The 130,856-nt window shown below is 39.8% G+C and overlaps 1 protein-coding gene across 1 annotated transcript; it reads right to left on the bottom strand.

Annotated features, from left to right (window-relative positions):
• Nucleotides 1-11,884: 11,884 nt before the first annotated feature.
• Nucleotides 11,885-125,670, bottom strand: TLN2 (talin 2). The gene is made up of 56 exons (XM_086471830.1): nucleotides 125,520-125,670; nucleotides 122,699-122,796; nucleotides 121,916-122,045; nucleotides 120,306-120,458; nucleotides 119,284-119,426; nucleotides 117,625-117,752; nucleotides 112,479-112,542; nucleotides 109,798-109,902; nucleotides 107,727-107,882; nucleotides 106,715-106,816; nucleotides 104,136-104,212; nucleotides 101,610-101,790; nucleotides 100,661-100,774; nucleotides 99,905-100,013; nucleotides 99,021-99,229; nucleotides 98,111-98,209; nucleotides 95,555-95,722; nucleotides 93,757-94,051; nucleotides 91,297-91,463; nucleotides 89,014-89,142; nucleotides 87,332-87,445; nucleotides 85,300-85,413; nucleotides 84,120-84,254; nucleotides 83,012-83,140; nucleotides 82,272-82,374; nucleotides 79,565-79,773; nucleotides 78,565-78,684; nucleotides 77,387-77,584; nucleotides 75,096-75,235; nucleotides 70,922-71,015; nucleotides 67,848-67,937; nucleotides 66,557-66,679; nucleotides 65,128-65,271; nucleotides 64,808-64,969; nucleotides 63,710-63,850; nucleotides 62,353-62,534; nucleotides 61,149-61,281; nucleotides 59,472-59,573; nucleotides 56,550-56,720; nucleotides 55,368-55,514; nucleotides 54,414-54,515; nucleotides 52,921-53,040; nucleotides 50,215-50,361; nucleotides 48,549-48,715; nucleotides 46,990-47,173; nucleotides 44,793-44,918; nucleotides 44,128-44,244; nucleotides 41,715-41,900; nucleotides 35,416-35,523; nucleotides 31,839-31,944; nucleotides 28,094-28,218; nucleotides 21,163-21,288; nucleotides 17,747-17,809; nucleotides 17,467-17,649; nucleotides 12,940-13,065; nucleotides 11,885-12,013 (listed from the first exon to the last, which is right to left on the bottom strand). The coding sequence occupies exons 1-56, from the start codon at nucleotides 125,653-125,655 to the stop codon at nucleotides 11,885-11,887; spliced, it is 7,629 nt and encodes a 2,542-aa protein (XP_086327956.1). The 5' UTR covers nucleotides 125,656-125,670.
• Nucleotides 125,671-130,856: the final 5,186 nt, after the last annotated feature.

Here is a 130,856-nt window from a genome sequence, read left to right as displayed (position 1 = left end):
AAGTTGGCCAGGCTGTGAGAGAAGGACAAAGATTTCAACATAAACCTGACTGAGGCAGTGAAGGGCAAGTTATAAACACCCAGGATTGCATGAGAGGAATCTTGTAAGATATTGTATACCCCCATTTCCATCTTCTTGATTTAATCAGCTACAGGTGACTTGATAAGAAAAAATAACTCCCAGCACAGTCTACAGGGATCTCCAGGAAAGCGTTAGAAAGTATATTAAAACAGGTAGATTGGATGAAAGCATCAGAAAATGTTCTTTATTGGTAGTACTAGCAATAGCAGAGAAATTACCTGGGTGCACTAACACACTTGTACATGGGTTGGCTTGACTGCAGACACAAACAGGGACCTGAAGTCTGTACTAAAGAGTGCTTTTAAGATACAGCAGCCAGAAGTGGTTTAGACACCAATCCCAGCCATGTAGAGCCATCGTTCTATCTGACCTTAGAGTATGTCTCCATATGATGCATACCTGAGAAGCACGTCACGGTGAAATACAGTCCTACTGGAGAAAACACAGCACTGTGCTGAACTCAGTTCCCAGAAAGCTCCGATCAGTTTCCGCAGACTGCAGTAATGTGGGCAATTGTTTAGATTAAATGGCTCAGGCTGATTAACCTGTAACCCTAGCACTGGGTTCCCATCACAGATTTCAGTAACACTTTGTAAGGGGCAGAGACAGAAGGGCCCAAAGGCCAAACCCTTACTGTGACTGCATAAGCCTGTTTCTCATTCTTGATGTCAAAAGTGCATCGATTTCTACTCCCCTCTAGCCATACTAAAGACTAGTCCAGAATTCCCTTCCTGTCTAAAGTAATTCAGGACCAATACATATCAATTCCTCTTAAGCCAACAGTGTTGTGAATTTAAGTAGCTCCCTGTTTCCCAAACCTGCACTTACCTTTTTGCTGTTTTTATGCAGAGGAGTCATATGTGCTCTCCAGACTCTTAAGCTTAAACAAGACACTTCTCCCTTCTGCTCCCAGGACAGACTCTCCTTTCCTTTCGATTTCAGAATTTCTGCCCTTTGAAATGCTGTGCTTTGACAATTCGGGATTTCTGATCATAGAAGAGTTTCTGTAGGGAAAAACAAGTCATCAGGGCATTCAGAACTGGCACCTAGAATTGGTTCTGTGGGAACTAGCTTCTTCAGAGCTCCCAGGGGCTCTGTGAAGCAGTTAGGCTGAAGAGCTGCCAAGTGGGTTTTGAGCAGAGAGACGCCTTTTTCTTTGAAAATCCAAATGAAACAACAGGAGCTCGCTGCTGATGGAAGGCGCTGGACATGAGACTGGACAAATACTGCTAATGCAGTAGAATTTTCCAGGGACCATGTAACACGTGTGGAAACAAAGCTGCAGCAGGATGCAAGATTTCTCCTTAGGGCTGCAACATTAAGAATAGTCTGTTCTTAGTCCAGAGGGAAACAAAACTCAGAGGAATTTGATCCCAAGTAGTGAACCAAAAAATGCCAGGCATTTTCTGGATGTCTGTGTTATTACAGGGACTAGCCAGGGATGAGTTATTTGTCTTTGAGCTATACAGCTGTTAAAAGTTCTAAGAAGTGAAGTCATGGCTTTCAACATGCCCCAGTTATAACATGTATTTCTGTTTGAACTCTGAAGGTGGCCTGGACTCTCAGAAATTGATGTCTCAAAAGCCACCACCTTCTTGTCTGCAAGATCAAAAGGGACCAAAGCAACATCTGAGTTGACCTAATTTTAAACACGATTCTGTAATTCACCACCAATAGTGTCGCTGCAGGTCTGACTTACCCTTTCAACACTGCCATTTTTACTGTCAGAGAACAACTACAGATAGTATAATCCCTGTTTGGAAGCAAATATCTGAACCAAGCCTTCGATAGTCTGCTTGCTGTCTCAACTTTAGAGTTTCGCTAGGAATTTGAAGGTAACCCAGCATTTATCTGTTACAGGAAAATCCAAGTATACGCCCCCCCAATCCTTATCCTGTTTCCCATTTGCAACACAGTAGAGATGCAGCAATATCTTTCATTGTGTCTATCAAAGGGTGGAAAACCGTTATCTCAAATTTTGCCCCCCCTGCCCTTGCTCACAGTGGTTGTTTTTTTTTTTCCTGCAGCACAGGATTTAGAGTTGCCTGTGCTGTGGTGTTTGGCCACCAGTGTGTACTGATTTCCAGTACACATATCCAAATCTGTGCTGGCATCTCAATTCCACTGCAATAATGTGATCCACCATACTTACAGACCCTTCTGCAAATCCCAAAGCCACTTCCTAACCTGTGCCTGCCCTCCAGTCCCAGAAGAAAAGGCCACTTTCTGTTCTATGTCCTGCAGCTCTCCCTCCACTCAAAGGCAATTAGCATATTAGGAACCATCCATCATGTTAAGCAGGAAGGAAGAAGGGTGTGAAACAACGAAATAAAAGGGAATACCTGTAATCTTAATTGATGGCCATTATTAAGCTATTCATTATGAACCTACATGGAGACCAAGCAGCGTGAACTCTGCTGCTAGCAAATTCTTTTGCAAAAGGACTATAGGTTGAAGGTTCTCTCTTTAGTGGATGTTACCCTTAAGATAGGGAAGAAGATCTGAATAGGCTCAGACCTCTTCTGAGATGGGTGCACTGGCAGCCTGCTTTGTTGTACAAACATTTAGTCTAGGAGATATTCAACATATTTAGAGTTTTTCCAGTTCTAGGAGACCTTTAAAGAGGATTTTTTTGCATCTAGCCTCTTTTCAGATAACAAGATCTTGAACAAACCAAAATATGAATGATCTGGTCATGTAACAAAGAGCCACTCCCATGGCTTGGAAGAGATCTGAGATGACTCCTGAACAGTCAAGAAACTAACCAGAAAATTCTCTCTGTGGCTTGAATTGCTGGGCTACAGGATCTGGAAGCATCACAGGCATGTCGTAACAGTGGTTTGGCTTGAGAATTACCCTAAATAGCCTTATCATCACCACCAAGTGACAGAGGAGGGCAATTAGACTGCAAGCCAAGCACAACAGAAAGACCAATGAAGCTGATTTTCACCTGTTTGAACTCATATATTTTCCCCTCACATTTTTCATATGTGAAATCTCAGTAACATGAAGTCCTAAAGCAGAAAAGATCAGCAATATATGAGAGAGCAGCAACAACAGCAATGTTTTCATACTGAAGTTCTCACTCTCATTTTTCTTAGGCAAAAAGAAATATGCTCAAAGTTATGCTGGCACACAAACATTTAGCTAAAAATCACTACTGATTTCATGAAGCAAAAGTTTAGTCTAGGCTTGAAGAATATATCCAGTTTGCTTCCTAACACTCCTCTGTTTGAATTCATATATTTTGAATATTCCTACAATCATATAGTTTGATATTCCTACAATGTCTTGGGTGCTTGAACCACTAATCTTCAAATCTATTTAGGAGAATGTGATTATTCATATTTATTGACCGTACCTATGAGGGGACAAATTCAGTTCCTGTACTGTAATTTCATGAATTTAGGGACTGAGTGTCTGTGCTAGTGACAGCTGATAAATACCACTGGAGGATTTGATCTTCATTTTGCATGAGACACTGTTCCTGATTTTGGTAATAGGGCTTTAAGTTAAGACTCCTGTTTTCACCACAGATAGACACGATTGTGACTAAACCCGCACATCCTGAAACATACTAACTTTCAAGGAAAAAAGCCAACCATGTGCAGATGAAAGCAGGCGAAACCAAATGCAGGCAAAACCAATAACCAAAGAGAGAAGAGAAATAAACATGCAGCTGAAGTCTCCAATGATTTCATGAGCCAAAAGTTCAGTCTGGGCTTGAAGAATATATCCATTTTGTTTCCATACACACCTCCATCTTAGGTCACAACTTAAGTATTTCCATAGTGACTGTATTGCTTCAACTCGCTAAATTTCAAGTAACACTAAAACCCAATCTTTGTTAGTGATGCAGTGTGCTTTCCCCCTCAGTAAAAGATAAAAACATTGTCTCAACTATAAGCATTTAATATGTGTTTGAGCTATTGGAGGTTTCACACCAACTTTGCCATGGATGCCACTTTATTTTTTTAAACAGCTAACAACTAACCCAGAAAAAGTAGAACTAAACATAATCCTCAGACTGGATCTCAAGAAACTGTGCTAGCATTTTAGAAATATAGTTATCGTTAAAATAATGCAAACAACAGATGAATATTTAGAAGAAACAAAATACTCATGCTTATATAGCTGAAGGCAAAGAGTAAGTAATTGCAGACAGACCGGAATCATTAGTGTGGCGTTGTTAGTGTCTAAGTCTCACATAACCGCAGATGACTAAAGGCATCTCTGAGCAAACTTCAAAACCGGTTCTGTGGCTAAAAGTGTCACACTAAAGGCTTCAATGCCTCAGGTTTTTCATCGTATTTTGCAGGAAGCTTTAGTAAAGCAGAAGGGTGATTTAAATAAGCTGCAAGAGCTTTGTCCAAAGTATTAAAGCTGTCACTTCTCTTGTAGAAAAAGTCAGAGAAAAACACTGCGTTGAGCCCTTACTTACTGGAAGAGAAGTGAGGCTGGTGCCTTAACAGAAGTGGTTACAACATAAGGCGAAGCTGAGGCACTGAGCAGAGATTCTTGCAGATTAAATTCAACTCTGGAAGACAGGATGTTTGTCTAAAGCACTGGCAGTGAACAATGGTTGTTCTTGGCACTAATCACAATCAGTGTTTAAGTCCCTCTGCTATACAGTTACCAAAAAAGAATGCATTTGATTTATCTGGAACTGACAGAGTGCAGAAACATTAATGCAAAAAAATAATGTAGACCAGTTAGTAACTAGATGGGAATATAAATATTAACCCTTCCCTGGATATGGCTACTACTGGCCTGTCTAGTTCTTGGATCACAAGAACTTCACTGACTATTACATACAGTGCAACCTGCTCTGTGGATTTGAACAATCTCCTTTCCCGCAACATAATTTTGCCATCTGTAAAACAGCAGTGACTCACTGGTAGTGCTTTATGAACCACAAATAAGAAATGCTCTTGAAGAGCAGACTGTTCTTGTTAATACTTGAGAAGGTGATTCTAACTAAGCAGCATGTAGTTAAGCATACGGGCTGCGCATTGTCTCCCCGGGTGCCTGAAACACTGTCATTTGGGAAATCCCTTAAGCATGGGCTTATTTAGTGAACTGGGGCATAAAAACCTTTTCTGTTTCAGAAGTAAGGCTGATAAAAGTATTATCTGGCAGTACATCCTTAATAAAGTGCAATGTATTTCCTATAAAACTCGAAAACGTACAAGACCGTACAAACACTATAATATACCCACTGCCCCAGAACCTGACTACTCTTTCCAAGACTTAATCAGGTCAACAGTTCAGTGACTTATGTTCAAGTAAATATTTTAATCAATAACTTAGAATATACAATGCAATTTGAATGCAAAGATCATCAACTATAATGCTGGAAGAAACCTCTGCATTAACCTTTTTACTTGGTCAATTGCACCTTAGAAAACACAGCCACAAAGACAACTGATTTTGAACCCTATTCAGAGAAGATGGAACATAGTACAGGCAATTATTCTAAAACAAAAGGATTATACTAACAGCGTAGAAGGTACTGAATACTGGTCCACGTGGGACTGAAGATTCCAACCAGTATTATTAAATTCAGCACTTTAAGAGCAAGAACTGTACTAATAGCCAGCACTATTTTCTCACTGTCCTAATGCGGTATCTTTTCCACAGACGACAAAATGCTTCTGAGACTGCTAAATTAACATGTGATTCTGTACCATGAGTGAATTTTCATCTTCAGATCTTTTGAACTTTATGTTCTGTGTATATTTTTAATAAAGAGATTTTGAATTTACAGCAATACCAGTTATGGGTAAACATGCCAAAAGAAATCCTCCTCACCTGGGAGAAAACCTCACAGTGGACATTTTAGGACGCTAAGAAGTCACCAGCCCCTACTATCCATTTTTAAAATAAATAACTATACTTAAAGAAAATAACCAGTAGGAAAATGAAATAATTTGTTATAAGCTGTACATTATGCAAATGAGGCATGGATAAACCCCACATATTAGTATTTCTCCTGCCATTCTAGACATAACCGACTGACTTGCACAGACGGAAAAGTTAGTGTATATCTTGTTAAAAGATACTTGAGGAAGAAAGAGTCCAGCTCTCATAAATGCTCAGAACAAAAGAGAAGGGGAAAAGCAAAGGAACTTGTAAAGAAAGATAAGGTCAAAAGGGACCCAAGGATGTCAAACATTGTGGTTTACTTTTCAAGTCTTTAGGCATCACTGTGCAAGCACAAAGAAATAACGCTTTAGTGCCTAGAATGTTTTCAACCAAATTTAAAATCATGCTGCACAGAAAATAAGAACAGACAGCAAACTTGCCAAATGTTTAAAATACCTATTTTAAAATATTTAAATATCTATTTTAAAATATTTTAGCCTAAAACATGTGTAGGGTCTCTATAGCCCTCATTTAAATATTCACCTAACCAACCCTAAAAGAGGAGCTTCTTCACTTGTTTGTGTCAAGGAGAATACATGGCAGAAGGCTCCCATATGATCAGAGACATGATATACACATCTGGGGATGGATCCACTTGATGAGCAAACAGAACACCAAAAAGATCCCACTTGGGCAGGAATGCAGGCATGCCAGAAACAGCCCCTGCTGGTAGCAACATCAAACTGGTTATGATGCAACTGGTCAGTGGCAAGATTTCTGACACAGATTTCACATGGAGAATTGAAGCAGCCTAACTGTACGCACTGTACATACAGAGTTATATTTGACATGGCAAAATGTTGAATGAAAAGCAAAACTAGGCTTCCCCTCTGAAAACCCAACCCCACCAAGCATCCAACACCCTTGAATAACTGGTGTTTAATTTTTGGCTATATTTATGCATGGTTAACATGTGCTTTATTTTAAGGATATTGAATGGTCACTCACATATATCACGAAGTAAGCAGATTTGTCTAAGTAGTAGAGCTTTAAATAGAACATCCTCCTCTGTCACCTGGGAATTCTGCCTTTTCCCAGCCTTGCAGATAGAATCAACTTCTGCCTTAATTTTGCCTCAGGAGCAAAATGATCTTTTGCGTGGCAACCAGTGCAACACAAGTCACAGAGACCTATAGGCAGAGGAAAAGTAAAAAAATAGTTCCTTCAGGGGCTTATTGGTCGTTAAGACAAAAATAAAATATATAATTTATTTATTTTTGTGGCCAGATAAACACTATACATAATGGTGTGGCAGCATGACTACAAACTCCTTTGTGCCTTTCTTGGGATTAAAAAGTTTAACAGGAAGGGAAGACATTAAAGTGAGAGTTTGACCCCCTAGAAACTCCTTTGGTAAATGTAATTACAAGACTGCGTTGAACAGAAGGTTCTTCCACTGCAACGAAGTGTACTAATTTGAGAGAAAATAGGTCTCTAACTTTTTAAAAATAATAAAGCAGTAGAGAAGTGACAAAATGGCACTTATTTGTAGCTCGATAAATGACAGACAATAATCTTTAGGCAAAATGAATCACATTGTCAGATATGAACAGTCAGGGGTATAGCCTTTCCACACTCCAGGCCACAGGGTTGCTTCAGCTTGCCCCTTGAACAGGGCCACGTCTAGATCGACTCTCTGGTTAAATTCCTCTGGTGATGAAACACTGCAGCCCAGAACTCTACTGCAGTATCTGCTTTATGCAATGGCGAGGCAGATACACAGTTTGGCACCGTCTTTACCACACCCTCTGGAGATCTCTCCTTAGCTCACGTGCAGCAGGCTGAAAATGACAATACACAAAGCTCAGCACTACGGAGCCTGTGGACTCCAACCAGCAAGTATCAGACTCAGGGGCCTGATCTGATACCAAGCAGTTGACAGAGCAGATACTCTGCCAGAATTACTGAAACTACCAGCTACCAATACATGGTGCTTGTGTTATACCTCAGTACCAGGTCCTCCTGCCCAGCGCTGACCGCAGCAGCGTGAGGTTGGAAGTGCGTTCCCCTGACCGCTGTGATGAAAGTAGGGACGCTGCCTCCTGGGCCGAACTACACCCGTGTGGCTCCACCCAGTGCTGCGTGCACTTGGGGACATTTGCTCAAAAGGTCTCTGCATCGCTTTCACTGAACTCTGCGCTGTGCCCCAGGACAGAGTTCACACGTTCAAGGAAAAGCAGCTCACGAGCCCAATCCATCTGATCTGCATCTGTCTACCTCTGAACTTCACTGCGGGTACTATGGTCAGGTAGAAGAGCAATTTGTTACAGACTTGTAACTCTTGTAACTCACGTGACCAGACAGTTTCTGCATTTGGCATGATAAACTCTGTGCCACAGACATGCATTGTTCCACTAACATGAACAACCACAACATGTTTACTGTATTCTACTGTGAATACGGAAAAGCAGCTTTCAGGAATCATGACAGTTATGGGCAGATAACTCTTCGTTAATCATGAATCAGTTACTTACGGACAAAACTTTTACAGTAGCCCCCCCCCCCCCCCCCCCCCCCGCCCCCAAGCCAAAACCAGAGATTAAAAAAAAAGTTGGGAAGATATAGTGATGGCACATGCCATCACTATGGGTGAATATCTTACCTGTTCAGACTGATTAAAAGCAAAAATGTGCTCATGAGCACGTATTTACATTGAGGAAGTTTCTAGATTATGTATTCATCCCTTCATTAAGAATTAAGTAATGAAGATGCAGAACATCAAAGGGAAAGAGACAGATGAAGACAGGAGTCTAGCCTTCAATTTTTGTTTTAAAACTCTTCTTACTTGGAGGCTTCTGATGTAGAAAAGTTTAGACAAATGATAAAATGTACAAATCATTTCTGAATAGTTGGGGAAACAACACTAGACTAATTGTACACAAACAACTTTGAGGCATTTTTCTTTTAATTTGCATACAATTCCTTAAAGTGAATTCCACATGAAGAAGGGTGAGATACAACAGAGCTTGTTTACCATTTCACAAGTTAACAGCACAAAGTAAACATCTGTCCTTTTTATTAACTAGCTTCCATCCCTTACTCCAACTTGTCACTCACTTCCTGCTGCAAGTCTCCATGCCAAATAGATGCATGGACTAGTTCCAAACTCCACAGACGTTCACATGTGGACTTCAGTGGTACTGCAAATTGTAACAGCAAGAAAAAATTGAAATAGAAAGACTTTAGATGAGCTTATATTCTCTTAATATTTCCCAAATGAAGACCCAACATTCAGAGTAAAAAAATACTTCAGTTGTTCAGCTCAGCTACTCATCTGACTGTAGTTCCTCTGTGGAGCACATAGCTAAGGAGGAAAAAAGAACAATACTTTCTGTTAAAATAAGAGGGGGCATTAAATCAGAAATAGAGGTCTCAAAACAACTGTGCTAACATGGACTTCCCAAATTTATCTGGAACACAATTTGAGCGTGCTCTTTCCTTCTACATACTGATAAAGTTTTCTAGCTATACAATTTCCATACATAGTTGCATTTGACCAGGCTTTTGGTTTCTTTCAAACTGGCAAATACTGTCCTGATCAAAATATATTACAACAGTATTATACCTACAATAAAATACTGGCATGGTGCTAAGGACAGCGTCATCTTTCTTCCTGTTTTAATGAGACCAAGTAATAGGTTAAACATAGGCTGAAAGGGAAGTGGTAACAAATCTGTCTTGCAGATCTTCCTGAAAAAGAGATGGGAATTTGAGGCTATCCAGGTGAAAAAAGAGAAAGCCATAAGCTGCAAAGAAGCTGGACCCATCAACATCAGCAGAAAATCCTTATCACTAGAGCTCTTTTTATTTAGGTCTTACAGCAACAATTTAGCCTTCTCCCTAGAAATTTACAGGAAGCCTTTTTTTTTGGTGTAGGGATTTTTAATATCAAGATTGTGTGACACTGCTTACAGTGAGTTGAGTGAAAAAAGTAAAATCAATTGTGCTGAAGTGGAAAATTACAGAATTTGGAATTGCACGTCTCATAGTAAGGGTTTGCATATGCACGCAAGCCTACACAGCACAGCACATCTGTTGATGCCAGTGACTCCATTTGGGATTTACCATTTTTTCCTCTCATGATTGTGGATTCTCTACTGAGTCTGAAATACATCCGTATACCAGAGAAGGAACTCTTAACAATAAAAATCTTTGTACACTTTAATATTTATTAATTCTCTAGTAATTTTTTGCTATATATTTAACACTAGTGTGACAAAATTCCTGATAATTATATCTCATGCAGGTAACTTAAATGAGTTAGCACTACCTAAACTGGTAAACCTACCACTAGGGGGGTTACTTCTGAGTCTACGAGACAAGTATTTCTGCAACAATGACAACTGGGTGGGTATGCAGGTAACATAATGGGCTCAGCTGAATGGACTTGGCAGGTACCTAAATGACAGCAAGGCCTTCAGAAGGACTGGAGTGGCAACATCCTCTGACCTAAATAGACTTGACATGGTTGTCTAAGAGGGCTTGAGTGGAGGTATGCTGGAAACTGTCGTTAGGAGAGGTGGTGTTTCTGTAGTTAGTCAAATAGCTTAGTTTTTGCTAGTTAAAGTTGCTGTGGTTTGTGCTCTTTCTTTGGCAGGGTAAAACGTGTTACTCACTCTACCCATGTTACTATTGTTCAGGTCACAACAGAGATACTGAGAGCATACTGTACCTTTCTGCAGCTGAAGACAAAGATTGCTGATAGATTGCTGCTATTCCTTTTCTGCAATTCCTTGGTGAGTACGTTTTCGTCAATACCAACTATGAAAACAAATTCCCTAGAGTCCAGATTTTTAAAAAATACATTACAGGAAAAGTCTTACTTGTAAATCACTTATTATTTTCTCCTACAATACCCACAGGTTTCAGAACAAAATAATTATAAATGAAATTATTAGAAGAATAACAAGAGTTGCGATAAGGTCTTTTGTTGTACTGGGCATTTCCCTTTTTTAACTAACATACATTCTAACAGAAATCCCACAGTACGAACCAGATTACTTCAATTAAAAAACAAAATGCAAACCATTCAGTCCACTGTTAGAGCATGTGTATGCGTGTATAATACTGTAAAAGTAGTCACACATTAGAGGTATATAATTGAAACAGCATTTTCCTTCATGAACCTGCTATTACTGAGGCAGTGACAAGGTTTCAATTTCTTTGTTTTCTGAGCTCTTTAAAGAATGGCTATTGCCACATTTTGTAAACCCAAATACTGCACAAGCAGAAGCTTGTTGGTATCAGGTAAGGAGCAATACTACTAGTGCAAACAGGTGCAGAGACAATTCCTCCAGTTTTGGGGTGAACCAGCTATATAACACTGAAAGAGGACAGGCATCTTCAAACCCACACTCATGCATGTTTCTCCACGCAGACATACATCCTTCTCCACCTTGGTCTTCTTTTTGCAAGGGTAGTTGGGGGAGAACCACCAGCTCGTGTGATATTTATCATATGAAAGATTTCTTGACTCTTTTCCTATTAATATTACGAATGTTTTATAACAAGTCAAGGAACGATAAATACCTCAAGCATCAGGAAAGCGACAATAATACTGACTTAGTATCTTTAGTAAAAAGCAAAACATTCTCTCCTGAGATGTAAGTCAAGGAAGGAACAGGAATGATGAACCTAACACTGTACCATTATTCGATCATCATGCACCTCAGCTGACCAGATGAGAAAGAACAAGTGCCCTCTGCTCATCCAAAGCTATGACAGGCAGTTTATTTAGGTAAGTGCTTGGCATACCAGAATGTTGTCAGAGCAGTTCTCACTGTACTGTCCCCCCTTTAGCTTATTTCTTTAAAAGAATTTTAAAGGAAAAAAGAAAAAAGAAAAAATAAAAGGAAAAAAAGAAGAAAATCTCAGCAGGTTAACCCTCATCTTCTCTCAGCTCTGTGGGTAGAAATTTGTATTGCTGTTGGCGTATCTGAGCCAGTTTTTTCCTTGCCTCTTCCAGCTCTCTTTCCTTCTTCAGCATTTCTTCTTGGGCTGCAATGATCTAGAAAACAGAAGCATGAAATATGACAGCATAGAATACTATCCGTAAAACAAGATTTTCTTCTCCACGATGCCAGTCATAGCTAGGCCTTGAGCATTCTCCAGAGAAACAACAAATTTCAATGACTTCCTATTTGTTTCTTGGAGAGAACTAAAAAAAAAAGAAAAAAAGCATCTACCAGCATAGTTTTACCATACATCTGTGATGAATTTTATCGTGCTGTGCTACCCCAGCATTCGTCGGGGTGAGGGGTTAGCACTTGTAGGAGAAGCACGACGTCTTAACATAATGTTTGTGTGACAGTAAAACTGAACACTCACTACTGCAGGTATCCACAGTATTTTCCTGAATCTCAAAATGCCGAAGAAAAAACGACAGTACTATGGACGTGCAGAAATGACAAATTTCAATATCTTTTAAGTATTGACCATAGTATATGGTGTTCCTCATCCATAACAGTGAATCCTGAAGTTGGTACAATCTCAAAGCTTTGGAATCCAGTTTCAAATATTGTTATTATTTGCCCGTATTTATTATGGTCACAGTAATGAAGTGTCATCAGTTCTTATCTCACTCTCTATTTCTTTGATTATATACATACAAAGCTAGTGTTCCATTAAGATTTGTGAATATTTAAAATACATAGGAGAAGCTTGAAAAGAACCATTAACTTCATCAGAACAAAAATAAAATACATTGGACAATGGCAACTGCTATTATGGTAAAAGCTCAATGAAGAAGTGTGGACATCTTACAGCATATCATTTTGCTGTTATGTCAGTGGTTACCTAACAGTGAAGCATCAAGTAATTTATCAGATTTCTGCACAGATTTGTCCAGCCTGCAGTGCAGCACATGGACATTTTAACACCATGCTACATTTCTGTGATAGTTTTTCTCTGCTTTACTTGAGTGATTGTACCAACCTGAGCAATGCCCCCCACAAACTTTGTTTTGACCACAACATCGTCATCCTCTGCTTTCCCAAATGCTGCTTTTTGGGCCGCCCTGACAAGATTGTCTGATGCTCGCTTGACAGCATTTCCTGCAGCCTTTGAAAAAGACGAAAGAAAGGTAATAATAACAAAAATGCATAACTAACAGGGATTCATCTGAGCATCCAAACTAAACCACCTTTGCTTGACTACACAGGAAAGGTGTGTTTTGTTTTGTTTTTCCCAGTGAAAAGCAAATTAACCTTTCAAAATCAATGATACAGAGAGGCATGAACACAATTCCTTAACTTAAGAAGCTGGAAGTTGGGAAAGTCACAAATGAGATTTTTTTTTTTTTTGTCTTACAGTTTGAAATAAAACAGTGGATGAAATCGCAAGGTATGCTATGCACAACACTGATCAGATATTTATTTTTAAGGAAGAAGAACAGAAAGTGAAAGCTTGTGAATAAAGAAACAGTTCAAGGCAATGAAGTTTTTAAATTAATGGACTTTCATCAAGGTAAATTAGCTGCTTACGCAGCCATGATTATCTCCCATTTAAACTTAGTTCCTTAAAAATTCTCACATTTCTAAAGATAAACAGTTAAACACTTGTAATACATCTTTTCTTGTCTAAACTGAGTACTGTCAGCACCTGTGCATCAAAAAGCAAAAGGTACCTAGGCTACCTACACTCCAACATCGACAGAGCTATGTCTGCTGCACTGCAATACATATCGGCAGCAGAGACTCCACGCTGCGTGCTCAGTAATGACCGTGTCCACAGGCACTGGTTTAACGGGTACAGAGGAGTGGCCTTGCAGTCTCCTACTGTGATCTCCATGGAGATGAGTGGAAGAAGAGTTCTTGTCACAAACAAAATGCAAACCTCTCTCCTACTAAAGCTGGCATCTTTTCTGAAGCACTGAGGTCTTCAAGACCACTGGCTAGGAAATGTCCTGTGCGGACAGGTGACAGTAGTAGAGGTTCAGCATTGTAAGGCCTGGCCCTGAATTTGCTCCAGTGTACTAAGAGCTGGTGAAAGTGGTGGAAAGTGGCTCTGGAAAAGAATCATCTGTGGTTTAACAGGTACTGCACATGGAGGTGTAAATGAGATCTTTCATATACCGCTGGCAGTCCTTTAAATTTGTGAGTCCCAGATAATTCTTATGTCTGATATTTTGTATTTTAAATTGGTTGACATGTCAAAATTTGACCCATGCCTCCTTCTTGGCTCTTACTGCAATCCTCCTCTTTTCCACCTCTTTATCTATTCATCAATGTCAGGACAGAGGCAGGAAAAGAAAATTCTGGGCTGATGTGGACTTAGTGCTAAGAAGGGTCATGAGTCGCTCATTCCAAGGGACTGACTGGGGGACCTAGCTGTATGTTTGCTACTCAGTTACACATGCAAATACTGAAAGGTGGGCCCCCAAACGTAATTCAAGTGCTTTAGCAAAGAAACAACTTCAGGGGATGGGACAGAGCACCACTCAAAGATATTTCCATCTCCTGAGCAAGAGAAACACCTAGATTGTTACTATGGTAAGTCTCCAGTGCCCAGTGGAAGGCTATGGAGAGATATCTTACTTAAGTGTTAAGAATTTAGTCAAGATACCAGAAGCAACATGTTATCAACACTCCTGCAGTAACATAGCCTGGTCAAAGCGATATGAATTTATCACTACTCAAACTGACTTCTGTAATGCTGCACAGCATTACTTTGTACCAGGTGCTCTCATGAATACTGCATGAAGAGAAGAATCTGAATGGTTAAATCTTGCTAGAACCTCTGCACTGGGAAGGTGCCTATCCTGTAAGTGAAATTTGAGGCCTGTGTGCTTCAGGAGTGGATTTGCATGTCATTCAACTACTTGTACTGTGTGGATTTGAACCAGCAGAAGCAGGTTGGGACAGACATAGGTACAGCTGTTCTAGCTTAATCTACTGCCCAAGAAGCGTTAATTAGACTCTGAAAGTTTACACGGGGTCAAGGAGGACTGGAAAAATGAAGAGGAGAAAACCACTGAGGGTTACTGAACATACAGAATCTGCATCTGGCTTGGGAAGTTGGTGAGTTGAAAACACCTGGAATCTGAGAACATAGTAGAGAACAGTACTACCACGTGTGTTTACCCTGTTCTTACTTGCTTCTCTAAGCATTTCCTAGTGGCCACTGCTGGAATCAGGATATAGATTGGGCTTAATGAATTTTTGGTCTGATCCATGAAGGCTGTTCTCATATTAAACCCTAAACCCTGGTATCTAACAGCAAATCAGTCAACACCACCAATAAACAAAATTAATGCTTTCACAATGTACAGAAAATTGGTGTTGCAGCACTGTGACAGTCAGTGAGAGAGAACAGGAGTAGGGTTCTCTGTCCCGTGGCTCCCCAGGTGTCCCATGTGCTGAGAGCACTCACTCCCACCCCAGCCGCTGGCCAAGACAGCCTGCTTTCACACGCTGGAGGACACAGCGGCACTAGGAGGGGAAGCCACATGGACCAGCTCTGAACATGCCCCCCGCCTCCCCTCCACTCCTATTTCGTATTTCCAGCTTCATTTCCCTTTCAACTTAACTGTCTTCCCACCTGAAATGACCCAAGGACAAATTATTTGAAATTTGCTCTGCTCAGTCTGGAGCTCATCCAAAGAGGATGGAAACATTTCCATTTGTTTCATTACGTCTTGGAACAGACTCTGTAGTGGTGCATTCCAAGTTAGCGTTCGTGGGAAATGCAGCTCAAATGTCTTCTCCCAAAGCCTGCGGTTGTTTGTGGGGTAGGAAAGAGAAAACCAATACACTCAAACTCCTGAACCTAACCTATTGATTAAAGCTATGTGAAAACATTTGTGCTGGGGGCAAAGCCAGCTGAAAAGCCTCAGGAGTTCTGGCAAATCCACCAAAAGATATTTGGTAGACATCAACTCACTGGTTTTGCTATGATAAAGGACATTATTTCCAAGTGCAAACTGCTTTTTCCTTCATTATTAATTTTGGGACTAATATGAAAGTCCAATTTCAACCCATGCTTGGGCTTGTCTCCCTTTCACATTCCCTTCCAACTTTTCACATTTGATGTCTATTTAATAATATTTGCCTACAGTGACTGAGTACCCTGAATTTCCTGGCAGAGTTGAAAAAACACAGTCTCTAGTACTTGGTTTTGTTCCTGTTTCTATTGTTCATTCTGCATTTAAAAATTCCTTCAGACCCATCTTGGCATTTGGATATTAAAGTGCAGGTTGCATTACAGTCAGAACTATCTTCCAGTTACTGGTACCTCCCCCATAGACCCTTGACAAAGTCAATCTGTTTGAATCCACTATAAAACCGTTTAACCCCTAGCGAGGACATTAACATGCCACTGTTTCCTACAGAAACAAACAGATTTTTCACACGCTTATATATTTATTTTTCCTCCTAAATATTTAACCCATTTTTCTGCTTTGAAAAGTGACATTAATTCCTCTTCTCAGACAGATACTTAGTCACACGTATTTCTGTTGGACTTGATTCTGCCTATCCATACGTGAACTGTTTTGAGTGTCTATTAGTAGCATCTGTGCAAATAAAAGAAAAATGGGAAATGTCACTATCACCAAAGATACTCCATGTTGATAGTATGAAGAAAGGAGCTGCAATAGTTGTTAAATTCCAGTCCGAGCCTGCAGGACAGGAAGTCAGAGCAGGCTGTAGCTGTTTTTAAAATGAACACCCTTACACAAAACTTCTGGAGACATTAGGTTTTACCCATCGTAACAGTGTTAACTCAGTAATAGTTCAGACAAGCTGAACATGAAATGGTTGTGTGATGTAAAAGGGAACTAGTTTCATGTAAAAAAGTTGAATCGGACTTTAGCTGAGATGTTGCATCAGCTTCTGTTCTTGTTTTTGTCTGACAACGATTCTCGTTTCAGAAGTGTTTTGTCTGCATTTGGTGTCTCTTGACTCCTAGAAACCAAGGAAAACTGACTACAACCCAGGCTGGCACTTAGGCAAGTACTTTGTTGAACACATGTATAATCTTGCAGACATCAGGAGGATACTCATGTGCAACCCAGTTAAGTGTGCTTACCTGTCTGCAAGCTCACTGGGAGTCTAACAAAATGCAGAATAATTGCAGAGAAACCAACTATACCCAGTCTCTCTAAAAATGGTAAACATTCTCAGCTCACATATTCTTGTGGCTTATCATGAATATGAATCTATCAATATTGCACCTAAACCAGGGCTTGGCACAGGCCAGTCAACATTTGCATCTCTCAACATCTTTTAAAAATGAAGAATAAAACAAGCAGTGAAGTGAGCTGTAGCTACTGCTGAATAATGACAAATGCACAGTCACTTCAGCCTTGATGAAAGTGCCCCAGAGTCCCATAAGGAAGAAAAACTGAACAGAAACCTCAAAATTCAAGAAACTATTCCTAAAATTTGGGGTTTGTTCATGCAGTGCTAAAACAGCGTTTACATAGCACTACTATGGTTTTTCATTAATTAAGAACACAAGTACCTGTAGCCTCCTCATGGCTTCAGAGTCATGATCAGCTTTCACTTTGCAAGCCACAAGCAACTGTGCTGTAGAAGCTGCCACTTGTTTGGCAGATGAGATGAGCTTCTCCTCACTAGCGTGGCCTTGTACTGAGGCATTAGCTGCTTCACAAAGATTGCTCGTTGCAGCTGCCACCATTCGTGCCTAGGAGACAGTAAAAGAAACCAGTCACTGAATATTCTCACAGGATATTATTTCTTCAGAGAAGGTGCTAATTTCCTTAAGAGAAGGAGTTACTCACAGCAGAAATTAGTCCCTGAGACCACTGTCCATCATCAGCTGCATTAGCAGGGATTGCTCCAACCTGAAACAACAGTTCAGAGATGGCTTACAATGAGACAGAAAATACAATTGCTTTGTCTCAGGTTTAGACAAACAGTATTCCATGAAAAAAGGAAACACCTGCACCAGTGACTCTGCCCAGCACGTACAGGAGCAGAGAAACCAACTGGCAGTTAGTTGTCAGAGTAAGTGTGCTTCCAGCACACATATGCCTGCTCATGTAGTGTTCAACTTGCTACGCTGGAATTGCCCCATCCTTCGAACACGTGTGGAAGTCCCAGAGTAATGAGACTTTGCCCTAAGCAGCAGTTGAAGCAGTAGTTCCTAATCTCCTGGCCTGAAAAATAGTTTATTTCTGTCTCCACAGAAACATGTGGATTTACACTGTTCCTGCATCTCTTCTGATTCTGCCACTATGGTAAGGTACAAAACGGAAAGCTCCACAGGGAAGCCCCCTAACTGCCTTTGTGACCAATAATGGCATTTTAGAACAGCAGCCCATTTTTCTGCCTGGCTCATCCACTGAAGTGCTTATGGCATCAGCAGAGCTGGCAACAACCAGGACACAGTTTTCTTCCCACATCAGATCAAAGTAGTGAAACAAAATTCTACAGTTGGTTGCCAGCCCCCCCGCCCCCAACTGCCCGGGTCTGGGAGTTTTTGTGAGAGAAGCAGGAAGATGTGAAATGTAAACATGGCCCAGAAACTTGTATTTTAAAAGAAATGGAAAACGGGATTCATGCATAATGAGGATCCCAGGGATTGGAATCGAATCCTTATGTGTAGCATCAACATAAACAGAAGGTGTGTTCTCTCATAGCAATGGTGATGCTTTTGTTTAACTGAGAAATCAGTTATCCAAAAGAATAACTAGGTCCCTGAATTCTTTAGGTTTCAAGGTCTTCTTGCCTAATCATCCCCAGAAAACGTGTTTTAAGTAGACCACAGATGCGGGAGCCTAGTTAGTGCTGTCTGAATTTGGTGTGTGTGCACATGTGTGAGTGAATGGGGGGCTGGTGTGAAAGAAGAGAGATCAGATCCAACTTCCCAGACTTCACCTTACAGCAGAAATGGAAATGGTTGCCTGACACCAAATTAATTCCAAAGGGGAAAGCAGTTTCACTTAACGTTTCTTTAGCAAACTCTTCAACTACAGTATTGCACCAATTTGCCCTGTAAAATACTTTCACAGCCTTTACCAGGCAGTGTCAGAAATTTATCTGGGACAAGAACGTGCCTGGTTTGCACACAACCACGCAGTTAGGTAAGAATTTCCCGCCGTCTCCACACCAAATAAAGTCAGTGAGGAATCTAAGCCAACAGTCAGTCCATTTACTGCTCAGTACTAAAGCAGTGGATGTGGAGCAGATCAAACTTGTCCTTCCTACCTACACGCCAGCCATGCTTTTCTGGGAGAAGTCCATACCTCAGAAGGTTTCTTGCAAAAGCAAAACATTTCCCCCAATACCAGTAACAAAATCTCCCCACCAGGCAGGTTGGAGCAGTGTGCTATGGGCAAGAATTCGGTCAGTCATTTCAGAAGCCAGCTTCCTGTACCTCTGGGTCACCTGGAGATACAGGCTACCGCAGCAGTCAGAGGATACCCCATACTGACAACTACCAGAGCACTGGTAATTAGTAAAGAAAGAGAAGGAAATGCTTCATTATTTCAGAAGTATCTTAATGTTTTTCTTTATTTGTGAGAAGTATCATAATGAGAGTATGCGCCACAAACAATTCTGAAGTCTGACGTTTCATTAAATTTTGATTTTGGTTGGAATTCATTTCTTCCCTTAAAGACCCTCCAAGCAGGCAAGAAACTATCAGTAAAAGCCATGGGCTGCAAGAATTCCTGATCCTGATCCCGGATAGTGATGGATAAAGGAAAATGGCCAAATCCAGTAAAGCAAGCTGAACTGATCTGCTAATATGGCACTATATCGGCCAGGTGTGCTTCTATTAGAACAGCAAGCTACAGCTTTCCTCAGACAGGTTAAAGTGGCTGAATGGACAGAACAGCGCAAGTACTGTTAGCCTCAATCTGAAAGACACAAATGGAAACGTATCTGTGCGAGCAAAGAATCACAGAATGGTTTGGGTTGGAAGGGACTTAGTCCAACCCCCCTGCCATGGACAGGGACACCTTCCACTAGACCAGGTTGCTCAAAGCCCCATCCAGCCTGGCCTTGAAGCCAAAACTACCGGAGGTTCATTCAGGGCTGGTACGAAGGTAAAAAAAAAATTCTGTAATATTCTGTATAACCATATAGTGGTGGTGAGGAAATTAAAGCAAGCTGTATGTCATAATGAAACTAAATAAGAACAGGTCTTATCACATAAAAGCAGACTGCACAATAATCTAAGCAAAGCAGATAAGTAAAAATTCTAATGTTTTGGACTGTCTCCACAGCCAAATGGGTATTAATAATGCCTTGTTTTATGCATTATTTAAAAGTTCCATAGCTACAGCTTATAGTGGGTCTTTTCAACAGTTACATCACTATTATTCAGAAACAAGTGCTCTGTGCTCCTGCTGGAACTAAAAGCAAAAGCTCCCCAGGAATCCTGGCTGAAGTAGACAGCATAGCGCTTTTGTGACAGGATCTATGATACAGTCTGCTGAGAATAAAGTATTAGATGAAATTGGAAGCTGTAATTATACAACAACAATGATCCTATAACAAATTGATCTCACAGGCAACATATCTGTTTGATGTTCAGATTTTAAGTTTCAAAGTATATTAACTGGGAAAAAAACCCTGATGTATATGAAATGAATTACAAAGACCTCAACCCTTATGAGACCAAAGGGACAACGCACGTTATAAGCACTCTTTCTGCTGGTCCCAACAATGACTACAAGCATATCCACTTAAAATGTACTGAATTTGCATGCGGCCTGCATCCCCATTGAATCAGACAACAAAACATTGAGGGCACGATTAGTGAGGCCCTTTGCTATTCTGGTCCAGAGTGGTATGGTATACTGTGACATTTGTTTTTGGATACCCAAGCTGTCTTGTGGGACTATACATTACTAGCTTGAATCACAGATCTTCACAAACTAAAAAAAAAAAACCAACCAAACCAAAACAAAAAGAAAACCCAAAGAAAACCCCAAACACAAAAACTCCCCACAGCTGAAACATCTGAAGAGTCAAACACTTGATTACATGTGCGAGGTTTAAATAAACATAAGGTCTCTTTAAAACAGAACCAGGCATGGCCATGTATTGTGATGAGCAATGAAAAGATTTACATTTTACTTAGTCATTCCCAAGCTCCTTTCCTACTGTTTTCAAGAGAACAGTTAAGAGACTAGATTCAGTTGTGACGCTTCCCCCCCTGCTGTTGCTACTTGTCCTGTTTACCCACCTTTCCCTGTGCCACCAGTTCTCTCTGGGCTGCTGAAGCCGACTTCACGAGGGCACTGGTAGCAGCTGCAATGGATTTAGCTGCTTCCAGGATCTGTTCTTCAAAATCCAGAGTCTCATCTGCTTGCTATAACCAAGAAAGAACAATGTTACGCATTATTCACCTGAAAGCAGTTGTATTTTCAAGATTGAGGATATATACGAAGTGAAACAAGAAGATTCTGGAACACATCAGTAAATTCAGTAAGACCTGCAACATCATTTTCTGCAAAGGAGTTTCATGTGGACTAAAGCTGGTAGTCAACATAAGCAAATTTAAATATTAAGTTGCCCTTGTGGCTGCTCACACATGAAATTAAGTATCAGACAAGATACTTAAAGAATTGCCTTCAACTTTCTAATACACTATCTCTACTAGGGCTACTCAAAACTACATTCAGAAAAGTGCAGGTATGAAAAGAAATTTTTGGTTTTCCATATCAAGATTATCTTTGTAGTGATACAATACTGGCTTCCAGGATGGGTAAACTAGGTCGAGCATTTTCTACATACTTAAAGCATTAAAAAAAAAGGTGATAAATGTATATTGTCTCATTCACCTGTGCTAAGAAATGTAATGTAGATACCAAGCAAGTGCATAGATTTAACAGCTTTTGGAAGAGCTGTCTTTGTCAGAGAGCAGCATTGTGAAGCAGTCCGGTTTAGTCATCTTGGAGACAGGACATTCCAAAGGTCTGTCTGGAACACTTCAGCCATCGAAACGTGCCTTTCAACAAGCGTGTGCCAACAGAGCGATCAGCTGTTCCTAATGAGGTTCCTTGCTATTTAAAATGCAAATCTATTGTTCCATAAAACAACTTCCCTGACTGTCTAATAATTTAACAAATACTGAAAACATTTATCCATTTAAGCATGCTTACTAGCTTCTGAACAGTTAACAAAATAGATAGAGTTATATGGTTATTGCCATTTTGAACAGAACCACGCCTTGGCCACGTATTCTGATTGGTTTTTTTACCAAAAAAAAAAAAAAAAAAAAAAAAATCAACAGAATGTATTTTGTTTATGATCAAATCACAAATCTACCAGAATCCAATGCAGTATGACCAGTAGGGCTAGTGGATGCAGTACCAGAACAGACCACCTTGTGAGAGATGAAGCTTTTGCACTACAGCTTTCTTCCAGCTTACACAACCAGAGCGTTCTTGTGTCAAATAACTAACTTTAGGAACTCCCGCTAAGTGGGCTTTGAGTTAGAAAACTGGGCACTTCATTCGCAAGTCTAAGCACATCGATCTAAATTTAAGTCAGGTTTAGTTCTCTTGTTACTGCAATCTAATGAAAATCGTAAATTATAAAATAATAAAGGATAATTATGAGAAATTACAAATCATTAAAAATGGCACATCAAGCAGTGCTCAGTCCTACAGCACTTCACATAACTGCCAGATAGCTAAAACAAAGTCCAGGAGTTGAAACCGTAGCATCCATAGACACCAGAAAATCGTAATGATCTGAAAATAAAAACTGATGTGTAGATGACATTGTTTGGCACTTCAAAGTTTTTCTTCTCCTTTCGGAACAGGCACATAATTCAAGGAAAAGTATTTGTCTTGCCCTGCTATTGGGCTAATCCCACCAACTGAAGCATATGTCTTCGCAATAAGAGTGTAAGAAATTGCTTTGTAAAGCGAGCAAGTCACGTTCCACATGAATTTTTGGCAATGTAACGTCATGACCGTTGTATCTAAGTGGTAATCACATCAGTCCTGAATTTATGCAACAGGCCTCAACAAGTCTTAGCTATAAAACTGTTACTTCAATCATGACATCACAAAACCAAGTGACTAAATGGAATTCAGTATAGTCACTATCAGATTTCTTTTCATTATTAAAATAGATGCATTACTGACTTTGATTTAAGTTGGCTAAAGACTAACTGAAATATCAACAAAAGTATCACTGGGTGATAGTCAATACCGCACTTCTGCTTTTGTCCAAGGCTCCCTGTTATTGGTCAGTTTTGAAATTTCATTTCCAACGTAACAAAATATATTATGTGTATTATTCTTCATATGTCAGCGTTGTCATGAATTCAAACTTAAGTAAGTGAGCATTTCAGTATCTGCTTATTTATTATAAAGGAGGGCTCATTCTTTCATAAAGTTTACTAAAATGCCCATGGCCATACTCTGATCTGTTGGGCAGCCGTCTATGTGCCCAGATGGTACTACTCAATTTGCAAAAAAACAGCCACCAAAAAGAGGCTGAAGAAAAGTAGTTCAGCGTAGTGAGTAGACTAAATATTGCACTTAAGTGCAAAGCAAAAATGACGGTTTCCAAGGGGAATGCAGAGAAATCAGATCTCCTGACACTGAGATTGCTATTGTACAATGGCTGGATTAACTTCCGCCGTGGAACAGCAGGTGAAGCTCAAGAGGAAAACAGACCGCTAAACCTCAGTATCTCATCAGATAACATTTTTTTTTCCTCTCTCCCCGCCCTGTGTACCAAATGGATTTCTTTCCAATTACACTGAAATTTGAGAGCTGGGTAGAAGATACCACTCCCCGAGTTTCCCAAACTTCCAAACCTTATGTTTTCCTGTCATCTCAACTTCTTTTATTTCTGGAAAAGAAGAAAAAAAGTTTTCTATTGACAATTGATCCCTTCTGTGGAGAATTTATTCTTGAAGCAGCCTTATACAGCACTCAAACTGTGGAACTTCTGTTGCACTTTCATCTTTCCTAACAAATCCCTGTTTCCTAGTCCTTCCCTGCAGTCTTCCCTTCAGCACCCTCGGGTACGACACCTAACGGCTGCATATGTGCGTTTGAAACAGGGAAGCAGGCCCAATGCTCAGTCAGCAGGGTGGGTATGTTCATGTGCCGGTACTCTCCAAATAGCATTCCTTAGCGATAAGGACATGTCGCAGTCCAAGATGGAACACAGCAAAACGCCCTACAAGAGATGCAATTCTAACCATTCCCATTATTAAAGAGTGTGTCTTGAACCCCCTTAAGTTCACACTCACCAACAGTACCTTCACAACGTGTCAGTTCACAGCCTTCACGAACAAAGTCAGAAGCAGTGATGAAAAATTTCACCTTGTAAGATTTTAGTTACTTGAGCAGGCTACTTGGGTTTTTTTCAGAAAACTGGATCTACAAGACACATGATTAGCTTCTCCTTCCTGGAGTAGCCCCCGTGAAGATCAGCATCTCTTTTTCCACAAGCCTAAACTAATAAGCTCTTACTGACTATGTATGGGTATAAATGGATTGGAAAATGAAGTCCCAGAACAGACAAACCCCAAAATTATTAGGCTAGCTACAAAGTCTGCAGCATGAAATATCCTGAAAATGTTGATTGTGCCATGAAAAAAAAAAAATTGAGATGGTTTTGTACTGTATTTTAACAAGGTTTCTATAGAATCTCCATTATTAGGGGTAGCATAAATACAGGGTTAATGGGAGAACAAATGAGCCCCCAATCTCATTGCTAAACAGTAGGAAAAAATTACAAAACCCAAATCATTTTATTTTGAAGCAGCTCTCATCTTCTATTTCATAAACAGAAAACCAATACGGGTAAGCGACTGCACTGAGCCATGGAAAACACAATAACCCCTTCAGTGAAAGGCAGCTCTTGGCACAGCTGCTGATCCCTGTCATAAAAAGCCCTACACAACTTAAAAGGCCCTCCAAGAGCAACTCTACTGATAAAGGAGCCCTTCATGTATATATTTTAAATCAGATTAGATTAGGAGCCTGCAGGAAGTCTTCTAAACCTGCTTGTGAGTGAATGTACTCCTTCATATTGCCTTCTACTATGTTAAAACCCCCGGAGACAGGGCAGGACACTGTAGGAATATGTTTGATATATAGTTGGATTAAATAACAACCTAATATATCAAACATATCACACAGAGTCCTGCAGAAAAAGGCATCCAGGTTTGATTCATCTTGGGAAAAAAAAAAGGACAAACTGCTGAAAGCTAACAGCAGGGAACTCTTATTGACTACAGACACTTGTGTTTGAAGGCATAAGCCTGCACAGAAGCACGAAGAGCGTACCAGCAGAACAGAGTAGGTACAGCAATGCTCTCTGCTGTTGGACCTCATCTACCACACCTTTTTCCTTAAAAGTGGTTTTTTTCCAGTATTAGTGAAGCATGTAGTTTTTATTAGACAAAATGTTTTTCTTCTTCAAAATTTTGGGCAGTTGTTATTTTACAGCCAGTGGCATATTTGTATAACAGAAGGAATATGTGGCTGCACTGCAAGACACCTGACCCTCCAAAAATGAAAAACAGGAAAAAAAAAAAAAAAGTCCACACTCAGGAAAAACGTAATTGTATTTAAAGGAAATGTGTCAGCCAAGACTTGCTTAATAAACAATAAAGATCTCATTGCTTCACAGATCATTCCCCACCTTGAACACTGCAATGAGAATACTAAACAGATTTGGTGTTATAGGGAGGAGTAACTAACAGCTACTTAGGACAGTCCTCAAAGTGCTTGCAAGAACAAGCTCAGAAGACAGACAGATGTTACCAGGGTATCAATGGGGCAGTGGAGTAGCGGACTAAGCATTTTAGGAGCACATTCACCAGCAGCCAAACAACCAGGATCTGAAGCAAACAAAATACGCATCATACAGTAAAACATGGGCAGCAGCTAGCAGGTCTGTGTCTTATTAAGATTGTTCTCTGGGATAAGATGATTCCCAGTACTGGAAAATGAACACACCTCAAGCTATTGGTCTCAGTCTAAGACATCAAGGGGCTATGACTGATACAAAAATATGAAGAGAAAACAAGGAAAAGAACTACAAAACCAGAAAAGTATAATTAAAAAAACCCCTAAGATATTAGAACAAAAAAACCAAACCCTACCTTCACCTATTGACTTTTTTTCTTTAGCTATCATAGACAAATTGGAACACACAAAGATGAAAATTTCAAGCCCAAATCCAATGACTCTCACTCCCTGCCCCAATAACAGAAGCTTTCCCAAAAATAGAGAATCAGAACCAATTAATAATGATGAAGATGATGGATTTCCTGCAGGCAGATTATTCTAATATTACCAACTAAGGACTTCTCTGCAAGTTCACTTGATGATGGTTACTGTTAACCAAAGCAGGGTATTGGTCTAGCTGGACCAGCAGCCTGTAGAAGACAGCTACTATTCCTGCATTTCATAGACCCCTTACCTAGACTAGGCCTTCACACTGCAACACTATAGATGTTGTCCAAGACGAGCATCAGAAAGACAGAGCCTGTTCAAAGTAGGAACTACTACTCTGGGAAGATACAAGCTACAAGTCTTCAGCAGAAAAAGTGGTATTTGAGCCACTCTGTGATCTTCCTAGTACCTTTGATGTGTATTACAACCCGCATTGTGAAAGGAATTAAACATCTTAAAAAGGATGTAAAGGCTGTTTAAATCCCAAATTAAACAAATAGTTGGATATGAATTTTAGTTTCAGAAAATGACAAATAAACAGACCAATAAATCACAGGCAGACTGGATACTCAAATTAACATGTTAAATGAGGAGCAGGTGTGAGATCTGTATTCACTGGGAAATTACAATGACCCTGGAGTGGCTTAGATGTTGGAAGGAAACTGCTCCATCGTTACTAGGCAACACACATATGCTATTGTGCAGCGATTGTATAGAAAAGGTGATGGAGAACTCTTCCTCTCCTCAGACTCAGCCTGTGTCCTCTGCTCTATAGAATCTCATTATAAAGGACCATTTTTCTTTATAAACAAAATGGATGTACTTGTTAAAAAATGCAGGACAAAGAGCATTTCTTTTTCATGAGCTAATTTATTCCCATCACAAAGCAGGGGGGGTGGGAGGGAAGTCCTCAAAGAGTGAAGCTACCAAGAACTATTTCATTTGATGTTCCTGAATGACAAAATACCACTCTGCACCAAAAACAATCATCCAACACTGAATGTTCTCGAGGCCCTGCTTTTAAAAGACTTCTCATTATCTTTACTTAGAAAACAGTTCTGCACCTACAAAGCAGCATAAACAGGGAAATAGATACAGAGTCCTTTCCTGATGTCAATTACACAGCCAAAGCATGATTTTAATTTTAAAGAGATGCAATTCTAGGCAACATGGTAATTTCTTCTAAAACCTGCCTGTTATTCCACACTAGGCAAAAGGTAGCAATTCTCTGTGATCCAGTCTTGTGAGCTATGCATACAACCATAAGTAACAGCAGTTTCATATATCCCCTCTGCACCACGCATGAAAACAGCTGGCTTAATTTTACAGAATATATTCAGAGGCACGTTTGAGATGACCTGGCAACGTGCAACTCTACTTGCTTTCATAATGAACTCTAATTCACTTGCCTTCAGGAAAATTAAATAGAAATGGTCATACCACATATATCTGATTTGACACTGAAGCAACTACTCTTTCAGCAAGGCACAAAATGCCATGTTTTTAATCTTAGAAAATCCTGAAGGTCTTTGCATTCTGCTGAATCCCTTCTGTGTTGCTGCTGCTGTCTCCTGCTATACTACACACATACTGATGAGAACAAAGGGTCTTCAAAGGAAAGCAAGTGAGAATGACTTTTCACATCAGTAAAATGTGTTTGGAAACTGAAAAGTAAATAAAACAGTAATGATACTGTAACTCTTAAAAGCATTTTAACATTTGGCTTTTCTTCCTTTGCTTGCTCATGGCTGGTGCTTGACTCACTCCCTGAAAAGCATCTTTTTACCCTCTTTCTTCAGGGTAAGTCCCATCCAGTGCAGTGTCTACTGGCACTGAGACTGATGCAAGGTTTCATTGTTTATGCCATTATTGTGGACAGTAACAAAGTATACACCAATTATATGGGCTATATGCATCTTCTGCTTTGTTAACGTCAAAGAAGCAATGGGGATGGACACTCACCTTTGGCTTGGCTCTTGGTTTCAGCTGCTCTAACTTCTTTGCTGCAGCCTCAATTGATGCTGCAGCCCCTAGTAGCTCTGTCTCCGCTATGACTGTTGGGTCTTCTGGATCCACCCACTCTGTCCCTGAAATTAATGGAGACGAAGACAATAACTTCAGTGCCACTATGAGCTGCCATTCAAACAGGGTGATTTACAATCACACTTCAACTGTCAAACATGGAATGCATATCACAAAAAGCTGATTTTAGTGCCATAATGGCACAAAAACACTGTAGTTTATGCCACTGAGGGCAAAATGTAAATTAGAGTGAAAAAAAGTATTTAGCAGGATTATGTTGTTATGAAAGTAACTTAATTAAGAACTGTGTAAGCAAAGCAGCTTCAAAAAGGGGTGCTCTCCATCCTAGGAACAAAACTAGATGTCACTCAACTTTCGTTTATCAGAGTTCTTACTGAGATGGTTTCTAACTGTACCAAGTTGCAAGGTACATTGGGAAGTCTGACAGAATGGTAAAGAGTTATAGACAACATTACAATGGTAATGTTATAGACAACAGATCATCATCCACAGCACACTTCTCAGAGTCTCTTTTTTGGCAGTGGTTAGAGCTGAAGCTGAAGAAGGCATGCTTTTCGCAATGTGTTTTTAACAGCAACGCAGAGAAGGCTAAAGCAGCTTCTGTAATATATCCCAAGGTCAACTTTTTTCTTTTTTTTTGTTGAGGTTTTGGCATCCGTCTTGGCTCAAAGCAGTTTTGTGGGTCTACAAAATGAATACTTGGCTGGAGTTGATCTCAGATTTTTGGAAGTTCTCAGTGCATTATTATTTCAATTTTGTAACATTATTCTCCGACAAGATTCAGAAAGCATCTATGCTCTGGATTGAGGGAAGCAATGAAACAGCCAAAGGAAAATCAGATGGAGAGAGAAAAGGAAACCAGAAAGAAAACTTCTAAATTCATGACTACTAATGGCAAGGGGAGGAAGTGGCATCATGGATGGGAAGCAGTGTACAACAGGCAAAGGAAGACTAAGCTAGAATGAAAAAAAATCAAAGGAAGAAAAAAAAAAAAATCTCTTAAGGCCTTGTTAAACTTATTGAAACTGCATCAGAAAGTTTGGGTGAACCTAATATTGAAATATCAACTGAAATATTGATCGTTATTAAGGGAGAGCGACGGGGGGAGAAGGATACTGGCACTTTGCATCAGGAATAGCATAACCGATGTCTGAGTCATCAAACATCGAAGGAAATAACCGTGAATGCTTATGGATCAACACTGCACTGCTGAAGAATGAGGCAGTTTCTGTTATGGATGACCGTCTCACAGGAGAATACAAAACGACTGTCTCCTATTTATGATGTGCTGAGAGAAAGCTGAAGTACATGGTACTGTAATCCTAGTGAGGTACGTTTCATGCTGCTAATCCCTATACAGTATGTATTTATGTATTTTATATCAAATATCAAAACATTACCCAAGACAATTTCTCAGCTCAAAGTGTACAAGATGAAGGAATTCTATACTAAGCCATAATATTGGCAGATGAGCAGGGAAAAAAATATTTTTGATAAAGACAGCTTGTATAAACACAGTCAAAACCAAACTTGTAAAATATAGCAGTTCCTCTTCAAAAAAAAAAAAGGCATTTCACAACAGCAAAAACACTTACATGCTAAATTAGTTAGAAGACAGACTTTTATCATGTATCTCTAAATGCACATTAGGAGTGAAAATTGGGAATGGTTAAAAACCACTTTACCTTCCACAAAAAAGCTTCTAAAAGTGAATTAAAAAAAAATTTCTCTACAGGCAGTATGTGAAAAAAGAAATAAAAAGTGAATTTTTATTTTAATGAATATGAATTAAAATGCAAAAACTACTGGAAATGAATAAGTATCTCCAAAGACGAGGACAATAAAAAGATTTTAAAAAACATTTAGGGAATAGAAAAATTCTGATATTAGCTTGGCTTGTTAGCAAATGAAAACTTAAAAGGAAATTTTGAAACATAAGAAAGGGTGCAGAAAAGGCTGAAGAATTGAATAAATTTAACTGAACAGGGAAAAAGCATGATGTAGATCACTGCTATATGAAACAGAGGAACTACATTAAGACATAGAGGGTAAAAAACCCACAACGTAAGAAAATAATAAAAGATTCCCATATATGAAAAGTGTTTAGTCAGGATTCATTTCCAAGGAATGCGTGCTGTTAAAAGCAGGACATAAATGAGGAACTGGGGTTGTTTAGTCTGGAGAAGAGGAGGCTGAGGGGAGACCTTATCGCTCTCTACAACTACCTGAAAGGAGCCTGTAGTGAGGCTGGTGTTGGTCTCTTCTCCCAAGTAACTAATGACAGCACAAGAGGTAATGGCCTCAAGTTGTGCCAGGGGAGATTAGATTGGTCATTAGGAAAAATTTCTTTACTGAAAGTGGTTAGACATTGGAACAGGCTGCCTGGGAAGTGATGGAGTCACCATCCCCAGAGGTGTTCAAAAAACATGTAGTATGGCACTTCGGGACATGGTTTAGTGGGCATGGTGGTGTTAGGTCAACGGTTGGACTTGATGATCTCAGACGTCTATTCCAACCTAATGATTCTATGAAAACCTGCAATGTATACTACACAAAGCATCAGAAAAATGAGAACAGTGTTCTCTGGCCTAGCTTAGGAAAGAATGATGGAACAACTACAATTTACTACAAGTCTTTGTTGGGGGGCTGGGGGGGGCAGAATTTAAAAAAAGAGTTATTACAACGCTTTATTCAAAATATTTACTGTACCATTCTATTACCTCTGAGATTAGGATGCTAGTAAGCCTTTCTGATGGCTGTGAAGGTTTCTTTAGACTAAAGTTCCCAGTAAATCTGGTAGTAGATGTGCTTCAGCAGTAGTGATCTAATATTTAGTAACACTACCCTTAATATGTATTCATCTCATTTAAAATGTAGAATGTTAGAACTCTCATCCTAAGAGTTCACATGCATCACTGGATAAAAATTTTACGAAGGAAATCAGTATCTGAGAAAAACATCGCTCATCTGCTATGAGAACAGTTAAGTTCTGCTAAGCAATGGAATTCATTGCTTATTTGAGTGCTGAATTTGTATTTGACCACAAGTTGTTCAACTCTAAGAGTTCAGGAAATCATCCAGACCACAATTTTCTGAAGTCTCATTGTTTCATTAACATACTCTGTCAGACCAGGACCCAGACAGAGGGCGGTAAGCACTATAGACCTAAAATTGACATCATTGCTAGAGGCTGAGTATTAATTCAGTAAGATGATGGTATTCCCTTTTATTTGAAATTAGAAAGCAATTATCACTGCAAAGCAAAGGACTTCTTTTGACTGAACAAACATGAGTGCAAGGAAAGGAACCAGCCATCCGATTACAATTTAGTCACCAGTTCAAGAGGTGTGATACTGTATTTTGTTTTCTGTTACTATGGCTCTTCAGTGCTCTGCTTGATAGTTCTGTCTCCCAAGGCCATATGTTTTAGCGATGACTTATGACCGATTATAGGAAGTGGGAGAGGGTCAAATAGACTTGTTTACCAACACTGTGAACAAATGAATACCAGCAGAGAAAGCAAAAGAATGGAAGTAGGTGGTACCAAGACACCTAGAACATACTAAAATGTTTTTTGTTAGTTTTTGGTTTTGTTTTAAACTACAAAAATGACAGATCATCATCTCTGGAGTAAAAGGCATACCGTACTGGTAGCCCGACTCACCTTTCATTGCTTCTGCTGACTGGATGAGCTCTGTAACAGCACCAGCAACCCGCTTGGAGAAAGAGGCCAACTGATGCTTTAGTTCTGGAGTTGGTTTTTGAAGGATCTAGAGAAAAAAGATAAAATGTAATAATGCTGGAACATTCCCAAGGAACACTAGTGAAAGATTTATTTTATACAGCAATTGGCTGAGAGAAAACATGAGTCCAATCAAAGAAATACAATTCTCAATGAATCACTAGGAGCAAAGGCTTACACTGCAACGTCCGATCCGACGCGTACTAGTGAAGTGGCACTGCCTTGCATTTCTACAGGAACTGACAGGATTGTCTGGAAGTTCTCAGTACTAAAACTAGGACAGAATTCTCCCAAACAGAGGCATATGTGTGAGTATGTGTGAGGAAAATGCAGGTTTAGCACTCCATTCTCAGATATTATAGTCATTATACTTACGCATCAGGCTTAGTCTTTCTAAACTGCTGCAGAGGAGCTGATTTTCTACTATTAAAAAAACTAGTTGGTCACTATTTCTAAGGAAGAGAATTACAGAGTTCTGCAAGCTACTGCTAGTTGCCTTTTCTGGAAGAAAAGAGCAATGGTGAACACAATGGAAATGCCAATCCTCGGCAAGACCCTTAAGTAGAAGGGAAAGAAAGACACCTCTGAACTGAATTTGCATCAAGCACACTTAAACTGTGCTTCTTCAAATGGAAAACAGACATTCAGACAGTGAAGTTGAATTCCTCCCCTGAACAGGAACAACATTTGCATTTTTGATTACCATGTTGTAAGCAGAAGAAAGATTAAGTTCTGGAATTTCCTGTATACTCAGAAACTACTTCTGAGAGGAGAGTGACAGATATATAGAGAAATTTAAGAGTAAAACAAGAGGCTGAGTCTCAAAAGTCACGATCAGGTGTGCATTTTCTTAATGTTTTTAAAAACTACCCCACAAAGAAGCTATGAAAACTAGGTGCACGTTGAAAATACATTTCATCTTTTTGTAAGCGTGTTTCCCATTTTGCAGTCAAATGCCTAACCCCTCACTTTGTCGGAATAAACTAAACAGAACCGTTTTCTTAACTTTGCCTGGTGACAACTCTGCTACATCTCTCTGTAACTGCCATGTCAATGTACGGGTGGACTGGTCTCCTGCTTCCTAAGGATGATCTTTAGTCAACTAGTTTCCATAGTGAACACAAGCATGTGAATCCTCAATAGCTAAATAAAATGCTAACAAAACGTAACAGCACAGTTACTACCAAGGTTTATGCACTGCATAATCCCTTAGTATGGCAGAAATTGAGCACTGAGCATCTCAAGGGTTATCTTCCCACACAGGCAACAACTTCCAAAAATACAGTAATGTGGTCAGGACTATAGCAAAGAACGACATAGAATGATAGAATCATTTTGGTTGGAAAAGACCTTTAAGATCATCAGGTCCAACCATTATCCTAACACGACCAAGCCCACCACTAACCCATGTCCCCAAGCACCACATCCATACGTCTTTTGAACACCTCCAGGGATGGTGACTCCACCACCTCCCTGGGCAGCCTGTTCCAATGTCTGACCACTCCTTCAGTAAAGAAATTTTTCCTAATATCCAGCCTAAATTTCCCCTGGCGCAGCTTGAGGCCAGACATCTTCTGCTCCAGCAACTGTGACAGTAGTGCTACCTACGATAGTGGTGATCAAGTTGGAAATGAACAAATGCATACAAATTTTAAAACTAGGTGGTGTACAAACTGCATTGATTTAAAGCCAATTTAGAACTCACAGCAGATTCTCATCCCCTGCAGAGTCATGTACAGGCATGGCATGAGGACAAGAACAAAAGCTTCAGACTTCCCCTCAACTCAGCATGCATCAATACTGACCGAGATGGACCACATGAATATGTAAGAGTGCAGGTCAGTCTTTAACCTTGTTCAAAATACAAGTTACAAGTTGGTTTATATGACTTTGTGCATGCCTAACAGCTTTAATTAGTGGGTTGCCACACCCTACCCCTAGCTAGGTGATGAGAGGAATATTTCTTTAAGCAATTGAGTCAGTTTTGTTCCACTTGCCCAATGCAACCTCTGCAGAAGTCAATAGAGCGGCTTAAGAAGTCTTAGATCTGACAACTCTTGCACCTAAAAAGTATCATCTTTGAAGCAGTATGGCTGCTGAATAGTACTCCTTGGCAACCCTGTGTTGAGACACCCATGCAATCATCCCTGGCCTCACTACCAAGGGCATGACTGAACTTACGAACAATTGTATCACAAGGTGTCATGCGGACTAACTAGAGATTTCTAATCTGAGACGATCTGCATTTCTGAAGGTTATAAATTAAATGAGATTGGAGACCTCAGGGTTCTAAACTACCAGACTAACAGGGATTAGGAAGCAACAGGATTGTCTGACACTGAAACCATCTTGCTGTTGTTTTCTACCTTAGCAAAACAGCATGTTAAGATAGCAAGATTGTGTATGGCACGGATTACATCTAGACTGTGTCTCTGCCACAACCCCCAAGAGATAGAACTCAGGGAAAAGAGGGCGAAAGTCCCTAGAGCAAAAAGTCTGTCATTTACTCGGTTCAATGCTTCTCCAAAAGTGATTTTTTTTTTTTTCATCTACTTTCCAGATCCTGTTTACATTTCTGGAGCACACCATGGATGTATCACGTGTGTACATGACTAGTTCTAGACAGACTTCAGCAAAGAGTCAAAATGAAGTTACCATTCCATACATCTTGTTTTCCATGCAGCTATTATGCTCTTCAGTTGTGGTTGTAATCTGGGTCAGAGTCAGTTTTCTAAGGCAGCAAACGTGGAGAGGGGGCAGAATTTTCTCACAGCTTTAGGGCCCTGAAAGTAAAGCAGCTTAAGGTAAGAAAGGCCTGTTCTGCTTTATTGGAGGCATGGGCCTTTCTTACCTTAAGCCTCTTTACTTAAGCAGAGAGAGAAAAATAAAATGAGCAAAAGTTGACTAAAGTCTTTGGTCTGTTCTGGCTATAGTTTGAAACAAGCACTAAGACTGAGTTCAGGAGATGAAATTTGAGAAAATCCCCAAGGTACTTCTAAACTAAGAATGGATCACACATCTAATGCTAAATTACTTACTGCTATGCAACTCTAGGAATTACATTAACAAGTTCAATCTTTCTTGAACTGGAATCAGGACTGCGAAATGCACATAAAAGTGCTTTCATAAGGATTACGTAACCTCTTTCGTCTTGTGGACAGGAGCATGCGTAATATGTCTAATACAGTGGGCTTCAAAGAATACTGCAATGTCTTATTGTAATTGCTTTGTCTGGGACCATTTTTAGGTCAGGACCCATACTGCCTCCAGATCCGATCCAGAATTCAGTCCCATATAAATACTTCTAGTCTTCCTTCTATCTCATAGTTTGAGCTGAAGTACTGTGTTTACTTTAGCTTGCTTTTCCTGAATAACAAAACTGTTCATAATCTTGTGACAAACTGATAAAAATGTGGTCACTAGCAGCCACTGCAGAAAGAATCAGAGAAATTATTCTCCCTGGAAGAGATCCAGTACATGCACGCAGACAGCTTCTTACCAGGAGAACATGTTCCAGGAGTTCCAAGTATCCCAGGGTACATTCTGTTCCAAAGCGCAGGGCTCTCTCTCGAACTTCTTCACTCACATCTGGGTGATATGATGCTTGCTGAGGAGGCAAAACAGCATTTAGTACCCCAAAACTGCTCCCACAAGAGGAGGTCAACACAAAGAAGATAAAGGAAAGAGAAGGGGAAGAGATTTTTCATAATGTGCCAATGACATTTGAGCTTAAGGGCCAGCCGTTTCTGCTGTAAAAGTGTAAGCAAACTGTGCTGGAAGAGCAGCAGAGCTCCAATTCTGAGAACAGCATCGGGAACACTTTTTATCAGCATATCCTCCCATCTGAGTGTGCATCTGCAGTCCTTCTTGGTGTCCTTCTTTAGGTGTTGTCAGCAGTAGTACTACTGCTTCTGGCAGCTGACAACAAACAGAGATACCCTTGAAGAACCATCTAAAAATACAGGAGAATTTATGATTTCTTCTAATGATAATACATCACTTAGGAAACATCTTGGGGCTAGAATGGGCTCTTGGTTGAGTATATACTGTTCTACAGTGCAAAGGTTATGCTATTGTGGCGCTATTTTTTTTACTAATACCAACAAAAATTAAAAGTTTAAGTGTAGTTTTGCCACCCACAAATGGCCATTCACATATAACAGGTTAGAAATATGCTAAAAACATTTTTTTAATGTAAAACTGTACATCCTACCATCAAGGAATGAAAGCAGAAATGGCCATCTGGTTTAGAGACCAAAGCACTGGACTGGCCCTAGAACACTTTGGGCCAATCAAAGGTCAACTACCAGCTCAGTGCGTGGGTCAAATGTCGGTGTCTCACTCTTCCTTCTCCACTCCACAAGATAAAGATAATAGTTTGGTCCTTACATAAAGCTTCACAAACATCAGATGAAAAGTGTTGTGGAATTCACCAAGGGGGAATCGTGCTTGACCAATCTGAGAGCCTTCTATGATGGCATGACTGGCTGGATAGATGAGGGGAGAGCAGTGGATGTGGTTTGCCTCGACTCCAGCAAGGCTTTTGACACTGTCCCCCACAACATCCTCAAGGGTAAGCTTAGGAAGCGTGGGATAGATGAGCGGACAGGGAGGTGGATTGAGAACTGGCTGAAGGACAGAGCTCAGAGGGTTGTGATCAGCGGCGCAGAGTCCAACTGGAGGCCTGTGGCTACTGGTGTTCCCCAGGGATCAGTACTGGGTCCGGTCTTGTTCAACATATTCATCAGTGACCTGGATGAAGGGACAGAGTGCGCCCTCAGCAAGTTTGCTGATGACACAAAGCTGAGAGGAGCAGCTGATGCACCAGAAGGCTGTGCTGCCATTCAGCGAGACCTGGACAGGCTGGAGAGTTGGGCAGAGAGGAACGTGATGAAGTTCAACAAGGGCAAGTATAGGGTCCTGCACCTGAGGAGGGATAACCCCGTGCACCAGTACAGGCTGGGGGTCGACCTGCTGGAGAGCAGCTCTGCGCAGAAGGCCCTGAGAGTCCTGGTGGACAGCAAGTTGACCATAAGCCAGCAATGTGCCCTTGTGGCCAAGAAGGCCAACGGCATCCTGGGGTGCATTAAGAGGAGTGTGGCCAGCAGGTCGAGGGAGCTTTTCCTCCCCCTCTACTCTGCCCTGGTGAGGCCACACCTGGAGTACTGTGTCCAGTTCTGGGCCCCCCAGTTCAAGAGGGACATGGAACTACTGGAGAGAGTCCAGCGGAGGGCCACAAAGATGATGAGGGCACTGGAGCATCTCTCCTACGAGGAAAGGCTGAGACCTGGGGCTCTTTAGCCTGGAGAAGAGAAGACTGAGAGGGGACCTTATCAACACTTACAGATATCTAAAGGGCGGGTGTCACAAGTATGGGGCCAGGCCCTTCTCAGTGGTGCCCAGTGACAGGACAAGGGGCAATGGGCACAAACTGCAGCACAGAAGGTTCCACCCAAACATGATGAAAAACTTCTTTACATCGAGGGTGGCAGAGCACTGAAGAGGTTGCCCAGGGAGGTTGTGGAGTCTCCTTCCCTGGAGATGTTCAAAACCCACCTGGACGCGTTCCTTCGCAACCTGCTGTAGGTGACCCTGCTTTAGCAGGGGGGTTGGACTAGATCATCTCCAGAGGTCCCTTCCAGCCCCTGCCATTCTGTGATTCTTCAAGCCTTCCATTTTCTAAAATAAAAGTTCTAGGGAACTTTGTTATTGAACAGAAGTGCTAGTTGTTGCCACAAGAAACTTCCTAAAAATCTTAAAAATTAGCATTTCCTCTCACAGAACAGCTCCTTCCACACCTGCAGCCTCATATCTTCCTTTGGGACGGGGGATTATGTCACTGCTCACTTATTTTGGGCCCTTCCTGCAACCCTCAACATTCCGAGCAAGCGCTGTTGTCAGCTGGGCCTGGAACTGGTCTACGGGCTCCCTCTGCCGGGAAGTTCAAGATCAGCAGAGCACGAAAACCGCTCTCGCTAGCCTCCTCCATCTCTTCATCTTGTCAACAAATAATGTGAAGGGAAAGGAGACGGGAGGAAACAGGATAGGATTTTCCTCATCTTCAGCTTACTTCAAACAAGCTCCAGAAGCTCAAAAAATCCAGAACAGCTTGTTTTGCATATTCAAATATGGCAGAAGGATCTCCCATTGTTTCCTATGAATATACTGCAAGCATCCTAACATACCTCTTCCGTGCTTAAATGTCAGTTACATATGCAATTACAGCAAACATATGTAAAAGAGAAACAGAAACTTCTTTTTATTCTTTTGATACATAGCCAAGACTGATATCAGAATATTTTGGGAGCATTTTGAAGGTTCTTAAACCATATACTTCACAGCAGACTGAAGAAGTGATAAAGCCATTTTAGCAAGACATTTTTGTAACCTAGAAACATCTGAACAGAAATCTCACTACAACACAGTCACAACAGCAATGTTTACTTTTCCAGAGTTGCACAGAAAGCCTGCTGAAGCTGCCGAGGCTTCTCTTCACCATCAGCCCTCATTTTCTCTCCGTGTGCTTTCAAAACAGTAAGGCAGCAAGCACTACTTGACTCTGGTACTACAACTTCTACCCATCAGTGATGAGTAACTTGTGGAGGTAAAATGTACTGAGATAGTCAGAGTCAAACAATCAGTGTTGTTTGAAGGAACTTGGAGAATTCACATAGCCCAGCCTCCTGCCTAAAGCTGGGTCAACATTAGATTCAAACCAGACCGCTTAGGTCTTTGAAAACCTCCAAAGACAGAGATTTCATATCCTCTTTAGGTCCCTGTCCCAATGTTTAATTATTCCCACAGTGCAATAACAGGTAGTTACTATGGTTCAATTTTTGAGCATTGTGTTTCATTCCCCTGCCATGCACCTCAAGTAAATAGCCCAACACTGTCTCCTCTCAGCAGTCTCCTGGCAGGTTTTAGAGGGCTGCTGTGAGCTCGCCCCAAAGCCACCTCTTCTCCAGGCTGAACAGGCAGCTTTTCAGCATCTCCTCATGGGGCCTGTGCTCCAGCCCCAAGTGTCTGGGTGGGCTCTGCTGAGCTCATTCCAGTTTGATCAATGCCCTTCTTCTTTTGGGGAGCCCAAAACTGAACACAGTATTCTAGATGCAGTCTTATGAGTGCCGAGAAAAGGTGAATAATTGTTTCCCTCAATCTTCTGGCTCTGTAACGATCAAAGTCATTACTCACTTTAACTATTTTCTATGCTTTTGATGGTGTTTTGTACCTGTTTCCTTTCCAACGGCAACCATTAAAAATAGTGATATTATGTGCAGGTTACTTACTGCACAGTCATTATTTTATACAAATAGGTAATAAAGACAGAAATTGTTATTATCTTAGGGCCTGCTCTAACCTTCAGTAAATGTAATTACAGTGTTTCCACCGACTGTAATGAGAGTTGTCTTGGTTCATTATATCCCACAGTGATCAACGTCATTGTCTTTTGAAATGGCATCTACTTATAAGCATAGAATTAGTAATGAACACTGCAAATTCATGTATAGCAGAACAAGCACAAGCATATATATAACTGCTAATAAGTCAAATCCCTTCTACTACTTGCCTTAAGCTGCTGGCAATGGAATAGAACTTAAATTTAAATTCCTGACACCAGGGAAGTCCAAGCTATGTTCTGTATAATTCTACCATAGATCCTATTCACATATGATTGTCTTAGCCCTAAGGACATCAAAATTATTTGACAGTGCCTGTTGTACAGGCTAGCTTAACCATGCTGGAAACCCTTCCAGTACTTGTCAAATATCACAAAACCCAAGTTGCACCGCATTGCACCGCTTTTACAGCATAGTGAGACTAAGACTGCAGACTCCTAGCCCTAGAATTCAAGGGATGTGGCTTATCATGGAAATGCCATGCACAATCAATTTGTAGAAATTCATGGCATAAGACTTCTAAGTCTCTGAGCAAAATTTATAGAAACAGGTTTTTCTAAGTAAAGTCTGGTACAAGCCGAATATTTAAAAGCTTTGTTATATGACATGGCTATTTTGTCACGCATTTTAGATAGTGCACGAAATTAGTGTACCTGGAGACTTTTATTCCTGTTTGTCCAATAACTGCTCTTAATTTTTAGGAAGGCTAGACAAGATAAAACTAGATCTTACTCCTTGTCAGTGTATCTTTACAGATAAGTAAAATGATTCCCAGCCACTTTCCTTCTGTAGATTGCTTGCTTTGTGCAGGTAATTCTCTGGGAGATCACAAATGCTTTTGCAGAACCCCAGACCTCCATTGTTCAGTTTGCAGGAAGTTTCATCCTGTTGGCCACTTGCAATGCATGAACTCCAAAACCATTAAATTAACTGGGAGCAAACGTAAACAAAAAGGTGAATGTTCATAATTAAATGTTCAAAATTACTTATCGGGCTGTATATTGTGCATGTGAGTGTGTTTATAACATTTTTGGAAACAAGAGGATTCTGTTCCTGAGAATTTGCTGCCTGTTTGGAGACACAAACAAAAATGTGTCTGCAGTAGCCACTTGCAAGTGACAAAGGAGATTCAGTGCACCTCAGCACCTGAATTTGTGCCTGAATTGATTGGTCAGAACGTTGCAAAACTATGAACTGTTCAGTTCTTAGTCTCCCTTCGAAGTTTCAATTAACTGGACTGTACTTAAGACATATGAAGCTATGGTAGCTCTCATGTAAGTAGCACAGTTGTTTAATTTTCCCGTGCAAATTAGAGCTGCTTTGTTTTGTTGACCTGAGTTTGTGAAGTGGAGGGGACAGAATGAAAATTTTAAGCATGCAAAGTGGTCAGGAATGGTCAGACACTAAAAACTGTCAGAAAACTAAGTTAAAATAAAAAGTGTCATTCAATGGTTTTCTATATATATTCAGTTCTAAGTTCTAATATAACTTGCATTTTTGTACGAGGATCATTTTTAAAACAAAATTAACCCTTCCATCTGGGCAGTATTAGGCTAAAAATTAATCTTGGACTGACACAGGCAGATACTGAAATACTGAAAATCAGACACCTCACAGAGACCAGCATTATTTTTCTGTCATCTTCCATACATGTAAAGGCAAATGTAATGACATATAATGTGCGGGCAAAGGCACTTTTGTGTTACTGCTGAAGACCAAAAGGAATTAGATATTTTTGACCCCCCTTTGTTTTTATTTATGCCTAGATCTTTTTTTATTACCAGAACAAAGTCAAATGGCTTAATAGCCATTTACATGACACATACTTTCTCCCTAGTTTTGCAGGTCAGTTTTTGAAAGTTGTCTAGCTCAAGCAAGTGTAGAAAACAGGGTACCAATATTTTTAGTGCAAATGCAAAACACATTTTTGAAAAGCACAGAAGAAATTGGAGCAAACTGACAGGTTTGATTAGGGGGGAAAGGACTATTAAAAATAGACCATAGTGATTCCCTCCACCATTCCTTTCACTGTTCCTAGAAATATTGAAATCATATCTGTGACCACAGAATTATTTGTATATTCTACTACCAGCACAGATAATTTGCTTTCCAGTGTAATAGGAGACTGAAAACTAGGAATTTTCAGGTCAAATAAAACTTCAATTTCCACAAAAAGAAAATTGTCAATATTAGTGCTGCTGCTTTTTTTGGGGGGCATAGCACAGAAAATCCTTTCTGAGAGAGATGTTCCCTTGAAATTACCATAACCATTAACTCTCTCATCTGAAAAGCAGAGCATTAATACAAAGAAACTGAATAGAAACTATCACATTCAAGAGATTTAGAGGCACACACACACAAAAAAATAAAATCAATCTTAGGCAAGGAAGTGAATCTTTACCTTACAAGCTGTTAGCATGTCAGCTACTGCTTTGCGGCTCAGATTTGCTGTAGCAATCACATCCTCCTGTCTGCATGAGTTCCCAGCTGCAACAGCTTTGGCAGTTGCCATGGTGATTCCTTTCGTCATCCGGATTGATTCTTCAGGTGATGATGTCTTTTCTGGAACCTCGCTTGACTGAAACACCTAAAAGTGAAAGCAGAAGGAAAGCCTGATACCATTCAAGTCAAAGCAGAACCACCACAGGAAAGAGGCAGCAAATGGAGGCAGCCTTTGAACAGCAGGAAATTAGAATCATATTTGGAGTACTTGAATCATTCTTGCCTGTCATGAGCCTGGGCCTGATAAGCCTGCTCACCTACAGACAGCAGAGAGAAACAATAAGCTGAGGGGAGCATACAAAAAAGGTTAACCCATTCATCTCATCTGCGCTTTAACCACCTGGATGACAGTTTGTTACAGACAGCTGTTCAGAGTGATACAGGATCAAAAGAATTACAATTCCTTGAATGATATTGTTTTTGTCATCCTGACTGCTGCTTAGGCTAGTCTACTCACATGATCCTTTCCCTGCAAAGGCTGGGCCCTACCAAGCCCTTGTTGATAGCACACTGCAGGACAGACTGAGAACATCAATAAAGTATTCAAATGTCTCTTAAAAAAGCAGAGGTGGAGCATTGTCTCTTATGCTATACTTAGTCTCCCGTAGAAACCTAAAGTTACAGTTTTGCAGGGTGAATTGTGTGAAAACAGTTCAAATTATCTGACACTATGCACTAGTCTCATGCATACTGGAGTACCTGAGCTATGGTAAGATGTAGGTGATAAGAGCTGGGTGACCTTACTTTTATATTTCCTTTTCCCAAGCTTTAGTCTCGATTTGCCTGCCACTGTTTTACTGTGCAGGGGCAATTCGGAGTGCACAATCAATCAGGAGAGGTTTCTCGACTACACGCAGTGCAATCTAAGCAGTCTAGTGGTTACAGAATGCAAATGCCTGGACAGGAGGGAGCCTGGTTTATCCCATGCTCCCAGTTCATCAGTTTTTCACTTCCTCACTCCAGAAATGGAAGCGATGCTAACAAATACAGTCTAGTTAAATATGTGAAGGACATCCCTCAACATCGCTTGATTCAGTCCCTGGAGTTCCAAGTCAAGCCTGATGCATTTTCTTGAGCACATACGTGCCATCCTTGGTTCCTCTTGACCCTCTCCTAATACTCCACTTTTCTCCCCATGAAATAAATGATACCACCACCACAGACTCATTCCAAGCAAAAGGAAAAGGAAGAGGAGGAATATTTCAAAGAGATACCAACCAGATTAAGAAAGCAGATGTGATAATACACAATGCTTCAAGGAGAGATTTGGACAGGTTTTAGATCAGAGTTATAGGAACTTATGTAACTTAGCCTGGCCTTTGTGAGGATACACAACAGTGATCTGCACTAGATATTGCACAGAACATTCTTGATCAGGTACTGAATCAGAAGTTTTTACCATTGCAGACACTGTACGAATTCCCAACAACTACATGCAGATAATTAAAAATTGAAAAAAAAAAAATAAACAAGAGCTATTTCTTCATTACAGCAGCAATGAAACATAGACATTTTATGGAGATCACTTGACAAGGCAAAATTGTGCCAGTGCAGCTAGAGTGTAAGAATGGTTAACCCACAGGCTATACAACACAGTATCTTCTACAGATGACTGTGTCTATGGGTTTTTTTTACAAAAATGGACTGCAAGTAAAGGAAGGAGAGAAAAATCAGGCTTCTTCACGAACGTGCAGGTATTAATTCATGTCACTGACTAGTGCACTAGTAAAAGAAATAACTGAAAGCTTCAGCTGGAGGCTATATTTTTGTATCATAAAGAGGAAGGAAAACAATTGTCATGGTCTAACACCTAATTTGGGAAATAATTCCATACTGTTGTTAATTCCTGCTCAGACAGAGTATCAGATAGCAGGCTATGCATCACTGGTAGTGTCATTTCCCACTAAAGGAAAACTAGAAACAAGATTAAACTGCAGGTGCAGTATGGCTAAGATGCAGAGGAGATGTCACCAAAGCCAGGATCAAAAAACGTGAACAGCACTGGACTTCGAAAAGAATACCCGTACTTAAAGCTTCATGTCTAAAGAACAAAGCAGTTGTTCCAGGTTTGTACATGACAGCAGCAGCTCAGATCTCAAAGCGGGGACTAGTAACGTCTGAAAGCAGATAGGCTGAAGTGGCACTGAAATTGTACTTTCAGAGACGATGTGCAACAGGTTGAGAGAACCAAACTGCATCCAACACCCTGCAAGGCAGTGAAGCATAGCTTGAGGAGGAGTGCCTGGGCAGGCTGGTTACAGTGTAAGAGCATACTTTCAAAAACTGCCATGTATGGCTATTCTGTTCTGTACCGTGAGTTCCTGCTTGATGTACTCAATCGTGGCCTCAAGAGCTCTTGTCCCTCGAGTAGCTTCATCTTCTACTGCTTTAACAGTCTTCAAAAGCGATGTGACATTTGTTACCATCACCTGAAGAAAAAGAGGTGAAGACAAAAATACGTGATTCCTTCCTCCTATTTTTCAGAGAGAGCAGGGAATGAAGCAAGGCAACTGAACCTGGCTAGCCTTACTACTACTAATAGGGCTTAAGAGGCTTCATTTAACTGTCCTTGTTACGGGACAAAATGCCAACTCTCCTGTTGGCCAGTTGGCCAACTGTAAGTTGCAGAAATGTAACATAACTACCTGCAAAGCGATAGCATCCTAAGCGTGAGTGTTCTAGCAAGAATTTTAACAAAAAAAATGGAAAATGCACAATATTTCCAGTGTAGGTGTCTTATACAGAGTGATTACATTAGTGTCTTTTCTTCCCACACCTGACAGCCTACAAAAACTGATAGCGTCATGGAAACTCAATAGTGTCGTCTTATTTTTCTGTATCATCCCAGGATGATAATGAAACAAAGAAAGAGATGAGATTTCAGGCAATCAGAAATCGCTGAAATCCTAAGTTTCGCATGCCTAAGAAGTATTATTGCACAGATACTTGCAAATAAAGTGTAAGAGTAAGGTTTTACCTTGGCAGCGCCTTTCAGCTGGTACATGGATGGATCATCTGCTGGTTTGCTGGCAGCTCCTTTGGTAGCACCAATGAGATCAGAAAGGGCCTTTGCAACATCCTTGATAGCATTGATCAGGACAACCTATAGGAAGGAGAAATAGCCATAAGCCTCAGGCAAGAAACACTAGCCTGGATGAGGGCGTGACTTTTAGAACACAGCTAAAAAACCCTAAAATCTACTTACTACCTGTACACAAATAGGACAACCCTCCCTCTACACCAGTAAGACATGTAATATTCTGGAAGAAGAAAAGCTGTGTTGATAGCTACAGTATTTCATATAACTGGTTAGAATCTATAAAAATGACTATTTCCTGTGAAGAAATTGAAATGCTGATTGTAGGTAGGATTTCCTTCCTCTGAGGTTCCCTAAGAGGAGGTTTACTTTTCTCCATGTCCTTCACCCTTTGGGTGCAAATGGGACGAGAGCAAGAAAACAGATTGATTATAAGCTTATAGTCTAATGCTACAGTTATGTATCAATTCTGAAACCATTGACTGAAAGATCAAATGTACGTGCTATGGCTAGGTGTTAGAGGGAGACTTTCTTCCAGGAAAAGGAAGTTGAGCCTCCGTAAAAGGCTCACAGAATTAAACGTTGAATAACTTGGTTGGCCTTAAAGTCAGGAAAAGTCAAATCTGGAGATACTGCCTCCTAAACCCAAGCTCAGACAGATGTCCTAGACAAAATACAGACACTACAACAGTATTAGTTATTTTAGAGTATTATTGGAATAATTCTTTCCTCCAAACCCTTCTCCTTTGCCCTTTCCACTAGTAGAAAATCAGATGTTTTAAGTATTTTGCTGGAATGCAGAGAAGTTCATTGTAATGAAAATGCATTGAAAGATGCATGAAAAATGAGAAAGTTCAGAGAAAAAAAAAGTTTGGATCAATCACTTCTCAATAACTGCATTTCTGTAGCATTATAAATAATATGAAAACAGCCTCTTTCCTTTGTGTTTGTAGTTCACTAAATTATATAGAAATGAACTCTTTGCTTTTCCTGAAAAGTTTATTTAGCTTTTGGTAGCTCGGAAGGTCTTTGACCATAGAAATAAGAAAATAATCTGAGACACAGGACAGACTGATGTGATTCTCTGTTGTCCAGCCACCTATGTTTTATGGTAGCTTGCAGTGTAAGACAACTAAAACTCTATCGCACCAGGTAAAGTAAGTGTTGCCGCTAGGGAAAAATGTTGTGACAGTATCGTGTGCTAAAGCTTTTAGAAATGCTCCATTTAGGACACGTGATGCACTTACAATTTCAAACTGGCAATATAAAATTGCTCCAAATAAATTATTATTTCTGCACAACAAGCTTTTATTCCAAGTACTGTATTCTTGCCTTCTACATACAGAGAAAAACAATGTGTGATAAATGTTTTGCAAATGTTGCTAGTTCATGGAAATCCTGGGGTTTTCTTAAAAAAAAGGGGGGGGGGGGGGGGCGGCAAAAAAGTGAAAGAGTGTTTCCAGCAGTATTTTCCTACAGAGGAACAGAGGAACATCTCAGAAGTTTAGTCCGTCATACAGGTCAAGCAAAACAGAACACACTTCCCTTTCAGAGCATTATGCAAACAAGCAGCCTTTTTCAAAGTAATTCGGTACCACCACAGGCACATCTGCAATACGCTTGCCAACCTCCATCTCGCCAAGATCCAAACAAACAACTGAAGAAATATTTGAGATAATCTACACTGAAGGCTGAAGTTACTGATTTAAATGAAAACCAACTCAGATACAGCTAGGGAATGCAAGAGCTTAGACCACACAAGTGACACACAGTGCGTGGCCCAGTTGTAAGCTGGGTAAGTAGCTTTAAAGTCACACAAGCTCTTTAGAACAAAAATGGGATGAGTCAGGGGTCCAATCACAACTTAGTAAAAATAAGACAAATGCTTTGCCAAAAGCATCACAGCTGGAACACATCCATGAAATAAAAGCAAAAGTGTTACACAAAGGCCTGTCTAGTTCCACTCAATGCTTTAACCTCTTGATTGTATTCTAAAAAGAGTGATGTCTGAGTAAACCCAGAAAAGGCCCAGAAGAGATGAACCCTATTATGTTGCTTAAGAGTAGAAGCCCCACAAAGTCTTATCAATCAAGAACAGTCTCTGGTCTCTCAGAAAAAAAATCTCAAAACATCTCACCTGTGTTTCAGGATCACCGGAGCCCAAGCTAGCAGCTCCCAATTTTACTACCTCAGCAAGCTGAGTGATGGTGTTCGCTGATGACTGAGCTGCTTGGGCCAGTTTGTCCTGACTCGAGGCAGCACCAGAAACCAACAATTTTGTATCTTCAACTAAAGCTTTTGCTGTTTTCAGGATATTTTCCCTGTAGCAAAAAAAGAGGAAAACCCCCATGTTTTTCAATGTCATGGTGACTAACAGCTACGTAAAAGAGCTGATGTAAGTCATCATGCCAGTGTCTGCTCATGGCAATATACCACAGACCAGGTTGTGAGTTAAAAAAGAAAACAAAAAAACCCAAGACAACTATTAAAACAGTAGCATTGTATTTTGGGATAGATGCACAGTGGTTTATTAAAATGACCACATCTTGAAAAGAAATGTGGTAGGGCAGTAGCAGAAGACAGCACTGCCTTTTAACACTGAAAGAAAATCTGGCCATGCTGTGAGGTAAGTAACAGCTGTCAAACTTCCATCTTAATCAGCATATTGTAAGGAAACAAAAATAATGACTTGGGAGGAAGGCTGTAGCAAGAATGGCGAAAGGAACAGAGAATGTGACCTAGTCAGGGTTCCCCCCTGCAAATACATGTTTTGACAGGTCAGGACAACAAATTCAAAGCAACATTTGGGTAAAAGAAGAAACCATTTTGAGTATGCACTTCACAAACAAGAGAAGTTAATTGACAACTAGAACCATATTAATATAAAATGTCAGCCTAGAACTTAATGACACTGGTATGAAAATCCTTGACTTTCACTCTGCAGAACGGCAGCAACTTACATAGCATTGCATCTTTCCTCTTTCCTGAGCAGCTGGCAAGGTGGGACATAAATGCTGGCCACGTGACTGTCACGTAGGGCAAGTAGGCTGCGAAGCAGTAAGTCAGTGTCTAGGCTGTGAAGCCCTGGGTTTTACAGCAAAGGAAGTAACAGTCAGATGCTACAAATCTCTTAACGTGATGAAAAATGCTGTGGGATTATTTTGTGGCAGATGCTACTTGAAGGGAAACTGGGCTTATCTCTGCCAAAGGGGAAAATGCATGGCATAGCTGTGCCGTTTCCATCTCTGCTATCCACCACAGCATTAACCATAAGCGTGATTTAGCAAGACAAACAGCCAGTCAGTGAAGAACAGCTGTTGGGACAAAGTGTACAGCAGATTCCTCTTCCTTGTCACGGACAGCTAATTTTCGCTACTGGAATAACAGTGCGTGTAGTCCCTGCAATGAGACAGCTTGAATAAAAACAAAAAAAGCCAAAACAGTGCTACTGTTGGAAGTGCTCTTGGTAGATGTTGCACAGCTTTTTAAAATTCTTTCCTCACAGAAATAACCAAAGTGAAGTTTGCTGTTCTCTATCAATAGCCTCATTTTCCTACTTCTCACTCCACTGCCTCATTCAATTTCATTCATGGGCATCTAGAAAGGCAAAAAATTGATCTCCACATGCTGGTCACTTCTGCCAGTTCAACTGCTCCCCTGTGCATGTGCTCTTCAATCTTTTCCAGTTACACTGACCTGTGGTCTGCAAATGATTCATTGTTCTCAGCATTAAGGGTTCCAGCAGTAGCAAACATGATAGTTGTGTCTAGATCTGCAATAATCCCAGACACGGCACTAGCGGCAGTAATACAGGCTTGCGTGCCTTTGTTTCCTGCTTGAAGGGCAGACAAAACTAAGGAGACCTGGAAATGACATAAAGCAACAAGCAGTCATTGAAAGAAAGCCTTGTTATGGGATGTTAAGTGAGCTCGCTAACGTGACTGGAATCAACAATGCAAATTCATTCCACGGTGTCATTTCGCAAACTTTAATAAACCTCTCCTTCCCCTTTCCCTTATTTGCTCTCTTTGTGCAGTAGTCATTGTGACAACTAAAGACTGTCTCAAATTAAAGGGGACTTCAGATAGGAAGTCCCCTTTCCAGACAGAATGAAGCGATCTGTTCATCATAGGGTGAAGCACATCAGTTAAAACTCCCTTCAAATACCAGTCAGAGGTAAAGTAGTGAACTTCTGCCAGGATAAATGTCAGAGACAAGAGCTACTGGTTTTTCCCAAACATGTGCAAATAAACAGCACCCCAGGAGTCATGTACAGTACACCGATATAAACTTTAACATCAGAGAAATAGAAAGTATAGACTCTCTGAACCCAGACACTAAATATTATATAAATAGAAAATTATAGAAGGACAATATATCTAGCAACATTTCTGATCACTAAAAAAGCTACAGATCTCAATTTCATCTGACTAACATCGTACTTACAAAGCTCTGCAGCTGGTATGCTGTTCTCATGCCATACTCCGCACTAAATTCTGCTTTTGCAAGAACGGATCCACATCTAGGGCTACGTATACTGACTTCTAACAGTGCGGTTCTTCCTGACGTTCTGTTCGGATTCAGAGCTGTCCCCGAATAGGTTGTCCCCATGATTCACTATTACTCTCCTTAGCAGCTTTAGTTTTTCTTACAGACACTGTCTATCCCTGCCTAAATTTGGAATTGCTGATACTTCTGGGGCACGACATGGTGGAAAATTTGTACAGCTGAGAGCACATTAACACAGGCTGGACAAGTGATGTCTGGTGAAACCTAAGAGCAACTGACATTTGACTCTCAATGTTTCTGCCCAACAAAAGGAGAGAGGGGCTGTCAAAAAGGTTCAGCAAAGCCGAGCTACTCAGGCCATCTGTTTGAAGGGGACATTTCCAAAGACCAAGAAACCCCGGACAGTTTGAAAGGACAGTTCTAAGTGTGTTAGCTTCGCCCAGTCTTAAAAGGAGAAAATGTCACTACATGACATCATGTGTCATCAGCCAGCCTCTTCTCGGTAACTGTGGCCATCCTTGTGGACTTAATATTTCCAAGGGAGTGTCTCATAAGGCACAAGTGCCACCTCTCATGTCTGAGGGATTAGTTTTGGACCAGTCTTCCTCTGGTATGAGGCTGAAGTTTTATTACTAGCCACAAGCAAGGGCTAATCATGGGCTAATCTAGCACATGAACTGCACCGAACATTTGAAAGAAAACTAAGAGCTTGGTGTAATTCAGCCAATATTGCACTATAATGGGAAGGTAAAAAAAATAATAAAATTTCCTGAACCCAAACTATTTGACTTGTTTACTCTCTGGGGAAGCTTAGTAGACAAACATCGTGGGGCAACATAGAGGGATGTCTTACCTTTTCCGTGACAGCACGAGCGCATTCTATCAACTCCCTTTTGGTGTAGCTGTCTGTAGGGCAAATCTGCAGAGCTCCAGCTTTTTGCACAAGAAAGATACAACCATGGCCGAGTTCTTGCACCCTAGTCCTGATCTGGAATCCTATCTAGATGGTAAAGGAGGTACAAAGTGAATAAATAAACGTCATGCTGGTACATTGTGTCAAGACAAATGGAAACACGGTTACTCTAGTGAATCTTTATTACCAATATTCTGCCCATCGCTATACTCTCTGCAGAGTTCAGAAAACAAGGACAGATGTAATACTCATGTACCACAACCCTACAAAAGGCTTACTGATGAAACAGGAGCAGTAGTGAACCGGACCCCAGGAAAGGGAAGGCATAAGGCATGTACCCAAGTCAAGCGTACGCAATACAAGCACGCACAACTTCACCACATCCGAGTAACACTACTTCATCTCCAGAACCGTACTGTCAGCATGAGCTGTATTCAAGGTACGTACAATGGGTAAAAAGTACACATTTACTCTACACTGCTGAAACTGAGTCAAAGGGAATATGACTCTAGTTGGTCGGTTTTGAACCTTGCACAGAGACTCAAGTGTCCAGAACTGACCACGTACATCCAGAGCGCTGAAACGTGGAAAATCCTGCCCTCGCCACTTCTGATTTATTAATAATGCTCCAGCATAAGCTGTGTGATCCCTCTTTAGAAATACACGGTAGTTTTAGTACCTGCACGTACTTAGGCACAGAGGTGTGTATTGGGATTAATAAGTAAGCAGGAATCACAGCCATTAGTATCACAAATGGAATTATTTCAACTTCAGGCAGAAAGTAACGTGCAGAAATGGTAATTCAGTTTTACAGTTTCAAGCCAAATGCAAGCCATCGCTCTTCACGTGCTACTGAGCATGAAACACTCAAGTAGTCTATCAGTGGTGGAACATAATTACAAAGTCAAAAACTTTCTGAAGGTCTTTTATCTAGATAATCTGATACATCTGGTGATGGTGAGATACCCTCTTACCCCATATTGACAAAGTTTGTCTATGCTCCATAACCAGAGGCATGTAATGAGAAGGGAGGTGAAAGGATTTCTGTAACTGTGCTCAGAGAATATGCAGCAAACTGTAACAGGTTAACGCAACTGAGGCGAGTAGTCTGTATTCCTCTGTTAGCATGAGGCCTGTGAGACTGCACGGGGAACCTGCTTCTCCTGCATCGTATTCTGACTCTGAGGTACAAAAGATGTCCTGTCAGCAAAAGATACCTGTACTCCTACTGGTTGCCTGCATCTCACCTTCAGGACAGGAGGTTATACTTGAAATCACTTACAGGCAAGATGAAAAAAAAAAAAAAAAAGCATATATAAGCTTGCAATTCATCCAAACAGATGAGATCGAAGGAAAGCTATGTAGGAAATAATTAAGAGTTTTCTTTGTATTTGCAAGTTATCTGTAAGCGAAAGCCCCAAGTAATTTAGGAGGTTCTGTCCCGATCTGCAGAATTGTCCACTGTTATCGCAAGCTGTTTCTTCCTGAAGCTGGACTGGGGGTTTGTCAAAAGGTTTCTGTTCTTTGATTGGGTAATTCTTATAACAAGCCTTGTAGCATGAAAAGCCACACTTATGAAGTAAAATGTTACATAGTCCCTAAGTGTTCTTAAAAACCTGCCGATTCATAGCACTGCTAGGAGAACCCTTGTTCCGTAGACAAGTCACATGTATTGAGCACAACAGCAGGGCCGAAGAGAAACCGAAGTGAAGCCGATTTGAAGTTCTGAACGTTCACTGAAAATATTTCATAGTAAATCCTAATTCCTGTCGCTATACACCCATGCAGATGAGCAGTGGCAAAACTGAGGTCTGTTATGAGTAAATATGTACTCCATAGTACTATGTGCAGCTCTGCCCCAACCTGTGAAGGCACACTGAATAGAGAGTATATTTGGAGGAGGAAAGGTCAATATCAAAGACCAAAATAGATAGCCCTCCACAAACTGTAAGAAGGAAACTACTTAGGACACATACATGTAAATAACTGCTGATATTCTAAGATTTCATGACATTTTGAAAAGACACACAATTTTGCTAAGCTCATCAGTTCCTTTCCGTCCAATGAAAAAACATTCAGTAGAGGTTTTGTCTGGCTGTATACAATTTGTGTCTTAAAGTCTGTTTTTTAGTGAAAATAGTAGATTGTAAGAGACAGATCTGTATAGCTAAAGTATGCCTATAATGCGGACTTGGTTCATGTCACAGTTTCAATCAAGCAATCGTAGGCCAAATGAAATTCTTCTGGGAACAGATGGGCTGTCCTGACCCACGTTTCAAGCGTCAGTGGGCCAGAGGCAGCACATCTGTTTGCCTGTCAGACAGATCACCCATAGTATAGACAGTGCTTGCGTACAAAAGGGCTAACGAAGCAAAGGCAGTGGAAATGCATTCGCTGCCCTTGTTTTAGAACCATCACAAAGACGTTTGAAAGAAAACACATCACCCAACGGTTCGAAACCTATTATCTGTCTGATCATTTGAGGGATGTTACTGCATTTGGCAATGCCTGCGGGCATGTTGCTGCAACTGAGCGAGGTGAACACCCCTTGTCACTTAGCTCTACTTATTGTATTCTCTACAGTAAAAGAATACCCATGTTGACGCCACCGTGTACAGAGAATAAAGGGGTCTAAAAACTGCAGACCTCCTCTGGTTCTGCTGTAGCTGCAGCCATTCGGCCCTGGAGAGCCAAATGCCCATAGTCATTGGTCATTTGTGATGCAAGTCCTCCCAACTCTTCTGGGTTAGTAACCGACTTAGTCATCTGAAAAAAGAACACAGGCAAAAGAAAAAGAAAAATGACAGGCATGAGAATAATTTGTTAATACACTCCAGCTCAGAAGCACACTCATTTGGCCACACTGATGAAATGGGGTAAACTGCTTGCCGTGTAAGGGACCTGTCCTCCAGCGAGAATTCCATGAGGAAACCCAAGCAAACATGCTTTATTAGAGTCACGGTAACCAGGCACTCGCAGAACATACGGGGTAATCAAAGAGCAGCAGTTAGAGCTGGTAATTCACTCTTTGACACAGCGGGGCCAGGTACACAGTTACTTGGACCAGGTGGGGAAGCAGGTTCTCTGTGTCCCAGCCACCTTATTATGTCAAAGGTGAGCTAGCCTACATCAGCCTCAGCTGGCTTGGCACGGGAACATGAAGATGGAAAAAATCTGAGGACCAGCGCAAAACAAGTCTAAGATACAGGAAGAGGACCAAGAAGAAATAGGTAGGACTATGCAGAATGCCTTGGTAGAACGTGAGTACAAATAACTGAATCTCTCTTTAGAAAAAGCCTACCTTTTAACAGAGATGTTTCTTCTGTCTCCAATTTATGTTAGTAAAAGCCACTGGAATTCCATCCTTGGGGCAAAACTAATTTTAGACAAATTTATACTGTTTGCCAATAAGCTGCAATGTCGTAAATAGCAGAATCATCAACCTGTCTTGACTGCAACAGCAATCACTTTTGTAAAAAATCCTGTCTGTAGCATATGTAAATAGTCCCCTTGCCCCTCTTAAAAAAACCAAGCAATGGAAGTATTCGTCAAAAGGCAAACATGTTATGGTAAACATTATTGTGAAACATGACTTAAGAAAATCTCAATTCAACAAGTGTCCTTTTTTCTGTTGTGAAACTCAGCTGAATCACAGAAATGCACGAAAAGAGCAATTTGAGATGTTGATCTGCATTCGTTCATAAGTATTACAGGGGTCTGAAAATATTGACATTATTTCACAAGCTAAATTAAATGATAAGTATGAAAGGGTAACCAGAAGTCATCAATAAACATAAGGTGGTATTTCAGTGACAATTAAACAGGCTGATGAAAAAGTGTGTAGGTGAAGTTTTCCTTTTATTTCTCATATAAAATGAGCCAAATAAAAAGTTTTTGTGCAGAAGAGCCACAACACAATTCAACACTCCTCCTGTAGAGGGTCACCCCTACGATCACGCCACTAAGATCCAAGAGTTAAACTGACTGACAAAATCATCACTTTCTTTGCTCCATTACCCCTGAAGAGATAAGTTTATTGAAAATTAGCGTTATAAAGAGTTTCACAACACTGTGCAAATCATTCCATGTTCCTTATGTATGCAGAAGCATTTGTACTTAGTTCTAACCAAGTATCTTACCATTTCTTGTGCTGTTACAGCAATGGCTTTAGAATATTTCACCACAGTGGTCTGATAATCAACAAATGTTCCCTTGGGATCTGGAGGTGTACCTTCATCCAGCTGCAAGAAAGAAGAAAAAATATGGCAGAAAGAATAAGGTCATAAGCAATAGTATTCCTTACACATAATAATGAAATTGTATTATCTATTCATTTTTATAATCTCCTCTCTCTCAAAATATTCAAGTGAAGACAGCGCACCAGGATCTATGGAGAAGCTCAGTAAAGACGTTCAAGTTATCACGGAAGATGCAGATGATTTACAGTGCAGAGTTTTTGAGTGCAAGGTCAACTCATCACGCAAGGTGAAACCACGTGCACGTTCCTTTCTATATCAGCTGAGAACTACAACAATTATGAAATAAAATGTTCCTGCAAGAAGATAAAGATTCCTTTACGTGGTAAAGGCTTCAATCCTGCACACCTTTAACTGGAGACAGGAAAAGCCAATTATTAGGATTAAAATCATTTACATTTTACAACTACTAAACATTTTCAGTAGAATACTTCACAAGGAGTTAGCAGAGCACTTCAGGCTTTGACATCATCATCTCTGAAAGCAGTTTGCCTCAAGTTTGGACTGCTGATCACTTAGGAGACTAACATGAAAGACAAGCAGGAAAAGGAAGCAAAAATAAAAGGCCAATTGACCTAAGATCATAGTTAAATACTGGCATATTACTAAATAAAAATTCTACCGACAGGTGCTGTGTAAGTTGTTAACGTGAGCGCATCGCCTGCATCAGTTTGGTTTCACAATCTGCAAAAATCAAAGAATCTTTACGGTTCCTGTCATAGCGTGCCAGTTAGCAGCCACCACTGATGTGAATCACCAACAGCTCTTCCAACCCCCTGCAAAGTGGATCAGCTTCCAAGCTCAAAACAAAAAGGGGGTCTGTATTTCTGTGCTCACCTTGCTCACTGCCTCTGCTATTGAGTCTACCATACCTCCAACCATGCCTACTTCACTTGCAGCTTCGTTTAACGTAACCATGATATCATCCACAGCCTCTTTCATCAGCTGAGCGGCCTCAGTGATTGCATCATGAGTATGGGATGCCTGAAAGTGAGGAAATGAGAAAACAGAGATCATCACAGAGCAGTCTGTGCACAAATCAATGTGTGAATCAAAAGCGTAATTAACGGAGACAATACAGCTCTGAAAATCCCTTTCAGGTCAAACATGAGAAGCTAAATCTAATAGCAACGCTGACAGAACAAATCTTGCTTAGACAACAAAACACAATGTTGAATGCAAATAGCTGAGAACAGGAACAGGACATTTTCTAGGAAAAATGATGAAAATGACTTGTATGTAACAGAAGCAACAAAGATAAGTGAAGGCAAAAATAACACTGTACAGTGCATCAGTCTACTTCTGTACCAAACCAAAATGCTCAAAAAACCCCCAGGTAGACATATGAACAAGAGAAAGAGCCTGCCACATAAGGGAAAAGAAAAACGTCACAGCCATGTAATATCACTAAAAAAGACTGTAACAAAGGACACTTCTAAAGAATTATTTCACAACAATGCTTTTTCTAAAGCAGTAAATGAAAACAAATACCAAACTCAAAAAATCCTCTATCTCCAATCAAAAACCTACTTCAAAAAAACCACTTGTATATTAATGAAAAACTCGTAACAGAAAAAAGAACAAAACCAGCCTAAATCCTAGAACAAACACAACAACAACAAAACCCCAAAACGACACAAAAGAATGTCCAAACCAGAGGATGCAAGCGCCCCTCCGAGAAAGGCATGGGAATAGTGCCAGAGGAAGAGGCGCCACCCGACGACGGCTGGACTACACGGGCGCGCTGTTGGTCTCTGCAGTAGCGCGCAGATACTTGCTGTCACACCCTGACTTTGTGTCCCTTGTGAGGATGCCGAGAGCCGGGCTGGAATCCCGTCTTCAACAAGCGTTTCCAGTCCCCAATGGGAGGTGTCAGGAGAGCTGTCGACAGCATTTTCACTGCAAACGTATCCCCAGCCGTGCAGTAGGTAGGTACTACCTTTGCCCTCTCCCCTTGCCCGCCCCCTCTCGCCCCTCATCCCTCTCCAACAATCCCTTAGTTACACATGGTAACCATACCTTGGGGTTTCCTCCCCCTTCTTTGGCGGCATATAACATCTGTAGGGCAGATTCTGCTAGTGTTTTGCTCTGGTCCAAAACAGTCATCTGTTGCTGATGATCTAGTGTTTTGGATGCCACGCCAACTGCAGCTAAAACCAAGGGTTCAAAGTAACTTGCCAGCTGTGTTACCTAAGAAAGCCAGAACAAGCACAGAAAGCCATTAATCCCATTTCTCAGGTGTAACTGAAAGGAACCATATTCCTTGATTACCATCAGGCCGTGGCTTAGCCCAAAGTACTTCTGCACTGTACAGTGTTTATTTGTATTATGGGCCCGTGTGATTCTGTCTCCCCTCACCTTCAAATCCCTTGATAAAAACCACATGTCTCCTCCCTCAGATGCACGCAATCCCTTGAGGTCACACGAAATAATTTTCAAAGTGCCACAGGAGCTGCACACTACTTCGGAGCATCCATGGCAAGTGTTTCCTCCATGCAAGGGAGGAACTTCTCAAGCTTCGTTGCAGACAACAGGTAACAAATGGGACCGCACTGGATTTGGACTGCTCTGTTCACCTCAGGGACTGCTTCGGTTCACAGCCTTCCCTCTCTAACCTCTCCACCCCTCTCCATCAGATCCCAGTGCAGACTTGGACGGTTCTCCGCTGTGTAGGACAGAGTGGGCACAAGTGCTAACATTACCTCTAGACATGGTTCATCACTCCTGATGCATGAACAGTTCCCCAAGATGGCCACGCAGCCCAACCCTGCAGTGTTTCTTGCTGCCAAAAAGGAGACTAGTGGTTAAGTGCTAGTCTGCAACCAGTGGCTGGTATAGGCCAATAGGAACAGACATGCTACACAGACCAAGCATGCTGCATTTTCCCCTCAATTACTTGGGCTCAATACAGCGTTGGGAATGTCTAAAGCCACAGCTCTGCTAGCAGCTTCTGTTGCTGTATTTCAGTCTTCAGAAATATGCGGAGTCAGTCTCTCTGTTGTCCTCAGTTTCTTATCTGATTTACACTTGTTCTGAGGAAACGTTTGCTTTTGGCTATATGTGTAGGCTAAGAAAATAATAAAGTATTTTTATATGAATTAATATTTTTACAGTCTACCTGTCATCTGACACATCTACAAATCCACAACAGCATTTGGCTCCCATCAGAAATCCATGAGACTCTGCTTTTACAGTTTTTACTGGATGCAAAACTCAGGTACTGCTTTGGGCTGATCACTCCTCAGAACACGCACAAATAGCCCACTGCGGCACCACCTGGTACACCTGAGGCCTCAGAAGTTCAAGTGTGCCCATGTTTGCTGGGGCGATAAGCAGCTTTTGAAGGCTGCACAGGGAAGAAAAACAGCAGTGCCTCATGTGCAGGAAAAGATACTGAGAGGTGAACCCCATCTAAATGACTATGTGGATAGCTAAGAGCCAATAAAATTTTAAGACTTAGACTTCTTTTTCTATTTTGTTTCTCAGAGGATTAAAGTGGGGGGGGGTGTGGAATAAAACCTCAATAACAGGAATTACCTCACAAATATAAGGTCTTTTAAACTGTGTCAAAGTAAACGGCAGGAACCGTTTCTTCTGTATTCAGCAGGAGAAACAGGCTTAAGAAAAGTGCTGTCAACTTTGGTCAACATTTACCTAACAAGCAGAAGGAGGAATGTGACTCCCTACCTACCTACATCTTAGTGATCCTGATTTGTTGTGTACCTCAAAGGGCTAGGTAAACTGAGACTCAAAACTGCAAATAGTTGAGACGTTATGAAATATTTGATGGTTATCTAAAGCTAAACAGAGTTACTCAGGTACAGCTCTGGAAGAGCTCTCACACTAACAGTCATTCCTTTCCAGTATTAAATGCACTGACACAGAAAACGTGTATTTGTTTTTCTCTAGGATGAGTAATTACTATCTGAGAAACTACTAAAATCTTGTAATAAGCACAGTAAATAACACACACTTCTGGTACATGTGTTGTAACGTTTCATTTTTAGACAGAGATCTAGTAAGCACAACTTCTACCATACTCACGCTCCACATAACAGAGGGACGTGTCTATACAACACTTACAATAGATTGCAAGGTTGTTATAAGCTTCTCTTCCCCTACAATGCCTAAAAATTTGCAGCAAGGACTGAAACTCAGCTTATTTCATGAGTTCACAGTTCATGGTTCATAAATTTTCTCCTAATACAGCTTTCTCTATCATCAGTGGAGACAGAGTGCCTCGCTCAGAAGGTGGAAAGCAGGCACCTCACACTCCTCCTTTGAAACCACACTAGAAACCTCCCTCTCCTCGGACTACAGAAGCCACTTCAGGAGACGGGCCTCCATAGACCAGAGGTAACCTCAGTGTGTATCCCACGCTTCCCTCCTCGCTTCATCATGAACTGGCCAAGAAATGGAGTAGTGTGCTTTACGCAAAGACCTCAGATCAGGGGAGGATCTGACAAACCTTTGCCAGACTTCTTCAATTCGCCCAATTCTGCTACACATACATATTAAAACTTAACTCTGCGACCTGACGAATGGGCCTGGAGTGTGATGGGCCCCTTTAATACAGCACAAGAGACACAAGAACCTACGCATATGTACAGCTGCTGGCTGCAACAGCCAGACATAGGGAGACCTATAATGTTGTGCTCTGCCCTTCCATCTTTGCTTTTCCCTCCCCTTTCTTCATTTGTCCTTTCTCCGCAAACCTGCCCCTTACAAAAAACCTCATTGAAAATATCTTTCCTATGGCCCAAAATATGAACAGGTTCATTTGGTCTCAGCTCCAAGTGTATTTGGAAATCACAGATCTTTCCTCCTTCCATATGCTTTCTTCTGCTCTTTCACAGGAAGTGAAAAAGCTACTAAATCATGATCTTCCCTAATGTACAGCTGTCCAAGATTTGAAATACCTTCGTCATGGTAGGACAGTACCTTGTGCCCAAGCTGAGCTGCCTCTCCCCGAGCTGCAGTGGCTATGGGATCAATGAGGTGACCAATTTCCTGGACGACCGATGTCAGCTGCTCCTGTAGAGCCTAACGTAAAGAGAAATAGTCACTTACTGTCACAACTGTTCTTTTATCAAGTTGTACCATACCTACATCATACCATAGACCATACCTATCACCCTCAGACCAACCGACATATTCAGAACGCTGTTCAAATGATCCACGACACAACAGGATGCAGAAATCCATGCTGTCTGCTTTCTTTATGTACTTGCTCCTTTCTTCTCCTTTATGCTGTTTCAACAACCAGAACCCTAAGATAGGCCTGCTGCTCTTTAGATCTATATGGCAAGTCTGGGTAGAGAGTGGAGAAGATGGCTCCCTCCTACTCCAGCTGATAGTAGCATACTTGGGAGTAGGTGTCCTTTCTCACTGCAATGTGACAAACCGCCCTGCCCCAACTATTCTTGCCCTGCCAGAGATTTAGAATCACTGCACCGATCAGAGAAACCACAGGAGCTCCGATTTAAATATGAATAAACATTCTTCAAAGCAGACAATACAGCACGAGAGCAAAAAGCTCTGCTGTAAACTTTGAAGCTCGCAGGAGAAATTCACCAATAAGGAAAATAAGGAAAGACAAAGGAAAGATACGACAGCTCTGAGGGACAGAGATGAGGACTGACCTCCTGAATACTGTCTGCAAGACAGGAGCTAAGAAAAGCTTATTACTGGCTTTTAACTCAGAGGCACTTAATGTCTTACCAGGATTTAGCTCACTCTCATGAAAGGCAAGGGAAAATAAATACTATTTTTGCACTTCGTTACATTTCTGTATTGCTTTATAAATAACTGCCACCTTCAGTAACATTCATTTCAGTTTGACACAGCATCCAAGATGACTTCATCATTTAAACAGAAAAGAATTATATCTATGACATATTTCCTGTAATAAGTTCTTTTGTATAGCTTCATTTAGTCTGAGATGTTTCTAGCATCCAGTGCTACAGCCCAAGGAAACCACTGGAATACACAAATAGACATATAATACCAGGAAGCAATAGTACTACTAAATACCAAGCTGAGAATCTGATCATGAGTTGCTGACTTTTCTAGGCAGTCTGGCCATGACAGACCTTCCTCAATGAGATAAAAGCTGAAATAGGATTTGTCTGTGTTACCATGGGGTGCCGTGGGCACGGAAGTAAGCTTTTTTTAATGAGAACATATCAACATCAACTCCAGATTTCACTTATTTAAAGAGAAAATAGGCATTAAGAAAAATGATATCGACATTTACATCACCGGACTTCTAGTAATAGATTAGTTTCAGAAACTTCCTAACCTTCACATGGCAAGGCACCAGACAAACACTATCAGCTGGTCACATCAGCACAGGAATTCAGAGTAACACGTGGGCTGTGGTTAAAAATAAGTACTTTCACCCCTACTTTTGCATGGTGATTTTGGTATCTTTCCAGAAGTGACACTCTTTGGCCAGCACATGATTTTTGCCTAGAAAGATTCCAGTAAGAATGCTTCTCCCCTCACTGGTAGTAGATTGTGCCAAGCACTCAGCTCCAAATCTTCAAATGGACAGAAAAGCAGCAGGGCTAAGTGAGGCTGCTCAGTGTTACTCTGCGCCTGTGCTACCTCCCTTACCTCAACTGAGATGTCATCCCTGGTGGCCAGACTCTGACTGACGGCTGCAAGAGAGGCTTGCTCAATGTCTCTGATGCATCTGTTGATCCCATCAATGGAGAAATCACATTCTCGCTGGCCTGGGGCCTTGTCCCTGAAAGACAGAGATAGTAAGCTGCGCATGGCGGGAAGGAGGCGGGCTCTTTCATGGATCCATGAAGTACAGGTATACTTCATCACCTGACAGTACGTAAAGCATGTGGGAGGAGAGCAACAAGAACAACAGTTAGCTTTCTTCTACCTTTGGGATTTCGATATAGGTACAGAGTACTCTGCACACTTTTATACACACACACACATTGCTCCTCTCAATGATTAGATGGAAAAAAAACTTGTTGCCTCAGAAGAAAAATGCAAATTCAACCTCCTTTGGATGGCCAGACTGGCCCAACAATGAAGGTCAATACGAAAACGCAACAGACACCAGGCAAAAATATTCACATTTCCGTACGGTGCGACCAAATGTCTTAAAACAATTCCTTAGTACTAGGTGTAACATTCAGTCCCACGTGCCTTTTAACAAAGGTTGGTTTCCAACTACTTTGCCTGATTTGCAGTCAGTATAACCATGATCAAAGATCACAGAACTGTAAACACTCCTTAGTTCATTGTTTTCATACCATTTTGATTTAATCAATATTGAGATTAAGTATAGAACCATAATTTAACATATTTATTTTTTTTAAGAAAGGGACAAACAGGTTTAGTCCAAAAACCAAAGAATATTCATTTGTTGCTACAGCATTCTTGCAACTGAACAGAGAACACTATAGAAAAGAACAGATAGCAAAGGTAATTTATACTGTCTGATCCACCTGAAAAAAAATATGCTTTTTTCCATGTACTGTATGTTGGTACGAGATCTGGATGGAGGTAATATAGCTATGCTTTTTTAAAATTCTACAGCATTCTCCATTACATTCACCTTAAACTAAATTGAAGGTGGAGCCAGGGAAAGGGAACAGAACACAAACACAGAACAACCCTATACTGCAGAGTGCTGCAGTCATCACCTACACAGAGTGTAAACGGGCACATATTGTGCATCACAGAATAAGTAATTTCCATTAGTGAAAAACATGACAGTGCTAACAGCCATACAATATTATTCTTTACAAATGGCTGCTAAATTATTACTACAATTTTGTTACTACAAGAGACATACCTGATAGAGGTGATAAGACTCTTGATAGAATCTGAGACAGTATGGGAATGCCCAGCAAGTACAGACCACGTAGGAGGGTCTTTTGGATTTATAGCCAGAGAACGAGCAGTTTTGATCAATAAAGATGAGCTTTCCAACATTGTTTTAGCAGAAACTAGAATTGGTTCCTGTGCTCGTGATCCCTGTGGCCAGAAAGGCACAAGAACACAAAGAACATTTAAATAATTATTTGAGTTTGTCCACACTTTCTGCTCCCAAAAATCTGTTTAATTAACAGCATTAAAACGGCATTATCATTTCCTGTATCATACTATCATATTCACGGATAGTCAACACAGAAATAGTACTAAAACCATCGCAGTCTAACAGTTTTCTCTGTAACGTACTTAAGAAACACTTTGCACTTCAGAACGGCACCATCCAGCTGAGAAACAGGAGAAAACAATTGTAGACTATAGAGATACCACTTAAAATAAACTTTATTTGTCACAAAACTCGCAAGATCCAACCAAGCGTGCTCTTTTCCTGGGAATTAGTTGGGCTACAACACTCTAATTGGGTTATCATCTCTATACCTATTTTATCACCGGTATTCTGGTAAACCCAGGTACCACAGGCCTGGAGGACAGGCTTAGATTTCAGTTACAGCCTTACAACTTTAAGACTGCAACAGTTACTGCATCATCTGATACCACCAGCTGGAACAGAGGCTCCCAAAAGCAGGAAGGAGCAGTTGACAAAGTCAGTAAGAATACATGACCTCTACTTCAAAGCTTTTATGAAGGTTAAAGGATCTATTTTACTAACACCCCCCCCCCCGAAAAAACCCTTTATTAGTTACTTTGAATACTACTCTGCTGTAGTTACTGGGGTTGAGGACGGGGAACTCGGGGAAAAAAAGTACAGAAGGCCCACAGAAAGTTATTCTTGCCAGAAACCTGCTTTTTGTCATCATGACCACATCATTTTTGGAAGGGAAAAACCCAAGCAATGCCCCTTCAATCCTTTTCAGAACGAATTAGGTTCAATTTGTAAAAGCTGCTCTTGAGGGAAAAAGGGATATGTATTACTTTACCACACGGAAGAATCCAGCTAACAAGGCGTGCGAGTCACCTGTACCGTATCACTTCATTAACAAGAGACCGGCAGTGCTGAACTGTAGCCTAACTAATTTTATCCTACTGCTGCAAAATTCAAGGTCAGAGGTTAAGCGAGACAGCAGAATGCCCTATGAACACCCAGGAATACAGAGAGACATTTCAGGGTCAGGTCTCTACACCCACTTCCTCTCCTCCGACACATGATTAATTCAACATTTTTGACTTTTTGAGGGTGGAAGTGGAACATCCTGCCTTACCTCAGTGCTGATCTGTGCAGGGATGCTGACAAATTCTGGATTTGAAGCAAATGCTGTCAGATTTTCCACAGCCTCTATCAAAGGTGCAGTAGCAATTCTGCACTTGTTGCGGTTCTCTTCAGAGAAATCACCATCCAGGGCCTGGAAATTAAATCATGATTGAGTTCTGTCTGAACGGGTCTCTTTGCAAAATTGAAGGAATACGGTTTAATTCTTCATAGTTTTAAACTGTTGTGTGTTTATAACATTTGAAAGTTCCTCCAGAAAACAGGCTGATGCAAAGAATGTGATCCTTTAAGCGTGCGTGCACTTCTTTAGCTGGTTATTGACCCTAAACTTAAAACTGCTCTCATTTTCACACAAGTCAACTGATCTCTTTCATAATCTCATAGGTAAGATTTCAACACGAAGGACCTTCTGTGTAATGTAATAGAAACTTTCAGCCTGAAGAGCAAAATTATTTTAAAAGACTTTCAGTAGCATATCATAATTTCAGTAGCATATCAGCTAATGGCTTCTACAGCTTAACAAGTATTATTTCTGCTTGCATGAGGAAAAACTACCTCCTGCCAAACTGCAAACTGCAGACAGGGATCCGGAAAATAAAAGATTACTATTAATAGGAGACTATTAAACAGCACCAATATAAATGGCTTCTGTTTGCTTCCCAGTATTATTTGTTTCTTTAGTTTTCTCTTATAAATATGGTAAGGCTGCCAGAAATACCTCCACAAACCTTTGTATATTGAGCAACGTAACACCATTTAAAACCTTCATGTTCTGTTGTTTGCAAATTATTCTGATGGTGCAAGCTTATTAAACACATCAACACAGAGGTGTCTGATACTGGATTGGCCAGCTGCCTCTCCTAATACTGATACTGCCCAACTCTTTCCATCTTGACTACAGCAGAGTTGTACCACTGAAACCTGTTTTCCAGTGCAAGTCTTCTAAAATATAATTAATCATTTCTTAAACCATATATATCACAGAAGGTAAAAAGATACTTCTAACTGTTCTGATTCTGTCTCAACAGGAAAAAAAAAACAAACCAAAAACACAAAGGAAGAAGGAAGCACAACTAAGCAGCATTTGTACCTTGATAGTTTTAACCAGGTTAGCAGTGCTGTTTGCAACTTCCTTGGCAGACTGCACAAAGTGTCTCTTGGCAACGGGATTTGCTGTCTTTGAGGAAGCAATGCGGCAAGCATTGCACAAAGCAGAAGTATGTTTGGCCACAATTGTGGCAGCTGATAACACCTGTGAAAATAGATGGCACAAAACAAGCAGACTGTCAAAGGGGCAAGACAGTTACTACACTCCAGCTCTGCACACAGCTGAAAGCCATACAACAGTTTCAAACCAGAACTCCTTTGCCTGGTCACAATGACAGTCTCACTCTAAGCCTCTGGAATCACCTGTGATGGGCTGCTTGCTGGATCTACCAAATTCTGGCAAGCCATCTGGATTGCTTGATTGGCTCTGGCAAATTGAATTGGGTCAACAAGACCCTGCTGGCCAGCCTGACTGTTTGGATCCGAGATGCCAACCAGGTAAGCAGCCTAGAAAGACAGAAAGGAAGAAAACAACCCTAAGAAACAATGCTAAATCCATCTTGGTTCTCTGATAAGCTTGCCATACGTTATAGCACACGGTGATGAGAAATTATCCAGAAATCATACTGTGAAGTACTATTACCATCTTTTTAGCAATAAATCTCCAGAATCCTCTGAAACCACGAAACCTTACGGCTACACTTGTGAAATTTATTTAGTCAAAACTGTCCACTGTTTAAGCAGCTGATATTCCTGGAAATGTTATTTTTCACTTGCATAGCCAATGGAAAGAGCTTTAATGGTCATAAGCATCAGCAAATTATTTACTGGATTAGACACAGTTGGAGGTGGTGAGGGTTTTTGTCAAGGCTGAGTAGAAGTCCAACCCACAGCAAATGCACTACCGCTGAGTGTAGGACCCATCAAGTCTGTGGTTGCTGGTCCCACTGCAGCTCAAGATGTCTGATGGTCAAACTTATTCTCAACTAAATAAAAGTTCAATGCCTCTCAACAAGGAGGAATTGTCTGAACTGTCAAAACCACGTCTGATGAATCTCCATTATAGATACAATTATCTGTCACCTTGATATGCCAGTAAGGCAATGCAGGGTTACGTGTAAAGGAGATTAAATCTGTACTGAGATATTCCATATTTGCGGAAATCAAGAAGTGGTTTCTGGATGCAGAGCATGGTCCCCGACAGCCAAATCCTTCACTGAAGAGGCTGTATCAGCTCTTAAGAGTTCAAGTCATCCAGTTATCAGGTCAGTGAAACCACAGTAACCAGTTCCAGACTATTTTGTTGTAGTAGCTTTAGAATTTCAGTTATTCCAAAAGTATCTGAATAGCTGAAACATGTTGCTTATTATTTTAAATGTCTGAAATTAGTAGTGCTCCTTATGAATTTTTACAAACTAAACCAAACTTGATTCATTCATTTTAACTGTGGCTGGTTTTTGTGTACTTTTCTATGATGCAATAGTTCAGAGCTTGAGCTGCAAACCTGAATTCCGTATGCTGCAGCTTTGACACTTGCTTTATCCTCAGAAAAGTTTCCTTCTTGATGTCATTTCCCTTCCTTACAAAATATGCATGTTATTGCACTCTGCTGCTTCTGCAATGTACAGCCATGCATGCATAGTTTATGTGGATCTACACAGAGCACGCCGCATAGTACAAGGTCATCATTTGTTTGGCCACGAGAACGTGAAGCTCAGGTTTACACACCCACAACATGAGCTTGCTAAAAAAATAAAAACATATACTTGCTTTACAGATTTTAGTAGCTTACCTGAGCTGCTGCCTCTGTGAGGCCACAAAGAGCCTTGGATGCAACTCCAACACATTCTCCAAAGACTAAGAGATCCCCAGTTTTTGCATTCTGGGAAATGCCCGCCATTGATTCTCCAAGAACCTCAGAAATTAAAAAACAAAGTTACCTTCCCAATATGCTTCCCTGCCACTCAAAGGCAAATGACTCCAGACCTTGAGCCAGTTCCAGCCCACAAACCTCTGACCTGGCTTCCAGAAATTTTAGCTAGTTAACGACTCCACTGAATTGGGCACATCCCTCTGCATGGCGTTAAGCGGTAAGACATGCAGATCAACTCAGGATTGACAGTGCCAAACAAACACACTTACAGCGCAAGTGACTGCGAGGATACAGAATTAACCCTCATTATTTTTGCTGTCACCCACTAGTCATCACAGCTGGCCTGACGCTAGGTATGTTGCACAGATTGCCGAACACAACCGCCAATCCTGCGGCTGCTGTCAACATATCTGGGATCTTCTTTGCCCCCAAACTCACTGAAACTCAGTGAAAATCAAATTGCATCTAGTCTGCTGGAACCATTTGAATGTCAGAACATACATTAATTTCCACAGTGCCTCCCACTGAATTGAGTTTATTTTCTTTTAAAATTCAAAATAAGGTCTGACTGCAGTAGGGCATTACATGCAAGATGACATGCACACCCATTCAGTACTTTCTTTTTTTTCTAAAGAAGGAAGGATATGAGACAATTCCAACATATCAAATAAGGACACTAAAAGCAAAGCTTCAAAGAAAGACGTATAGCATGGTATGTTTAAAAATAACTTAAGAGATTTTACACAGATTTTCTGATGTGCTAGAACAGCTGAACTGCTCAGACATTGCTCTAAGCTGTTTGGCACAGAACCATACAACTGTATTTCATTGCCAAGACTCCCATTTATGCTTTGGGCTGTTTCAACATAGCTGCAGTCAAAATATATCATGAAAGTATGACATGCTGTCTAATGCACAGCAAAGGAAGGGAAAGAGGGAGAAAGTTTAACAGCATTACATACCAGATACTTAAAAATTTCTTACCAAGGCAAAACATCTGAGTGACCAAAACCTGAAATTACCTGTAAGAGACCTACCTCAGGCTGAGTAGGAACGCAGCATACATTTTAGCTACAAACACTGTGCTGTGTTTCTATCATGTTTGATACATATGTGGAAACTTCTGGTTTGTGGATATATTTGTGGATATATTTGTGGAAACATCAAAACACACTTTACAATTGGCACAGAGGTTGGAAAAGGAAATTACCTTTGAGTTTTCCATTACGCCCTCAATACAATCAAAATAGGAGAGATCGCTCACAGGTTCATTGGGGTTATCCAGCATTCCCTTAACTGTCTGAAATAATGAAAGAGACTGATTATTGACAGAGCCTGAAATACTGCGCTGAGAAGAACATAGACCATCACAACTATCCTGTTAATACCAGTGTAATCTTATAACTTTGTCTCCAGCAAGCAAACAAAACTACACGCTCACTGAGGGCTCACATACAGATGAGTCTGCTACACATTAAATGCTACCCTACATTAACTGACCTGTGGTAACCACACATTCATGCACTACGAATCTGCTGGAAGTATAGGCTAATGTGATTTACCTTGTTTCTGTGATGAGTGATTTATGGTCAGTGAGCACTGCTCGGCTGACACGTGGTTTTCTGTCAGTTGTCAGTCTAATACGTATTTTCAGCACTACCTGAAGTTTCATAAATGAAGTTTCATAAATTACAAAAGTGATGGGAAAACCAGCTACCATGTGTTGAGTACTGTCTAGAGACGCAAAGAGCTACCAAACTAAGTGCAAGTCAACCACCTGCCTGCCTCTTACTACTGTCAACAGATTCCACCAACACAGCTCCCTCTGTCAGAAAACTACATGTACTAGTTGGGTATAACTTCTTTTTCTGAGGTGATTCCGATTCCTGGAAATAACAACGTGAGTGTCAGTCACATATTCATTCAGAAAAATCAATGCATTTAGATAATGAAACTTGTAAAAAGCTGCAAAATGCAGCAGACTAATTATTTTATATGTAAAAAATCTGCAATATGCCTTTTTCCAAGTTTGGAGGAAGACTACTTTCTGCCAAATATCAAGCAGAGAAGCTTTTTAATCTTTCTGATGAAAGTGAAATCAGTAAGTATAGAAAGGTACCAACATCTGTATCTGACGTTTGCCTTCCATCTGAAGGAAACCTAGGTGTGATTTTAAACCCTTAGACTTTTCTCATAACTAAACTCCTAACGTTAAGATACACCTCCAAAATTTTTAACAACTCAGCTATTGCTTTTTAAAAGCTACAGCCTAACTTAAAGCTGTACAGCAATTAAACTGTGAGAGCAAAGTGGTGTAAAGAAGTCGTCACATCTAGAAAAGTTCCCAGTTGCCTCTCATCTCCTCCTCAGTTCTCACAGACGTTGCAGCAACTCTTCACGGTTGTGCTCCATCTATAAATACCCATGTGTAAAGCAAACAATGTTCCTGCAGCACTTACACTACTATGGAGACAGAAGCCCTTGGAACATAAGGAAACAGAACAGCAAACGACAAGCCAGCACAAACTTCCCGCTGACACGTATTTTCTGTTACTATAACACCTTTGTTAATCCTTTCAGCTGAAATTCTGGGCAAGTTTAGCTACCTCATTGGAGGTCATACAGTAAGGTCCCCTCTAAAAACAGTTTTCCAGAGTCTCCAGTGAAGACTACAGAGCATACAGAGAGCCTAAGAAATCCAAGCTGAGATCCTCTGTTTCTACAGAAACAACACTCTTTAGTACTTTTAAGAAGCCTTGGGAAGACCAGAAATAGTAGGTGATGAATTGGGGAAATGAAGGGAAGAGGTAAGAGCTTAATCACTGTAAAGAGAAATTGAAAGTTACGACTGCTAAAAATGCTTTCCCAAAAATTTGATAGGTTCCTCAGGTCACTTTGATACCAGTCTCCAGTCTGGTTTCAGGACTGCGTGGTTTTGCCTCAGTTTCCCTTTTCTCAGAAACTAATCTAATTCCATACAGCCAGGCTTTTCTTGCTAACTGTCCCTCTCAGCCAAGTGTTTCCTGAAGTTCAAGATGACACAGATCTTCCTTCTGCCCTTCGCGGGCTCTGCTTCCAATCCATGCAAGCCATGCTATTGACACAGAGCGCTCTGCAATGGCTTTTTAAGGCTGTTCCGCCTTACATTTGCCCCCTAACCTCTCAGTTTTCTGTGGCTCCTTAGCTGGGAATTCTCATCTTTCACATCCCTGCTATTCTGCAGACCTCTCCCCCTTAGTCTTTCAGGAAGTCCTGAGAAATGGCGCTTCGTTCCCCCTGCTTGCTCCACCCCTATACTCTGCATTGATTTCAGCTATTACATTCTGGCCCAATTTCCAGTTTTTTCTTTCTATTATTTGGACTTGCCTCCACTCACTTTAACCAAGGGGAGAACACCTCTAAGCTCAGGAAGCTAACAATTCAGAAGTATAATGCAGCTCCTAGACAAGCTCCTAGCAATATTTTGGGATGATGACAGTGGACTTGCATATTAAAAAAAGCTCACAATATCCTGGGATGCACTGCAATGACCTCTGTATCTTTTTGATACCAAGGAGTAGAAATAAAAAGCTTAAAAGTGTTTTATGCTTTCTACACGGGCCAGTCCTCCCTTGATGTTCTGACCTTGACAGCAAACAACAAACATTTAGTTTAATAAAAAAGATGCTATTTCCTACTATTGTAAGCAGCTGTGTGTGAGCAGTGAACAACCTTAGAATTAGGTCTTTCAACTGCCCTGCTACCCACTATTTAGCCAGCCAAACATTTCACTCATGAACAAGACTGTACCTTGCCAAAACCTGTATTGACACATATGTCACATCAGCTTGGCTGTGGCAAAGCAGATACAAGGCAAAGATCTACACTAAGAAATGGTAGGGTATAAGACGGTAAATGTCATCCTAAAGTGGGATGTCAGTTAACAACATTCTACAAGCAGAAAAATCAAGATACTGCAGCTCCTTCCAGGGCACTGCTGGTACTGGGAATGTCCAACTCATCATGACTCTTCCTTAATTCATGGTAAGTACAAATAATAAGGACTAAACTGTACCTTTTGGGGGGGCAGGGGAGAGGAGATGGGGACAGGGCAGCAAATTTCATTCTGGCCAAAACTGCAAGATGTTCGCAGAGGTTCTATGCTTACCTCCTATGCAACTAAAACCCCTGCCACAGTTATCAAGTGAGAAGGCAATGACACCAGCTAATCAGACAAAGAAAACAACAGAAACAAACAATTGGGACCCATTTTTATTTGTAAGAACTTTTGAAATGTTGTAATACCTCCAGTTCTCTGAGTGCATTATCACATTCCTTCTGCCCGGGAGCTTGCTGGGTGCACAGCGTGATGAGCTGGTTGATACTCTCAGTCACAGCTCTAGGAAGAGTAGGAGGAAAAAAAAGTATGTTTTAAAGTTAAACTATTCCTCTTATTAAAACTTTTGTTTCATTAACTGTACACTGCATAAAGATAGAACTTTGATGTTCTACTATATTTTTTCTTTTCAGTGTTCGGGGATTAACTATATGTTAAGCACTTCTCCTAGAAATCTCTTCTTTAACAAGTTCCATAGAAGCAAAAACATTCTCACTAAAGCATTTGATGGTGATCCACACCTGAAAATCTATACATTCAGCGTAAACAATTGAGAAGTTAGTCCAGAAGAAACAGAATCTTCATCTCACAGCAACAAGTGTACTGAGTGTCTGTGGTAAGGTTTTGGCTGCTGGGGTGGCCTCTGTGAGCAGAGGCCAGGGGCTGCCCCATGCCAGGCACAGCTCGTTCTAGACAGCTCCAACAGACCCATCACAGGACACAGCTGAGCCCAGCAGCCAAGCTGGTGGCACCTCTGCAAAAACATTGGTGAGAAAGGGCAGAACATCTGGCACCAGGGCCAGGGTCAACCCACTACACTAGCATAGTGACGTAACTTAGTTGCCAAAAGGTACTTCAGCACTTCTTCAGGCCCAATAGTAACGTAATCATTTCTCAACTAGCACCCCAGAAGTCTTATTAAAGGACACAGAAACAGGTGGCCAGTATTGTAAAAAAATGCTTGAATGGAAGTAGTATTATACACCCTTTGCTAGCAAAGGCTTGTGTCTTGTCTGACATACTATGTTACAAACACACACATAATCCTGCTATATATTTCTATAGTCTGTTATCAAGTTATTTGGGTTTTTTTGTTTGGGTTTTTTTTTTCCCCTTTAACTAATCATTAACATTCTCTGAGTCAAGATGCATCAGCTCTCAGGTTTAAATCCAAAAAGAACATTATATTTTTGCATTACATTTCTATGGGAGTTCACAGTTCTGATGCTCTTGAACACAGGCTGAATCTGATACACAGTAGTCACTATTTGTGTTTCTGATGAATGCTCTGATATTAAGAGAAGTTCATTATAACTACATTCACTTTAGACTAATAGCTAACCACCCAGGAAAGCAGCTTCTAGAAGAAGAGGCTTTGCAGGAGGAAGTGTGCTGTTCGTTGTTATTAATCAAAGACCATTTTCTATAGCCAGGCATGTTGTCACCGATTTGCAAAAACTTAGCTTGTACTGTGACATTACAGTGGAATGCAATTGGTTTTATGTTGTTTCTCATGGCAGATTAGAAAATGAGTGAAATGGGAGTGCATGGAGAATATGCTCCCCTCTGGCTTTGAAAACTGCATGACATTTGGATTATTTTTCTCTCTAACATAACTGGCACTTGATAACATGATTGGTAATATCAGTAACATGATTACCTAGACGGATGGTATCACTTTGTTACCAAAGGAAACAGGATGTGCTTATCACATATACACCAGGTTTTATGCTTAATTCCAGGGCAAAAAGAGTGGAAACTAATAGACACGTTTAACTGAGACTCCTACCCTTTTCAGTAGCTCTTGTGTCCTTGCGGAGCCGTTTTTCCCCCAGGTTCCTCTGCCTTTTAGGACTGTTACATATACATGTCTTGCATCCTGTCTGACATACTGTATTTACACACTTAGTCCTGCTATATATTTATATAGTCTGTTACCAAATTTGGTTTTTTTTTTCTTTGATATCCTTTTATCATTGATATCCCGAGTCAACATGTGTGTGTACATACAATTGTTTTTACAATTACTATTTACCTCTGAGAAACAACGTGTGTGGCTTCACCAACATAATGGATTCTCAGCCTCCTGAACGTCAGTGATTTCTACGCATCAGAAAAATGTTATTGCATACAGACATATGAATAGAGGGCAAAAATGGAAGGTTCTGTTCACTCCCAGAGAAACTCCATGCAAAAATATCCTGCCCGCTGTTGATTTTAATCTGAGAGAGACAATGCCCATTGACTCAGAGAATATCAGTGACTAAAGAAAAAATCCCAGACTTCATAATAGACTAGAATTACCAGCTTTGAAGAGGATGAAATGGGGTCTTATAAATGTCATTACTACACACCAGGTACCTGTATCCAGGAATACACCTATGTACAAGCATTACTTTTAAAACTGTTTGGAAGCAGCAGAAACAGGAAGGTGGCCCCTCAAACACCAACCCCAGAGTGGAAGAGGACTTCCAGGACTCTAAAGGCCACATTTTTTTTCATTAAATATAGCACATAAATACTCAGATCCTGCAGGGAACTCAGCCACTGTTGCAGTCCTATGAGACTGTCAGAGGAAGTCAAGAAAAATGCCCCCACGAGGAGGCCAAAGCTACTGAAAAAGTTGGAGTGTCTAATACAGCTGGAACAAAGAGGGAAGGAAAGAAAATACAAGAAGATGAATCACAGTACTGTAGAAGATGAGAGAAAAACGACAAGATAAGCCACCTTATAAGCAGGAAGCAAAGGAAGCTGTGCCTCTTCTTTCATTTTCATGAAAAAAGGGAAAGTAAAAATACTTGACACTGACGGTATCATAGCAGGGAAAGAGAACAGAGCCCTGACAAGCTTGTCCCAAGCAACCATGGAGGATGGGAGAAGGGAAATACAGTGTCTGTTTAGCACCTTGAACACAAACTGAGAACTGGTACCGTATTTACTTTTCATGGTTATCTGATGCCTATGTAAAGCCTTATACATGCAGACACAGATGCTAACAGCACAGCAAAATAGAAGATCCAAAGACCCTACATGGCTTGTCTCCCTTTTTTTATTACATGCTTCTACAGGTGGAATACTGGCCTGGCAGAAACTAACAACTAACTGGGGACACTAACTTCCCCTACGCTCCAAACAGGAATGCTCCAAGCCTAAAATAGAAATCTGTACCAGTCTGATGCTGCATCAGTAACAAAAGCTCACACTACATCTTCACTTTTAAGCAGCGTGTCTTTGATCACCTACAATTTTCCTATAAACTACTTATTTCCAGGGAGACAAGATGGATGTCAGAGTATTTATTTATTTATTTATTTTTACAAATCTTACCAAATAAAATAGCATAACTTTACTTAAAGAAGTCCTTTATTAAAGGAACGCATTTACTTTAAAAAAAATAAAGCTATTTCTATTAGAAAGGCATGATTCCAAGGTCCAGGACAAACATCAACTACATTATCCCCAAGGAAGTAACAGTCTTCACTTACTTCCTCTCTAGGCTAATCTTTGTGAGTGTAAACATTTTGGAAGACAATGTTCTAAGTCACAGCCACACCACCTCAGACATTCATCTGATTAAATGTTGGCATTTCAAGCCGTGATATCTATCTGTCCTTCAGCAGTCCCCTTCCAGTTTGATAGCTGAACATTCCATTTACAAATTAGATAACCAAATAAAAGGTTAATTTGGAAAAAAAAAAGTGAAAAGAATTCGACATAAGTGACGAAGAGGTAATTATCCAGTCAAACACTGAAATGCAGTGTTATTTTTCATATAAACACTGAGCACCTTGGCTGAGAAACAGGGTCCACAAGATGAAATCCAGGGTGTGGTTGACGGAATCCTTAAAGTAAGGGTATCTTCCACCAAATAAACATAGCATCTAACCCTTTTGAGTGTTCTTGTTCATACACACTGTTGGTGGTAGGTTGCCACAACATGATTTTTAAGCACATTCTAGATAAGAACACTATTCCATATAGGGATTCAATTCAATTCAACTTAATTCAATTCTATATAAGAACATTATTCAATATAGGGACTGAGAGGCTTACTGTTAGCTACTGCTTTGTCAGAACACAGATGATACAAAACCAGTAGGTAAAACACATGAGTCCCTTTCAAAAACCAGGCCAACTCTTCAACTTCCGGTTTTTATTTCCACCAAGGATAACAAGTTATGCCAGTTAAGGAACTACTCCAAAATAAGCAGTTTTCCTCTGGCCTGCTTTCATTTAAATAGAACTGCAGGTTCCAATCCCTCAGTTAACTGTCAGTAGGAGAAGAATATGTAAACATACAATAAATATCACAGAGAAAAGCGAATACCTTATGAAAACGTAAAGCAAGCAACACATCCTTACCTTGCTGCTGCTGCTAAGAGGTTCTTGGCATTAGGAGCCCCAGGATCAACAGACAGAGACTTGGCAGCTAGTAACAGCTTGCTGGAAGCCATAGAGATGCTCTTGAGGTTACCTATTACTTGAATCTGGTCCTCTTTAGTCTGGAAAGCCGCAGTAGCATAAAATTAAGTGCAGAGTTTGCAACAAAGAGAGCATGCTAAAGCCACATTTGGAAACCCAGTTTGTTTATCCATCTGAAACCGGTGACATGCAGAGGACCATGGTCCGGTCAAGGACATGGACCAAAGCCTCTGTTCACCCAGACAGGTGCCTCAAGCCCCACTCACATAACAGAAAAAGAAAGCCATATAACAAATAGCTTGGTTTCTAACAATGGCAGTATTCTCAAATGAGCAATGGAGAAACTTTTCTACTTGTTGAACAACGCTTTTGTTGTCAAGACTCTCATGTGTCTCTGCCTGGCACAACTGATCCACATTATTCAGTCAGTGTACACTCTGTATTCTAGCACCCTCTGTAACCCACAGGCTCTCTTGCATCTAACTGGGATTACTCACACAGAAAGATCCCTCCAGAAAGTCCTCTATCCCCAAAAATACGTTTCTATATGCCTACGTTGGTAAACAATCTGACTTGGATGTTCTATTACTTATTTTAAGCCATTGCTTGAAAAAGAAAATGTTGTGTATACATACAATTACAGTGAAGTACTGCATTATCACAGCAAATAGCTGTGACTAGATTCTTCTGTCAATGGTCAATAGAAGTGAACCTGTTGTTTCTAACAGTCTGTTCAGGTTTAATGTAAAGAGGTTGCATGTTACTCAGCTGACATGAATAGCTTTTAGTCTATATTTATATTCTGCCTCCTCCCTGCCTCAACATTTTGCTGGCCATCCAAAATACCTGGTATTGATTCTGTTCAGGCCAAATAACTAGATGCAGACAGAAGGCATTATATCTTGAAAAGGTCAGCCATTAACCTAAGATGGTTATTATCCCCTATGTCAGCAGGATCAGCAAATCTGCAAGGGCCACAAGGTCAGCAGCAGCCAGAATTCTCTTTGCAAGTAGCTATTTGCAGTATCATTTCTACCTTTACCTTCACTGAATTGCTTCAAACAAAACATTTAAAAGTAAATAAGGCCCATGTCTAAAAAGATAGTCAGGTACCTAACTCCTACTCAGTTTCAGAGAATCGGCTGATATTTGGTGCCTAGCTCAAGTAATGGGTCTGAAACCTGAATAATTAAGATTTGATGGAGAATAATCAGCAGCTATTGTCCCATCTCTCTACTCAGCTCTAGCTACAAAGCATGCACTCTAGAGAGACACTTCTGAAATGACTACAAGGGAGTGGAACACTCAAGACTTTCCGGCTAGTTTTCTTTTGGCAGTAATTTCTCAGGTTTATAAGTTCCTCTTATTAACTAGGGCAAAACAGTCTGCAGATTCTTTTTTCTGCAAGGCCTCCTAGCTCTCCTAGTACATGACCCTTTTTTAGATGCTGACATTTGTTATGCTAAATCATCTCCAAATGACTGATTAGTGTAATTCAGTACACCTAAACTCAGTAAGATAAAATGAAGGAGATATCTCCAACTTCAAATGAGTACCTACACTACCAGGAATGTGCTAGGTCATACGTGACAACATTCCTGATTTATTCTAATGAACTTGGTAACAAACTGTTACATTTTAAATCACTAAACAGAACTCCAAGTGCTTGCTGTCAGATTCATGGCATTTTAGCCAGCCCTCTTCAAATGCTCGCTCCACTCTGTAGCAGGTCCACAGCAGGATGCACTATAGAGCAATATCAAGTCTGGATTTTAAATGCATCTTTTCCTCTCTCTACTTAAAGCATTTGAAAATTAGCAAAGAAAGGTGCTAAATCTCGAACAGTGTTCACCAATTATGCTCCATGGTAGTTCTACCAAAATAGAAGCAAACCTTCCCATAAGCTTTGAGAGGTTCAGCAGCACACCTTTGTACCTTCAGATATACAGCTCAAATCAGTCAACAGCCCAAACTAGACCAGAGTACAAAGTCATATTTCTGACTAGGCACATGAACAAATACCAGTATCCTGCATGAAACGCAATTGCAGAGTTGACTTCACTCTAGACAACCAGTTACAGATGACTGTTTCATAACAAATATCACCTATCATATTTGGAGAGGCTCACACTAGCACATTGTACTGTGCTGCTAGATAACCAAGATACTGCATTGCAAGACACTATGCCCAAAATATTCCTTTGTCCCAATTAGCAAGACAAAAAACGTACTTGCGCTTGGCCAGCCATTTCAATACCAGCATCAAGAAATTCATCAAAATCATCACTGAATTTTCCAGAGGCTGCAGCCAGTTCCCCACTTTGGCCCCGTGTAGCATGGACAACTTCTCCTGCTGACTGATTCAGGTCTGCGGCTGCCTGGTTCAGCTCACTCTGAGCTTCTTGAAATGACTTAGAACTTGGAGGTAGCTGTAAGAGACCATGTGCTGTATTTTATTGACTGTCACGTCACACCAGCCCTTCACAACTGGAAAGTTCAACACAAATCAAGAACACTACATGCAATACAGTAGCGAGCTTCATGTACAAGCTAGAACAGAGAACTGGACTGCTAGTGATTCAGTTCTGAATGCAGAGTAGTCCAACTATGGGACAGCTCTCAACAAAAATCTATACAATGACCTTAGTCCTGCTGTTTTGTTCAAGGGACAGACAAGTATGTAAGCCTTTCAAGGGACAGGGATGATGATAGCCATTTTATGGTTCAACTATGAAATTGGAAGTGATGAACTCAGTGGCAAGAGTTGGAGAATTTTCATCTCCAAGTCATCATTCATTTCCACAAACAAGCTTTCCAGAACACTACACAAATATTGGCAGCTCTTCACAATGACTCTGAACTCCTGACCTACAAAGTCATTGCACAAACATATCAAAAGACAATTCCTCCTTCATTCACAGGGTAGCAGGATCACTGGTAGGTGCAGAAGAAAGTTGTTCAAACCATATAACCTTCCAGCAAATTACCAGTGCACAAAGGGGGCTTTTTGACATTGATGCAGTTAAACAGAATTATAACAATTCTTCTCCTTGCACAAAATGACCACAGATACACCAAACATTTTTTTGACTGACCACAATGCTCCTTAAACTGAACAAATCACTTCTAGGTGACAGATGCATTACAATTTTTTTATTTTCGTATTCTTCAAAATGTTAAGTCACATTTGGCATTTTCAAAAAAACCCAACTAACGGTGATCTATGACAGTTTTAATATCGCCTTCACAAGCCACAGACACATTTCACCTTTCCCATAAACTAGAACAACAGCATTTCAGCCAAAGTAGCAGCTACTTCAAGTTGCATAAACTTAAACAAAACTTATGGGGAACCCTAATCTGCTTTTCAGTTCTCTGAAATTTATTTCTATATTAAAAGACATCTCACCGAATCAACAAGGAGCTTCTTGCTAGACTCCCCAATACTCTTCAAGGCCACATCCACATCCTTTTGTCCAGGCAGACAATTCACGCAGTTATTCAAGGAGTGAGACACGGCTTTTGCCACCTACAACAGATCAACAAACCCATCCATGCCAAGAATGGCTTAAGTGCTCATTTATCTAACAGGAGGCATGTTGTGTAGCCAGCAATTCACACATTCTGACTCTTAACAACACCACTTTTGAGGCTTGTGACTTTCTTGGTTTGCTCACATGTATTCTAGCAGCAGCCATTATTTATGCCCACCCATCAATTATTTATGCTCACCCATTTGATAGGATAGTGTTGGCAGGCAGCTGCACAACTGCTCCTGGCACCCGGGATAAGGCTGCAGCACTGCAGATAAGGGAATGCCCCTGAGGGTAACCATATACTAATCACAGACATCCTTTGCATGATACTTTTTTCGAAGTCCTGACTAAAACAAATCTCTCCTCGTAAGAAATTATTTAAATTATAGGCCATTTATAGAACTTTTCAAATAAGTAAAAAATCATTATTACTATTATATATAATATATATATAATTACTATAATTACTATTACTCCTTAAAGTCTTCAAAAGCAGTGGTGCCATACATGCAGAAAACGTTCATTCACTTTTTGAATAAAACATGAATACAGATCCTTCATTTAATAACAATCAGTTAAACAGTTGTTTCATTTTTGCAGTCAAGCAGCTTGCTCAAGTATGTTTTGGGTAAAAGCACTTAACTGCATCTTCGTATAAATTTATTTTTCTAAAAGATGACTAAAATATCATACTTCATCTGCACTGTTTAACATAAGCATGATGTTACTATCTGAGAGTTGCTGGAAGGAACAGAAAGCTGACATTCCTTGTGGCCTTATTTTCTGTTGTTCTCTCTCATTATTTAATGCTGCGTTCTAAGCAATTTCACCTGGTGTTTAACAATTCATGTAGCTGCTCAAGTCACAACTTACCTGGGCTAATCTCTGCTGACTGTCTGCATCCCCTGGTGCAGCCAGGGCCTGCTTCGCCTCCTGAATAAGCATAGCAGAGCCTTCCATGACATCCCTTGCTGAATCCAACATTGCATGTGCTGCCACAGGGTCGGTAGTAGATGCTGCAACCCCTCGTGCTGCCTGAGCCAAAGTCTTCAAAGCCTGAGCAGTTTCTCTGGCAGCAACTCCTATGTCCAGATTTCATCAAGGATTCTATTAGTTACCCTTTAAGATGATCTTTCTATTTTATGACAGATGAATTTGCAGATAATGATCCCATTGCAAAATAACATTGCAAATGCACTTTAAAAGAAAATCTTCAAACATGAACATATTTGAAATACACAGCATCCCTTAAATAGAGAAATGCCTGTAGTGAAGCCATACAGTAGGTATACTCCAAAGACCACATTCTGGGCACAGCTCTACATCAGTGCCTAAATCTTAGTGAAGCACTGAAAAAGAAGAAAATCTAAAACCTGAAAATGAGGAAAAACTCATACTCCAAGCTATGGGGGAAAGTGATTGTCTGCAAGAACAGTATACATGACTTCAGAGCCACAGCATCTCTGCTGCTTCTGAAAACACAATTTTGGATTTTTTAGAAAATAAACACAGCAATAGCTTAAGTTCAAGCAATTGAAAAAAAACTTAAAGAGATCATCAGAGATGACACAACTTGATATAACCTAACATCACTGTGAGTACAAAAATAATAGAATGAAGTCACAGAAAGGATGTCATGAAATTAAGTTGCTATGGTCTGTCTGGCTGACATTATAGGACATCCATCAGCTCTAGAGCTATGGTGCACAGCTATGAATAACGGTCCTGTTCTTCTATTTTTGAAATTGAATTCAGGCCTTAAAGAAAACCAATATAAAATAGTCTTCTAAGAGACCTTAATTAGCACATAGTCTAGTAGACAACATAGTAGGTGGTATATTTTGAGTAAAAATGTTAAAATCATGCTATTGCTACCAAAAGAAAGCTACAGAAAAAGGTTCACAAGACCTCTACAAGACCTCTTGGTTATCCACATTTGGGCATTAAAAATAGTTAGAATGTTCTAACGTCCCTATTGGAAATGTGTAGAAAGCTGGGACATCACAACCAAGTACCACCCACAAAGTAGCCATGTTAGCACATTAACACCAGTGCTTTTTAACACCTTCCTCTTCTGGTCAGCTGAACACTTTTAAATGCAGAAACTTTAGAAGATAATGAAAAGCAAGTGACATTATATGTCAAAAGAAAGCCAACCTAGGCAGAGAAACAGTTACATCCTTCCTATTTGACAAACCAGAGAGCTTTCTGCATTCTTAATTTAAAGAAAATTTCAGTAAAAATACCCTTGGTTTATCTCCTTTATTTAGAGTACCAGTAAGAACCTTTTAAGTTTGACTTAATTTATCACAGCACCACAAAATAAAAAGGTCTGATTGTTTTGCTCTCAGTTTGGTGCAGCTTTCATCCTCTACAATGACTTTCGGTACAAAGCGAAAAGAAACTCACTGTGACAGTTGCAGACAAGAGGGAATTATTAAATAGTGAATATAAGCCATAAGGAATTTTTATCACAGAGAAACAGCAGAATGTCTTAACACCTGCACTCAGTGCTTCCTTGAGCACACACCAGTTTCTGCATGAGAAGACAGTATGAGGTAGAAAACAGTTATATGAGCTTTGAAAAGGAACTCATTACTTTGTAGGATTTCCCAACCAAACAGCTCTTACAGCCTGATGTTAACAGAGCTACTAGATTTAATTATTCAATATAAGCTGCAAGTATCTGTATTCCTTCATCAGATACCCAGTGCTAACTTCTGCATAACCACGTGATAGAAACACAAGCCATCTTAATGCAATTACACCTGCTTCAAATGAAAGCAGCCGTAAGTTATGTAACCCTAATGCAATTATCACCAATGAACTGGTAATTCATATAATGCATTTATCAGTAATATTAAAAAAAATCCTAGAGTAGAATTTGCATCAACAGCTTTTCTTTTCTTACAGAAATAAGGAGTCCAAACGTTTTACACTCTAAGAGTAAACCCTTTTTCTCTCTTCCAAGGAGTGTTTTCCTCATTAAGGTGTTTCCGGATTATAAAAGTACAGGTACAAAACAAATTGCAGAATCTGTGTGCCCACATTCCCTGTTGGCTTTAACTCAAACTATGCAAATGTGACCAATGAGTCAGAAAAAACAGGTACATTATACATGTAAACTGGTAACATCTAGTAAAAGATGCAGTTTTAAACATCACCAAGCTATCCCAAGTATGTGCGCATCCTGTGCTTCAAAAAATATCCAAAGACCCTTTCAACCTTCTGAAAGGGCATAGCAGCATTTCCAGCGGCACTGACCTTTAAATTGCATTACATTTTAGTTCTGTCCTTCACAGTTTCAGTGGCATATGTTTACAAAAACAACAGATGTCCCAACCTATTGCGATTATACCGACACACAGGAGATTGCAACACTGTTTTTATGAAGCACATTATTCACACTAGCAATTCCTAGTAACTTACCACAATTCACTATCAGCATTAAAAAAAAAAAAAAAAAAAAAGAAAAAAAGGAGTAATTCCTTGATTTAAGTAGTCTGTGATAAGAAAACCTTCTATCAAGTATTTTCTGGAAAGCCGAAGTTTTGCAGAGACATGATGAGTAAAACACTACCTGTGTAATGCTCGTTGCCTTGAGCAGCACAAGTTAACAACTGAGCCATTGATGAGCCGACTGCTTTGGATGTACTTCCCAGGTCCTGAGTGCATTTCTCAAGCTGTGAAAAATTACAAAGGACAGAATTCTTTGTTTAAGCTCAACTACAACACACTTGTTTTTTAAACAGTACTAAAAGTTCCTCATTCCACAAAACCCAAGCTTTTACCTCAGCTACCAAACATACACACAGTTTCTCTGAAACCTGATTAGCATGCTTTCCCTATCCTGTGTGAAATAAAGTAACATATTAGGTCATATGAACAACAGGAGTATTTTATAATTAGCAATGGAAATCAATATCTTCATCTGAGGAGAAGGGGGATTTTGTCAAATGAAATATTTCACTTTCTGAGCCTACCTGGACCGGTAGTCTTAGAACTACTGAGTTCTCACCTTTGTCCCTTGGAAAAGAAATTCTTTAAGCAAGAAAAGACCAAAACATTGCTGCTACTAAATTGTAATTTGTCCAATAGAGAACGAGGCCCTACAGTCCTATGAGTAATTGTGCTACAGAACATGCTTCTGGTGTAGTAGGAATACATACTCTTTTTAAGAGAATTAGTGCAAAATCCTAGCAGTGTCATCATTATCCAACTTGTTATTATCCAATTATCATGACTTGTTTTGTCTCTAATACTTAAAATTTTTAACAGCTAACTTTGCTTGTTTTTAAATGAACATCCTTCCTCAATTACAGTTTCTCCTGGGAGAGGTTTTAACTGTCCATCCACAGCTGCCATCTTCGCATCTTGCAGTTCATTTTTGAGTGTCTGGACTGTGTTCAAAGCAGAATCGATTTCCATTGGGCCACATGCTTCATGAGCCTATTCAGAAATCAGATCAATATCACTGTTAGCAGCTGTAAGCCACTTTCAGAAATAGTAAATGCTTCAGATATAATCTTCCCCTCCCAAATTATTGCTCTCATGACTTTAGAAGCCATGGTGGGCACTTTAAGCGTTACACATCATGGATTCCAGATTCCTGCACAATATTCTTAGCTTGTGAACAGAATAACACACTGTAAAAAGCCACCAGGGAAATGAGATGCACTTAGCTTGTGTACACATGCCTTCATGCTAGGCAGTCAAGGTACTGAGAAAATAACTGCTGCCGTCTGGACTTCACCTTTGACAAATAGCCTAACTATGCATCGTGACTAAAGTCACACTGAACCTTCTGACGCAGCAGCCCACAATCATCAGTACTCGAGCTCTTAATTTTAACATTAGCTCAGGCGTAGCCACCTCTATGCTACAATCCTGGTTTTAGGCCTCAGTGTACACAAAAAAAACCAGAGCAGGCTTTCCACTGATACCTTTTCTTTTAAACACATACATAGTCTAGAAATCTGTGTGTGAAACACAGATGGCCTCTGCTTCCCTGAATTTTAGAAGTGATAGCTCCAGTTCACCATCACAACACTGACCACAGCAGTGCTGTACCTGGGTCTCCCCAGCTTGGCAGGTGCATGAGATATGCTCCCCTTTCCCTGCTCTCCTTCAGATATAACAGCAGCTCAGAGCTCTGATGTGCTCCTCTGCGTATACCCTCCTCCTGTCTTTCTGATATGGAAAGGGTAGCACAAGCTTTTCAGTTTTCTTGCCACTTCTCCCTCCTCCTTCTGTTATGACACAGAAGGCACCTGGGAGTCTGAGCAAACTGTGCACAAAAAGCAACACTAAGAAGCGAACACTGCCTGAGAATGAGCCACTCCCTTGAGGGAGAGACAGTGGGCCAAGCAGGAGTGAGCCCGTGACCACCATCCAAGCCACCTTGCTTTAGCTGACTAATATCACCTACCTTCTGGGAGGCGGTTCGCAGCTCAGCTAAGCTGGTAGCAAGGTTCTTTGCACACTGACTTAGCTGCATTGCCGCTGCTTGATCAGTCACCGTGGGGACTGCAGCTTTAGCAGATGCCACCATTTTACTTCCAGGCTGCTCAAAGAAGAGCAATGAACACAATTGGTTTTACTAGCTCATTTTCTATAAAGAAGGCTTAAGATTCAATAAAACAAACTGCTTCCTCCATTCACACACTCATGAAGTTTCTAGATTTTCTGTATTAATCATTCCATGCACTTCCCTGATCCTTAACCATGCACCTTCTAGATCCCAGACTTTTATTCCTATGCTGCACTCTGTCATAATTCCGTGCTGCAGCATCCTCTGCAGGAGAACTCATTTGTGCTTTACTAGTACAATGACTACTTCGTTGGCACCACTGTCTGCCTGAGGCCTTTGAGTACTCAAGCAGACTACTTAAAAATATTTAAACGTGTAGTTTTGCCATTCAGTATCCAAGTGGTACAAGCAGATCCAGGTAGCAGTGATGGCGAATTTGTCTCAATGTTTCTAAATATTAAACTCTGCCAAAATTCTACAAATTGAAACTGTAATTCAAGCAATGATTCTTCACAGGGTTTGCTGTTAATACAATTAAATTACTTTGCTGAGTCTCACCATCACTATGGTACACACATATAGCCAGAAGGGAGACAGATCATTTTAACAACTCCAGAGGGAATCATATAGCAAACACTCAGAGCGAGAGCGTGGTTTGCGATACCTCTGCCTACATGGGATCATAAAGAACCTGCTAACAGGAACAAATGAAAGGGTTAATTTCTGTGCCATGTTTAAGGCAGGACTAACTGGTGCCAAGTAATGATCGTGTCATTATATGGACAACTTTCCCAGAAGGCAAGCGCTACAGCAATTGATGTTTCTTCTCCATACACATTAGTTTTCTTGCTACTTTTATCCTCAATTTCAGCAGTTTTCACTCTCCACAGATTCAAGATGCTTCAGCCATCTGACCTAGGGTACTAAATTCTCCTTAGCTATGGCTCACAGTCAGTGATGAACTTCTTTACATGGTTCTTAACAGTTCATTGCTTATTTATCACAAACAGAAACACACAGCACTAAAAAATGCTTTTTGCTCTGATAAGAGTCTGCTACAGTCATTGATTCATTTCACCTGAAGGAAGTTCTGGCTGGAATTTATTAGAGCAAGCTGGGCACTGAGGTCTTCTGCCTGAGCTTGACTTCCTCTTACACCCTGCACCAGCTGAGGAATGTGGTCTGCAATATTCTACAATAAACAAAGGGAAAAGCTTTTAGTAGATAAATAAAAACTACAAACCCTCTGACACTAAAGCAAGTCCTTTCTGCAGCCCCCTTAAAGACAACCTGTAGTATTCACGGGTACAATACTCTTGTGACTTCACAGAATTTGTTTAGGATTCCATGGAACTGAACGAATAAATGACAGTATTTTTCAGAGATGTTCTACTTTTACTTAAGAAAGTTTATTCGTGCAATTTATTAAAGATCCTACAAGACAATTTAAGATTTTTCTGCAAAGTTACGTACACAAAGTATTTTGAATTACTTATTTTGCATGTTCAAATGCCAGCAGAGGAGGTGAGAGACTTTTCAAGAGAATGTCTTGCTTTCAGAAAAAGATTGTCTTTTACACAAGCACCTCAGACTACTTTTCCTTGACTTCTAATTAAACTTTATAGTATGGCTACAGCACTCTGAAGTGTGTACTGCTAAAACTTTATTCCTGGACTGCCCAGATTGATGCTCCTCGTCCATCCATTTCACAATAACGCTTACTTCAGCAGTGCAATACTTTCCCGCCCATCCCCCCCCAAAAAAGTAGGTATCAGATCTTCTCTGCTATCTAAGAAATCATCAAGATCAAATTAGAATGAACTACAAACAATACAGTGAATCAGTTTGCTTTTTTTTTTTTTTTTAATTCATACTGAAATAGCAGCTGCCTACAACATAATCTTGAGATGTACTTGAGCTACCTTATTTAATTCCAACATTTCTTAGGACTACCACTGTGACAAGAAATAATTGCTGAATGTTAATGTGGCTTTTAACGATACCTTCTTTAATAGTTTTATTCTTGTTCCCCACATAACTGCTCTTCCATCCAGAAGAAAACCCTTCTGCATTGTATTTTTTGTTTAAGTGCAATCTCTTTAAAACCCTGAAGCAACATCAGTCAGAGCTTGAAATTAAGCTGCCAAATGTAGCTTAAACACAACAGATAACAGATTCTCACCAGACTCTGAATTCTAGCTTGGAACTTCAAAAATGTGTTTGACTTCAGGCATACCTTGAAATCTGTGGTCTTGGCAGCTTTAACTTCAAGCTAGGAAACACACTAACCCCATATGAAGGACTATAACCTATCTTTTTTAATGACAGTTGCATGTAGGCTGAACATCAGCACAGCAGGATCAGTGTTGTCAGTTATATAACCCATTATATAACCAATACATTAAAGGAGGATTTCACTCCATTACAGTATAAATTGCTATTGCTACTCCATCCTCTGTTGTGGAAAATTCAAGGGTTACCTTTATGCCATGGCAGACTTCAGCCTCATTTCACTGCGTGTATCATTCCACAACCTGTTTTGATGATCATAAAACTACTCGCCTGCTCAAGAGCACACTCGTGTGCTGAACATGCGGCCAAGACTTCTTGCCAGTGTACAAATTCTGAGCGTCTGGACCTGTCCACATAGTGCTTCTAGCATAGCTCTGCACAGACAGTGCTGCTGACTGATCTGCAGCAAAACTTTTACTTAAAGCTCTTGCTTCAGGTAAATTGTTATTACTCAACGGATACATGCTGAGGTGTATAAGCCTGTTAATCCCTTCTAATAATGTGTTTGCAGGGGTATTTGTAACAGCCACTTATAGCAGCTCAGCTTTTCAAAGCTCTCCATACAGTAACGCATGGAAACTATGGATAAGACAACAGATGAGGGTTGTCCAGAAACCACACAGATGAATGCGCATAGTGTTGGTTTTGTTGGTTCTGGTTGTCATTTTTTGTTTGTTTTGTTGTTGTTGTTTGTTGGTTTTTTGTTTGTTTTTAAATCTCCTTTTGAGGTTGCAACAGTATAAGTACAGAAGATGATCTTCAGTTCCCCATAAAGCAGAGTTCAAGAGTAATTTGTCAGTGGGTTGCGATGTGTTTACCTTACAGCTCTGCACAAGTTGCTGGTGGGCTGCTGTGTTCTTATTTGAAACAGCTGCATTCTGAGAAGCTGCAATAGTCTGAGTAGCAGCAGCCGCGGCTTGTTTAGCTGCAATCTTTGGAGAAAAAGAGAGTTAAATCAGTGGTAAAAGTCCAATATTCAGAGGATGAAACAGAAATTATAGGTAACTTTGACAATAACAACTTTGACAGATTAATATATTATATCCTGTGATCAATTTGAGTTGACTTAAAGCTCAGGATTGCTCTTCTCTCTAGATGAAAAAGAGCTGAACGCTATTATCCATCTATAACTTGCCAACAAAGAAAAAGGTGGAACTAGAAGGATTTTAAGCTCTTACTCCTTCATAACTTAGGTTGCAATACGACCAAAGTAGGTCAATTAGAGAGGGCAGAAATGGCCTAAGCAATTAGCTCCTCACAAGAAGGCCAGAGGCAACAGGCAAAGTACATTTACTGCTTCAGACTACTACATTAACACCTCTGAGGAAAGACTCAGGGGAGCCAGCTTCTACCGAGGTTGCTCTATGGCAAAAGCAAAGATACTAAAATGATGCAGAGGTATAAAATACTGGTGTTACTGAGTCTAAAAGCACTGAGAAGACCTTCTTCAAATATCTAGGAGTGTTATTATCAGCCTCTCACTATTATAAAATTAAAAATGCAACGATTTATCCAAAGTATTCCAACCCGTTATACCATGCTTTTAACCAGCCCACTAAATACCACGAAGCATGAAGTTCATTCTCATCATTACACATTCAACTCCTTTAAGGCAGTACATAACAGCAAACCAAACAAAATGTCCTTTCTATAAAGCCTTCTTGCATGCAGTTAGAAAACAAAGACATCAGCCTTTATTTCCTGAAATACTTCTGACTTTGATTCTACCCAGATACAGTAATCTAAATGCACTTCGGCGTTTAGATCACCTTGTTTGTCTGATCTCATTGCACTTGAATCAGATTACTGTAAAGCCACAGTTGGAAACCAGGAATTACAAAAGGTGGGGTTTTTTTTTTTAATCTGTCTTTTCTACATTTTAGCTGAGAATAGGAAGATCATACTTTGCCTACAAGACAAACTTCAGAGATATTTTATTGTTAGTGCACAGTGAATTGCCTTTCTCCCCCTTGGTTATGCTACCAGATAAGATGTATCTTTTCACTTCCATTTCTGCTTCTTTGATTCTCTGAATAACTTACCAGTTTAATTGGATATGCTGCAATTCAATAGATCTTAGTACGGAAATTTACATGAAATTCTGGCAGATATACTAGTATAAACCACCAAAAGATACTGTGTGTAAATGACAGATCATACAGACAAATTAAAACAGTAATGAAGTAGTTTCAGCTCAGCTGTTTGAAACCTCAGCTGTTCTAATTTTATGACTAAGCCACCATCAAATGCCTTCTGAGTCAAATTCTTACATCAGTTTACTACACCAGTGATACAAGATGCTCAATTTTCCGAGGACTATGGTATTGTATACTAGCATCTCTAATTCCAAGCCTTGTACTCAGGGACTGAGCTTACAGTGCTATCATTCTATGCTTAGCCCTTTTCCTGAAATATGCATTTCCACTTGCTTGAAATTATCTACAGATACTAATTATCAAAATGGAGTAAACTGAAAATTCAACAATGTCTAGTTTCCAACCTCTAATCTGTTAACAATTTTCTTCTTGATGGCATTCTGTGCAGCAGCATTTGTAGCAACCCGCAGTCCCTCTGCTGCTTCTCTCAGACGTTGCTGTTGATCCTCATTTTCAGGATTGGCTGCAGCTCCCTGCAAAAAATTTCAGAGCAAAAGACATGAGGCTCAGTACAAGTTCCCGGAGAAAATGTAGATGAATATCAAGCCTTTAGTTCCAGACAGCATCTGCTGTATCAGCCTGTATTTTCCTTGTATTATCTTAAAGTTAGAAGAACATTAACGTGTTACAAGACTGAAATAGAAAATTTATTGCTAGTGCAAGGTTGTTACTGTATATGTTTGGTACTTTGAGGAAGGCAGTTGAACCTTTGCTTCATATCCTACTTAGGTGTTTGGGAAAAAAGCCTTTGAAAGTAACTTCCACTATGATCTGTAGTAACATCTGTAGTTGCCCCTGTACTCAGCACTGGTAAGACCTCACCTTGAGTACTGTGTCCAGTTTTGGGCGCTACAGTATAGGAAAGACGTTGAGGTCCTGGAGCGGGTCCAGAGAAGGGCAATGAAGCTGGTGAGGGGTCTGGAAAACATGTCTTATGAGGAGCACCTGAGCGAAAGGGGATTGTTTGGCCTAGTGAAGAGAAGGCTGAGAGGAGACCTTATTGCCCTCTACAACTACCTAAAATGAAGTTGTAATGAGGCTGGTGTGGTGTCTTCTCCCAAGTAACTAATGACAGGACAAGAGGTAACAGGCTCAAGTTGTGCCAGGGGAGATTAGATTGGATATTAGGAAAAATTTCTTTACTGAAAGTGGTTAGACATTGGAACAGGCTGCCCAGGGAAGTGGTGGAGTCACCATCCCTGGAGATGTTCAAAAGACACACAGATGTGCTGCTTAGGGACATGGTTTAGTGGTGGGCTTGGTAGTGTTAGGATAATGGATGTTCTGATGAATGTAGGTTTTGGAAAAAAAAAAAAAAAAAAAAAAAAAAAAAAAAAAAGCCCAAACAACAAAACAACAGTTTTTAAAATTCCTAATTCAATATGCCCTTCAGTAACTGCAGTCCAAACCTTGTACCCATTGGAAGTCTGAGAAAGTAAGGATATGTAAAGTCAAAGATATGCTCTGTAGCCAGGCATATGGGCCCTCAGAGCCCTAGCAGAATGCCTGGCCCTGATCTGTAAAAATCATTTAAGTGCAGAATCTGGAAACAATTGATAAACATGTTGAGGGAAGCGATTCTCCCCCTGTACTGTGCTCTGATAAGACCCCACCTGCAGTGCTGTGTCCAGGTTCTGGAGTTCCCCAGCACAAGATATAGACCTGTTGGAGTGAGTCCAGAGGACGGCCACAAAAATTATGATCAGGGGGCTGCAGCACCTCCCCTTTGAGGACAGGCTGAGAGAGTTGGGGTTGTTCAGCCTGGAGAGGAGAAGGCTCCGGGGAGACCTTACAGTGGCCTTCCAGTGCTGAAAGGGGGCCTATAAGAAAGATGGGGACAAACTTTTTAGCAGGGCCTGCTGTGTAGGACAAGGAGTAATGGTTTTAAACTAAAAGAGGGCAGATTTAGGCTAGATATAAGGAAGATATTTTTTACAATGAGGGTGGTGAAACACTGGCACAGGCTGCCCAGAGGTGGAAGAAGCCCCATTCCTGGAAACACTCAAGGCCAGGTTGGACTGGGCTGTCCCCACTCACTGCAGGTGGTTGGACTAGATGACCTCTAAAGGTCCCTTCCAACCCAAAGTACTCTATGATTCTATGAACATATTCCTGCCTAGGGGATTTAAACAGGTTTCTAACACAGAACGGAAAGAAAAGGTTAGATATTTGCCTCTCCTGTGAGAACGGGACAGTGGCATGGTGGGGAACACCACAGGCAAGAATCCCCAGGTGGAGGCAGAGTTGCTTTGTTAACAGCTTTTGTAAGAAATTGCTGTGGGTTTGTGGTTCCTGTTTGTCCGTTTGTATGAGTGGACTGTACAAGACTTTGTATCACAGTGGTGATGGCTGGTAGTAACTGCCCTAGATGACTTGAGTCATGACCACCCTGCACACAGGTGAGAAAAGCAGAGCAAGAAGGGTCTTTAAAACCAAAAAAACCTCCAGGTAACTAATAAATTGTTTGTTGTGAATGTACCTAGGATAAGTCATTAAACGCAGAACATTCACAAGATAAGAAAACTCATCTTTGCTATCAGCCAGATTCTATCTATAATATCCCACATACCATCTCTACTTTGCATATAACTATACAACTTTAAGCTGACAGTTCATTTTCCTGCTACCTTTGCAGCTTCAACCATGCGGGCTGTAGAATCTGCCAGGAGCTTTGCAGCAGCCAGAAGCTTCTTAGAGTTGTCCATGTCGATTTCTGCTTCGGCATCTGACCTCATGGCATTGACAAGATCAGAAGTGGCTTGAGCCAGTACCCTGGCCTGCCGTACCATTTCACCTGTGGTAGACAGTTATATTTTTACTTTCCTTCTCTTTGCCTTTCAGTTTTGGTTTCAAAAGTCATCTCGACAAAATGAAAATAAAGTCACATATGCTGAAGTATTCTTTCGACTTGAAAATGATACACAGCTAATTTATAACTTAGATGCTTCATAAACAAAATCTTGGATCGCAACATAAGTTAAGGAAACTGCTACAGTGAAGATTAAGAAAAAAAGGTAGTATTTGCATTTTAGATAGCAAAACAAAAATTAAAAAAATCAATACCTTAAGGTAATTTTGAATACACAGTTCAAGTAAACGCCTGGCCCAGTGAAGACTAATAATTTTGCTTTCAAATTACAGCCAAGATTTCACTCCTTTAATAAAAATTACCCATCTTTCACCTATTCTTCTTTTGTGGAATTATCTTCTAATATAAACTAAATTAAGAATGCTATCAGAAGAGACTCAGCACCAATTAGGTGGTTTTGGCCAAAAACAAGGTGTATATTTAAGACAGGGGTCATGTTCTGGTCATGGTGAAGCACAGAGATGAAACAGCAATGCTTCTGAAGTGGATACATACCCTTTCTAGAGCAAATTCATTTGGTCACCAAAACATATTATGAACTCATTCATAATAGACTTGAACCCATAAGGCCTTTGGTTTTCTGTAGGTTATCAAATCAAAACAGTCATGTTCGCGTCTAAAGTCTCATCATTTTCAAACTCTCTTAAAAAATGATGGGAAAGAAAACGAAAACAGCACTTTTCTCATGTGTAAAGGTGACTTGTGGACTTCAGAATTAAATATTTTCTTCCCAGGCTCCTCTGGTCAGGCATCAGCAAAAAAAATTCAAGTTTTCTAGCTGTTATCAACTATTTCCCCACATGCAATTTCAAAATGAAAATTTTTACCAATAATTGTTAACTCAGCTCCCAGTCCAAATATTCCACTTGGAAAAAATCCCTTTAAACTCCCTTTCTTACAGTATTAAGTCAGTAAATCAAACAGAAAGAATAAGCTGTTTGGACAATAAGACAGCAGTCACAAGCCAGAGTCTCTTTGCTGTTAAAACTGTGACCACAGGAGTGTAATGACAGTTGGAAACGCAGACTGGAATGTGAATGCCTTCTACTAAAAACTAAGTGTTGCACAACAAGATATTTGACTGTGAACAGAAAACAAATGCTGTCCAAGATGATCTCTTTTACTGCATCTTTCTGTACAGAAGCTGGATCAGGAGTGAAGCTAAACTTAAAAATTGCCATGGTTTTCTGTGCACATCTGCAGTAACTAAATTCCTTTGGACAGCTATGGAACATTTGAGAAATTTTCCACAGCTTTCAATTCGAAGATTAACTATGGTTTAGCAAACATTCCTACGCATTTTAAAAATATTTATTCACTCAGATTTCTCATAAAGAAGATTCTAGGGTTAAAATACACAGAATTTCACTAATTGCTTCCTTGCACGTGTTCCTCCAGAAGAGTGCTGCATGGCTGAAATGACAGTTACTTTAAAAAAAGAAACATCTGAAGGCTTTACCTCTTAAAACTTAAAAACTAAGATGACTACAACAAAAGATTAGTTTGTTCATATCAACTGCAACACAAATACAGCTGGGATTGAAGGATTTTTTTTCCTGGCCTTGCGTTTATATAACAGAAAAGACCAAAATCATACTCTTCACCATAACTGCTTCTTAAAACTGATCCTATTTTAAAATTTCTATGAGTTGTCTTGATTTCAAGTCAACACTGCCCCTTCATGTGGTTGCTACTTCATAACACTTGAAACTATTGAAATTTTACCATTCTAATTTACTGGATGTTACTAAAACTTTATATTGGATCAGTTAAATGTTAGGCATCTCAAGTTTTAGTTGGTTCTAAAAGCTGCATGTTTTAGAAATGTCACAGGAAAAAGCAGAAGCTTCAAAACCTACCACAAAATCTATGCATAACAAAATCAAACACTGGGAACTGCTTGCCCAGGGTACCTGTCTTCATATTTGGAGACGAGAAATTGCTACACAGTTCTGTAAAGCGAATCAGTGGTAGAAAATGGACAAAATATTACAGTGATCCTTTAGCATAACATTGATTGTTTTTACAGAGTATTCATTCCATCTAGCACACAGCTACGTGCATTTTGCTGATTTAATATTACAGATTGAATGACTAGCCATCATGAAAGCACTAACCTAGAAGCACATTACACTTCAGAGAAGGTTTTTTACTTGCATTTTTTGAAATATGCACATCTCTGGATCATGGAAAGCTACTGTCCACTACAGAAACTTACCAGCATCTCCCATCGAACTGAAAATGCTCTCTGTGACACACATGATGGTATCTGTAGCCTGGTCATAGCGTCCAATGGGCTCTCCCCGGCTCGCAAACTGGCGGACATGCTGCAAGAGGTCGTTCAGGGCTTGGCTGACAATGCTGGCAGCTGCACTGACCTGCTTCAGTAACTCAGTGTCATCTGTGGCAGCCTGGCAGGCCCTCACACAGTTCTCCACTGACCGATCTACCAGTTTCCCTGCCTCAATCAGCTGTTCCTGACATACTGGAGAGCTGATGGTAGGACTCACAACCTGCATGGGGAAAGGACACAAAGCGTTCAGAAAAGGCTTATTTGCAAATTTCCTAACTACTAACAAGTGAAACGTCTACTACATTAGTTTTTATTCTTTAACTTACCTGTTTTCCCTAGACAGAAAACCCTGAAAGTGAGTATTTAAATAGGTAACTTCAGACACCTAGCTTAAAAATCTGGGCTCTGCATATCATTAATTTAATCTCAATTTAGATTCTGAGAATGGAGGCCCCCATCTTGTTTCATGCTTCTTCATCAGCTACTGAACTGAGAAAACACTAGACAGTGGTTCTGGAGGGCAGGCACGGGCCAAACCCCTCCAGAGTGACTACGTCCACTGGCAGACTTCTGTACCCTGGAATTCCAAATAAAATGAAATCTTAATTGGAATTGGTCTTATAAAGCCTTCTTATATCAGCCTTTTCTATTTTGTTTAAATAAAAATATTGCTTGACACAAGCCAACAACGTTCTACTTCTGAAGCCACTCGAAAAGTAATAAACCCTGTGTCTACAGATCAGAAACAACCCTCCCCCATTTTGTTCAGGCATATCCAGGCAGCTTTTAGCAGTGGGAAAACTGAATACCTTATGAGGAAAACAGGATGCCACTGGATGTCTTGGGCCATATTGAAGAAATTCACAAGCAGTAAGAACATCAAGACCAAACAGTGAAAATTCATATATATGCATTACAAAAAGCCCTTGCAGCCAGAGAAATAAAGTAGAAAATATTAAAAAATTAATACCTAATACTGGCTATTAATTTTAATATAAACCTTCTGGATGTTTCACAACAGTTGAATACCCATTTCCCTGCAAAAGATGACATTGCAGACTTCAAAAGCAGCGTCCAACTAGGAAACGTGAACTGTTTAATTTTTAAAATTAATTCAGTATATTATTTATTTTCAAGACAAAAAAGGCTGCAGAAGGTGTAACGCTCCAATTGCAGACTTCAGAATTTGAGGTCTGATCTCAGCTCCTTTGTAATTTGCTTAGACTGAAAATCAGTACTTGGCCAAAGGCAATGGATCTATTAAAACGATTGGGCTACTGTAAATTAGTGCAAATATATTTAAAATCAATGATCGCCAACTTGATTTTATTTTCACTAAGAATACCAACTTTTAATTATTTAGCTTTAGATGAGGTGAACCCATCCTAATTCTAGACTTTATTAGAAAACGTACATAGCCCTCCAGGCAAGCTGTGCTACTCGAACTAATAATTTTTATGTTTTTGTTTTATCAATATTAGTAACTTATCAGATGGGCTCTGTTATCTCTGGAACCTTCTTTGGGGATTAAAGCAACATCTCACATCCTCTGGGCTCCTGATTGCCACTGTTATGGGTGACAATTTATTAAACAACAACTTTGATATTACTTAAATCTAGAGCTATGATATTAAGACAGTATATTGCCTGAGACTGTGGGAAATACACAGAAGCTTACACTTGAAATGATGCCTCACCACCTCACGAACACTGTCAGCCTCACCTTTGCACAAGCCACAAGCTGGGAAGTAGAAAGTGCACACTGTGTAGCAGCAGCGATGACCCGATTCTGCAGGACTGTATCCTCAGCAACCTGTGCTACATTCTTGGCCTTCAGCACTAACATAGCAGCAGCGTTTGCAACAGCTTTGGCCAGACTCATGAGAACATCCTGGTAAAATAAAGGGAAAACTCTGTCTTATGAACATAAAAGTATAGACTTTGTTTATATTAAGAACAAGCCTCCTGAAGGTAAGAAGTTTTCTTGTATCAAAACGTAAACGTTTTGTTTCAGGCAAAGCAGCAAATGCAGCTGTTATTCAGAAAACTTGACAGTTTTCCTTTCTTAGTAAAACCATTTCTCTGCTTACATTACCAAGTTACTGGACTGAACGAGTACGGACTGTCAAATCTTGAATTGGCTCAGAGTCCATAAGAATAAATCTACGTCCCAAATTGCAATGTGCTTATCTTCACTTCTTGAGAATACACTATTAGTACAAAAACATCTGGAGTTCACCACTAAACACATGATAAATATCTGCAATAAGGATGACAACCTCAAGAAGCAAACTGCTGAGGACAGACAGTACTTGAGTTAATGCTAAATTCAAGTACTTAATTGTACTCAACAGTAATGACAACTGCCACTCTGTTTTTGAAAATGCCATTTCCAACCACAATATTTCCTTGTCCATGACCTAAATATAGCCCTATAAATTACTGCTCCAAAATACAACTCAAAACAGGTCTTAATTCCAGAACATTTTCCCTTGTACAAAAATAAGGTAGTTAACTCTGAAACTGCAAAATTAAAACACACTCACGTGTTAATTCCTGCAATTAAAACGTTCAGAAAATTTCTTCCCATTTCCCCACTTAAAATCCTACATTTCATATATTTCAGGTTTTTTAGTGGGACAGAGTCTTCCTAATGCCTGTATTGTTAAAGTGACCTGGCTTTCCTGTAAAAAGATACTACAGATAGATTTATGCATAATTTTAACTTCACAGCAGAAAGAAAACCTTGGATCAAAAAAATTAAGAACACTAGTTTTCATTTTGTTTTTAGGATATGAAGGCATGATAAACCACCCCTCCTCACCCGCCTTCTCCAACACTCCATAGCACTTATCAGAACATTTAGGTTCTTCCTCTTAGCCGAGAAAGAGAGGGCTGCAATACATACTCCACTAGGAATACAAATGCGAACTGATGAAACTTTCAGACAGATTTACTAGGGGATCAAGTGTTTAAAATGGCCTGTAAGTTATACTAGCAGACATATTGCGTACAGTGCCACTCCAGGGGTCATTCTGTTGCTGTAAATTACTTCCCCCTGGTTCTGGTGCAAACCTGTTCTTGGGATTGAGTGAAAAAAATAGAGACGTGTTTTTAACAGAACACTTAAGAACAATGGTTTTAAACTGCTAATAGCTAACACTGTTAAGTCATACAGGCATTATGATTTGATAATACTAATCATCTTAAAGAAACTACGTTAGTAATATGATAATTTTCTTCTACTCAGTTTACCAAAAGGTGGTGTAAACTTTCGGTTTACATGCATACATACAGACACAGCAAACACTGATGTGAAAACCACTATATTTAATGAGAAGAAATACTAATTATTAATAAACAATCATTCATTCTTCATAAATACATGACATAATAGGTCATTTAGCTTGCAAATACAGTGCAACACAAGGAAGGGCAATGATTGAAGTTGTCTGTGTGCACGTGCAAGTTTTAACACACCACTCCCCACAAAACCCCTACGGCATTCAGAACAATTGATTAAGACTACGCATCTGCCCCTGGAATGAGTTTTCATTCATTTCATTTCAACTCAATTACAGTCTTGCATCTGACACAGTGTACTTAGCAAAGATATGCAGTTTTTAAAAGCGCTTGCTGTTCCTTATTTTCTGTGTCTAACTTGGCACCATGCAATATAACTTGTGCCCTTTGTTGTGACTGAAGCAAATGGGAACTGTCACTGGTGTGACAATGCCAAGAATTTGAGAGATCAATTTGGGAGAGGTCATAGGGTATCTCAAATTAGCAGATCTCTGGACTTCCATGCCAAATTTTCCATCTGTAAAATGGAATGATAGTTCCACATCCTACAGGAAAGCTGTAAAAGATAATATTTGTGCAACATTGAGGTACTGAAAGTCTCCATAAAAGATTTAAGCCAGTGATGAACGTAGTGGTGAAAGTGAAAAGCAGAGTAGAATTGAAAGCAAGAGTCTGACCAGTACGCAAACAGCACGAGCCATGCATTTTAAGCATTGAAGGGAGTACAGGGCAAACAGCTCTCCATGAAGCAAGAAAGCATCTGTATGATGCACAGAATGAAGCAGGGGTTCCTACAAGACCGGCACTTCCTGATTGTGTAATTAAAAACAATCTCATAATGGATTAACTTCAATTAGCACTGAGAAACTTCAAATCTAGCATTTCCTAACGCGCTTTAGGAAGCCTGGTTTTATGCAGTGGCCTCCTCATTAGAAAGCTGCACAGTTCTGATAGTGACAAGCAACTCTCTCATTACCTGGAACCTTTCATCTGTTTCATTCTCTCCAATTTGTCTCAGTAGCTCCCCGCTTGCTTGCCCAATGCTTCCAGCTGCAGTCAAAACTGTCTGTCGAGGCTGGAAAAATATAATGGTAATACATCAATTCAAAGAAAGTGAGCTTCACTTGAATTTTTGATTTCCTCAAGAAACTTCTGCATTAGCATGCAACCAATATGGCTAAAAAAAATTATACAACAGAAACACTTTGGAAAAATCTTTATTTTTCCACATGTGCAACTGCACATCCATATTTCAGGGGTTTCATCTGAAGTGCTCCCATAGAACATGTAAAGAATTTTGAAGACCTTGAATAGACATTGTTGTAATAATTCCAAGGATAATTAAAGGATGGACATGCAATATGCCAACTGATCTGAAATGTCAGGAGATTTCATATTCTTCAAAACATAAATATCTGAAGAGAAGAGATCTCAGGCAAACTGGCTGAGACTCCAACTCATAACAAACTATTCTGGTCAGCACGACTCATTTCTGAAGAACTACAACAGAGGGATTAACTTCTCATTTTATATGTCAAAGTAGACAAAGATTATTAAAAAAAAAGAATTATTAACTCTCCACTTCCTACTGAGTCACAGTACTGTTTGAAATGTTTCTAAAAGAGAATACAGTACTTTGATAAATTAACTATTTATTACACAAATCAAGTAACCTCTGCATATAACACAATTAGAACATTCTAACATCAAGGCAAGACTTAAAGGCATAAAAACAGACAAACAAAGGAATAACAAGTAGTCAAAGGAACTACTTGCACAGGTGACTATGTGGCACTGAGAAGGTGAGTCTTAGAAGCTAGCATGTCTCAAAAAGGCCAAAGTCATGCACTTTGAAAAGGGAACCTTAGAAGTTTCTATCTACTCACCTCTCCTGAAGTAGGTTGCACAGCCTTCAGCAAGTCTGAGACAGCACTGGCCAGTGTTCGAGCAGCTTTCAGGAGGTCTTCTCCACTTCCAATTTCATCATCCATGAGAGCAGCAAGCAGTTTCACACCTTTAGACATCTCAGTGAGGTTGGAAGAGATGGTTGTAATTGCACATCCCACAGCAGTGTAATCAGTGTCAACTGGGTCCCCTGTAAAGCAAATGTTTTTTCATGATCTGAATGCTTTAGTGGTTAAAAGGGAAAAAGAGGCAGCTACCACAAGCTACTCTCTGGTGAGAAGCAAAAGAGACATTTCAAGATAGCCAAGCAATGCCTACTAAGGCATTTCATTGTCACTTTAGAAAAATTAAAGACTGCTATAGTTTTTCCAAATTTTACATTTCTTCTACAACAATTTATCCTCCACCAGAATTTCGCTTCGTTCAACGTAATTTGCTGAGAAGTCCAGAGTTTCAGCTATTTTTCGACATTTAAAGAACCTTTTATTGACCTCTCTAAGCTCCTTCATCTTATAATTTGCTGAAGAAAAAAACATTGCCAATAAACCTATAATCTCTCTCTAACAACTGTCTGATCAATGATGCTTTTCTGTAGTAACCTTGCAAACATTCTACTTCGTTGAATAAGCAAGCTACATTTTGTCTTTATCTATGGTCATACTTTTAGGGTAAGAGATAAATTGAAGACATAAAAATTGCGTTGGGAGGGACAGAAAGCTTGTTGTGCACATCAATGCACTTAGTTATTGGGGTATTTTGAAGAAAAATTTTTCTCCAGCTGCCCCATACTCAGTCCCTATGTTACTTGAATTAGACTGATAAATAACTAGGAGACTGCAAGAAAATCCTTCTCTTGGAAATTTACCTGCTGTAAGGTTAACAACAGACGCAGTTCCTGCAGTGATAGCATCAACCTGAGAGTGTATTTCGTGTTTTGATTCATCAACCTTGTTCTGAACCCATACTCTTGATGCCTGAAGAGTAATAACAAAAACAAGAATCAAGGACCTCAGTGAGGTTCTGTAAGAAAAGACACTACGTAAATCTCTTGTTCCTTCATGAACCTTTAAAAGTGAAACCGAGGACAACCACCAAGCCGTTAAAGTGAAATACGAAAGCAAGCATTTTCTTTTGCTGAATCATTCACTACAGAATTGCTATCACATTTCAACAGCTGCCTGTTTAAGTTAAATGCCATAAACAGTGCATCCATGAAGGCTAAATGCTCTTGACTGAGTCCCCCATAAACAATAGTCTCTTGATCTGTCCTCCTGCCCTAACCTGGATCAGGAATGAGAGAGTCATATTTTGTTCTTATTTTTCAAGCGTTCAGGAGGCAGATGCTCCCACCATAAATATTGCATTTAATTATACACATGCACACGAAACAAACAGGAGTCCAGACATGGTTATGCAAGGAAGTCTGCCACATCTAATCTCAGAAGACTGATTAGAGTGAGGTGGAATATATGAATGCCTTAGAGAAAAATTAGCACAAAATTTTTATCTAATTTTAAAAGCTTTAGTGATACCACTTCAGCTCCAGGGACAATGACTAAATGGATCTGTACACACCCCAAAGCATTAAGATCCATTTCTATGAGGGATTAGAAAAACTCACCATGTCCTGCCCTAGAGGTGGCAGGTTATCAACTTCACTGAGATCAGCTTGTGCCTGTTGAACGGCATGCATACTGGTATTAATAGTCCCCATCAAGGCCTGCTGAGCTGAGGTCTGAAAGGCAAAAGAAGGAAATGGCTGCGTGCTATGTACCAAATGGTGCTTCCAGCAAATGTTGCATGTGCATAAAGAGACAGTGAGTGACAACAACCCAACAATCACACCCGGTCATTTCAGATAGCCAGCTTTTCCCTGGTGTAATGGAGAAAGCAAAGCTCTCTCACACTCCTTCTCAGAGTCTTGAGATTCTGCCTGTGCCACTTTATACTCCTCTGTACTAGCACGAATTTATAAAACACTGAACTGTCTCAGATCAAACAATGCCCAGCAGATACACACAAAAACACTGAGCTGTCTTACTGACTTGCATTCTAGGAACATGAAAACTGAATTTGCTTCTAGGATATCATTTCTGATTTGCTGGAACAGGCTACCAGCGTAATCAAGGATGATTCCAAAACTAAATTGCCATCAATATGCATAAGCTAACAGAAAATGGAAGGGTTTTAGGCAGAGCAGGATGGCTATGTGATTGGCTGTCTGTGGCAAGGTTTTGGCTGCGGGGGTGGCTTCTATGAGAAAAGACCAGGGGCTGCCCCATGCCAGGCACAGCTGGTTCTAGACAACTCCAACAGACCCACCACAGGACACAGCTGAGCCCAGCAGCCAAGCTGGTGGCACCTCTGCAAAAACAAGTCAAAATGTGATACCCTAAACATTTCAAGGATGCGCAAAACTTAGGTTCAGTAAAACAGCCATAAAGTCACACTCAATACCCTCCTCCCGCTCTTAGCGGTATCTGTAACATATTGTTTCTGATTACTTGCACCACAGACAAGTTTCAAACGCAAAAGCGAAGTTTTGAACACAAAACAAGGAGGTTTCTCACAAGCGGCGGCATATGTCCTCTGTGCATCTGACCAATTGTGACTTGTTGCTGAGGAGAAGGCATGATGCCAATGTTGAAAGTCTCTGGGCCACTGGACCCTGAACGCATAACAGCTGGTAGTGCCACAGAGCCATGCTCCACCTTCCCTGTCCGGTTGAACTGCTGCTGCAAGATGGTAGATCTAAAAAGAAGAAAAAGAAAAAAAAAAGCAAATGAAAAATCACAGAGATAATTACTTAGCTTCTGCAAATCAAGTTCTGCAGGATGTTCTTCCTTTCTAACCATTTTCTACCACATTAGACAAAAAATCATCTGGGACTTTTGGCAGACCAAATATTAATAGCACTAATGAGCAGGCACCAAGGAAAGAAGGCAACATGCAGTTTTGGTATATGTGGTACAACAGCTTTACCCCTTTAAGATGCACGAGACGCAGAACTGGAACCAGGTTTACAGCATAACAATTGCTTTCTCTCATAGTATAGGCTGATCAATAGAAAACAGAAGCGTGAACTCTGTGGAGATGCCTTTTCCAAGGAATCCCTAGATTTGGGATAAAAATTAACATTCTTTCTTCCCTCTTTATACACACATGCACACATAGTACTTCCTAATAATCTGGCAGCCTATCAAATAATGGGCTGGGAAGCAGGCCACTCTCAAGAATAATAAAGTTACTGTCATCCATGGCCAGGAACTGCTTTGCCAAATATACTGCTCATATTTAAATATGGTTCAAGGTTTAACTGCTAGAAGCGTTGACAGAAATTCTGGCTTTAACAACAATGGTGGTGAAAAAAGTAATTTAAATTGTGAAAAATGTTGTATTCACTCATTACAAGTTTTGAGCTTCTTTGCACAGCACATAGCTAACAGTATATTCTGGAAGTGATTTGGAAGGGGCAATGTCAAAAGAAAGCGCATCTGAAGATGCATGATCTGTCAAAAGTTGTGTCCTGGGTTACAGTGTAAAATGTGCCAAAAGAAAAAATATATTCTATTACCATCTTCAGGAGCTGTTGAGACCAGGTGGGGCGGTGCTCCCTGCCTCCCCCCCCCTCTGGACTATCTCCTGTTACTGGGCACAACAATGCCTTATCGCCTGACCCGTCGGTAACTCGCTCCTGGGCTATCTCCTGTTAATGGCCCATCAAGGAACTGCCTCACGACTCCCCATCCCATTGTGAGATGCTCCGCCCGGGGAGGGGGGGGGGAAGGAGCCAAGCAGTCCATGCCAAATAAAAACGGAGATTTTGAACACCCTAGCAGCCTTTCTTCCACTGGATTCCCAGAGGAGCTTTTCCCCCCACTGGAGTTCCAAAGGACAAGAGCTACCTGCCGACCACTGGACCTTCGGAGGAAGACCAGACTCTTTTACCTGATTGCTGCTTCCACAGAACTACACCCATCACTTCAGGAGGACTGCAGCCAGCATCTTATCGGACTGCTACTGCCACCCTAACAGGGTGTCAGGTTGTATTCCTGACTCTTGTCAGTGTAAACCAGTGGGTTGTTTGTTTTTCCCTGCCTTGTGTTATATACATATATATATTAGTAAAGAACTGTTATTCCTATTCCCCATATCTTTGCCTGAAGGCCCGTTAATTTCAAAATTATAATAGTTTGGAGGGAAGGGGGTTGCACTCTCCATTTCAAGGGAGGCTCCTGCCTTCCTCCACAGACACCTGTCTTTTCAAACCAAGACAAGTTGACATTTCATGTAAGGCCACATTAAACATCTAAACCGTCTATCTCCTATAAACCATACGTTTAACAAAATAATCAAATAGACTTTTCACATACACACTGCTGACATTGCCATCCTCAGAGTTCCAAGAGGAGCCTTGAGTGGCTCAGTACAGTTTATAATGTTATGAACATATTTCTTTTTTTCCTCACTGAGTGATCAATATTCCTTTTCAAGTGTATGGCCAGCCCTACAGTTCTGTTTTCTGCTACATACAGTTACTCTTCCATCAGAACCATAGCCTGACCTACTAGTATACCAAAACCTTACCTTTACCCGCACCACACGTCTGGTTTCTCTGAAGTGGTTTGGTGAAACAAACCAGCTCTATTCACAACACAATGTGCAATTAAACTGACAAATTTACTGGAAACCATGGACCTCGCAGACACCAAGCAACTAAACCCTTGTAAATCCTAGGTGTTTGCATGCAGATCAAAAATCTAGTATGATGTTTTCAGCTCTGCATCATTACTCCTCCCCCCCCAGCATTTTACTGAATTACAGCCTGAGTTCCTTTGTTCAAGGGTCAAGTTACCACAAACTGCTACCACTGCTGATTGCCTTAACCGACTACTTTGTAACAAAGACCTGCCCTTCAATCCTCGAATGAAGCACAGAGCCTGCTCAATTGCCTTGGGATAGTACTTCCTTCTATTGAAACACCCTGTAGAAAATAATTCTTTAACAGTAATAACTAACATTTCATTTGAAAACAGCTGCCACAGCTAAAAGGTGTCACTCTTAAATAAAGAGCATTTCCTGCTCTACACACTCACTTCTTAGGTGAAACAGATTCTTCCAACATGGTTGATTCCTCATCACCTTCGAGCCCGAATCGATCTTTACTTTGTTTCTGGAGGGGGGGGGAAACAAAACAAAAAGTTAAACGTGTGTTGCTTTTTGTTCTCCACCATTTCCTTGCCATTTATCTGAAAGCTAGTCAAATAATCTGCAGAGTCTTGTCCGGTGCTGAATACCATGCTTTTTGGCAGTGTACAACAGTGTAACCTCCACGTTGGAAGCGGTGCCCTTCAGCATCTAACAGACCAGGTTCTAAGCCCTGGCAGATTAAGTGCATAAAGGAAAAAAGCCTATTGGTGCCTTTTTGAACAAAGGTATAAAGAAAGTGCTGACATACTGTCTTTTCTCACAGAAAAAAAGTGTTCTGAGGACTGAGCGATATGCAACAACAGCAAATCCCAGCACAGACAGGACATGTACCATCCCTTTTCCCATCCTCTTTTAACTCAGGAACGTCAGGCTGACTCCAGTAACTAGAACTCAGCTACAAGTCATATTTAGCCTCCTGAAATGTTACTATATGGTGCTACCTACCACTACGGAATACATATCCATAGCAGAGATGATAAATTTAATACTGTATTCAAATTATTTTACTATAGTTACTTCAAATTTCTGGACAGTCTGCACATCTGACTTTTTGAGGCAGTTTGGTATAATGGAGTTAAATATACACAAGGGGAGCTAAGCCTAAACCACTAGAAACAACAGAAAACTCCATAAACCATAGAAGTAGTGCCTTGTAAAAACAGTATTTCCACTTGTGACCTAGCGCAAAGATACCGTCTGCTTCCCACCTCGTGTGATTTGTAGTCTGCATATCCTTATATGCATACAGAGAAACATCCACTATGACCATGGGTACATTTAATAGGAACGCCTCATGCACATCCACAGACACACCCCACCCAACTTTCTCCAAAGTTCTTACTATTATAGTTTGAGTTTATGCATAAACTGAAACTGCCTATTTCTTGTCAAGATTGTGCCTTAGTTCCATATTAATGTGAATTAAAAAAAAAATTTAGATTAAAAAATGGGAAAAGTTACTCAAGTTCAGGGTTCCCTGTCAACTGATTAATGATCAATCACTAAAAACGCAGGACAAGAGGGGGTGGGGAGCATTGCACCAATAATACTTTAGCAGAACAAAAATGCACCACCAATCCACACCAGAGCAAATGAGTTACAACAGTCCAAAACACACCAAGAATTAACATCATCCAGCTGAGAGCGATAAACCATACTTTGGGGCATGCAGCAGAGAGATAACTTGGGCTCACAACTGGAAACTGCATGCTTCTCAAACGCATCATGAAGCATCACGGGTGTTTATTACTTAACCTGTTCCTAATTCATTCATTTTAAAACTGGCTGTGTCAGCAGATTGTAAAGAAGAAATCAAAGGACTGGAAAGGAGTGGAAATATGCACATCTGTATTTTATCAAGACAGAAAGGCTCCTTCATTTGGCATTACAGAGCAAAGCTACTTTTGAAGCTTAAGAGCTAGAATAAAGTTTTAAACCATCTATAGAAACCTACAGTTTAACATTTTTAAATCTGAGATTGACAGCCTTGGAGAAAGAGGCATGTACTGTGATAAATTCTGGCGACCCTCCACAACATCTGATTTCATAATACAATGTTACATCCTACACTATTCGCGTGAACAAAGGCAATAAATTCTGAGCTGCTTAGCTTTCTGTCATTACAGCAAATAATGATGCAGTTTAGTTGAACCTTAATAAAGTAAAAGTACATCAAGGAGCAACCAGTGCTATTTGAAATGCCTCACTTTTCCATACAACATACTTAGAGTATGACCATGTTTGTTGGCAAAATTGGTAATTTTTGCTGTGGCACCTATTTGCTTGTGAATATTCCGAATGCTGCAGCTGCCTATCACCCTTTCCTCTCTCCTGCCAGAGATGCTTTTTAAAACCAAATTTCAAGACAGCCTGGCCTCTTCACAAACAAATTTTATCCCTCTCTGCACAACTGAGATAGAATTCTTTGCTTTACTAATCACAGTATTTTTACAGCAATATAATGATTTAATTTATTTTCATTTATTATTTTTGTTTGTTTTGCCAAAAAAATGTCTCAGCTTTGATGCATTATATACAAGAGCTGTTGGACAACTACTGCGTAGTCCTTAATGTAGTTTTAAATGCTGCTTCCAAGGGATCATTTCTTCCCACCTGATTCACCGCTTTGGTCCACAGCTTAAAATCCATAGTTGAAGCTTTGGACTCTTCTCTGGCTATACACTCAGAGTCAGCATTTCACCGTCCAGACAGAAAAACAAAGCCCAAGTGTGCTGTACTGAGCCTGATCCATACTACCACTATAGTTAACAGCCTTGATATTTTCCAGAAGCACTCACTTAAGTTAAGAGAAACAGCTTATGTAAAAATAAAAAATGTCAAAACATAGCATACAACACTGACATTGTGAGAGAAAAAGAACTGCAGCTTGCACACGTTTGAGCTTTTGCACTGCTGTACAGCGACTTTTACTGCATTCTTATTACACATAATGTTAACAATATACCTTTTTCAGGATGATATCAATGTAACCTGCAATTAATTGAGAGATCTGTTCTCCTTCAGTGGTCTGTACTGAGTAATAGCTTTCCTGATATTCACCAAAATCCTGAAGAAAAAGAGGAAAAAAACCCACACCTCTGAAAATTGTAAGTAAATAAATGAAGAAACAGTACCAAATATGAGTGAGAGAATTCAAATTTTGAATTGTTTGTATACACATTTTATTACATCCAACAGTAAATGAAACTGCTCCAAGATTCTAAACCAGTCTACATGGGAGGTGAGGGAGGAGAGGGGAAAGATGCTTTTTAGTGCAGCTTAATCACAGATGTTTCATAAATTGAAATGCCAGAGAGGACCAAGAGATACTTAGTCTGACTTTATCAGACTCAGTCACTGAAGGATGGAGAAAAATCTTTAGAATTTTATTCTAAAGCATAATCACCCATGCAATTTGAAATTAGATGCACATAATTTTCTAGCCACTCCCTCTTGGTCTACCACTTTAAACAAACTTTCACATCCAGAATACTCTTGTTGACTCAGTGGTCTCTTATGGACCAAACAATTAACAAAACATCACATTCACGAAAGTTCTTTAAATCCATAATTATAAAATGTATTCATGAACCATCTAGTTTTGTTTATGCTCACATCTTGCCAGTCACAAAGTACATTATGAATTGCAAGGACTGTAAGGGTTTAAGCAGGTGTGAATAAAGATGTTTTCTTAACTGTTTTAGTGGTTAGGTACAGAACAGATTTAAACACTGTTTTTTGAAAAGATTTACAGAGTACTTTTGGGGACCTGGTCCATCTAGAAACATCAAAATACAGATTGACCCTAGACACTAATATGGGCTAGTTTATTAGTTTGGGACTCAGTGACTCTATATAATGCTAGAAAATTACGGATAGAACAAGTTATATTAAAGAAACCTTTCTAAGTATTGTGCATCTTCCTTTCTCCTTGCCACTTAGATCCCTCTTCCTCTGAACAAATAAAAAAAGATTACCAGAGTGAAGCTTTTAGGTGACGCAGCCCAGCGTTTCACAGTTGTCAGTGGCCATTCCTGCAACACTTCCTTGGTCTTCTCATCCACACGCATCACTGAGTCTTTGGTGACACCCAGCAAGCGAGGAACCAGCTTGTTTTTGCCTTTCATCTTTTCCTATAACGAAGTGTGAAAGATTGTTTTTAATTAAAATGGAGCTTGCCATAGGAGAAAGAAAAAACATGATGGAATATACTGACAAAGGGAAGCAACTGGCATGCAGATGAGGACAATTTAAAACTCCAGGCTCAGCTTGCCTGGTCACAGACACTGATTTTCAAGCAATGCATTAACATTAAGAAGCTCTGGTCTTCACTGGATCTTTACTATGCAGTTCAAAACACACACCCTCTTCTCCCTCCTCCAGGAAACAGAAGCATTTTAGGGACTGTGATAACAAATCTTTGGATATTACTGTAAAACAAAAAACCAAACCATGATGGCTGTCCTTCTAGGCACAAGACCTCCTCTGTAAAATTGTATTAGAGAAGCTGAATGGGAAACTGGCATCAGGGAGACTAAGAAGTTAGATTGCCCTCACCGTTTCTCTATAAAATTTCTGGAGAGGTAAAGGAAAGGAAGGCTCACTGGGGCTGACAATTAGGCAAGATCAGCCATAACCTGTCCTGTATTTTGGATTTGAAATCTTAAAATCTTAGTTATTTCAATCCATAAGAACATCCTAACCCATGCAAGTATCACAAAGAAGGGGGCAGAGGCAATTTGCATGCTGCCAGCTAATGTTTCCTTATTCGTTGAACATTCTGCTTCTTTAGTTTTCCAAGGTTGCAGAGCATAAGCCCAAACTAACAATTTGCTGCATAAAATCGATTATAAAACAGAAATGAATCCACGTCCCATTCCCCTGAATTTATGTAGGCTGCAAAGAATCAATTCCTATTTACATAGTCATTTGACAGGCTTTTTAAAAGACCAATTATTCCTTCCAATAGAAGTTTCATGACATGGTTACTTAAGTCAGCCACTGTTTGCTTTAAGCTATGACAAAAATAAGCAAAAATTAACGAAAAATACGAAGATATTTATGAAAAATACAAAGATATTTTTACCTTTTACCACACAGGTCAGCTACACCGTGTTAACAAATTCCCACCAAACTGGCAGATTGTTTTAAGTGTGCATGCTCACTAATATTTTAGTTACTGAAAACTGCACACCGTAACTTTAGTATAGTTTCTAATACGCAACTTAGCTCAACAGCTCTGTTAGGGAATTGAGACTCCTTTCACCATTAATGGTGCCTTACAAACCACTTTCCCTTATAGGAAGCAAGACAACACAGGAATTCTTTCAAAGCATTCCGTATTAACAGTATTATCCTCTGCACATTTTTCATTCTATTTTCACCTCCTATCTGCTTCACTGGAATTTGTGTATGAGTAAGCACTTTAGGAAGAGGCAACCAATATTCAGCTACCTACCAAGATTCTGTACTGTACCTGCAGGAACTTGAGAATGAAAACATTTGCCTAAGTTTAGCCTCCTTTCCATTCTATGTCAGTGGTTACTGCACACTTGGGCACTTACGCTTCAGTCCTGTTTTCACAACAGAACGTCAATATCTTGGTACCAAATTATTTCAACAGCCTTAAGATCATGACCTGTTTTATTGTAAGGGTTAAGAGAAACTAATTGTGCAGCTGACGAAGTCGTTCTTCAGTTGCAGTTTTTCAGCATGCAATTTCTATTATCATTGAACTTTTAAACAGGAACAGCTTATGAGTTCTTTGCAACTGTTTTTCTAAAGACAGTACTCTGTTGGTAATCAAAAGAAAAAAAGAAGAAATGTCAATTTAAAGAAATTAAACCATGACAGACTCAACTTTCTTTCTGGAAGCAGTATGACTAGGATCTAAACTGAAATTATAATTCTGTCCCATGCAGTAATTTACACTTTTTTCCAAATGCTGCTTTCAGACATAAGGCTGAAAGAACATCTTTGATGTTTACTTAGTGCAGAATCTCAGCTAATACGTAACCAACCATACAGTATGGTCACAAGATCTGTTACCTTAACAAGGAAAAATGACACTCCATAGGTCCGCAGGGAACGGGCTAACTTCACATACTTCACTTTGGCTTCTATTTCAGTCATCTCACCACAGTTTTTGTGCTCCTGTAATGAGAGTTCAGTATCACTTAGGCAGAAACAACGCTTTCTGGAAACAAACAAAAAAAAGGGTATAGCTTTTATCTGTTTAAGGATGTGTAGTTAATAATCACTACAATTAGAATATTTGAAAAAAATACTGGCTAGAAATGTTAGCAAGATTGTATCCCATAATTCCTTACACTGGAAGACATAAACAACCTGTGAAACGGAACACTCCTCTTTGCCCATTATCCATTCTGTCTATACCTCAGATCAAGCACACTTAAACCACTTCTGAAACAGTTTAAAATTCTAGGTATTGCTGCTATTTGACATCATCAGGTTTCATACAATTAACACCTCTTTAGTCAGCTTTTCAAAATCATTTAAAAGTCCCAGCACCCATATTTTTTTCCCAGGAATAGCCTATTTATTTCTGCTTTATGCCCAAAACTTCCGATTCATGAGAGCCTCATGCCTTGTAATTGACCTTTTCTCATCTCTTGAAGGTACTTCCAATGTTGGGGTTTTTTTTGTCAGTTGCACCATTATCCACAATTTTTTTCATCACATGAGAAGAATTCTACAGGTGAGGAAGAAATAATGATTTTCCTAAATAGTTCATCCTGAAATACTAATCTAAGTGTGTCTGGTAACTCAATTTCTATTTATTATTTAAACAATTTATTCATTAGTAAACTTTATTACCTGTAAGTAATGACAACTAGCAATACTACATATTCGAACTTCTCAGCATCTGCTCTTCTACCCCAGATGGTTCTGCGGAAAAACCTGTCCCAATGTCCTGCTATTTAAGTACAGTTTGTGGGATTCCCTATCACACCTCATCTGCCCCTCACATTCCTGAGCTGCTGATGCCATCTCTTTCATGCTGACTGACGGCAGCAGGGGGAGCACCAAGGACATGGGAAACAATTTCCTACTCCAGTTTAAGTTATCATCTTGACAATGTTCCACAGAGGAGCAACTGCAACTCCAAAAACCCTTTTGCATCCCAAGGACATAGACTGATCACATTGGCCAAGTTCACCACAGAGAACACAATCAGGATCCCAAAAGTGCAAGGAGCCCAAATATAGTCAATGCAGATGGAATATTTAGCAAAAAAATCACCTGTCAAACTCAAGAATTTCATAACTTGGGGAAACAGCTGTTGTACTTCAAAACAACAGCTTGCTTATTCTACATTGCTGTTGTATCTTTGCCTAGCATCAGTGCCCTTGCTGATGGACTCCTTTTTCATGCACTGAAGTATGCAATGATTGAAACTACTCATAGATCACTGATCACTAAGTGTCTTTGCCTACTGAAATACAACTTTGACTATACAATGTAACTTGAAGAATTCTGAGGTCAACAGCTAAAATCAAGTGGTCTGGTTTCTGGCAGGACATACCAGTGATCTGTGATCTCAACTTGGGAATCAAGTTGAAGAGCAGGAACAGGTCACATACTTTCCTATGTCTATTACATTCCCAGTCTAGGAATTCTGTAGCTCAAAGTCTGTTCTGCCTGGAGCTTGTAGTACCTCCTCGTAGAAGAGTTTGTCTTAACACTTTTCTGTATACCTTTAGCTGGTGGTAGTGATGTTGCAGTTTAAGCAAAAAAAGATCCTTTCACTTCTGAGTATGCTATCATGCTATTCATAGCATGTGATTTTTTGCCCATGTCAAATGCGATCTATGAGTAGTTTCAATCATTACATACTTCAGTGCATGAAAAAGGAGTCCATCAGTGAGGACAGGAGCTTGACTCAGGCACTGGATTCAGGGATGCACGGATCGGGATCGACGACAGAAGAACAGACAGAGTCCTCCTCAGATGTCGGCTCTTCCTATCATTGTGAAGCAGAATTCATCTACAGGGAGGAGCGAACTGGACAGGTAACCCAAACCTGACCAACAGAGTATTCCATCCCATATACGTCATATTCAGCATAAAGCTGAGAGATAATGAGGGTCTCACTCTCCTCTTCGATGGCTGACACCTGAGGAGGACTCTGTCTGTTCTTCTGTCGTCGATCCGGATCCGTGCATCCCTGAATCCAGTGCCGAGTCCAGTGCCTGAGTGCAAAGACACTTAGTGCATCTACAGTATCAAAACTGAGACCACTTCCAACAGTATATCAGTACATTTTATACTCAACTGCTTCAGTCTTTTACAATTGTGCAATTCCCAGAGACATCACTGAACTCTCGAGAAGTAGCTAGCAGAACTCCAAATTACTTGAAGCTCATGCTTGAATAACAAAGGCATGAAATTAAAACCGCTTTTCCTAAATGTGCTCCTATTGTAGTACAAATGCACATCCTTGCATTTCAGTGCAACTGAGAAAAAGGTCTTAAGAATATTAAATATTCACTCTCTCCCCTTCAACCAAATACACTGAATAATCATCAGTGAATAAGAAAGGATCAGGACAATAAATCTGCTGAAGAAAGAAAAGCTGCTGGATTCCTTTCACTTGATTTTCTGATAGTTATATAATTCAAGTATATACAGAGTATACACCTGTGAAAGCTCATATTTTTCTTATAAAGGAAGTGAAACTATAGTAGGTTTTTCACCCTCACAATTACCTGAAATATTCTCTTTTCAGCCCCTCTTTGTTTCGTATATTCTTTAGGCAGGAATTCTTTTAGGCTAGAAAAAAAAAATTCCATAGTTAATGGTGCCTTCTTGAGGAAGGATGTTTTCCATGCTCCTTTATTGGCATTAAGTCCCCCAAGCTTCCTAAAATGGGCATAAAATACCTATACAACGAAACAAAACTGTCTAAGCAGGGTGAGAGCAAGAGAATACCTTACATAATTAAGAAAAACACTTTAGTTACATCCCCATGTAATAACTCTTCATGTTTTGAAAACTCATCAAAAGTAAACGATAGCTGTGAAACTTTCCGTTCTTAAACTATATGATGTCTCTCATCAGCTCAGAGGGGTTCACACCTAAACCGTAATATAGTCATTGTAATCTCGGGGGAAAAAGGGGATATCAAAACTTGAGGCACCTCTGTATCTGTACTCAGATACTACTATTACTTTTCAGTAGCACTGACGTACTGACATGCAGGATCAAGTTCTTCCTCTGTGTCTTCCAAGAAATGTCAGAACACTAATATTTTACTGAAAAACTGCAAAGCCATTTAAGTGGACACTTAATACCAGTCACTATCTCAAAACCAAAGTCATAAGTAACCAGTCCTAATTTCTGTAGCACTCAGATACTAAGGGTCTCAGACTGTAACGTAAACTAAGGAAGTTCGGTGTCCACGGTAAGAGTTTAGTGAGAATCTTTAAACACCTCACATGTACCTCCTTGCTATATAATAAAATAAACCCTTTATCTCAGCCAAACACCACCCCAACTTAAAGATATATCAACATCATGCTTTAACAGCAGTTCTTTTCTGGATTGCACTTCCCATCTGGAACACTCTACCCTCTGACGATATATGTCATATATTCAGCAGCACATTTTCAGACTAAAGAAACATCCACAGTTCAAAACAATTGGTTTCTAAGGATCCCCCCTGCTTTGAACTATTAAGAATCACAGAAAAAGTATGACTGGAGAATCTCTCCTCATTTTGGTTTATTCAGTAAGCAAGGACATTATTAACACAGAAAGCTAGAACTACCTTTTATCACAGAAAGTTGCAAGTTTTGAGAAGGATGGACTTTTTTTTTTTTTTTAAACAAGATTGGCAAAAAATTTGCTCTATTGTTCTATGGGTTTTTTGGGGGGGTGGGGGGGCATGGGCATTTGTAGATTTTGTTTGTTTGTTTGTTTGTTTTTAAACACAAAAGCCTGCCATTGAGGACAATAAACAAAAGTCAAAAGACAAAATCAGGATTTTGTGCCTTTTTCAAAAATACTATTTCAGTAGTGAGATCATTCATTTTGTTCGTTCCATAAAGCTCTAGCAATATAAAGCAAAGTCAGAACAACTGTCCTTGCTAATTTTTCTTCCAATGCTCCAGTAGTTACATCTCACTAATACATGACAATGAAATCTCTTCTCAGGACTTATTTACACAGTCACACAGTGAGGCGGGGAAGGCTGGAGTGCCAAATTAATTTTGTAGATAAAGACGGAATACAGCTTATTATCCTAAATATCTGGTGCCTTTATACTGAAACAACTCGTGCCTTTACACAGAATATCACAGGTTCAAACCAGTTTGGTTAAATTTACTTCCAAGGCAAATGGAAAAAAGAAAACAAACTAAACTTGAGTTAAATCCAGTTTCATTCTGGAAACGGGTTTATACAGAAAATGATAGTTATCAGTGTACTTCCAATTCTCATTCTAACTTCTCAATCTGGCAGAGTGGATGATTTCTCCTTGTATCACCTTCCATTATCTTCCAGTCAATAGACAGGCAATCACCTCAACTGAAAGGGTGAAATGCTAGTTGCAACCAGACTGAAATTATTTTAATGCTACCTATAATCAAGATATTTTCTTTATGATGCAACAAACAATAGTTTCACTTTATATAACAGCTTGTTTAATGGAGTTTGCAAAAACACCTGGTACATAATATCAATTAGGCTTCTTCAATCTCTTGAATTACACATTAGTGCAATGGACAATGAATTCAGTTAAAAAACACCTAATAGCAAGCAGTGTTTATTTAACCTCATTTACTGTGAGTTTGTTCCTACAGTTCTTAAAAATAGCTATACACGAGTGCCAATGTATTGACTGTATTTCAATAGCATAAAGGTATACACAGTGTTCTTGAAAAAGACAGTTTAAGACAGTAAAAGCAGGCCAAATTAAAGAACTGAGGTTACTGGTCACCAAGAGTCCTTGAAAATAAAATGCAGAGGTGGGCAGTTTTAGCTGCTCCTTTCCTACTGCATACAATTAGTATGAGTTCTTTATTATATATTCTCTCAGCAAATTTAAACACAGTGTACCTCTGTTGGTGCAACGCAAAGCTTCAGCTGTATGAGGAAGGGCATGAAGAAGGACTATTTGCAATACGATAGTTTAAGAGCTTTCACAATTTACTTTGGCATGAGCTTCAAGGAAATGCCAACAACCAATACCAAAGTGTTAACAAGATGCAGGCAGTGATCTCCACCTGTGCCAAGAATAATTTAGTAATGACAAAAAAGGATACAAAAGATCTCTCTCTATAAGCGTACTGCAGGCACGGCAAACTAAACTAAGCTGTTTCAAAACAATGATATGAAATACTAATACTATTCTGTTACATGCTGTTTTCTGGATGAGCTGACAGATTCTCCTTAAGGGAATCCATGACATGTTCAGGTTTCAGTGGTGAGTGAATGGACATCTCAAATATATTTCACATACTGAGCTACAGCATACAGTTTACATAAAACATAATTACTTTTATACGTGAAAAGAACCAAAGTTCATCCACCAAAGAGCAGGAAATAGTTGGACGAAGCTTTAAGAAAGCTCAGTCTTTAAAAAACAAAACAAAATTAAAAATTTTTTACTGAAAGGACAAGAGATGCATTTTCAGAAGAAAATTCATCAGCATTTATCTACACTATTCATATACACTCCTCATTACGAGACAGGAGTTCTCGGCTTGTTTAGGGACTCAAAACAAAAGCATGAGGTTTTACAAAAAGGCTGTCATGAAGGCTATGTCCAGCCACATGCATACAATACCAAGTCACAAACATGGACACCTGAAATCAGAAGGCAATGACTAGGGACTTAGGGTTCTGGAGTAGGCTCCTCTACAGAGGGCAAAGAGAAAATTACTTCTAAATCAGAAATCCTTAATTTTATGAAAATGATTATATACCAGGACAGCGACTGATTACACTTACTGACCTGAAAGGCTTGATCTTAATATAGTCAAAGCCCACCTAAGTGAAAATAAAACAAAAGTAGAGAGAATTTCCTCTCTCAGAAAATAACAAGGATCTAAATTTTGTAATTCCAGTTCTAAATGATTTCTACTGGAGTAACATTCTCTTTCTAATATACAGTTCAGTTATTTATACCTTTCATTTCTATTACGATTAAAAAGAAAGATTGTGCATTTTGTATGTCTGATGACTTTATTCTGTGATGGACTTCACGCTATCTAGCATTGCATACAAAGTAGAAATATCATCCAACCAGCAGTTTCAGTCCATCATAAAACACAGTTACTATATGGGAGCTTAAAAAAAGAAAAAAAAAAGTCTTTACACTGAAAAGACCAAGTAGAACATGAAGAAAAACACAGAAGAATTTAAGCAACTGAACTCTGCACAGCAGTTTGCAAAAACTGCTGGTTAAGTTTGTGGGGAATTATTGCTTTAAAAATTTAAAAAAACTACTGCTGGGAACACCTAACTCTTGAAATCATTACTATGACACAACATTACCTTGTCATGAGGTACCACCCTAACACTACTCACTCCCCTAACATTTATCCTGCAGGAATACTCTTGAGTGAGTGGAGGGAAAAGGGAAGAATAAGTAGGCAATTGACAAATCCCAGAGGAAGATGGCTGTGTAACTGGTCACAACTCTAGGGAATAAGAACCAGGAGAACATTGAAGCTATTACACTGGGTCCCCATGATGACATCATGGGTGCCCTACATGACATCAGTAGCTCTATTAGGAAGGGTTCATAAGCCAATCAATAGCATACAGTGCTAAGAAAAGCTGATTATTAATTGGAACTGAAGGATGTTTGTTCACGTGGTTGGTTTGTATAACTGAACTGCTACTTCAGAAAAATCTTTCAGAAATGAAGTGTTTCAAACAACCAATGCTGCAGCACTGCATGCTCCAAACCAAACCACCGTTTTAAAGTGATTTCCTGAGATTCAGACTGATGAAGGAAGCATAAGAGTCAGCACTGAGCACTTGGCCAGTGTAACAGCACAGAAACCAAATATGCACCCATTGTTTTCTGCATCCCACTAAAGTATCTATGAGCCTTATGCAGGGCTTAATGGACCGTGCAGTAAATAGCTTTCTTTTACCTTCCTACATGCCTTTCCTCAGACTCTGGCCCCCTAGTTAATTCTACTGCAGGCAAACCAATCAGAAAATCAAAACTGGTAAAAAATGGGACATCTAAATTTCAGTCAAAGTGAACTTGCCCTGCTGATTAGCAGTAAAATAAGTATCAAAATACAGGTTAAAGGATGGGCCACTTGTAAGCAGGACTCCTCTCCATGTCTGAAACAAAGAGCACAATTCCAGATCTCCATTCATACAAAACCATGCGAGGGTGAATCTGAACAACTGATTAATGCCACAAAGAAGTTTGGAAACTTTAACCTCTACACACAGCAATATTAACTTTATTCACATGACAAAGCATCTTTCCATTCGTGTACTGTCCTAGCAAATCAAACATCTGTGATACATAGTGATATACGCTTACTTCACACATGGCATTATTAAATGCAGGCAGAAGTAGACTACTTCAGAACAAAATCCCAGTTCTCCCACACAACCAGGTGGCTGGGGAATCCAGCCGCATACTTAACTGGCACCCTGGGAGGAGCTGGTGCCCTGTGCTGCCTAATAAGTCACTGCCAAAGGTCTCCTCAGCAGTTGAGGTTGCTGATTTATGCAATAAGGCTCCTTTCACAGGGATATTGCTACAGAAAACACACCGAATCTGATTACCTCTGCTTGGAGTACTGAAATGCATTTAGTCTGTGACAACTCAACACTAGTTACACCTGAGGTCACCCAAATTTAGAATTTAGAAGTGTTTACTCTAAAAATCCAGGTTTGTGTTTGTGTTCTACGTGAGGTCCAAACTGGATCTGTGCTTGAAAACCTCCAAACTCGCAGGCCTTCTCAAAGGAGACAGGATGGGAACCATTCAGAATGTCATCACGAGCCTATAGGAGGTAAGCAAAGACATGTCAGGGACATCCAAATTAACTGTTACATCTCTGAAATTCCTTGAAAGCTTGAACACAGCCCAAGAATCCAGCACAACACTCTTCTGCCTGAATGTCTCTATTATTCCATTTGGGATGTGTTTATGACTAATAAAATAGAGGGCTAGATTATTTTCTGGTGAATACCTACGGAGACTTATTGAAACCATGATTGTAACAACTTTCATCAAAAAGAGGACTTGACATCCACTTCCTGCTGTACGTGTACATAAAATACAACATATGTATCTACACTTATGTGTATGCGCACATATATACGTGTGTGTACATGTATGTACACACATATATACACATGTGTGTACCTATACACATGTAAAAGCTTTTATCTTACCACCTCATAATAGCAGGGAAAATGATCTGCGTAACTAAAGTAAAAACCAGATTGCCATTACAGAGATGGCAACAGAAAACAAACAGCATTTTTCTTCCTTTCGTTTAAATTTAGTGGTCATAGAAGATGATGGATTTTATAGCTCTGGCAACAGAAGGCTCATCGATCCATAGACAAAACAATGACAAGGCAGTATCAACACATACTGTTCTAACAGTAGCCTGAGAGAAGTACCTAAGTGGCAGGAGAACAGCTCAGTGTGACAGTCTAAAATACTTGAAAAACGTAATGCAGTCTTACAAGCAATGCCATCGTTATTTTTTGTCTCAGGGTTTTAAAATGTGATTTAGAGCAATCACATTTGAATCAGCTGAAAGGGTAACAACTAAACATTCCATTAAACTTTCAATGGTGGGGTTTTTTGTTTGTTTTGTTTGTTTGTTTTTTAAGAAATAAAGAACTTTAACAAAGAGTTTAAAAGCCTGCTTTTTTCAGACTACATTACAGGCAACTGCATTGGAGCCTTCAGCTAAATAGCATCTCCTGCATAAAACTGTTAGCTTTGCTAAGGCCTGTCTAGTACCTCTAACAATCTGGGGAACCTGCCTAGGTGGACTCCCACAGAGTTACATGACATGGCCCATTTTGAACAGGAAGCCTGCCTGCTTTGTGTGCTGCCTGGGTTGGAGACTGGAAAGGAAGTGCAGAACTCTCAGTGTCTCTCACTGATCAGGCGGAAGAGAAAAGAGGGAAGTGGAAAGCCAGTTACAAGACTGACCTGAGATTCCATATTACAGACAAAGCACCACCCACAGAAGAGAACAGGGAGAAGAACTAAAAAGAACAATTTAAAAGGCTGAAGACATTCATGAAATTTAAGGAGACCAGGACAAGCATGTTGAAGTCCGTGGATTTTTGGTTGAGTGTCTATTACTGGGTTGAAAGTATTTGATTAAAAACAATCAGCAAAGCCTCTGAACTTGTTCTTGAAGGGACAGACAGAAAAGTAAAATTAAAGCACACCCAGAACTGGAATTCTAGAAGTTTGAGTATTTCAGTAACAAATTTTTTTCTAATTAAGCTACATAGCTTTCCTCAGACAAGGTAGAACCCATACTTCTGGTCCACATACTGTACCTGAACATAAAGCAAATTAAGCTGAACAGGATCTCTTGAATCTACATTCTGGTCTGAATAAAAGAACTTTCGTCTCAACAGAAGCGTTTCACTTTCATCGACTCCTTGTTCTCTAAATGTTCGGCTGTGATCTAGCCAATTCACTGTAACAGAACCATAGACATGCACGTTGTTAAATGCACAGAGTGGCCAGTGTTAAAAGCCGTTGTGAAAATCATGTGATAATTGGCATTTCCACTGGAGGGGGAAACTCCACAAGAAATGTTGCTTTCACTTCTATTTCTAGTCATCAGTGTTGAAGGTTGCTACAAATGAGAACTGAAGAACAGCACTGCTGAGAAACAAGAATTTACTAAAGAAGAAAACCACATTAATATTGTTAGAAGCAACTATAGTAATGTTCTAATAATACATTTAGGTCTTAAGAGCTTCACTGCAAAATTACTTAAAAGTTTACCATATTTTTCCCCTAAAACCAATTGTTCCGTTTACTTTTCTTATCCCTGAATACAATTTCAAAGCATCTTCCTGCTAGTCACAGTTAATCTTAGTGCCTTAATGTAAAACAGAAAAAAATGGTTCTCATGGCTTTACACATAAAACAAAACAAACAGTCTTAGTTCTTTGGCAAATTCCATCTACACTTAAAATTTATACTTTCAAAGACAAAACTACCTTTTGATGGCTTTCAGCAGGTATCAATTTTTAAATATCCAGCTCTAATCAAGGGAAGAAAATGGTCATTATAGAAATGATCCATCACATTTAAGTTACAACTTCCCTACTAAAAAAGTAACAAAAAACACTTCAAAAGACCCACTAACTGTCATAGCTAGAGGCAACAACTTGTCCATTTAACTCATTTTAAAAATACTCAGGGTAGCAGACAACATTATGCAAAATACAGGTAGGAATCAACTGAGACACACTGAAGAACCTAAAGAGGCATTCCTGTGTAGATTTCTTGCTCTATACCATGGAAAGATATTAACTGAAGAATTATCCTGGAATACACTACTCACAATCATCATCTGTATGAAGCTTTGCCTTCAGTTTTTCCATTTTTCTTTCATCACGCAACAATGTCCTATCTTTCTTAAGCGTCCCTGTACTCTCCTCTTTCTTCTCTTCGATGCTCTCTTGGATTAAGGAATACTCCTCATAATTTGTTATTCCTGGAATTACAAATAAATCCAGCGTTTGTAACAATTAAAATTTAAAACATTTTAGGATGGGTGAAATACTCTTTTCCATGTATTACAACACCAATGGTTAATTTCAAGTATAGTGAAGATAACCCAGATGAAATGCTAAAACAGTGTATGGGGAAGGAGATCCCAAGAATAATCTACAACTTCCACATTCAAGACATGTCTCCAATATCAGCATTATCCTTCAAATGCATCATTCCTTCATCATATGCTGCATTTGCCACTTTCAGAAAGATATTAAGATTTTTTTTTTTTTGTTATCTACCAAGAGAAGCTGCCAGTTTAAAAACGTAACGGAACTTAAAATAGCAGTAAATTCCAGAATGGAGACATAGCCACAGTAGATTTCCTTTCACGGATGCCTACAACTACTTCCTGAGAACTGAGTAATTTCAGCTTGCCCACGATGTGCAGAAGAAACACGGCAGAGCAGACTGAGGAATAAAAACCATGTGAAATACATGATTTTTTTACAATTATTTTAGAGCTTTAAAACTCAACTCTTCCTATGAATTTTACATGAAATTGAATCAAAAATCAGTTCACAACATTTAGCATATGTTACCAAGTTGCTCTCATTTCTTCGTTCTGCTTGTTTTTTTCCACTGTTTAGTAAAGCACGTTTATGTTATGCAGGAAAGTAAATTAAATGCTCACCTACATGATGACATTAATGAAAATAAGACAAAATAATTTTTGAAGTAAGTTAGTTAGAGCACGTTAGAATCCAGCGTTGAAACACTTGAACAAGATTGAAATGGATGAATTTAAGTTTAGCTTCATTTACTTTCCAAGTAAATGAATCCAAATTAAATTAAGGCCACTTCAATTCTAAATGAGAATTAAGCAAAGGTTTAAGATGATTTAAACTAATCCATGTTGGATGCATGTTTCTAGTTAAATATGGATTAGTTTTCCAAAATTTCTCTCTTTAGATAAATACAAAGACCGTCTATAACCAATATGACACATTTTTGACCAGCTGCTCTGGATGGCTTCCATATGTTGCTTCACAAATGATATGGTACTGTGATCCACTCTTAATCATAACATAGAGCCACAAGTTTAGGTATATTTCAAGGTTACCAGTATTCATCTTTCATTCCATGAAGTATAAAGTTCGTTCTAATTCTCTATCACACAGCAAGTAATCATATATAAATGTAACTTATACTAGAAAATTTATAACTGTACTCTCAGAAAACTTCGTGCCTCAAACTGCTAAATACTGTAGTTTAAGGATATAGCTAACTCTCTATCAATTTTCATAAAACCTGGAAAAGGTTAACTAATGACAAATTTAATTATTTTTTTTTAACATGTGCCAATTTCTAGTCAGTAATACATACAACAATCTAAAAATCAAGATGTAAATATGGCAGAAAAGCAAATTCTTAAGCATGTAAGTCCCAAAATCTTACCTATCCTGCTGCAAATGGTAACCAGCAATTCACCAACTGTTTTAGAATCATCCACCATGACTGTTTTCACTGAACCATCCAACATACGTATTTTCTGAGGTCTCTGTTTCTTTTTGTACTCCAATATATCCTAGGAAGTAAACAATCCTTTTTCTAAATGCTTTTGGAAGCCACCACAAGCCAACCCACTAACTTGCATGCCTAAAACAGGATTTCCTTCTCACACCCCATGCTGGATTTTTCCTTTGTTATAGTACAGGCAAACCTATTATTCATGTAACAAACCTGAGAAGGGTCTACTTTTAGTTCTACAATGTTATTTTTCAGGAACTTGTCCTAGCTGGCAAGATGAAAACCTAGACAGGGCAGGACAGACCAAAGTACCTTTGTGCTGCAAAAAATAGTTGAGCATTCAGAACGTTTAGCAATGCCTTTTGGTTGTAAGCAAGCTGACCATAATGTGAGCAAGTATGATCTCATCATCTTCCGCATGCAAGAAACCTATGCTATAAGGCAAGGTCATCTCAAATATAAAGCTTATTACAAAACATATTTTTTATCTTTCTGTCTGCGAACACGCTATTGGCCACAGTAGCTCACAGTCACCACCAGACGCAGGGAAAAAACCTAACTACTGAGGCACAGCAAGGAAGAGAAGTGGGCCAATTTCAGGAACAGACTCCAGACCCTCCCACCCCTCCAAAGGCTGAACATTCTTCTTGCTACTTGGGAAACAAGTTTTCTAAAAACGTTGATGAAAGAAGCAACAGACTTGCATCATACCCCATTTCTCAGCATGTAATAATCCAGTGTTCTTCCAGCCTCCAGCCATATACCTTTTCGAGGATCATCATCTGACAAGAACAATCCATAGTCAGAGGCTGTGGAAGAGAAGAGACAGAGACCCATTGAAAAATACCAACCTAATAATGCCAACATGGTTTTATTCAAGGTTATTCAGCTTCAGGGTTAAGCTTCCATTACACTTACCTTCTACTCTTAATGAACTTGGATAGAAATTTTTTTCTGTGCATTTAGCATGTGCTAATGTGCAGAAAGCATTTAGCTTAGCAGCAGATAGCAGGGTAGGGCAGGCTTTATAGAAGACTTAAACAAAAGCTTCACTAAGCGAGAATATGTCACATCTACTATGTAATTTGTATTATATTTGCAACTACTTTTCTTCAAGATGACCCTCTTTAAACACTTATAGGTCCTGCTTTGGAACTGACTAATCAAAAATAGAAGCAGTTTGGGCTTAACCATAGCATAGTATTTTAAGCAGTAGTTCTATTTTTTAAAAAAAAAAGAAGTTTGTTTTCAACCCTTCACATACTCAGTTTATGCTAAACTTTGGAATCTTTTTGGTAGATGCTTCAGGATTATGCATTCAAAAAATACAAGATTTCTAGAATTACATCCACAATAAGGATCTCAGGAAAAACTTTCATCTATTGCAGTATAAACACATGTCAATTGATTCTTTCAGAATCACAAGTAAATGATAAAACTTTCATTGTCACAGAAGAACAAACCCAGGCTCAGGCTTCAAAGACTAAACTCCAGGTATACAAAATGAAGGACCATGACTGTCCACTTAAGGCCCATCCATATGCATGAAGAATTGATACAGCATATACTTCACTATCACAAACAGTGTAAACTACTGTTCATCAGCTAAGCCTGCTTTAAGTGCATTTCTACAGTTTAAGTTGATGGCCTTTTTCATACAAGCTTGCCAGCTGTGTGCTTACAGCCTGTGACAAAGAGCTTGGTGCAAGGAAGGTACCTTGTTTACTCTTGGCCATGTGTTCAGACCCTCTGATCAGAGAGTCAGGTAAAAATAGCTACAATTTTTGGACAATGTTTCATCTTTAAATGTCAGCATAGCAACAATTTACATTTAACAGCATTTATATTAAACACTTGTTGCTCATGCAAGTATATTAAAAACACCTTACACTTAATTAATAAAAGTGTAACTGACTTACTGATACACAATCTCGAAGGAAGAATCCTTCCAAAAACAACTGAGTAAGAACAAAAAGTTTTCCTGCCAACCCTAATTAAAAATTCCCTTGAAAAGCCAAGTGATCCGTACAGAGACGCTTATGACACAAATTCAGTACAGAATCAGTTACATAAAACTTTAGAATTTGTGCCTACAAATCGGTTGTGACCTTTAGAAGCACGCAAAGCGCCTTGCACAGAGCACAGAATTACCGAGGAAGCACAGACTGCTCTGATACCCATTTCTGGGGGACAACCCTAGTAATGAAATAGTAGTAAAACACCACAGCACCTTTGTGCCAGCATGCAAGCTTACTGGAGAAGTGAAATGTGCACAGTTGGCAGTCATAATGCAGGACAACTACATTTTTTGTTGTGCAGGAACTAGTTTGATCAGTCTCTACTGCAACACAACGAATCTTCCGAACTAACAAATGCACACATTTTAACAGCCAAGGAAGGGGAAAAGATACGTTAGTAACCTTATTTCTGTTCATCACTCAACTTTGTGAAGTTGTTTGAAGTTTGTAATTGCACTGCAATCACATACAAAGGAAGAGCCCTACTGTACGAGCTGAGGAGAGTTCCTAGGCTTTTCTGTGAGGTTCATGACGTTCAGGGATATTGATTACTCAACTTTTCCGAATTCAACAGCTCTTCAAAATCACTGCCTTGAGAGATCAGTACGGTAAAAATGCACAGCTTGTATCTGAAAATTGAAGGTCTATAAGTAGACTTCCTAAGAACTCCTCCAAACGAGAAGCATTTCTAAGTAACAGTAACGTTGTCCATTACTGGTAAGCTTTTCTAACAGTTCAGACAAGATTTTCGAAACAGCTCTAAAGGTTGAGAGCTGTGCATAAAACTCAATAAACCATTTGATTTAAGAATTACATTCCAGTGGCATTATATACAGTAGAGCACCAAAGGGTTCTGAAGAATCCGAATTTTTTTTACAACTTCAACTACATTTAAACCAGAGCTTTTGTCCAACTGAAGATGCATTTCACAGTCTGCATTCATCTGATTTGCTCAACAGGTACAGAGACAATTAAATTTGATTAACATGTAGCAGCATTGTGAATATGGTGTGCACAGCACGGTGATGCTTTTAGTTATTAACCATTTTCAAACATTTCCTTTTGCACATTTTTGAGATGTTCAGCCATTCTTTTGTAATTCATGTTGTCCCTTCCTTTGCTGAGGCACAAAATAAGTCTGCCCAGACTTTCCTAGAAAGCATTGCCACAAACACTGCTTTAAAAAGATGGTACCACAAAAATTGCTCTCCAAGAGGGGAATAAAAAAAATCACCTTTCAGGCAAACAAGCAATTTATAGAAGTCAAAGTTCCACTAAAGAGTGTTCTTTGTAGAAAAACCACTGTCAGGATGGAAGAAGAATGCAGCTACCTTCTGTCATTTAAACAAACTGTTTGCACTTTTCGCCTTTCACTCCAGAGCCTTAGGATTTAAACAAAAACCCCAAACCCTTCAATCTGAAAGATAAATGGAAGAATAGAAGAGTGTAAAAAACCCATGGATCTATTTTCAATTATGCCAATGAATTGACTAAGGACAAACACAGGAACTCACCTTGCCCTGTTTGAGCCTCTGGCACTCGTTCACGAATAACTCTACAGGCATCATACACTGCAGTGGATGGTTCAAACTGCATCGTCTTCACTACATTGCACTGGCGGACACAGATCTTCAAGGAAAGAGCTACCATGGTGTCAAGTCACTTGCGACTTCCTACTAAAGCACCTGAAAAAGCATTAATGGCATTATTGCTTAGAGTTTTTCCATTTAATGCTTTAATACACTCAACTTTTCATTAAAAAAAAAATTAGATTAGTTCAGTAGAATTATATTTATTCAAATGCAGTTCTATATAGTCTCATAAGCATCATCAAGCTAGAAACCATCCAAAACACTAGTACACTGGAAATTAATTTTCAAAAAACTTGTGTACACACACTTATAGGGTGATCCTTGGTCTGAGGTATGTCAAAATGGTACACAGGAAACACTTATTGAGTATACTGCTGACATATTTACTACTGACAGAACATGATTTTTCTCTCACCACATCTTTTTATTGGACCAGCTAGATTAGCTGGTAACTAACAGCTTAGAATAACTAAATGAATCCAGGATTTTCTTAGTACATAACTTCTCTTTTCTGAAGATTCTAAAAAGTGCAATACCGTGTGGTGGTTTTTTCCAGGTCTCCAGATAGATCTGCTAGATGTTTTTATCCTGTTGCGTAGCTACCCAGAATTTCAAGAATGAGCTATTTTTCATTTCAGTTCTATTTCAGAAACTTCACTGAATTTGACAGCATTTGTCTACAGAAACAGGAAGCTACAGATGCTTTTTGTTTTGTTTCATTTTGTAGATAGTCTGGGTTTTGTCTCAAGTGTCTTCCTCTGCTGTCATAACACTCCAAACCACTCCTCCATCATTAGACTTTCCACAGTGATCTCCAAGAACTCTTCAGAACTGAAGTCCTTTCTGCATAAATACTGAACCTACTAGAATCCTCAAATCCTTTCTACATACATTTATCTATTTTAAACAGAGGACGCGAGACTCTGCGGACTACTGCTACTGGTGATAATTTGAGCAGGACAAATTCCAGTAGCTAAATAAAAATTTCAGTGCCAGTTGTGTATCGCTTTACAGCGCAGAAACTCAGTAGTGTTTGGCAAAATTACTTTAAGGAATAGGAAGAAACAACCATTTACATTTTATCAGTGCACTGATGCGCTGAGCTCAGTGATTGCATCCCTCCTCCAAGGCACAGGAAGCAGACAAATCATTTCTCTACTGATAACATTTAAGAGCAGCTTTGGCTCTAAGATGTCATCCTCCCCCATATTTTTGCGGCAGCCCATCCATCTGCCTCTCAAAAGCAAATCATCCTACTTCAGATTCCAAGACCACTCACCATTTCACCAGAACGAAATGCTAGATAAGACTATCTGACAAAGGAAAAGGGGTGAATGAGCAACAAAATATACAAGAAACATTAACCTCAATGCTTTCCTCATCTATCAGTGTCTGATAACAAAATAATCTGTATTTTGACCCAATCACTTTAGGCAGAGGTCTGATAAATAAATGAAGATCTGTCCCCACTATCAAATACTAGTTTCTAAAAGTCATCCAAAAGGTCTTATGCTTCAGAAGTAGCTGTTCAGTATAGCAGCAGCACAAAAGAAATGCTAGACAAAGAACAAATCTCTGCAGTATTTCCATAGAGATTTAGCATAACTAGGTTCAGTTTAGCACTTTGTCATTTATATATAAGCAAACCTCGGAGCACTACAAAACCAAAAATATCCCAGAAAACCACAGATTGGAACCGTTCTTTGCCATCCAGAATGGTCCCAGAAAGAATAATTATGTTCACGCATGCTTACCTACACAGTTAAAAAAAAAAAAGTGGCACACTAAACAGCTGGAAAAGACACAGATCAGCTTGGAAAGCAGTCTGACCAAGTTGCTCAGCAGGCAGTTCTAACTCAGAGGTGAACCTCTGAAATCTGGCTGTCAGCTTCCAGTGTGGTAAGGTGAGCCACAAATCCTGCTCTCTCCCCTGTCCGTCAATGTGTTACAGCAGGGCCATTATAACGCAACTCTCTGAGCTCTCTCCCTCTCTGCTATTTTCTACTCCTTTTTGAAAGAGGAAATGATATAAAGTGACACCAGTGAACAGCTAAGTTCTAGAAAAAGTTTTCCTTTCCTCTTTGCTTTCTATTGCACCTGAAGTTAAGATTTGCAAGCCACACAAATCACATATTTAGACTTCATCTGATTATCTTGTCCTATTAAAGGGCAAAACAGATACCTTTTCCTACCAACTTTCCCATGAACAAGCTGCAGTCTTAACTTTTGGTACAGATTACTTTGGTTAAAGGAAAACAGTCATTCAGAAAAAATGTAAGCACATTCAATAACCACCTTTTAAAAAAATAACTTCAGTAGAAGCATTAAAATACACCTCCTCTCTTCTGCTAACAGATGTAATACTGATGACTGACATAACCGATGACTGAATCTATTCTCTGACATTAAAGCAAAGTGAATATAATACAGTTGCACAGGCAAGCTGCAGCACCTTCTGAAAGATCCAACTAAACTTCTTCTTTTAAGGTATCAAATGGGATCCACCTGAAAAATCTTTGTGTGTAATGAAGTGATTCACTGCTCTCTGGTACGGAATACTAGACAAGTGACCGGATAGTCATAAATTAGCACCTCACTTGAAAGTTTCATGCCATACAAATCCTGTATTACCAGCACTGACAGTAGTGTGTCTTGTGTAAATTATGGTGATTTAGTACTATGCTTCCTATGTACAGCTGACTCTTTCAATATTTCAGAAAATAACATTTTCTTTTAAGGTGAAGGGTCACAAGGTTACAGCACGAAAACAGTTATTTGCAAACAGAAAAATCTACTTAATCTTTTAGTTAACCCTTTTACATGTAACTCAAAAATGGATTTTAAAAAGGTCACTAACTTGCATCAAGGAACATCCAAATTCAGCCCAGTATCTAAATCTCCCTTTATGAACAGAGAAAAAGAGACAAAGAAAAAACAAATGGTGAAGACCGACCATGAAACTTCAACTGGAAAAATAAAAAACAAATTTAACACAATTTTACAAGTTGATAATCTCTTACAGTGTCCTTCCAAAGCCCGCCCTTTTTTGCAGGGTCAAATTCAACTCCTTAAAGAAGGAAAGACCTAAATACATCAGTGGTCTGGTCTTCTTCAACTGTGCTCTTGGTTTCAGAGACACCAAAGGACTCTATCTGGAAAACAGCTTATGAAGAGGGCCAATGAGTTATCAGTTTCCTCCAACACTACGTTCTCAAACTTCAGAGAAAGGTTTTCATCTGCCTCCTCCAGATTACCCTCAGGCTCTAAACCTCCCCACTTGGCTTTCAGTAATAACTGGAACAGGCAGTTTCCACCTCTTGGGTAACAGCCAAAACAGGACAGCTGTTTTTTCTCAAAAGAACGAACTTGGTCAAGAAAAAGGGCTGAGATCACAGAGAAAAACAAGGGGAAAATATCTTCCATGTTTCCTTTATCTTCTACACATTGATTCACACCACATTTAAATATTTATCTGTGCAGGTAATGGACTCTTTCTGCTCCCCAATATCACTCAGACTCTGGAATGGCTGACCAAAAGTCAAAGGGTTCCTGGAAATTAAGAGGATTTTGAAAAGAATTGTTTGCCTGGTGTTAAGGCTAATGCTCTGTGCGTAATGAAGTAGGTAATTTCTAAATTGGACTGTGACTGACCTGTGCTTCCAAGGCTGGAGACTGAGGTAACAAACTGGATCTAACAGGTTTGGGAGAGGTAGCAGCAGCTCTGAGCTCTTAAAAAACCAACCAACCAAAAACCCCAACAAACAAACAAACACACACAACCCACAAAAAAACCCCAAAAAAACAAACCAAAACCAAATCACAGATCACCAGTGAGAAAACCCAGTGCCTGCACGGACATATTGAAGTGTGTACATCAAGGCCTCAAGCTGAACCATCACAGAGCCCAGGCTCCAGGAAATCCCAACAAAACAAGTTTATAACCAGTGGTTGAATCAAAATGAGCAGGCCTCTGTGTGTTTACAGAGATACCTTGCCAACAAAGCAAACAAGCAAAAATATTTCAAACATACAAACCCCAAGATATTATCAAGTGCTGAAAAGTAAGACATAAGAATGAGGTAATATTAAGGTTCTTTACAATAAAATAGCTTCGAGCTGGACAAATGCCTGCCGTTCCACCTGCAGTTCAGCAACAGCATAACCATGGCAGCAACCAGCTCCCCTTCAGCTTCAGAAGTCAACACTCCCTCACACAACTGCCAATGTTTGTTTGCCTAATCACTTTCTCAACCAAATCTGACCCTTTTATTTTTTTTGTGTTGGCTTTCCCTTACTTTTTGACAGAACTGGGTTATGGAATGATTATACACACGATTTGCCAGAACATCCAAGGCAGTAGTACTCTCCAGCAGAGAAACAGGAGCAGCATGTCGTCAAGAATGGTGACTGTCCCAGCTAGGTCACCACAGCCTCTGGTCACTGTAGCTTGGGAGGATAAAAGTTGCAGCAGGCACCTGCACGTCCATTTGCACAGTTCAATTCTCAGCTGAAGTTACTGTATCCTTCCCAAAAGCTCCCTCTATAGACACATTTTCACAACAACTAGTTGTTACGTTGTTACTGTTAAATTACAATAGATGTGGGCTTAGAAGTAGATACATACTCAGTGAACAAGTAAACTATATTTCTTTAACAATTTGTCTTAATTAGAAGAAATTTTCTGAAATTCTAGGCAACAATATTTACAAAAATAAACATCTGTATCTCATGTAAAGAAGGTATTTTCAGTGAAAGTTTGAACACTGAATGCAAAAGCGCTCTTTGCTGACATAGCAATAAATATTTCTAGATCTGAACATTCTATTTTCTCTGAAATCAAATAAATCTGTAAAATGTTTTTCTATTAATTTAATTGTTTGATACAAAATAAGCCAAAAACCAAAGGTAACTATGGAGAGCAAGTCACAAGCTAATAAATCAACAAAATTGTACATATATTTGAGAAATGTCCCCAAAGTAACAGGAAGAAAGTTGATGTCAAAGCTCACCCACCTTGAATTTCCACTGGAAATTCATTTAAGATGGCTTCTCCTCCTGGTGTCATTCAAGACGAGCAAAACAAAACTATGCAACACCTAGCAGGACTCCCAGAGCTGAGTAACACACTTGTTTCCTCATATCCTAACGCACCTCTTCCTTCAGCAGTCCTGACAATGATTTCTATACACTGTGCTACCACAGTAAGAAGTGAATAGCTTTTGCATGGATTTACTCTCCAACTTCCTTCTTCCATATAGC

The sequence above is a fragment of the Leptosomus discolor genome, chromosome 11 (assembly GCF_034619465.1).
Source record: "Leptosomus discolor isolate bLepDis1 chromosome 11, bLepDis1.hap2, whole genome shotgun sequence".
NCBI classification, from domain to species: Eukaryota; Metazoa; Chordata; class Aves; order Leptosomiformes; family Leptosomidae; genus Leptosomus; species Leptosomus discolor.
The sequence above is the reverse complement of the archived record's forward strand: the minus strand, read 5'-3'. Positions and strand labels throughout refer to the sequence as shown.

What these genes read in the sequence shown, in the direction of transcription:
- TLN2 (XM_086471830.1), bottom strand. Translation starts at nt 125,655, where the DNA reads ATGGTAGCTCTTTCCTTGAAGATCTGTGTCCGCCAGTGCAATGTAGTG. An exon ending in CACCTAAAAGCTTCACTCTG is followed by an intron (nt 106,817 to 107,726) that starts GTAATCTTTTTT and finishes CTTTTTCTTCAG; the next exon opens with GATTTTGGTGAATATCAGGA. An exon ending in CAGTTCGATGGGAGATGCTG is followed by an intron (nt 91,464 to 93,756) that starts GTAAGTTTCTGT and finishes TGTCTACCACAG; the next exon opens with GTGAAATGGTACGGCAGGCC.